General features: G+C 40.5%; 7 protein-coding genes and 1 long non-coding RNA gene across 10 annotated transcripts; 6 read left to right on the top strand and 2 right to left on the bottom strand.

The window, feature by feature from the left end:
* The first annotated feature begins 5,906 nt into the window (after positions 1-5,906).
* Positions 5,907-26,141, top strand: LOC134675899 (delta(3,5)-Delta(2,4)-dienoyl-CoA isomerase, mitochondrial). Its single transcript, XM_063534236.1, has 9 exons — positions 5,907-6,079; positions 6,159-6,297; positions 7,275-7,363; positions 13,225-13,328; positions 14,724-14,827; positions 15,391-15,478; positions 15,875-15,987; positions 19,100-19,226; positions 25,958-26,141. Exons 1-9 carry the CDS (start codon positions 6,028-6,030, stop codon positions 26,051-26,053), a joined length of 912 nt encoding a protein of 303 aa, XP_063390306.1. The 5' UTR covers positions 5,907-6,027; the 3' UTR covers positions 26,054-26,141.
* Positions 26,142-26,926: 785 nt separating this feature from the next.
* LOC134675886 (sprouty-related, EVH1 domain-containing protein 1) lies at positions 26,927-46,816 on the top strand. Of its 3 annotated transcripts, none has more exons than XM_063534218.1 (12): positions 26,927-27,149; positions 31,866-31,987; positions 32,464-32,555; positions 33,177-33,345; positions 37,032-37,069; positions 38,457-38,580; positions 41,396-41,481; positions 42,378-42,477; positions 42,799-42,886; positions 44,273-44,384; positions 45,223-45,314; positions 46,672-46,816. In XM_063534218.1, the coding sequence occupies exons 1-12, from the start codon at positions 27,130-27,132 to the stop codon at positions 46,805-46,807; spliced, it is 1,179 nt and encodes a 392-aa protein (XP_063390288.1). In that variant the 5' UTR covers positions 26,927-27,129; the 3' UTR covers positions 46,808-46,816. The 3 variants fall into 3 exon arrangements, with proteins under 3 accessions (XP_063390288.1, XP_063390286.1, XP_063390287.1); XM_063534216.1 differs by having other exon boundaries at positions 26,936-27,149; positions 36,981-37,069; XM_063534217.1 differs by lacking the exons at positions 26,927-27,149; positions 31,866-31,987 and adding an exon at positions 32,038-32,137 and having other exon boundaries at positions 36,981-37,069.
* A 5,948-nt stretch (positions 46,817-52,764) lies between these two features.
* On the bottom strand, positions 52,765-78,116 carry LOC134675934 (neurotrimin-like). Its single transcript, XM_063534279.1, has 12 exons — positions 77,920-78,116; positions 64,039-64,196; positions 60,822-60,879; positions 60,270-60,391; positions 58,803-58,944; positions 58,032-58,176; positions 57,667-57,797; positions 55,507-55,611; positions 54,636-54,755; positions 54,269-54,350; positions 53,820-53,872; positions 52,765-53,574 (listed from the first exon to the last, which is right to left on the bottom strand). Exons 1-12 carry the CDS (start codon positions 78,056-78,058, stop codon positions 53,399-53,401), a joined length of 1,431 nt encoding a protein of 476 aa, XP_063390349.1. The 5' UTR covers positions 78,059-78,116; the 3' UTR covers positions 52,765-53,398.
* On the top strand, positions 71,987-74,442 carry LOC134675882 (tubulin beta chain-like). The gene is made up of 2 exons (XM_063534211.1): positions 71,987-72,184; positions 73,086-74,442. Exons 1-2 carry the CDS (start codon positions 72,128-72,130, stop codon positions 74,358-74,360), a joined length of 1,332 nt encoding a protein of 443 aa, XP_063390281.1. The 5' UTR covers positions 71,987-72,127; the 3' UTR covers positions 74,361-74,442.
* A 10,594-nt stretch (positions 78,117-88,710) lies between the features above and the next one.
* Positions 88,711-94,974, top strand: LOC134675833 (m7GpppX diphosphatase). Its single transcript, XM_063534127.1, has 4 exons — positions 88,711-89,079; positions 90,354-90,499; positions 91,527-91,751; positions 94,501-94,974. Exons 1-4 carry the CDS (start codon positions 88,737-88,739, stop codon positions 94,798-94,800), a joined length of 1,014 nt encoding a protein of 337 aa, XP_063390197.1. The 5' UTR covers positions 88,711-88,736; the 3' UTR covers positions 94,801-94,974.
* Positions 94,828-96,076, top strand: LOC134675832 (uncharacterized). The gene has a single exon (XM_063534126.1). The coding sequence runs from the start codon at positions 94,828-94,830 to the stop codon at positions 96,052-96,054; it is 1,227 nt and encodes a 408-aa protein (XP_063390196.1). The 3' UTR covers positions 96,055-96,076.
* Positions 96,077-96,799: 723 nt separating this feature from the next.
* Positions 96,800-98,118, bottom strand: LOC134675786 (uncharacterized). Its single transcript, XR_010099792.1, has 2 exons — positions 97,813-98,118; positions 96,800-97,674 (listed from the first exon to the last, which is right to left on the bottom strand). It is a non-coding gene; the product is annotated as an uncharacterized LOC134675786 (long non-coding RNA).
* Positions 98,119-108,116: 9,998 nt separating this feature from the next.
* Positions 108,117-112,303, top strand: LOC134675893 (pancreatic triacylglycerol lipase-like). Its single transcript, XM_063534228.1, has 4 exons — positions 108,117-108,308; positions 110,830-111,230; positions 111,641-111,835; positions 112,029-112,303. Exons 1-4 carry the CDS (start codon positions 108,121-108,123, stop codon positions 112,262-112,264), a joined length of 1,020 nt encoding a protein of 339 aa, XP_063390298.1. The 5' UTR covers positions 108,117-108,120; the 3' UTR covers positions 112,265-112,303.
* Positions 112,304-121,896: the final 9,593 nt, after the last annotated feature.

The following is a 121,896-nucleotide window of genomic DNA, read 5'->3' as shown; positions in this document are numbered from 1 at the left end:
ACTAGGTTCTGCCATCTTGTGGGCTACATCGGAAGCATAAACGTCACATTTACACCTCGCGCCAAATAATCTGACGGCTCCTATGCTTCCCTCTATACCGGGTGTGGCCTGTAATATGAGCAAAAAATTAAACTGGTGGCTGTACTCTTCATACTGACCAACATTTGTTCAGCGACTTTTAAAAATAACTTGTGGTTTGATTTTTAATACACTTTAAAGTTTATTCTAAGACGCAATGTATTGCGAATTCTGTTATGTTTAAGGCGTGACAAGCAACGTCAATCACAATGATATGGCCTGGCGATGGCGTCCATTGAAGATAATATTTATTTTGTATGAAAAATAGAGAATCTAAATACTTCATAATTTTTAAAAGTTGTTGAACAAAAGTGTCACTGTTTGGGGAGTACCATCTATGTTTTAATTATTTGCTCATGTTAGATGCCACACCCGGTATAAGTCTATATACCTCTAGTTCATGCACGCCCCCTATAGGTAAAGATTGTAATAATCCTAACACTGAAGATACTCCCATGTGTTATCGCCTCGAACAAGTAGATGCAGTTGCATAACAGTAGCTGCAATAATTATGTAATTGTTCTAATTAACATTGACATGTTGACCTTTCGCCATGGATCCTACGAGTAGGTACAGTCGCCGTCAGATATATCGGGGCGGCTAAGGCGCTCACAAATATCTGGGGGCCGATTTTTGAATTTCGACCACTCGATTTCGTATATTTCGTTAAATAATATCTTCACTACTAGGCATTTAAATTCTACTAATAGAATTGAAATCGAGTGGTCAATATCAATAGATTCCACGAACGCTCGTATTAATAGTTATTTGTTTTACAAGGGGGCAAAGTTGTTGTTTAACCGCTCGTGCTAATATTGATACCCGAGCAGGCGAAAGATTCCAAAATTGAACCACAAGCGTAGCGAGTGGTTCGAATAATGGAATCTTGAGCGTTGTGAGGGTTTCAAAGCACGAGGGTTAAACAAAATTTGCCCCCGAGTGAAACACAAAATTTTTCACCACACCAACCCGAAGCAAATATTAAATGTAAAATAACAAACAAAATCAAACCAAAATAAATCCAAATGAATGTTATTAAATATTTATCATCCAATATCATCATTTAAAAGTCAATTCTACCAGCAAACATAAGAAAACAACTCAAAATTTGCATTTGATTACTTTGCCTCACATGTGGAGAAAATGCAACTTTGCTATTCGTTTTTGAAGTGCAAAGTTATTCTTTCCGAGCTGGTGTGGTGAAAAAAAAATTGCATTTCGCCGTTTTCCACCGATTTTCGAGTGACGAAATCGAGCGATCGAAATTTCAAAAATCAGATGCCGTTTGAACATGGCCTGCTAGTAAGTAGTAATTATATATATATAACACATGTACATAAATAGCGTCAATGTAAATGCTAATTGCATAAGGTCAGGAGATAACATTGCATTGCAACAATTAGTAAGAAAATAGGTCGTAAAACACTAATGTGAGAACATTAATTAGATGAATAGGTATATAGTATAGCATTTATGTTTCTTGTACTATAAAGCCCTATTTAGACATTGCGTTTTTTGGTCGGTCGGTTAAATTGGACGTAATTAACAGTCCACAATGTAACTAAAATCGCATGCGAGTTCGCGCGCCGTCTAAATCAGCCCTTAGGTCAGTAGTTCTTAATCTGTTCAGGGCTATAACCGCAAAATCAAATTCCGCAAATTGCGGGCATCTCTCTCTGTCATTCTAATTACATTACGCCTTCATTGGAATACTATTCCCGCAATTTGCTAATTTCGGTTTTCGCGGTATGAAGAAATAGTTCCAGTGAAATTCCGCAACATGGCGCGTGATCATAAATATTCCTGGTCAGGCCTTACGTGTGGCTAATAATGAGGAGGTATACTTAAATATAGATTTAAAAGTTTCTTTCTATTTGTGACATCTACCGACAGGAAGTCGTAGTTAAATTCGGCGAACAATTTACATATTACATTCTAATTGTAATATAAATCACGTATCTTATGGGACAGCGTACTCGAAACTGACTCATGAATTTGACTAAGTATTGTACCTATGTGATTCATTCATAGACAAGTAGAATAACTATAGATTAAGAAAAAAGTATGAAAACATACCTACTGTAGGCCGACATAACCTAACAGAGAGACACAGCATAAGATAAGAGCCCCTGAGCGGCTACCGCGAAAACTAAAATTCGCAAATTGCGGGGATCTTTCTCTTTTACTCCAATGAAGGCGTAATTAGAGTGACAGAGAAAAATCCCCGGAATTTGCGAACTTCAATTTTCGCGGTTATAGCACCTTCGTTAATTCAGTAAGAACGATCCCCGTCTCATTGACTTATTTATACTTTTGAAATCATTGCCCCACCTGTGAAACTTCGGTCGAGCTAGCTTCCGCAGCTTTATAATTATAACAGATAGTAACGATGTCAGGCGTGGCTCACTCCACGATTTCGTCGCTTTGCTACAGGTAGCTAAAAGTACATCCGATTCACCCCAATTTTGGGGTTTGCCATAAGCCGCGCGTGGCGCTGTCGCCACCTAGCGGCCATATCTGTGATCGTAACAGACGCGTTTCGTTAGAGAGTGAGTCTTCTGTACCTAGTACTATTATTTATTCTGTGACGATGTATAAAATTATTGCTCAAATTATTTACAGAAGTACCTATCATTATATCCGTTTGGATCAAGGACTGAAAAACCGCAAAAGACCGGTAACCTAAAATAAAGGTATCAATTGAGTAGGTATCCAACAGTAATGGTACCCGAATAAAACGGCAAAATACTAGTACCTAAAATAAAGGTATCAATTGAATAGGTATCCAACAGAAACGGTACCCGAATCAAACGGCAAAATAGCAGTACCTAAAAAAAAGGTATCAATAGAATAGGTATCCAACAGTAAGGGTACCTACCCAAATAAAACGGCAAAATACTAGTATCTATTATAAAGGTATCAATTGAAAAGGTATCAAATAGTAACGGTACCCGAATAAATAAAATTCAAACGGTACCGTTAAGGCTAACGGTCTTCAGTAGGTAAAGGACCTTATGCCTTTTGTAATAAGGTCTTTGTTGTTTTATAGCTTTTCAGGACTGCGGACTTAGAAAATGATAACTGTTTTGGAATCCAACTTGTCTGCCGTGCACTTTGACATAAAAGTCGACATAGGAGTGCCGAGTCATCATTTTTGAATTCTGCACGCCCTAAAACCTATAAAACGACACACATAATGATTTTTATGTCAAAGTGCACGTCAGACATCTTGGATTCCAAAATAGTCATCATTTTTGAATTCTGCACTCCCTGAAACCTATAAAACGACACCCATGATGACTTTGATGTCAAAGTGCACGTCAGACATCTTGGATTCCAAAATTGTCATCATTTTTGAATTCTGCACTCCCTGAAACCTATAAAACGACACCCATGATGACTTTTATGTCAATGATGATGATGATGATGATGATGATGATGATGATGACAATATAATTCACAAACAATCACATTGGGATCCGTGTACCTAGTGAAAAGTGAGAGGGAGACACGCGTTACCTCCCGCTCTCGCGAGTGACCGCTTTGAATTGAGGTATCAGATCAAACGCTATAAGGTTTTTTTATTTAAGGGTACCGTTTGGACGGAAGCCTACATTTAACGGTACCGTTTGGGCTAAAGCTTATTTGGATACCTAAAGTATTGATATCAATATGGAATGCTAGTTTAACGGTCGGGTACCTATAAAAAAACACCTAAAGGTACTTTTATTTAACGGTACCGTTTGAACGGAAGCTTGTTTGGATACGGGTACCGATTGATATTGATACCGAAATGCTACTTTTAACGGTCGGGTACCTTTAAAAAGACCGGTCAAAACCGTTTTTAACGGTACCTTTTCAGTCCCTGGTTTGGATCCGAAACTATAAGGGATCCTATAGGGAGACTACGCAACCCTAAAAAAGACAGTCATACGCCGCTTGCATGTAGCTACACATTTTATGGGCACTAACTCCTAATATAAGATATCTGGAACTAGGTTTACGACTGGACGTGAGGGCTAGACTTGACGCGGAAGTTGCCAAATCGCTGCGAACGGGATAATTAGTCATGCCTAGGTCACCTAGGCACAGAATAAATAATAGTACTAGGTACAGAAGACTCACTCTCTAACAAAACGCGTCTGCTACGAAGGACAGATAATTATGGCCGCTAGGTGGCGACAGCGTCACGCGCGGCTTATGGCTAGCCACCAAACATGGTGTGGAACGGATGTACTTTCAGCTACCTGTTGCAAAGTGACGAAATCGCGGAGTGAGCCACGCCTGAGGGCCTACCGCGAACCACGTTCGAAGTGTTGCCTCCCTGTCACACTTACAGACAAATGTGCAAGTGCGATAGAGAGGCAAGGCGTCGAACGTGGTTCGCGGTAGGCTCTCTGACCTAGGCATCACCGATTTAAGGATGACTCACGCTATAGACCGGGCCCGAGGGCCGAGCCGAGGCGTCTGCTGACATGTCATTTTCTATGACGGCTGTGGACCTACAGCGAACCACGTTCGACGTGTTGCCTTCCTGTCATACTTACGTACGAATTTACAAGTGCAACAGAGAGGCAACACGTCAAACGTGGTCCGCGGTAGGCCATCTGATCGGTGATCACGTGGTGCTTTCCATAGAAAACAAAACGCCGGAAGCTCCGGCCCGGCCCCGGTCCGGTCTAACGTGAGACAACCTTTAATGACAGAGCGAAGCGAAGTGTCTCCGTTTTAGCTTGGTCAAAAATGCTTTCGTATATTATGTCCTTCTAACCGCCTTCTAGTGGGTACGGCACTTCGTTTTGATCCGGATCTGAGGGCCTACCGCGAACCTCGTTCGAAGTGTTACCTCCCTGTCAACCTTACGGACAAATTTACAAGTGCGATAAAGAGGCAACACGTCGAACGTGGTTCGCGGTAAGCCCTCTGAGGGTCTACCGCGAACCACGTTCGACGTTTTGGCTCTCTGTCGCACTTCTAAATTCGTACGTAAGTGTGATAGGGAGGCAACACGTCGAACGTGGTTCGCGGTAGGCCCTCTGAGCTAGTCTCATCAAGAAGTGAGAAGAGACGGGCTCGTTTAGACGATGCAGGAATTCGCATGCGAGTTTCATTAATTATTAATTAGCTACATTGCGGGTTTTGATAGGTCGGTTGAATTGGATTATTGGACGTAACCCACAGGCCGCAGTGTAGCTAAAATCGCATGATTGCGAGTTCGCGCGCACGTAGATTCGTACGTAAATTCGTGCGTTCTAAATCAGGGTGGCATTCCACCTGTCGAATTTCTTTGTTCAATGTCATTGCGTCTCACTCTCTCATTGAGTAAAATTGTGAGACGCAATGTACATTGGACAAAGATAGCTATTGGACAGAAGGAATGCCACCCTTAGGGACCTATTTAAAAAATCGATCCTTTTTCTATTTCTGTATTTTCACCCTTGTAATGCAATCGAACTGAGGACAAAGGTGGAAATCCCATGAATTAGTCTTGGCTATTATGTTAATAAGCGGTCCTTTGGGAACTTATTAGTTACAAACCTTTTATAATATTTATGTATGTTTGTTTGGTTTAAAACACAAACAGACGGGCGTACCAGATCGTGACCTTGGTCCGGTCAGCTTATCTCTTTCTCGCTTTTACTCATAGCTGCGTCTTTAAATGGACTTACGGCGAACAACTTTCCATCCAATCGAACGTCGGACCGTACCAAGGTCGCAGTCTGGTACGCTCGTCTGTTAAAGCCTTAATAAAAGTAATAAATCCACATTTTGGAACGTCCACTTGTCAACTGTCAGTTTGACATTGAAATTTACACACAGTACCGCTCGCTTGACAACACGACTTTCATTTATTATTTAAGTTTCCAAACAATTTGGACTTTGCTCTTTTGTTTTCTTTATTTTAGTTCTGTTATTTGTTTTATTTAAATACTTGCAAGTTGCCGAAACATGACGTCTTTATTGAAAAACATAGTTTTTAAACAACACAGAATAATGACAAGTCGGTGGATAAATTATAGCAAATGCATTTCGGTATTTACATTAAATAAATGGTATTTTTATTTGTTTTGCATTTTCAGGTTTATTAAGATTTTATTCATCAACCAGTGAAGTGCCTAAATTCGATACTTTAGCTGTGTCAGTGCCGAAAAAACATGTTTTTCATGTGGAACTGAATAGGCCTAAGAAACTGAACACATTTAATCATAATATGTGGATGTAAGTACTACCCGGACATTTGACAATGTACGACTGTCTACAAACCCCTTTCAATGCTTTTCACTCTTGCATTTGTACATAAAGTCCACTTACAGGTCAGTAGAACCACAGAATAAGTAATAGTAAGTACTACCGTACAGAAAGGACACTTCCTACAATACTGAAATTTGACGGCGATTCAGGGTCAAATCATGATATCCCTTTCTAACTTGTGACACTATCCCTTTCGACTATTTAGAGTTGTCAAAATTCAAGTAATTATCCGTGGTTGTGCATGCAAAGGGACGTCAAGTTGTGTCAACTCTAATAATTGCTTGGAGCAATGCTGAACGGAGCCGTGTTTGCCCAAAGTCAGGAGTGTCTCCCCACTGGTAGAACAGAAGGAGTGAAGCTCTTCCTTTTACTGTCTGATGTGGTATTCCACCTGTCCAATTTCTTTGTCCAATGTTATTGCGTCTCACTCTCTTGTTAAGCAAAATACACATGGACCAAGATTTTGGACAGATGGAATACCATCTTGAGCGATGTATGTATACAACTCCGAGAGTTCTTGCCCTATGATCATTTATATATTATGCCTATCTTCCCCACATCTTTCTTCTTTCCATCATGTTACCCCCTGCTGGGGTGTAAGGCTCGAATCCTTTTCTTCCACTGACTCCGGTCCTGGGCAGCTTGGGTAGCCTCCTCCCACCCCATCCCCAATACACCCAGCTCTTGCTCCACAGAAGAGCGCCAAGTTGATTTAGGGTGACCATGTTTTCCCCACATAGTTCACTAAAACAGTAGTATGTATTAAAATCTGTCTTTTTATGAGTTGTAAGGTGGTGGTACTGGTGCTCGGTTAAGTCATTGTCAATAGAGGTGACAGCAGGGTGTCATCTATTGGGCATCAGCATGTCGAGCACTAGTACCACCACCATATATTCCATACAAATCTTTTTTTTGTTTATTCACTAATAAATTTCTGATTTCAGAGAGATGAAACAATGTTTTGAAGCATTGAGTCAGCACCCTGAATGCCGCGTGGTAGTACTTTCAGCACAAGGGAAACATTTCACTGGAGGTATGTTTACAATTTTGTTTTCAAACATTCTTACAAATTGGTAAAACGAAACTTAGGTAAAAATTAATTGGGGATTGCTCTGGACTGAATTTGTATGGCAAGAACTGGGAAAAGCAGCGTATCAACAAGATTTGCCTAAAGGCGATGCTATATTTAATGCAATGTGATGTACATACGGATTTTTGGGTGTGGGAATAATTTCGTACGTTTATAACTTTGTTTATCGTAAAATAGTTACCAAACTATGAATAATAAGTTTAAAAACTAAAACCCGACTACTGCAAATCGCGCTCTAAAAAGTATGAAACAAGATAGAATTCTTATCTAAAATTATCAAGCAGGAAATATTATAAATGTTACCATTTTTTTTATATAAAAATAAAACGTAATATAATTTACTGAATTTTTTATATATTTACAGAGATTCAGAGGATCGCCGTGGTCGTATGCCACGATTATAAACTTAAAAGTAATGTGGCATACGACCACGGCTATCCTCTGAATCTCTGTAAATATATAAAAAATTCAGTAAATTATATTACGTTTTATTTTTATATAAAAAAAATGGTAACATTTATAATATTTCCTGCTTGATAATTTTAGATAAGAATTCTATCTTGTTTCATACTTTTTAGAGCGCGATTTGCAGTAGTCGGGTTTTAGTTTTTAGGGTTCCGTACCCAAAGGGTAAAACGGGACCCTATTACTAAGACTTCGCTGTCCGTCCGTCCGTCCGTCCGTCCGTCTGTCACCAGGCTGTATCTCACGAACCGTGATAGCTAGACAGTTGAAATTTTCACAGATGATGTATTTCTGTTGCCGCTATAACAACAAATACTAAAAACAGAATAAAATAAAGATTTAAATGGGGCTCCCGTACAACAAACGTGATTTTTGACCAAAGTTAAGCAACGTCGGGAGTGGTCAGTACTTGGATGGGTGACCTTTTTTTTTTTGTTTTTTTTTGCATTATGGTACGGAACCCTTCGTGCGCGAGTCCGACTCGCACTTGCCCGGTTTTTAAACTTATTTTTTATTTAATTAATTTTGGGGTCATGATTTCGTTACTAACTTTTTGAAGTCACTTTATATTACTTTTGCGAGGGCGTCCTCAGTACAGAAATGCACGCAGAGCGCCGCCTATATCGGGCTACGCCCGACTCCTTTAGTGCCTATGAGGGCGCCTATGGCGGCCGTCTTTGGAACGCGTACGTCGGGTCGGGCTACGCCCGACTCTTTTAGTATGAGGGCGCCGAAGGCGCCCGGCTTTGGAACGCGTACGTCGGGCTACGCCCGACACATTTAGTATGAGGGCGCCGAAGGCGCCCGGCTTTGGAACGCGTATGTCGGGCTACGCCCGACTCTTTTAGTCTGGGAGCGAAGAAGGTGCCCGGCTTTGGAACGCGTACGTCGGGCTACGCCCGATACTTTTAGTATGAGGGCGCCTTCGGCGCCCGGCTTTGGAACGCGTACGTCGGGCTACGCCCGTCACTTTTAGTATGAGGGCGCCGAAGGCCCTCGGCTTTGCAACGCGTACGTCGGGCTCCGCCCGACTCTTTTAGTATGAGGGCGCCGAAGGCCCTCGGCTTTGCAACGCGTACGTCGGGCTCCGCCCGACTCTTTTAGTATGAGGGCGCCAAAGGCGCCCGGCTTTGGAACGCGTATGTCGGGCTACGCCCGACACTTTTAGTATGAGGGCGCCGAAGTTGCCCGGATTTGCAACGCGTACGTCGGGCTCCGTGCGACTCTTTTAGTATGAGGGCGCCGAAGGCGCCCGGATTTGGAACGCGTATGTCGGGCTACGCCCGACTCTTTTAGTATGAGGGCGCCTGGCTTTGGAACGCGTACGTCGGGCTCCGCCCGACTCTTTTCGTATGAGGGCGCTGAAGGCGCCCGGCTCTGGAACGCGTACGTCGGGCTACGCCTGACAATTTTAGTACGAGGGCGCCGAAGGCGCCCGGCTTCGTAACGCGTACGTATCTTGTAAAAAATTGACTGTTTCATACATTTTGGCTGATCAGGACTTCTATACCTATTCACGTTATAAAATGTTGCAGGACATTAAAAAAAACACCATGTATAGCGGCCAAACAAATTTATTTTGCAAAAACCTTGTATCGCCGTAGTAGCGTAACACGCGAACAGAAACCAGAGCGCTTGTAGATTCATAGTTCGAATCACCTAACCGAAAATTTAATGTTTTATCTGGCCCATGCAAGCAAAGCCGGGTGCAAACGCTAACAATATTTATATATTTGAAATGTGCTAATTGAGCTCTTTCCAATGATGTATAACACATCATCATTACTTAATTTTAGTTTTTTGGTTCGTGACTTTATGACCTCTAGAGGGCGCAGTGTTCATTTTTTTGGGACGCCATATAGCCTATAACCAGCGGACGATTAAGACGATTCGAATGACACATCGTTTGTTAAATTATAATAAGTACTTTAGAAGTTATGAGGGAACAGATGAACATACATACATACATACATACATACATACATACCCACATACATACCGGTCAAAATCATAACCCTCCTTTTGCGTTGCCGTAGTCGGGTAAAAATAGGTAGTAAACTCTGAATAGGCTTAGAAATGTTCAAGTAGTTAGTTTTTTTTACAGTTTTGCACCTATTTTTACCCGACTACGGCACCCTCATACTGAAAGTGTCGGGCGTAGCCCGACGTACGCGTTCCGAAGCCGGGCGCCTTCGGCGCCCTCATACTAAAAGTGTCGGGCGTAGCCCGACGTACGCGTTCCAAAGCCTGGCGCCTTCGGCGCCCTCATACTAAAAGAGTCGGGCGTAGCCCGACGTACGCGTTCCGAAGCCGGGCGCCTTCGGCGCCCTCATACTGAAAGTGTCGGGCGTAGCCCGACGTACGCGTTCTGAAGCCGGGCGCCTTCGGCGCCCTCATACTAAAAGTGTCGGGTGTAGCCCGACGTACGCGTTCCAAAGCCGGGCGCCTTCGGCGCCCTCATACTAAAAGAGTCGGGCGTAGCCCGACGTACGCGTTCCGAAGCCGGGCGCCTTCGGCGCCCTCATACTGAAAGAGTCGGGCGTAGCCTGACGTACGCGTTCCAAAGCCGGGCGCCTTCGGCGCCCTCATACTAAAAGAGTCGGGCGTAGCCCGACGTACGCGTTCCGAAGCCGGGCGCCTTCGGCGCCCTCATACTAAAAGTGTCGGGCGTAGCCCGACGTACGCTTTCCAAAGCCGGGCGCCTTAGGCGCCCTCATACTAAAAGAGTCGGGCGTAGCCCGACGTACGCGTTCCGAAGCCGGGCGCCTTCGGCGCCCTCATACTGAAAGTGTCGGGCGTAGCCCGACGTACGCGTTCCGAAGCCGGGCGCCTTCGGCGCCCTCGTACTAAAAGTGTCGGGCGTAGCCCGACGTACGCGTTTCAAAGCCGGGCGCCTTCGGCGCCCTCATACTGAAAGTGTCGGGCGTAGCCCGACGTACGCGTTCCGAAGCCGGGCGCCTTCGGCGCCCTCATACTAAAAGTGTCGGGCGTAGCCCGACGTACGCGTTCCAAAGCCGGGCGCCTTAGGCGCCCTCATACTAAAAGAGTCGGGCGTAGCCCGACGTACGCGTTCCGAAGCCGGGCGCCTTCGGCGCCCTCATACTGAAAGTGTCGGGCGTAGCCCGACGTACGCGTTCCGAAGCCGGGCGCCTTCGGCGCCCTCGTACTAAAAGTGTCGGGCGTAGCCCGACGTACGCGTTTCAAAGCCGGGCGCCTTCGGCGCCCTCATACTGAAAGTGTCGGGCGTAGCCCGACGTACGCGTTCCGAAGCCGGGCGCCTTCGGCGCCCTCATACTAAAAGTGTCGGGCGTAGCCCGACGTACGCGTTCCAAAGCCGGGCGCCTTCGGCGCCCTCATACTAAAAGAGTCGGGCGTAGCCCGACGTACGCGTTCCGAAGCCGGGCGCCTTCGGCGCCCTCATACTGAAAGTGTCGGGCGTAGCCCGACGTACGCGTTCCGGAGCCGGGCGCCTTCGGCGCCCTCATACTAAAAGAGTCGGGCGTAGCCCGACATACGCGTTCCGAAGCCGAGCGCCTTCGGCGCCCTCATACTGAAAGTGTCGGGCGTAGCCCGACGTACGCGTTCCAAAGCCGGGCGCCTTAGGCGCCCTCATACTAAAAGAGTCGGGCGTAGCCCGACGTACGCGTTCCGAAGCCGGGCGCCTTCGGCGCCCTCATACTGAAAGTGTCGGGCGTAGCCCGACGTACGCGTTCCGAAGCCGGGCGCCTTCGGCGCCCTCGTACTAAAAGTGTCGGGCGTAGCCCGACGTACGCGTTTCAAAGCCGGGCGCCTTCGGCGCCCTCATACTGAAAGTGTCGGGCGTAGCCCGACGTACGCGTTCCGAAGCCGGGCGCCTTCGGCGCCCTCATACTAAAAGAGTCGGGCGTAGCCCGACGTACGCGTTCCGAAGCCGGGCGCCTTCGGCGCCCTCATACTGAAAGAGTCGGGCGTAGCCCGACGTACGCGTTCCAAAGCCGGGCGCCTTCGGCGCCCTCATACTAAAAGAGTCGGGCGTAGCCCGACGTACGCGTTCCAAAGCCGGGCGCCTTCGGCGCCCTCATACTAAAACAGTCGGGCGTAGCCCGACGTACGCGTTCCGAAGCCGGGCGCCTTCGGCGCCCTCATACTGAAAATGTCGGGCGTAGCCCGACGTACGCGTTCCAAAGCCGGGCGCCTTCGGCGCCCTCATACTAAAAGAGTCGGGCGTAGCCCGACGTACGCGTTCCGAAGCCGGGCGCCTTCGGCGCCCTCATACTGAAAGTGTCGGGCGTAGCCCGACGTACGCGTTCCGAAGCCGGGCGCCTTCGGCGCCCTCATACTAAAAGAGTCGGGCGTAGCCCGACATACGCGTTCCGAAGCCGAGCGCCTTCGGCGCCCTCATACTGAAAGTGTCGGGCGTAGCCCGACGTACGCGTTCCAAAGCCGGGCGCCTTCGGCGCCCTCATACTAAAAGTGTTGGGAATAGCTCGACGTATGCGTTCCGAAGCCGCCGTTCCCGCCGGCGGGCCGGGCGTTCGATATAGGCGGCGCTCTGCGCGCATTTCTGTACTCAGGACGCCCTCGCAAAAGTAATATAAAGTGACTTCAAAAAGTTAGTAACAAAATCATGACCCCAAAATTAATTAAATAAAAAATAAGTTTCTCAGAGATTCAGAGGATAGCCGTGGTCGTATGCCACATTACTTTTTTAAGTTTATAATCGTGGCATACGATCACGGCGATCCTCTGAATCTCTGTAAATATATAAAAAATTTAGTAAATTATATTACGTTGTATTTTTTATATAAAAAAATGGTAACATTCATAATATATCCTGCTTGATAATTTCAGATAAGAATTCTATCTTGTTTCATACTTTTTAGAGCGCGATTTGCAGTAGTCGGGTTTTAGTTTTTGAACTTATTTTTTTTGGCTAGTTCACCTGTTCTGTTTTCGTTTTTAATCTATTTTGAACATCTACATTTTTGACATATTAGTTAAATATATTAAAAACGGGGCACTCAAAACGGGACATGTTTCACTTCGTACCATCTCCGTACCAAGGAGTGTCATCAAGAGCTTGCGTTTACGGTGACGGACAGGCGCAGGTCGCGGGCCGCTGCCCTCCGCGCACGATGACTCGGCCCAGGCCGATGTTAGGGCCCCCCACATCTGGCGTCTTTCGAGCGTCGGCGTCTGTCGGCGTCGGTCCAGCGCTATGGAAAATGACGTCGCTGCGCAGTTGCGTCGACGCTGCGTCGACGTTGCGTCGACGTCGGCCATAGAATTGTAGACGCCGACGCTCGAAAGACGCCAGATGTGGGGGGGCCCTTATTAAAATCTAGATTTTTGATTTACAGGCATAGATCTAAACAGTTTTATGGAGAAAGCAAGTGATATCGGGGAATGTGGAGATCTCGCTCGGCAAGTGAGATTCATGAACAAAATCATTGGACTATATCAGGTAAGTCGCTATCTATGAAAATGTGGACAATAGCAAATGACGAGTTAGTAAGGCCTAACGCACAACTCTGTCCTCGGAGCGGCAACGTCGCATCAGCCGCTCCGTGGACAGAGTTGTGCGGTTTTGTACGTAGGGTGCAAGCAAGCGTACACCAAGCGTACAATGACCAATACGCGTCTATGCAGCTACGCTTCCGTGGACAGTAGGCCTTAGTGCTTCTGGGCATTTTCCGCAAATCGACAACCATTGTGCCTATTTTGCGTGAAACGAGGTAGCGCTACTCTAACCACCTCAACTCCTCCATGAAGCCTAGCAATGTTTTCAGGTTGCTGACTGCCTCTTTTAGTGTGCTTGGAGTCCCTAAGTATTTGCTCCTGTATGACAGGTTAAAGTGACATTCCATTTCCAACTGCAGCTGCAATACTGTTCATTTTACTATGGAAATTGACAATGACAGCGACGCGTTTCCATAGTAAAATGAACAGTATTGCAGCTGCAGTTGGAAATGGAATGTCACTCTTATTCCCACTAGTTACCACCAAGCTGAGTTGGTAGTAACAGTAGTAACTACTGGGAGTTATTTTTTACAGTAGTTACCAGTCTTAAAGGATGGGAAAAAAATTCCCAGTGAAATTTTCACAGATGATGTATTCCTGTTGCCGCTATAACAACAAATACTAAATAGTACGGAACCCTCGGTGGGCGAATCCGACACGCACTTGTCCGGTTTTTTTCTTTACCAAAATATTTTCCATTGTGATAGACATAGAGATAACTATCTTCTTCTTCAATCTAGCGTTTTCCCGGCCTAGCGCCAGGGGATTTCCTGCTCAGTCTTCTCCACTTTGCCCGGTCTTCGGTATTCTCAGGTGTGAGATTATCCAGCCAGCGTTTAGAGATAGAACAACTATAACTAACTAACTAATATGGCTCAGCGATCCAAAGAGGATCTTGGCCTCCGAAACGAGAGCACGCCACTTTTCCCGATCGCGCTCCGTTTCCTGCCAACTATCGGCTTGAAACTGACGCAGATACGCTTCCACACTGTCTCCCCAGCGGCATCTGGGCCTATGTACCTACCGGGCCACCAGTCTCTTGGCAGATACGCCCTCTTGGCAGCCCGATCCTCTCCCATTATTAATAGGTGACCAAACCAGCGAAGTCTGTGGGATTTCGTATCGTCGATGATATTGGGATAGAACAACCATAACTTCATTTCAAGAGCAGCCGATGCAACGGAGCCACGCCGTTTTGTCGACTAAATAGTGTTTAGTTTTAAGTTTATAAAATACATTATGTATGTTAGTCTGTAAGGTATTTGTAATATGGGCCTTGTTGCCTAAATTAAATTTCTAAATAAATAAAATAACTTATAAAATTCGCTGACTATTTCAGGACGGCATTTCCTCACTGGAGAAATGTGTGAAGCCGGTGCTCGCCGTGTCCCACAACGCTTGCGTCGGTGCGGGGGTGGATCTGATTACTGCCGCTGATATGAGGTAGGTACAGCCGAAAGTTTTAATTTATGACCCGTACCGTACCTTGTCACAGTCACAGAATAACTAATAGTACTACCGTACAGAAAATTCACTCCTTCACAAAAGTCAGATTTAGGTATAAAATTATACCTGTACTCGCCGCCTGCAGCAAAAATGAAATTTATAACCGCGCACGAACCGTGAATCTTCTTTGCGCGAGCGCCACGTGACACGACTATCGTGCGGTCGAGCGGCAGCCCGCTGCCTGCCCTGCCCGGGAGGCCCGCCGGCCAAATGTACCTTTTTTTTTTTATTATGAATGGGCTTACTCATGGCCACAGACTAGCCGAGGCGTAGACGTGGCCTACGATGGGGCGAGCTCGCCCAGAAGGTGCCAAACTGCGTAATGACACCGTGTCACAGTGACAATAGTATGAGGTCTCTAGCGACTTTCATATTGATTGTCACTGTGACAAAGGTGTTGTACATAATGGGTCATAACTATAGTAGTTGTCTTTGAGTTGGTCAAAGGCAAATACATAATTATTATACCTAATAGGTATACAAATATCTCCGGTTTGCAGATACTGCACAGAAGACTGCTGGTTCCAGGTCAAAGAAGTGGACATCGGTCTCGCGGCAGATGTGGGGACGTTGCAGAGATTACCAAAAGTTAGTATACATGCACTCCACCGTGTACATATCAGAGATGTTGCGAATATTCGCATCCGCATCCGCGGAACATCCGCATTATTTTTAACATCCGCATCTGCATCCGCATAAAATCGATGCGGAGCATCCGCATGATGCGGACGTCGACCAAGTCGGTTACGGGAACGTATTAGCGGCGACGCCGGCGGCGTAAGTGCTTAATTTCGTCATTATATTTAAATATCTGCATCCGCGGATATCAAAAAATCTGCATCCGCAACATCCCTGGTACATCTTTGTCTGAGTACCCAGACCGACAACCTTCTTGAGCTTACTGTGGGGATTAGTAAATTTGTGTAAGGGTGTCCTATAAATATAATTTATAATTTTTATAAACGATGATGATGATGATTACAGGTGATCGGCAACGCGTCTATAGCCCGCGAGCTGTGCTACACGGCGCGGAGGATGGAAGCCAAGGAGGCGCTCGCGGTGGGACTCGTCAGCAAAGTTTACAAGGACAAGGACTCGTGAGTTTACACAACGGTTGTCACTTAGATTCTGTATACGATACTGTGACGATGTCAATAAATTAATAGAATAGAACTAACTAACTAACTAACTAACTATTTTGGCTCAGCGATCCAAAGAGAATCTTGGCCTCCGAAACGAGAGCGTGCCACCTGTCCCGATCCTGCGCAACTTCCTGCCAGTTACTGACGCGAAGCTGAAGCAGATCCGCCGCCACACTGTCTTCCCAGCGATACCTGGGCCGACCCACTGGACGGCTACCAGTCGGTCGTCCCAAGAACGCCTTCTTGACAGCCCGATCCTCTCCCATTCTGAGTAGGTGACCGAACCAGCGAAGTCTGTGCGCTTTCGTTTCGCCGATGATATTGGGTTCGGCCACTAACTCCTCGATCTCGGCATTTTTCCGGATCCTCCAGGTGCCGTCATCTCTCTGAATAGGTCCCAGGATCTTGCGAAAAACTTTTCTCTCTGCTACCAGGAGCTGACCTTCTTCTTTTAGTGTTAGGGACCAGGCCTCACAGCCATACATTAGGATAGGCCGTATAACGGTTTTATATATCCGTAACTTTGTATGTAACTTTGTGTATAGAATAGAAGGTGCTTTATTCAAAAACCGGGCAAGTGCGAGTCGGACTCGCGCACGAAGGGTTCCGTACCATAATGCAAAAAAAAAAAGCAAAAAAAAAAACGGTCACCCATCCCAGTACTGACCACTCCCGACGTTGCTTAACTTTGGTCAAAAATCACGTTTGTTGTATGGGAGCCCCATTTAAATCTTTATTTTATTCTGTTTCTAGTATTTGTTGTTATAGCGGCAACAGAAATGCATCATCTGTGAAAATTTCAACTGTCTAGCTATCACGGTTCGTGAGATACAGCCTGGTGACAGACGGACGGACGGACAGCGAAGTCTTAGTAATAGGGTCCCGTTTTACCCTTTGGGTACGGAACCCTAAAAACGCTTAGGTCCACTTTCAGCCTGAGACATAAGTACTATAGTCAGAGGACGTAAACGCTATAGTAGTACTATGCCTTATGGGAAACGGTCATAGTTCAGTACGGTTACCATCAGTTTGTCACTGACATAAACGCCGTCGAGAACGTAATTTACTTTCTATACATTTCTATACATCCCGGTGACCTTGCCGAAAAAAGCCAATACCTTAAAATGCGAAGAGCATAGGACCCTAAGTTTGATCTCACATGTATCTAAAATATTACTCAAAATTATCCAAAATAGAATAGAAGGAAAAATAGATAGCACCTTAAGTACAGATCAATACGGATTCAGGAAAAAGAAGGGCACAAGAGAGGCCATACTAGCTCTAAGACAAATAATAGACCGACGAATGGATCTAGGACTAAGTACACATATCGCTTTTGTGGATCTAGAGAAAGCGTTCGATAAGATTGATTGGAACAAGATGACGAAAACATTGAAGGACATAGGGCTAGACTACCGAGATAGACGGATAATACACGAAATCTATAAAGAGCAAGAAACCGTAATAGAGCTAGCATCGGAAAAGGTTCGGGCGAAAATACGACAAGGGGTTAGACAAGGATGTCCACTATCCCCACTCATATTCAACGCTTTCATAGAGGTTGCCATAAAGAAAATTTGGGAATCGACCGACGTAGGAGTGAAATTCAATGGCCAAGTAATAAAGTTCATACGGTTCGCGGACGACATTGCCGCAGTCGCAGAAACACACAGCGATTTGCAACTGCTACTCAATACAATGAACAGCATATTTAAAGAATTCTCTCTCAAAATTAATATCAGCAAAACGAAAGTACTAACAACATCTAAATCAGGCTTACAACCATACCAAAGCATAGTAATAGACCAAACTCCACTCCAAAATATCACTAGTTTTAAATATTTAGGCAGCATCATAACAGCAGACTCAAGATGTACGCCAGACATAAAATCTAGAATAGGCTTAGCAAAACACACTTTTTACAATAAAAAATATTTAATGACTGCAAACATATCGAGGAAAACCAAGAGAAAATTCATTAAAAGTTTTATATGGAGCATAGCGCTGTATGGATGCGAAGCATGGACCATGACACAAAAAGACAGAAAACTACTAGAAGCGTTTGAAATGTGGTGTTGGCGGAGAATGGAAAAGATCAAATGGACAGAAAGAATCACAAATGAAGAAGTGTTAAAAAGAGTAGGAGAGAAAAGGCAATTGTTGAGGACAATAGAGAGTAGGAGAGGGAAAATGATTGGTCATCTTATACGACATGACGCTTTTATAAATAACATAATAGAAGGAAAGATTACAGGCAAGAGAGGAAGGGGAAGGCCGAGGATAAGCTACATAACACAAATAAAAGAAAAGGTAGCTGTAATGTCGTATAAGGAAATCAAGGAGGCGGCCCTGGATAGAGTCAAATGGAGAGAGCTACACCGACAAGAGTCCAACTCTTAAATTTACGACGACGACATCCCGTTTGCACTAATATGCGAGTGCGAGCGAGATGTATAGAAAGTAAATTACGTTCTCGACAGCGTTTATGTCAGTGACAAACTGATGGTAACCGTACTGATCCGGAAACCGCTACCAACTTGTAGTACCTATGTTGTTGGGCATGGCATTGGGTCTCCAAAACTGCCGGGAGACAGCGGCGCCGGCCATCTACTTCAGCGGAATGACGTCATCAAAATGACTCCCGCCTCGTTGCGAATATCGCATATTGCACCCAAACTATGTATGGCTCATACACGTATTGAATGAAAGCCAATTAAATATGCTATATTTCATTTATACAGTGTGTACAAAAATATACAACAGTTTAAGAGCAATTTACAAAAAAAAGCGGTGTTTAAAAGGTTAAAATGTGTATTAATGTTAATGCAATAATGTTGAATGTATCTTTTTGTGTTATCTGTCGTGGCATCACCGAATGGGCCCTACGGAAGACCAGCGCTGGCTTTATAGCTAGCATTATGCTGAGTTCGGTCCATTTCGTGATGCACATTTATTGTTCTCTTCTTTTCTTGTTGTTGTTGTCTGTACATGTTCGTACATGTTTTGTGATCGTCACGAATAAAAATCTTTTATCTTTATCTTTTTAACCAGACTTATTTCACCGCAGGGCCATAGTTGGGGTGATGGAGGTCGCGGAGACCATAGCCTCAAAGAGCCCCGTGGCCGTACAGACCACAAAGCAGAGCCTCGTGTATTCGCAAAGTGTCACCAATGACGAGGGACTGGCGCATATTGTAAGTATAATAAGTATAGGTATAATGCGTGTAAGTAAGTATAGTTCGTTTTTTTAGCATTAGAAAGGACTTGCAAGAAGATAAGCGATCTTGACATGTCTTTTTATTGAAAAACGCTTTTTAAAAATCAAAAACTATTACTTATGAAAGCAGAAGAATATAAATGATCGTATTAGATTCATAATTATTACATATTTACCGTAACTTATTTTTAAAAATCTGTTTTTCAATTAAAAGACACATCAAGATTGTTTACCTTTTTTCTAATGCTAAAAAAAAACGAACTATAGAAGTAGTAATAGTTATTTGTTTTACAAGGGGGCAAAGTTGTTGTTTAACAGCTCGTGCTAATATTGATACCCGAGCAAGCGATAGATTCCAAAATTGAACCCCGAGCGTAGCGAGTGGTTCGAAAAATGGAATCTTGAGCGTTGCGAGGGTTTCAAAGCACGAGGGTTAAACAACAACTTTGCCCCCGAGTGAAACAATAATTTTGACCACACCAACCCGAACCAAATAATAAATGTAAAATATCAAACAAAATCAAACCAGATCAAATCCAAATGAATGTTATTAAATATTTATCATCCAAAATCATCATTTATAAGTCAATTCTAGCAGCAAACATAAGAAAACAACTCGAAATTTGCTTTGCCTCACATGTGAATAAAATGCAACTTTACTATCAGTTTTTGAAGTGCAAAGTAAGCCTTTCCGAGCTGGTGTGGTGAAAAAATACTTACAATATGATATATGACTACTAGTCAAATCAGTTTCTTTTTTACAGCTGTCAAAACGATTTTGCTCCAATGGAATTTATATGAAACACTAGCATGTGACGTCACAATAAAATTACCTACTCTTTATAGTTTTATACGGGTTTTAAAATAGAGATTGTGTCTAAAAATAACTGCTGTCTACGTTTCTCTATTAATCTTCTGGTGCTTAATTTCTTCATGGTTTAAAATAATTTATTTTAAGGTGGTTCGCCTAGGTTACTCAAAACTTAACTCTCGCTAGATGGCACCACTTTTGCAAAATTTCAGGTTTTATTTTTTTGTGAAATGGTCATGGTATTTGTATACTTAAAAGTATGTTTCGCGCACTCTTTAAATAAATACCCTATACAATACCCTATTTCACGGACACGCGTCAGCTTTCAGCTGCTATTAGTGTGTTAAACAATATAATAATAATAATTAGAAAAGAAATAAAACAACACGCCTACTCTTGGGATTAATTGTACAGTCGCCATCAGATATATTGGAGCAGCCAAGGTGTTCACAAATATCTGAACACGCCTCTATTGTCAAGGCGTTAGAGTGCGTGTTCAGATATTCTGAACACCTTGGCCGCTCCGATATATCTGATGGCGACTGTACCAGAGAATGAACATAGAAGAAACTTATGGACTTCGCGCTCGAATTGTATCAGAGAAAACAAAAGACAATCGAAAAGAGCTGCAGGTTAGGGTGGTATTCCATCTGTCCAATATCTTGGTCCAATGTGCATTGTAACTCACTCTCTCATTAAGCAAAATGTGAGACGCAAATACCAATATATTGAACAGGATGGAATACCACCCTTTGCTCTCTGTAAAAGGGATTATATTATTGTAAAATCTTAAGCCAGTTTTTAGTAGTGATGTACCGACTATTGATTTGGCCGGCTAGCCGACTAATCGGCGCTCGGATGGCCGATTAGTCGGCTAGTCGGCCAGATCATTAGTTTGGTTCAAATGCACTAAAAAACAATCGTTTTACTCCATTCGTAATTATTTATCATATAGTAACGATAAAAAATAAAATAAAATAAATAAATAAGTGTTCCGTGAACAAAGTTTTGCACGGACACGGAACCCTAAAATCCTAAGGCTATATCTTATATGACGACCGGACAGTCGGACATAAGAAAGCGACCACACGGTCAATAATTTCAAATAAAAGTTTTCGTAAGCACGCTAAATAGGAATTTGGGTAAAATAGGTGAAAAGCTTATGAAAACATTTGCTGTTTATTTCTTTTTGCCCTGTTTTTCTGTCACTTATAAAGTGCCGACTAACCGGCCGTTTTTGCCGACTAGTCGCGGACTAATCGCCGACTACAGATAAGGCCGGATAGTCGGCTTTCCCGACTAGTCGGTACATCCCTAGTTTTTAGGTAAAAGCAGGTTGAGTTTGCCTCCTACTTACGATAGATGGCGTTAGTGGTTCCTAAGAACCAAGTCGCAACTTCTTTTTAATTAAGTTTTTAATTATAGCGGAAGCAGTTATAAAGTTGACCCAAAAAATTTTTATTAAGCTATGAGCTTCATCACATATGTTCCTTGAGTAATTCTAAGCATTTCAAGCCTGGGAGCCAATAAGAAATGTGTGTCTACTCGGATTTGTAATGGATTCAAACTTTCAACCCCTTTTTAACCCTGTTAGGGGATGAATTTTACAAAACGCTGAAATTACTTTTCCTGTCTTTTAATAATACCCCCAAATACAAAGATTCAAGTCCCGCGTTCGAAATTTTTTTTGATATCCATACAAACTTTCAACTCCTTTTTCACCACCTTAGGGGATGAATTTTCAAAAACGCTGAAATTAGTTTTCTTGTATTTTAATAATATATCGTTTTACGAAGTTTCAAATTCCTAGCTTAAAATAAAACTTGAACCCCATACAAACTTTCATCCCCTTTTTAACCCCCTTAGGGGTTGAATTTCTCAAAATCGCTTCTTATCTCTTGTACACTTTATAAATGTAATCTAGTGTGCAAATTTCAACTTTCTATCTTTTGTAGTTTCGGCTCCGCGTAGCAAAAATCTCCAACCAAATTTTTCACCTTTTTACGTTTTTCTTGTAAAATTACTATGAAATTGAAAAAACAAATATCAGCAATGAATTCTACGTCTTTGGTTTATACGAAAATGATACCAAACTTGCCCTAGTACCCACCAGGATCAGAGTAGATTTTTTTTAAAGATGACGGATGGCGGCCGTCTTTGTACCCCACCCTCCCCCCCACTTCACGCTAGAAATGCTTAGAATTACTCAAATATCACATGTGATGAAGCTCATAGCTTAATAAAATTTTTTTGGGTCATGTATGGCAGCGTTACATAACTGACTCCAGTATTAGATTTAAACTTAAAAGTGTAACTAGGTATCATAAAATGTATTAAAAAATATAAAAATGTTTGAATATTTAGGAGTTGTCCAACCCATTGGCTAGTGTTCAATAGTGTAAAATACCTCTGACGTCACATTGCATACCTGTGATCTTAATAGCAAAGATATATTTAACTTCGTATAAGATGAATAAAGTCTAAGGAAAAAACGTGCCTCGGAAATCAAGAAAAAGTCATTCTCGGATAGATGCCGACACCTTTAGCCTACACTCGGCTAGATGGCGTGACGACACCGTTTCATATTTAACAATTTTAACACATATATATCAGTGAATGAACATGAATCAAAAATAATAAAATCATTTATCCATATATATACATTTTTTGATAATTTTATACGTTTTCATTTTGAGTTTTAGTCGTGTGTCGATAGATGGCAGTAAATTTACTGTGACTACATACAATGACAGGACCCCTCTATACTATATATTTTTGGTAATAGTACACTTAGGCCCACTTGCACCACTCCACTAACCCGGTATTAACCGGTTAAACCTGGAGTTGCCATGGTTATCAATAAAATTTGACAATAGGTTAACGATTTAACCGCTTCACCCCGGGTTAGTGGGATGGTGCATGCGGGCCTTAATCTCTCGACTCGCTGCATTTATACATTTCAAAAACCCCTAACTACCAAGTGTCTATGGTTTTATGTAAAGCCAGACCAAGTGGTATTTTAAACATCAAACTTCTATCAAATTATTACGTATAAATAACACTTGCACTGCGTGTGCTATCATAATCGTTGCAGACTTCTCTTGGTCTAACTCTATATTATTTTAACATTTCTGTCGACCGACAATATCATAATATTATACATATCCCAAGTAGCACAGATTTGCTGTATAGCAGCCGCATAATGAAGTAAGAATACGCTTGAAGCTGGAATAAAAAGCTGCATAAGAGCTGTATAAGCGTCTTTTCAGCTTTTATTACTCTTAAATGGGCACAAATTATTCAGCCTTAAGTTCACATAGCTACTTAAGAGCGCTGTAGCAGCAATTTAACGGAATTATAAGTGGCAACAGGAGTTATAAGAGGTGTATATTGACTGGGTAAGAGACCACCAGTTACCCTTTATTCAGCTAATATGTCACATGTGCACCCTAATACCGGGAAAGATTGACGTTGGGCTGAATAAAAGATAATTAATAACATACTTTTACACCTCTGCCTTAAAAAGCAGCTATTATTTAGTATAGTGACACTGACGATGAACGCAGAGGTGAACATATTTATATTGAAGTAAAAACGTTAAGCGCAACGACGCCATAAGTCATTTTGTTAAAGTGTTTAGTTGAATGTTAGTACATGATCTTTTATATATTTACGCGAGAAAGATGTTTGGGAATGCAAGTTTATTGACATTATATATATACATTATCTAAGAAAATTTCAGTGCGCCACGAAAATAATCAGTATTTATTTAATTTAATGATATAAATAAGCTATGTGTAAAAACTATTTCAGTGGTTTGGGCAGAATTATGAGATAAAAAGTTAATAATACGTTATAGGAAGTACTAAACTAATGATTTAGGTTAAGAACTCATGCACAAAACCTTTTTGTTACCCTTAAAAGTTGGAAAAGTAATTTCAATTTTGTAGGTTATCTACAATAAAATGGCGATCAATGTTAAAAAGCAACGTGAACCATTAAAATTCTAATATGCAGCATAAGACTGTTATATATCTGATAAAGATACTTAAGTGAACCACTATAAAGTCCAAGTCGTTATTTCGATACACTAGTGAACCTCTAAACAGTTATAAGGCATCTTGTGAACGTTTAAACAGCCGCTATGCAGACAGTCTCAATGGTAGTATAATAGGCTGCTTAGCGGTAAACATGTTCAGCGCTAAGCCGTATTATGCGCCACATGTGTTCGATTATACTTCTATTGGTTTCATAATAGTTCACTCGTTCTCCCTTATAATAAGTCAGTGAAATAAAAGCTGCTTAGCGGTAAACATGTTCAGCTATAAGCTGTATTATGCGCCACATGTGTTCCATTTATACGTCTATTGGCTTCATATTAGTTCACTCGTGCTCCCTTAAAGGTCAGCGTAATAAAAGCTGCTTAGCGGTAAACATGTTCAGCGATAAGCTGTATTATGCGCCCCATGTGTTCCATTATACGTCTATTGGCTTCATAATAGTTCATTCGTGCTTCCTTAAAAAGTCAGAATAATAAAAGCTGCTTAGCAGTAAATATGTTCAGCTATAAGCTGTATTATGCGCCACGTATGTTCCATTATACGTCTATTGGCTTCATAATAGTTCACTCGTACTCCCTTAAAAGTCAGCGTAATAAAAGCTGCTTAGCGGTAAACATGTTATGCGACAAGCTGTATTATGTGCCACATGTGTTCCATTATACGTCTATTAGCTTCATAATAGTTCACTTGTGCTCCCTTAATAAGTCAACGTAATAAAAGTCCACAATTACCTCCTTATACAGCACATGGCGTAATTTTATCCACTAAACAGACCTTATAACGGTTAAAGCATTTGATAACCCTTAAAGCTGTATAAAGTCGTAGCAAATATACCTTTATATCACTCTTTGCGTATTAATGGTAGTTTTCAGAGCCGTAATGCAGCGTTTAATCAGCCCTAAGCTATATAAATATCACTGAGATCTATTATACAGCTGTAGGACCACGAGTGTGCTCTTATAAGAGTCTTAATACGCACAGAGCGTTAAATAGAACTAAAAGTGAGTAGTTATAGAGCTATCTGTGCTACTTGGGATAATATTATATAATATTATATGAGGATGGAAGTAGAGGGGTTATTTCTTCTTCTTTTTATTATAAAAAGTAGCCTAGTAAATGTATTTTAATGTAGTTTTTTTTTTATATATACCATTAAATGTACAGACTCTGATAAGTCTGAAATAGTTATTTGTACAACAAGAGATCAAAGTTTGATATTTCTTCGAGTGCTTATTTTGAGTCCCGTGCAAGCGAAAGATCCTATAATAGATTCACGAGCGTAGCGAGTGAATCTAATTTAGAATCTTGAGCGTAGTAAGGGATTGAAAAGCGCACAAGATGTAAAAATAACTTTGATCTCGTGTAGTACACAAAAATTTTCACCCTAAGCAGTGAGAACATACCTAGAGGGACAGAGATAATAGAACCCAAGTATATCGAACTTGTATTAGACCCCGCATGTTGAAATGACATTTGACTGTAAAGGTCACTTGAATGACATTTTGTCTCACTCAGTGAGCAAAATCGCATTAAGAAGCAAAGTACCCTTGTGCGAGCTGCTGAGGTGAAAAAAAATGAAAACTCCCTATACAATAGTTCAGTGTTTTCCAAACTGTGGTCGCGCCCCCCTGGGGTGTCGCGAAGCCTCTGCCAGCCTTAAAACAATACATAAGCGAAACATTTTGTTCGTACTAAGGGGGTCTCGTCATGAAAAAGTTTGAAAAACACTGCAATAGTTGCAACCAAGATTATTTCAATTAAATCTGAAATTGCCATACGATCAAAACAAAGTAAACGTTAGTTAATTATTTCAAATGTATTTTCTTTTGTTCACAGCGCCTCATAAATCAAGCAATGCTACTTAGTGACGATTTGAGCAAATCTGCGATGGCGGCAGTCGCGAAGGAACAGGCCGAATTCGACAATTACTAATTTAGAAAACACAAGGGACAAAATGTTGTATATTATATAATTTGTATAAATTTTAATAGAAATAAAGTATTATTGTTAATTTTGTAAATCATTTTTATCTCTTCCATTGCTTGGCGTTGGCATTTTCACGAAAATGAAGTATCTAGTCTATAATCTTAATTTTAAAAGTTACAACAATGCACTTAATGGCTACCCTTCAATACTCAATAAAATACTTAAAAGTCAATATGGCCGCGCTTCTTAAATTCCGGATGAAATTGCTGACGTCATAGCCCCGAACTACGTCACTGCACCGGGTATTAACAAAGAAAATCAGGTAACCTAGTTTATAGAGAGGCTTGCATTTACGCTTGCTGCGAATGACCTACCCCAAAATAGAGCGTCTAAAAATAGAACCAGGGCCCACACTGCCTGTGAATGGTGCAATTGCAATATAGGCCACGGTGCAATGATATGACCTATTTATTTTTCAATGGCTGGTAGCATGAACGGGGATGGGCCCGGTCGAGCCCCTCCATTCAGTAAGGCTCTGGCGTGACCTACTTAACGTTACTCGCCTATGCGCTCCCGAGGTGGACGTATGTCGGTGTTTTAGACCAATATATTGGCAAAAACGACGCCGGGAATTACTTGTGCCGTGAAATTATCGAATTCAGTTAAAATCGGGCTGATTTTTCAATTCAGGAGAGATTACTCAAATGATTTCATTGTAAAAATTGAATCGGTGGTGCGCTCGTTCGAAATCGCCGCGAAAAAAACTTGTCAAGGTAGAAAAGTGACGTCATTGGCTCTCGTACAGTGCACTCTGCTGTGATTGGCTGAAATTGAGGAAAAGACGCAAACCACCAATGAGATAGCAAGAATCGGCGCCCGTGCGCGATAACTACGCCACCTGTCGCGCGGTCACCACGCTTTCATTGAATAACCGGGACTGTTTTCTTGACGCAAGCGTACTGAGGCCCAACAAAGGGCCGAAATAAGAACGATTCGCAAGTGAATCTGATGTATTTATGTCATAAAAATGGTGAAATCTGTGAAGTGGCGAGTAGAAATTAGGATATTCGACGTGTCGAATCATGACCGAGGCATCTGAAAAGTAAGTGGTGTCCGCGTAACTCAGTTTTTGTGATATATGCTGCGCTCTGTCTGGTAGGGAGGGCCTTACCCCGGCCATTTTCCATAGCTCACGGGATGTGTAAGAGGATTTATGGTGTTTTTTGAAAGCGTTAGCCTTCTGTGAAGCTTAAGGTCGAGCTGTATATCTCAGTCAAGCAGTAGAAAGTCTTTTGAGCTAGGTACATGCAAGCCCGACCGACGCCCTTAGGTCACCCTGTGTGTACTGTATAAGTATAATCAATGATACTCATTCATTCACAATACAAGTTCTCCTTTCGGGGTCATTTGGAGCTAGCTTGCGAGCTACTTCCTCAATGAAATTATCCCACCGCAAGTCGATTCAGTTCGTTGGATGAATCCGATTGCATTTTTTCCGCGAAAAAAATGTTGGATGGTTCGAGTTGAGCGCGGGTCTAGCAATAAAAAAAATTAACAATAGGTTTTTTATGATGCAATGAAGGACTAATTTTACGTCATTAAAGATGTGAAGCTTGATTGTGTTAATCTGATGCCTTTGTAAGTTGCTAAGTTGCAATAAATTAAAATAATAAATGAGTTTGCTTTTGTTTAAGCTTCACATCTAGCACTTACTGGCTGACAGTGGTTTAAAAAATGCCATGTGACAGTTTTCTTTTTATTTATAATAGATAAAATTTAATTTAAGTATGCCCTAACAATCGCCTAATAATAACAGATACACAATTCAAACTATGTACATTTAAGAAGTTTTTTTTTGCCAAATATGCCTATGGAAAACACTTAAAATTTGGCTTAAAGGACTTGCATCCAGGCCATAATTGTTTATAAAAAAGCACTTATAATGTCATCTCTCATAAAATAATTGTTATGGTCTTATGGTATAAAATAAGATAGGACAGTCAAATCAAGTTTGGTTTTCATTTAGGTCTGTAATAAGTGCTTGAATGAAGTGACTTTTGTCATCTAGATTAATTAGAAAATATCTAAACTAATTTCAGTTCTAATTCTAACATGGGTATGTAAAACATTTTACTGTTTAAGATACCTATTTTCTGCCTTGCCTGTGACTTCATATGTGTGAGATTATGACGGTTGATAAAAAAAACTATCCTATATCCTTCCACCCATCTCAAACTATCTCCATACCATTTTCACCTAAATCGGTTTGGCGGTGTATGTATGAAGAGATAACAGACAGAATCTATTTTGCATTTGTAATATTACTAGCTTCTGCCTTGGACTTTGTCTGTGAGAAATGAGATGATGATGATTGTATTAAGTACCTATATGTGTAAATTTATCAATACAGTACAATCTCAGTAACCCGGCAGTAATGCTGACACAAGAGAGCATTTATGCAAAAAAAACCGGCCAAGTGCGAGTCGGACTCACGTTTCTAGGGTTCCGTACATAAGTCCGACTCACGCTTGACTGCACATTTTTAATAGGTTTTCCTGTCATCTATAGGTAAAGATCTATGTTATGTATTTTTTTTTTTAATTTTAGACCCACTACTACTACTGGTTTCGGAGATAAAGGGGGAGGAGGATGGCCATTTTTTATCTATTTTCTTAAATAACTTCGAACCTATGTATTTTAAATATATAAAAAAAAAACATGCCCATCTTTGGGTCACTAATTTACATGTGTACCAAATTTCAACTTAATTGGTCCAGTAGTTTCCGAGAAAATAGGCTGTGACAGACGGACAGACAGACGCACGAGTGATCCTATAAGGGTTCCGTTTTTTTCCTTTTGAGGTACGGAACCCTAATTAAGGTCTTTGTTGCTATGTCACTAACCCGTACATAAATCAGTCGAATTTGTCTCCTGGGCTGTATTGCATAATAAAATATAAGCTAATACTAATGATTTTATATTTACGAGTATAATCACTAATAGCACAGAAAAATAATAATACATACCTATTACCATACAGAAAGGCTTGACGACACCGGTCTGGCCTAGTGGGTAGTGACCCTGCCTATGAAGCCGATGGTCCCGGGTTCGAATCCTGGTAAGGACATTTATTTGTATGATGATACAGATATTTGTTCCTGAGTCATGGTTGTGTTCTATGTATTTAAGTATTTATATATTATATATGTATATCGTTGTCTGAGTATCCACAATACAAGCCTTCTTGAGCTTACTGTGGGGCTAACTCAATTTGTGTAAAAATGTCCTATAAAAAAAATATGTATTTATAAAGGACACTTCCTACAAAACCGAAGTTTGACAGCGGTTCAGGGACGAATTATGCTATCCCTTTCTAATGTATGGGAATATCCCTTTCGGCTATTTAGTGTTGTCAAAATTCAAGTCTTATCTGTGGTCGTGCACGCAAAAGGACTTCAAGTGGTGCCAACCCTAATAACTCGGGAGCAAAGCTGGGCCGAATGGAGCCGAGTTTGCCCGAAAGGAGGAGTGTCTCCCCACTGGTATTGGCTTGTATTTTATTATGCAACTAGACTAGACGGGCCCGCAGCTCCGCTCGCGTAAATGAAATGAAAGAGTTTGTTTTATGTACATTGAAATACCGACATTATTATTTATTATGTATTCAATCCTGCCAGGGTTTATAACTGTGGTGTCCATTTCTTATTAAGTAAATTGTAGCCGTTATTTGGATAACTTAGTTCGCAAATTTCTCAAAAAATTATGTGATTTGATAAAAGGCAAGATTGTATTTTTTCATCTACGTAGGTATTTATTTAAAACTTGTTTCAACATAAAATTATTATTTATTTTATGTTGTGTTAAAGCCTAGTTGAAGAAACTTTGGCTTAGCAGGGCAGAATAGGCCACTGTTTATACAAAATAATGATTTCCTGCTCCGATGATGTCATCAACTCCGTCCACGGAATGTCATTCATCAAATCATTAACACGAATGATTCATTCACTTAAATTCTACGCCATTCATTACTAGTGGTTTCATTTGTATGAAGTCATGAATGGCCGAAACATCGGTCAAGTGCGAACGTAGGTACTTACTGAGGTACAGTTTGTCATAAATGGCCTATCGGCCATCGGCTCGGCAAAGCGAGAACGTACCTAGGTACAGTCGTCAGTCGCCATCGTGGCTCCTCTACACGAGGGGCCAACGCCGGCCACTCCAAGGGACGCAGCCAAGCCATGCGGTAGAATGAGATAGCAATATCACTTGCTCCCTCTAACGCATAAATGCGTCCCTTGGAGTGGCCGCCGTTGTTGGCCCATCGTGTAGAGGAGCCATGAGATACATCGGAGCGAGCGGAGCGGCCAATGTATACCTACACAAATATCTGAACACGCCTTTGTTATCAAGTACAGATGCAACGGATAGTTGCCTGACCATCGGCCGAATATCCGGTATCCGGCCGCCGAATATTTGGCCAGCGGAACTATACCTACATTTCGGTTTTTCAGGTGCGCATTCTGCAGGTTTGACCTGTTTCCTAGTAAACGTTCGCGCGGACTCATTTCTAGGTTCGAAATGAGTGCGCGTGCATGTCAGTGGAATGTCTAAATTGTTTTAAAATAATAAAATTTATAGACAAACAAGTACGATTATGACCGTGACTGTTTCTTAAATCTAATTTGTTTACTCCGAAATCAAGCAATGTTACTATCCGGTATCCTGCCGGATAGTAGGTCACTATCCGGTATCCGGCTGGATATTAAAATAATGGCCGGAGAGGCCGGATACCGGATAGTAACCGAATATCCGGTGCATCTCTATTGTCAAGTTAGAGTGCGTGTTCAGATATTTTGAGCACCGTTGAACGCTTCGATATATCTGATGGCGACTGTACTTCAGTTATGGGTTTGAAAGTAAGGGCGTTTATTTTTGCATCTTCGGAGGGATTATTTGTGACGTCCCACGGGTAAAGGTACCTTAAGGCGGTTGGCGCTTACGCTATTATTAACGCCGGTCCAATATTATTGCGGCGCTATGCGACGTAAGCGCCAGCCGCCATAAGGTACCTTTTGCCTTTCACATTTTCGAAATTATGCACTTATTTTAAATTATTCAATTTGCAGAAAAAGTTTAATTTATATATCTTTGTAGTATACCTACCTAGCTGCAAAAGTGCATACCCACTTTGAGTGGAATTCATTAATTAAGTGGGTAATTAGGTACTCGGAAATCTAAGAAATATTTAATACAGTGAACCCGAAAATTGAGAATTCTAACCCTATGTGACACACAACTCACAAACTGATAAACTCACATACGTTACCGTAGCGTACGAACGACTCTTAATAAAGTGGCTTAAGAAGTACTAGTGCTCGACGCTGCACTAGTATTCGACATGGGCACTTTATGTCAAAGTAATATAGGTTAAATTTGAACGGCGAAGATTTTTCTGTATTCAAATTTAATCCTTGTCACTTTGACGTAAAGTCAGGGGGGTGTCACTACGCAGTTTAGGTACATTTGGCCGGCGGGCCTCCCGGGCAGGGCAGGCGTGGGCTGCCGCTCGACCGCACGATAGTCGTGTCACGTGGCGCTCGCGCAAAGAAGATTCACGGTTCGTGCGGGTTATAAGTTTCAATTTTGTTGCAGGCGGCGAGTATAGGTATAATTTTATACCTAAATCTGACATTTGTAAAGGAGTGAATTTTTTGTACAGTAGTACTATTAGTTATTCTGTGATAAAGTGCCCATGTCGAATACTAGTGCAGCGTCGAGCACTAGTACTTCTACCTTACAATATGATTGTCTTTTCCAGTGTCTGCGTGGTGCGTGTGCGGGCGCAAGTGATGTGTCGCGACGAAGGCACCGGCGGCTGGGTCGCCCTCGGGGGCGGAGGCCTGGCCGACGTGATGGTGGGCAAGCGGCAGCGCGCGGCAGGTATGTAGTATATAGCGAGGCCGGGTCGCCATGTGAGGGGTGTAGGGTGGAGTCGAGTGATGTGTCGCGACGAAGGCACCGGCGGCTGGGTCGCTCTCGGGGGCGGAGGCCTGGCCGACGTGATGGTGGGCAAGCGGCAGCGCGCGGCAGGTGTGTAGTGTATGTAGCGAGGCCGGGTCGCCATGTGAGGGGTGTAGGATGGAGTCGAGTGATGTGTCGCCACGAAGGCACCGGCAGCTGGGTCGGAGGTTGAGGCCTAATTGACGTGTTGGTGGCAAGTGGCAGCGTGCGGCAGGTATGTAGTATATAGCGAGGATGGGTAGCTATGTGAGATGTGTAGGGGTGGAATCAAGTGATGTGTCGCGACGAAGGACCGGCGGCTGTTGGTCACTTAAATATTGATATGACCCAGGTTTTAGTTAGCGGCACATGTTTGTCTACCAATCATAGTAGTATATAATAAAATGTTGTTGCAGGGGGCGACAGTAACGGCGACACGTCATCATCGTCCGCAAACGCACCGACACACGATTTCTTCATACACGGAAAACGGATCAGCGACAACATGGTAAAAAAAATTAACATAAACACTTCTTTTTAATAAACCTTACAGAAAATCACCATGCAGAAAAATACTACGAGTTTAATTTTCAACATCATAATATGCGCGTCTACGGAGTGGCTTAGATGAAATGTTTATTTTTAATAAAAGGTCCTTGGGCGGGTTTTGATTTACTCGTATATCGACTGTATCACTTTTTGACTCTATCATCTGATTGATTGAGTCGAAAAGTGGTAGGCCACTTTCTTGGCTGACCGTACCTACTAACAATCGACGGACAGAGGGCGATTTTTGAATTTCGATCGCTCAATTGCGTCACTCGAAAATCGGTGGATAAACGGCAAAATGCTAATTTTTGAATTAAGAGCGATCGAAATTGGGAATGTAGTGGTATTGTCCACTCGTTTTCAATTCTACTAGTAGAAGATTGGAGATTTTATGGAAGGAAATACCACGAAATCGAGCGGTGGAAACTCAATATCGGGCCCCTGGTTAACGTCACTCAGTAGAGAATTGTGAATCATATCCTATACAATAACATTTTGTGAACGTTTTAATGATAACAAACTCCGTGAAACCGACCCCATCCTTAGATGTCAAGATATTGAAGACTTATTTCAATTCCAGGTGGTATTAGAATGCACAATAAAGAAGGATTTCCAATACAACAAGGTGATGCCAACGTTCCACCACTGGGTCACGGAGGAGAAACGGTTCGGGCTCACGTTCCAGACGGCCGCGGATGCGCGCGCATTCGACCGCGGCGTGCGGACCGCCATCGAGGAGCTTTTAGACGGTGAGTTAGACCTAGAAACATTATTTTTCTCAAAAATGGACGGCAAAGTCGACTTTGCCATCTAAAAGATAGGTCGCGAAGCGCGGAGTTTATGGTCAGTCAAAAATTAAAAAGTTAAAAACATTGCAGTCTCGATTTTAGGACTGCAATGTTGCATACAAATTCCATTATTTGTCGAGTTCCAAACTTTTTAAAAGTTGAAATGGCCATATCAAATGAAGGCACAGGCCCATTAAACAGCCAAACAGATGATTAGTACCGCGACTATTTAGCTATCTCAAATAGGTTGGCGTATTTTCGGCAGAAAAATAGACTTCTATTTTTTTATTTAAAAAAAATAAAAAGGCGGCAAGGGCTTTGTTCTGTGAAAATATATACGTAAGAATGTTGCTTTTGTAAAATATTTCTATGATATTTATATTTCTTGCACCATTTTTGAGAAAAGCACACACATATATGACACGGCTGGAAGGCTACTTGCTGGCTTCGGATTCAATTAAACGGACTCCCAAGGTCGTCCGTTTAAAACGAATCCTCAGCCTGCAAGTAGCTACTTCCGAGCCTCGACAATAATGTACTATTTTATAGCCTTATTTCAGAATAGGTACATTTTTTTATACTTTAACTACAGTTTTCCTTAATATACATTCTACGGTAACCGCTTCTGTGTGCCTTTGGGCAAAGGCCTCCCCCAATCTTCTCCACTCCTCCTTTTTATGAACTGAGGAGATTTTAGACGGTGGTAAGACCTAGAAACATACAGGTTGGCTAAAAAATAAGTGCATTCCCGTTTCCAGGGAGGTGTTAGGATAATACTGAGCAACTTTTACTATACTGCAAAACGTAATTCAAGGCCAAAAAAAGTAAGACAATGTTGCCACTGCAATAATTTGTTTGTAAAACAATAAATTCCTTTTGATACATAATCACGCTAAGGTAATTTATTCATGAGTAATTTTACTCCTACTATTTAAAAAAGTACTTTTATTTACTTAATTGTACATAAATACAAGACGCGCTAGTAAAAAAGTGGCAACATTTCTTACTTTTTTTGGTCTTGAATTACGTTTTGCAGTTTAGAGTTAGACCAAGAAAAGTCTGCAGCGATTTTCATAGCCCACGCAGTGCAAGCGTCATTTTAAACGTCAAACTTGTATGAAATTATGACGTATAAATAACACTCACCCTGCGTGGGCTATCGAAATCGCTGCAGACTTTTCTTTGTGTAACTCTATGGGACCAACCCCGAATTCGCGAGAAAAAAAAATCGGCTGTTTCATACATTTTGGCTGGTCCATTTTCTATGGGAGGGTAAATTTTATTCTCGATTTTGGGTGGTCTTATAATAAAAGTCGCTCAGTATAATCCCAAAACCTCCCTGGCAACAGGAATGCAGTTATTTTTTAGCCACCGTGTATAACTGTATTATATCCTTTGATACTTGAGATATTGCCAATAAAAAGTGATGCCCACGTCACCACTGATTGACTGGTAGAGAATTCTATTAGACATTAAGCCAGCTATTTGTATTTTTTTGTATATGTACAATAAAGTTGAAATAAATAAATATGTGACGTTATCTATGAAAAGGGACCTTATTGTCGATGGCGCTTACGCCATTATTAACGATGATCCGATATAAATACAATGCCGCGCGACGTTTTGCGACGTAAGCGCCACCGACAATAAGGTCCCTTGTTATAGATAATGCCCCATATATGTACATCAGTTCCATATTATATACTCGTAACAGAGATATATATAACTCCGTATAAGATAAATAAAGTCTAAGAAAAAAACGTGCCTCGGAAATCAAGAAAAAGTCATTCTCGAATAGATGGCGCATACACCTTTGGCCTATTCTCGGCTAGATGGCGTTGACACCGTTTGATATTTAACAATTTTAACACATATCGTGAAAGAACATGGGTCAGTATGGAACAATAAAAATTAAAAATCATTTATCCGTAAACATATTTTGATTAATTTATACATTTTCAAATTTTATTTTAAGTTTTAATCGTGTGTCGATAGATGGCAGTAAATGTACCGTGACTACAAAATTTACTTTGGCAATAGCCCTCTATACTATCTATTCTCTTTGCTCGTAATGTTGTCTGTTAACTAATTTATCTAATGTGCTTTCTTCATTGCTTCCGTATACTGGATTCCTACATGGTGAGTACCTATGTACCTATAAGTAGCATAATTTATTAGTGCATACGAACTTAATATACACTTAAACACTTAATATGTACTTAAATAAAATAATCAAATAACTAACCTACAAAACTTAAACTAAATCTAAAAATAAATAATACTAAACTTTAAATAAATGATTACAAAATATCCACCTGCGGCATGGTGCCGTAGATGCTGGCAGCATTTCCTCGCTGTATCGCAATACTTATTCTTTGTGCGAGGAAGCTGCGAGATCTACGGTCACCAGTGGCGTCAGCTATCCTTTTTGATAGGTCCTACCCTTTGGTAGACGCGTTAAGTAGCGAGTAAGTAAAACATAACGATGAAACATAGCTAATGTCAAGAGGAAAGTGGACGCGACTGACCGCTTCTCGTAATCATGGTCACCCTATTACTTTTGACTTACGCTGTATGGAAAGCGACAAGACGTCACATTGAGTAGGATGACCAAATTGTATTAAAAAAAAATTTCATCTTGTCATCTGAAAAATAATAATCATTATTGGAGATAAACAATAATTAACAACATATTTCCTGGCCTTACGCCTGTTAAACGGTGACGCATTATTGAATTATAATAGGGAATATTACGCGGAACTGTGCGTAGGGGGCGCCACTACCAATATCCGTCACAATCTGGGGGTCTACCGCGAAACAAGAAAATCTAAATTTCGTTATCTAAACTCTCTATCACTCTTGCATATTCGAGCGATAAAGAGGCAGATGACTAATTGTCAATTTTCGAGTTCGAGGTAGGCCCTTGTTAACAAACCGCCTTGATGCATCACTGTCATATTTTATTGTATGTGAAAACTTGTCAAAAACCAGTTTAAGGCACAGTACGTATAAGTTACTCTATGGTTTACTAGAGGAGCTAGTGCTGCACTCTGGCGGCGGAACATTGCAGTATAGTGTGTAGCTTTCAAATAGAGCTCGACGGCTAATCCTATTGTCTATTGTTAAGTAACACCGCTCGTGCCACGTGCCACAACCACCTGCATAAAAAATACGTACTTCGGTTACTGAGTGCCGGCGAGTCGAACGCTACAGAACCCTAAAATGTGTCATCGAGATGCGACTAGCCCGCGCTCAGGTGCCAAATAGAATAATTAAGACCCCTTTTTTGCAGGTAAGTAGCACGTGGAGCATTCCACGGGCTGTCCCGTACAAACGCACTTTATTTCCTGTGTTGCGAGTTTTTTTTCGGCATTTAAAGCAGGCGATTATTTTTCTGTGCCTATTTTGACCATTTGTTATAGAAAAGGAAACTCTTATATCTGCAAATCTTCAGAAAATTCGCGTTTGTACGGGACAAACCGTAGACAATTTCATGGAATGCTCCACGTGCGGTTTTACTTAACAATAGACAATAGGATTAGCCGTCGGGCTCTATTTGAAAGCTACACACTATAACACCCCCTATTGTTGGACAGGTCTGGGCGGGGCGTGGCCTGCGCTTCACGCGTACAAAAAACACAATCCAGCGCCGGCCGACGAGGATGAGGAGCAAAACATATTTGAGGTGAGTCTAACTGACCAAGATAAGTCTGCGGCGATTTTGTCAGCCCTCGCCGTGCCAGTGTTATTTTAAACGTCAAAATTCGATGAAATTATGTCGTATAAATAACACTTGCGCTGCGTGGGCTATCAAAATCGCTGCAGACTTCTCTTTGTCTACCTCTACTCTATTTTACACTTTACGATGAGGACTGATATTGATATACACGGTGTAACATGAGTAAACCGAATAATTTTAACAGCGTATTCCTGATCATATTTAGAGACAAAAATGTCCTATAAACTTTTTTGATATTCGCCTAGTTTCGGAGATATTTATTAATTTAAAAAAAAAACAAGTTTTTTTGTTACATAGTGTAAAAGGCCTTTTTGATGGTGATGTTGCTGCTATGGGACGTAGTCTAAATATCCTTATTGATAGATGTCAAAAAGTGACAAGTAACACTTTGCAAAAAGTAGTTTCAACGAAAAAAAATGTAAAAATCAATTTCAAGTGACAAGTTTACCAATAACATTATTTTTTTATGTACAAATTCATTCAAAAAATGGCAAAAACAAAACAAAACAAAATTTTTTTTTGGCGAATTTGACCTAAACTTATATTAAATTTTTTACTTCTTTTGACCTCAGAAATGCGTGGTTAAAATTATTCGGTTTCCTCATGTTACACCGTGTATGTACTTACTTATACTCTTTGTAAGGTGAGTCTAACTTACTATTTACGACGACCAGTCTGGCCTAGTGGGTAGTGACCCTGCCTGTGAAGCCGATGGTCCTGAATTCGAATCCCAGTAAGGGCATTTATTTGTGTGATGACACAGATATTTGTTCCCGAGTTATGGTTGTTTTCTATGTATTTAAGTACATATTTATATTATATCATATATATCGTTGTCCGAGTACCCACAACACAAGCCTTCTTGAGCTTACTGTGGGACTTAGTCCATCTGTGTAAATGTCTTATAATATTTATTTATTTATTTTACACTTTACACACATACTCGTACACACACGGCCCGATTCGAATAATGCTTAAAATAAGATGTAACACCGATATGATACAGATCTGTCAGTATCAAGTGACATTACTTTAACCAAAAACGTCACATTTGACACGTATATTTGGAAAAACAACTCGCTTTATAGTAGATAGAAGGTAAACGTCACGGCAAATATGTAACAATTATGAATCTAATACGATCATTTATATTCTTCTGCTTTCATAAGTAATAGTTACTAATTTTTTTTAAACGTTTTTCAATTAAAAGACATTTCAAGATCGCTTACCTTCTTTCTAATGCTAAGAAAAACGAAATATAGAAGGTGTTTGTCTCGTGCTCTTGCAGAACTGTAAAAGTAATGAATACTAAGAGTATTATTGTGTATTTCAGTGTCTAAATCTACCGACGGACTCCCGTTCGAGCTCCGAGAACTCCACGGCCAGCCGCGTCCGACACGCTCACGACCTCACGCAGACGCCCATCCTCTCCGCCATCAACCTGCCGCGCCATCACGGTAACTAACCCAACGACACGGCTCCGAGTCGCGTCCGACACGCTCACGACCTCACGCAGACGCCCATCCTCTCCGCCATCAACCTGCCGCGCCATCACGGTAACTAACCCAACGACACGGCTCCGAGTCGCGTCCGACACGCTCACGACCTCACGCAGATGCCCATCCTCTCCGCCATCAACCTGCCGCGCCATCACGGTAACTAACCCCACGACACGGCTCCGAGTCGATAACGAGCCGCGTCCGACACGCTCACGACCTCACGCAGACGCCCATCCTCTCCGCCATCAACCTGCCGCGCCATCACGGTAACTAACCCCACGACACGGCTCCGAGTCGATAACGAGCCGCGTCCGACACGCTCACGACCTCACACAGACGCCCATCCTCTCCGCCATCAACCTGCCGCGCCATCACGGTAACTAACCCCACGACACGGCTCCGAGTCGATAACGAGCCGCGTCCGACACGCTCACGACCTCACGCAGACGCCCATCCTCTCCGCCATCAACCTGCCGCGCCATCACGGTAACTAACCCCACGACACGGCTCCGAGTCGATAACGAGCCGCGTCCGACACGCTCACGACCTCACGCAGACGCCCATCCTCTCCGCCATCAACCTGCCGCGCCATCACGGTAACTATCCCCACGACACGGCTCCGAGTCGCGTCCGACACGCTCACGACCTCACGCAGACGCCCATCCTCTCCGCCATCAACCTGCCGCGCCATCACGGTAACTATCCCCACGACACGGCTCCGAGTCGCGTCCGACACGCTCACGACCTCACGCAGACGCCCATCCTCTCCGCCATCAACCTGCCGCGCCATCACGGTAACTAACCCCACGACACGGCTCCGAGTCGATAACGAGCCGCGTCCGACACGCTCACGACCTCACGCAGACGCCCATCCTCTCCGCCATCAACCTGCCGCGCCATCACGGTAACTAACCCCACGACACGGCTCCGAGCCGCGTCCGACACGCTCACGACCTCACGCAGACGCCCATCCTCTCCGCCATCAACCTGCCGCGCCATCACGGTAACTATCCCCACGACACGGCTCCGAGTCGCGTCCGACACGCTCACGATCTCACGCAGACGCCCATCCTCTCCGCCATCAACCTGCCGCGCCATCACGGTAACTAACCCCACGACACGGCTCCGAGCCGCGTCCGACACGCTCACGACCTCACGCAGACGCCCATCCTCTCCGCCATCAACCTGCCGCGCCATCACGGTAACTAACCCCACGACACGGCTCCGAGTCGATAACGAGCCGCGTCCGACACGCTCACGACCTCACGCAGACGCCCATCCTCTCCGCCATCAACCTGCCGCGCCATCACGGTAACTAACCCCACGACACGGCTCCGAGCCGCGTCCGACACGCTCACGACCTCACGCAGACGCCCATCCTCTCCGCCATCAACCTGCCGCGCCATCACGGTAACTATCCCCACGACGCGGCTCCGAGCCGCGTCCGACTCGCTCACGCCCTCACGCAGACGCCCAACCTCTCCGCCATCAACCTGCCGCGCCATCACGGTAACTATCCCCACGACGCGGCTCCGAGCCGCGTCCGACTCGCTCACGACCTCACGCAGACGCCCAACCTCTCCGCCATCAACCTGCCGCGCCATCACGGTAACTATCCCCACGACACGGCTCCGAGCCGCGTCCGACTCGCTCACGACCTCACGCAGACACCCATCCTCTCCGCCATCAACCTGCCGCGCCATCACGGTAATAATCTATCTCTCGTGATGCACACGACACGCTTCCGAGACGATGGCGAGTCGCGTCCAACAGAGACACATCAACGTGCCTCGCCATTACAGTAAATATCCCGGCCACGACAAGGTTCCGAGTCTGACACGTCATACGCAATATAATATAATAACACTTTATGGCTCCTCTACACGATGGGCCAGCGCCGGCCACTCCACGTTTATCACTATAAACGCGAGAGTTTATAGTGATAAACTTAAACTCTCGCGTTTTGTACACATATTTAATTACACAGACGGGTCTACCGCGATATAATTTCATTGTTTTTACCTTAAATTCCGACGTTTCAGCTGAGTTGCAACGTCGGAATTTAAAGTAAGAACAATGAAATTATATCGCGGTAGACCCGTTTGTGTAATTAAATACGTCATACGGCATGGAAAAAGTCACTGTCGATACTCGAACTTGCGACTGCGGATAATTAGCCCGCCGCTCTAAGCTACTGAGCTAAGTACGAACTGAATTACCAAGACTTACCTGATTACAGCAAATATTTTCACAAAAATGCGCGCATACGGCGCAGAGACGACTATATTTCATGCTAAGCTACGGCATTTGAACTAACCCGGGGTTAACCAGTTCAACCTAGAGTTCCATGGTTACCAGTACAATTTGATTTTGGGTCATCGGTAACGGTTTAACCGGCTAACCCCGGGTTAGTAAGTGGGCGTTGGAGATCGAGTGGGCCTTGGAGAAAAATGATGTAGATTTATCAGTAGGTAATCTAGTAATCTGTGGGCGATGTTGTTGGTCTCACACATTATTATCCTTTGTACAGTCACCTGCAATAATATGTTACACAACGAAGGCCGCAAAAATATCTGACACGATCTTATTTATAGAGCCGTAAGAGCGTGTCACATATTTTTGCGGCCTTCGAAGAGTAACATATTATTGCAGGTGACTGTACTCTATTTCTGTGTCTGAACCCTGTGTGTTACTGTTTTTTGCACCAAATAAATTGAAAAAAAAAATGTATATACTGTCAAACAAATTCTAAAATGCGCGCATTACATTTCAGATACAATTAAAACGTACGAGATCCAGTATGAAGATAAAATGGCTGACGACGATCCGGAGCGGTGTCCATACGTACATCTGTCAGCTGTAAGTACAGTCACAGAATAAATATACTAGGTACAGAAGACTCACTCTCTAACAAAACGCGTCTGTTACGATCAGGACAGATACGGCCGTTAGGTGGTGACAGCGCCACGCGCGGCTTATGGCTAACCACCAAAATTGGTGTGGAACGGATGTACTTTTAGCTACCTGTTGCAAAGCGACGAAATTGCGGAGTGAGCCACGCCTGGTATGGTGCCATCTTTTCGGGCGATTTGCCACTCTTATGGGTAAAGTGCAACTTTCTCATCAGTTTTTGAAGAATAAAGAGAGCCTTTACTAGCCGATGTGAATCTTAAGGGGTCCACTGATTAACAGTCCGCCGGACGGAATCGGCCTGTCAGTTAGAACAAAATTTTCAGACAGTTCCGAACAACTGACAGGCCGATACCGTCCGGCGGACTGTTAATCAGTGGGCCCCTTTCACAGACAAGACATCCTCCAGCCTGAGCATAGTCGCGCTACCCCCTCTGCCACGCATACGGTAATTTTTCTCCATGTTCGAATCGAAAGTGTCTTTGTGTGACGTCCGTGTCTTTGAACGTCCGTGACTTCGCTCACCTCGTCCCGCGCACCCCCGCATTTTTCATCATCGGTTGCATGAAATAATTGCTCTAAAGTCGGTCTAGAGCAGCGGTCGGCAACCTTTTAGCAGCCACGGGCCACATAGTAGTTAACGGAGTTGACGCGGGCCGTACTTTGTTAATTATGACTTTATGAGACATTGTCGTTTGTCACTATTACATACAAAATAGCCAAGGCGGCACTCGGGTCGCAAGTGACAGTCTCACGAGCCGCATGCGGCCCGCGGGCCGCGGGTTGCCGACCGCTGGTCTAGATTCCTAGTCTATGGCCCCTTTATATCAACTGTTAACTTTCAGGTCCACGAATACACGTATCCGCAAGTGGGTCCGGGCGGCATCATCAGCTCCGAAAAGTCCTCACCGAACACCAAACCGCCATTATTGAAGAGAGACTCTGGTTAGTATAAATAAAAAAAAACCCTTATTCATAAAACTTTATGGGCCTGATTTAGTTAAATTATTTTTTATCCCTTACAAATACATAAGTCAAAATGACAGATAAAAACAAACTATTATTAGCTAATTCAGGCCAGTAACGTAAGTTTCTTTTGATTAACAGAACAAGATACGAGTATTTTTTTAAATTATTCACGAAATGTGATGATAGAGTATGATGCATGTAATAACGATACTAGTTATAGGTTAGTCATAATTGTATTATTGTCAACATCTTTGTACACAGTTATACAATAAACTATTATCTTATCTGACGTTGCAGGGTCGATAAAAAAGCATCCGTACAGTGGGCCACCGCCGCTACCCGACAAGAAGCCTACTGAAACCTTCCAGGCCAGGCTCAAGTGCAGGTTAGTATATGCAGTGGTGGGCAAAGCACGGCCCACAGGGCAGCTCTGGCCCGCGCAAGAATTTTACCCGGCCCGCTGCCGGTCCATCGAAATAATTAGTAGGGTAATTCGCCAGTAACTGGTCATTGTTAGTAATTGGCCACCCTAAACTAAAAATGAATTCTATTCACCTATAAACAGGATTAATTTTAGTATAAGGTTTTAGTTTAGGGTGGCCAATTACTAACAGTGGCCAGTTACTGGCGAATTACCCTATATAGCTCACAACGTAACGGTTTCAAATCATAGTACATTATTGTCGAGGCTCGGAAGTAGCTACTTGCAGGCTGAGGATTCGTTTTAAACGGACGACCTTGGAAGTCCGTTTAATTGAATCCGAAGCCAGCAAGTAGCCTTCCAGCCGAGTCATATATAGTGCTTTTCTCAAAAATGGTGCAAGAAATATAAATATCATAGAAATATTTTACAAAAGCAACATTCTTACGTATATATTTTCACAGAACAAAGCCCTTGCCGCCTTTTTATTTTTTTAAATAAATAAATATAAGTGTATTTTTCTGCCGAAAATACGCCAACCTATTTGAGACAGCTAAATAGTCGCGGTACTAATCATCTGTTTGGCTGTTTAATGGGCCTGTGCCTTCATTTGATATGGCCATTACAACTTTTAAAAAGTTTGGAACTCGACAAATAATGGAATTTGTATGCAACATTGCAGTCCTAAAATCGAGACTGCAATGTTTTTAACTTTTTAATTTTTGACTGACCATAAACTCCGCGCTTCGCGACCTATTTTTTAGATGGCAAAGTCGACTTTGCCGTCCATTTTTGAGAAAAAGTGCATTTCTTCAGCAGTTTCGACCCTTGGTTTTTTTTTAATTTCCTGCCCCCCCACGTAAAAAGTTTGCACGCCATTGTACGATTTCGAAAGGTCGCTGGTTCAAGTCCTGCCGGAAGCGGTGATTAATATAAAATTTGAAGTATCTCTCGCAGACGTATCAGCATGATAAAATATTGGTTTAGTCAAAGAGAATTTAGACTAGAGGAATATTGTCAAAGTAAATTATGTAGTCAGTACGTTTACTGCCATCTTTCGACACGAATGCTTAACACTTTTAGAACGCCATTTGACTTTGATCCTTATTTTATCACTAAGAACTCATTTATTGTATAATAAGTGTTATAAAATGAATATAAAACTAAAATTAACTACAATTAAGATAACTAAAGCTAAAAAAAATACCTATCAAAAATTTGCGTCCTTGGTAGGGTGCCCATCACGCAGGCAGCGTTCCCGCGCTGGATTGCTATGGCCAATCTTTTCACTGATATGTGTTAAATTTGTTAAATGTCAAAAAGTATAATTCTTACTCTTTCATGTTGCAGACATTGTCACGAATGGTACCTAGAGAGTGCGAACAGAGCTGGCGCGTGCGAATTCGCTCCCGACGCCTTCAAGACTTGCATCGACGCCGTTTCCTGTATCAAATGTGCACAGGTATGTACAGTCAGCAGCAGAAGTTGCTGAGCGGGCGAGGTGTTCAAAATTACCTTGACACGCACTTATTCTCTTCACAATAAAGTCGCGTCAAGATCATTTTGTTTCACTTGAATCCTGAATATCGTTTTTTTTTAGCATTAGAAATAAGGTAAACAATCTTGATGTGTCTTTTAATTGAAAAACACATTTTAAAAATAAGTTACGGCAAATATGTAACAATTATGAATTTAATACGATCATTTATTTTCTTCTGCTTTCAAAAGTAATAGTTTTTGATTTTTAAAAAGCGTTTTTCAATTAAAAGACATGTAACATCGCTTACATTCTTGCAAGTTCTTTCTAATGCTAAAAAAACGAACTATAGAACCCTGAGCGTAATGAGGGATTCAAGTGTTAACGCCCAAGACGAAATAATTTTGATACCGTGTGACACATAGTTACTGCTTTTCACATCAACTATGAGGAAAATAAAAATATCTTAGTGTTGACACAATCTGATGCTTAAACAGATTATTTAAGCTAAAAAAATTATGTTCAAAAAAATGTAAAACTAATGTGCTTGAACAGAAAAGTGTTACTTTGATCCCTCCTAGCAGGGATGAAAAGCCCTTTTTCGAATTGGTGATGTGAAAACTGATTTAACTAGTAGTGAAATACCCTATTAATTAATACATTAAGGGCCACTTGCACCATTCCACTAACCTCGGGTTAACCGATCAAACCTGGAGTTACCATGGTTACCAGTACAATTTGACATTGGGTTAACGGTTCAACCGCTTAATCCCGGGTTAGTGGGAGGGTGCAAGTGACGCTAAGTTAAACTTGTATGTTACAGTGCATGCTGTACCACTGTATGTCGGACGCGGAGGGCGACTTCGCCATGCACCCGTGCGCATGCGCACCAACAGACCACGCCTGCGCCAAGCGGTAAGCTACAACATACTGCCATACTATTGTATTGAAGTAAGGTGGGGTACTGTGGCGGCGCGTCCATAAAGGCCGATTCCCACCGGCTTGCCTGTTTTTGGACGTTTGAGCAGAGTTGTTAAGGAAATATGTAAGCAAAATTAGCCCCGGCTTGCCTATGGATATGTTTGACGCGCCGCCACTGGGCTGGGGTAAGACCACAGACAAAACATCCTCCAGACTTAGCATAGTCGCGCTACCCCCTCTGTCGGTATCGTCTTGGGTCGTCCCATTGGTTTTTCGTCAAGTTCTTAAATTAGTCCTATTCTGCTTTCGTCACTCATGCTACATTCGTCACAATCGTCGGTGGCTTTCAATGTAGAATTAGTGACGAAAGCAGAATAGGACTAATTTAAGAACTAGATGAAAAACGAATGGGACGACCCAAGACGATACCCCTCTGCCACGCATACGGTAATTTTACTCCATGTTCGAGTCGAAAGTTGTCTTTCTGTGACGTCCGTGTCTTTGAACGGACCAATCATGGCATTTTTGGCATCATCGGTTGCATGAAATAATTGCTCTAAACTCGGTCTAGAGGATTCCTAGGCTATGGGTAAGACTATCACTTGTATGGAATCCTCATACTGTTTGTTTTGTCCCGAGGAACATAAACTATGTTAGTTTTAATTCACCTTACCTTATTGTGGTCTACTTCGTCCTTTGCTATGTTAGGTATTCATGGCTGCTGATTGCATAAACTGGGAAAAATGGAATGCTATGTCGTATGGTATAATTATCTGAAATAATACGTTACATAACGAAGTCCGCATAAATATCTGATGTGATTTTATTTGTAGAGCTATAAGAGCGAGTCATATATTTCTGCGGCCTTTGAACATATTATTGCAGGTAGTTGTGTAAAATTTTTCATATGTGTGGTTCGACACGCATTTGGCCATTTGCTGAAAAATGCATAATTAATTTTAAAGTTAGTATTTATTTAGACGATGTGAAAACTTGCATGCGAGTTTCATTACATTGTGGTTTTTGATCGGTCGGTTGAATTGGACGTAACCAACAGTTCGCAATGTAACTAAAATCGCATGCGCTTTCTATTAAATCAGTCTTTACTCGCCAAATTGTTTAATATGCAGTTTGTTGGCGTAGTTAGACTAGAGTTAGACCAAGTATAGTCTACAGCGGATTTGATAGCCCATGCAGTGAAAGTGTTCTGTTAAACGTCAAACTTCTGTGAAATTATGACGTATAAATGACACTCGCACCGCGTGGGCTATCAAATCCGCTGCAGATTTTTTTGGTCCGACTCCCTCATGGTTGTTCGTATATTTTGAACGGGTAAAACGTGTGTATGCAGGTGGGTGGGGCTGGCGCTGCTGTCGCTGCTGGTGCCGTGCCTGTGCTGCTACGCGCCGCTGCGCTGCCTGCACCGCGCATGCGCGCGCGCGCACGTGGCCGGCGCCGCGCACCGCCCGAGCGCGCGCGACCAGTAGCGCCGGCCCCCGCCCGAGCCCGGCCCCAGCTGCCCCACGTGTATATCGGCTCCGACCGACACGCCGTATTTAACTCGCGGCAGTGAAACTTTACAAAAATTAAGTGAAACTCCGCCTCCTAGTGGCGCGTATCAAGCATCCGGGGCGAATTCGTCGGGCGCGTCGCGGTTGACGCCGCCTCCCGGCTCGTTAAGCGCCGAGTCCTCGACGCCGATCGCGAGTCCGCCCCGCGGGGCCTCGTCGTCGAGTTCGCCGAGTATCGACCCGCCCTCGACGCCTCGAACCGCCGAACCGTCGCCCCCGCTAGGTTCTCCCCCCGCCGAACCGTCGAGTGATCCACCCGAATTATTAACGCCGTCAAGTATAATGTTACCCCCGACCCCCAGCCCTCCTAGCGCTGATCTGCCGTTGACGCCGTCGGGCAGTCCGTTCCCTCTCCCAGGCGAGCAGGTGACCCCCTCCGCCAGCCCCCCGAGCGCCGACTTACCCCCGACGCCGTGTAGACAGGCTTTACCGGCGACACCTAGCCCCCCGAGCGCTAGTCTACCTTTAACACCCAGATCTTTAGAAAATCAGAGTAGCTCGTCGTCGAATGGCGCGGAATGAAACTTGACCGTAATATTGAATTCGAACGTGACGACACTGCGTTGAGTTAAATGAACATTGTTGGTGGCGCTATCGATTCACAAATAGCAAATGGGAACTGAAGCTTCAAAGATAGGTGTGACGGGTCCTTGTTTACGTCACAAAGAGAGTTTTAAAAAGGTTAGTAAACTTCACTATTACACGAGAAAAATTGGTGAACGTTTAATTTATAAATAGAAGCATCCTAGCGATCGCTCCTGAAAGGTAGAACAGTATTTTTAGAAACGGGCTGTTACTATTGCATGTACAAGAGAGATTTTCTGAAGTGCGAATGCTTTAAAAACAAAAAAAAATCACGCATATTTTATAGTAGTTGTAACAAGATATGATGCGAGCCGCGCTGTTATTTGTATGGTTGTGTTTATTTACCAATGGAATCTTTGAGATGCCGAAATGGGAATGAAAACTCGATGGGTTGCCAAATATTGGCATGAAATGTACCTAAACTTGGCACGGCAGTGAAATGGACAATGAATAAAGTGTGTTGTGGACTAATAAGCTTGAAGAAATATATTTTCCAAGCCAAAGCATGAGAGCTTCACTGGAATGTGTCTAGTTTGGTAACAAGTCTCGAAATGAAATTGTGTGGAAAGACAGTGTTGACTTTGCAATTAATATTGTGGTGTTTTTAGTGACCGGGAAAAGGAAAGGCCAGATAATTGTGCTTTTGAAAGATATTGCGAGTTGGACAATGAAAAAGTATTTAAACTCTAAGAAGGAAATGTAAAATGGAAATGTGCGAAAAGAATGACTAAAGTAAGGTTAATTAAATTTCCGGTTTTTGATACACAATTGAAAATGTTTGGATTTTTACAAATAACTAAATTTAAATGCGTTTTAAACTTCTGTTGTTTTACAATTTATCATAAAATTCACAAATACGTTACAGATGTTTAGACTTTGCAATGTTGCCATATTTAAATGAATGTTGCCACTCTATGAATTGTTAAATTATTTAGCATTTATGGAATATTGGTATGGTATTAATTCGTCATGGATAACCTTACATTTATACATTACTGATGAGTATTGTGCCATGCTATTTAATGTAGTTTTTACGTATGGAGTCCTTTACAGTAATGGTTTATTGCGAGATGAAAATTAGGATTACAGCCTGGCAAAAAAGAGTAGAAATTAAAAAGTGGCAACACTGTAGTGTCCCTTTCATATCAATTTATATAAGAGAAAGGGACGACACTAAAGTGTTGCCACTTTAATTTCTACTCTTTTTGCCAGCCTGTACATATTTGTTAAAAAAAAAAGCTATAACGTTGTCTATGTTAATAATGCAGAAATTTACAATAAAATGTTAAGCATTTATCAAGAACAGTACGGATATGATGGTCGAATTTGTCTACGTGACAGCGTGATAAAAACGATGTTCGTCTCTTTCTATCCCGCAGAGTTAAAAAGTGACAGTTGTTTTATCACGTGGATAAATGTGGATAAAGCGATCCATAATAGGCTTGCTGCTCATATTATATTATATTATTAAATGATATGAATTATGGGTTCTGTATCTAACGCCACGCCTATAGTGTGCGATGCGTCATCCTGAACCTTGTCACAAAGCACGAAGGTTGATATTGGACTGTATCCGCGCGTCAGCCGACGTCTTTACCGGTCAAAGCGTTAAACATCATTTGTGACGTCCCACGGGTAAAGGTACCTTATGGCGGTTGGCGCTTACGCTATTATTAACATCGCTCCAATAGTATTGCGGCGCTTTGCGACGTAAGCGCCAGCCGCCATAAGGTACCTTTTGCCGTGGGACGTCACATTTTTTAATCGACTATTATTGTAAAGAGCTGCACACGACGTAAGTTAGTACAAGAGGTTGTCTGCTTATTCAGTCTTATATTTCTTCTGTCTTCCATGAATTTTAGGTATTCTAGCTTTTGATTGTTAATGCATTTGTTAGATCTGTTATTAATCTCATTCTACGATCTGTTAAGTAGGTTTTGGGGCTAGTTTTTATAAAGAATTTTAGATCTTTATAAAAACTAGTTATATTTGTCAAATATGAGAGTATAAACGAAGTGGAAATTCTATTTGAACATGTTACATATCTATGATGGATACTTACAGTCGCCATCAGATATATCGGAGCGGCCAAGGTGTTCACAATATCTGAACACGCGCTCTAATGCCTTGACAATAGGGGCGTGTTCAGATATTTGTGAGCACCTTGGCCGCTCCGATATATCTCATGGCGACTGTACATGGAAAACGTAGTATTATATTTTCCAGAGCTGAATGTTAAAATGTTAATGTATACAATAGTGATATGTGACGTCCCACGGGTAAAGGTACCTTATGGCGGTTGGCGCTTATGCTATTATTGACGCCGCTCCAATATTATTGCAGCGCTATGCGACGTAAGCGCCAGCCGCCATAAGGCACCTTTTACCGTGGAACGTCACATATAGTCAGGCTTTTCAATGTTGTACCTTACTTAGGCCACTCAGCAAGCTTCGTGCTACCTTCGCTGCCTTATTACGGTACTCGACTGAAAAACTATTACATCACGATTGCATAAAATACTAATACTTTACACTACACTTTGCTATCTGAAACATGTGAGGTTCCACGGTAAAAGGTACCTTATGACGGTTGGCGCTTACGTCGCATAGCGCTGCAATAATATTGGAGCGGCGTTAATAGCGTAAGCGCCAACCGCCATAAGGTACACCCGTGGGTGACATGTATATTCTAAAATATTTCTATTGACTTGACAGTTTTCTTTAATACATATTTGGTATCAATTAGAATTATTCAAACTACGGGTAGTAGGTTACCTATAGTCTGTGTCTAAATGGATAGTTTTGACATTCAAATGACCCATTTATCACGGACTATACTATGAAAACCGCGTCAAGTTGTATTTTTTGCGAAATCCTTTGATAATTAAGATAAATATTGGTTAATACTCGATACTACAGCCAAGTTCATAAATATGTATACTTTATTGCAATGGGTTATGGTGAAAAAATATATACATATTTATGAACTGTACCTTAAGAATAAGGAGTATCGAATTGTTTGATGCATTTCCATCAGGCGTGTCGAAAAAGTCAATATTATTGATTGATGGCATTATTATTGATATTAATCAGTAATACTGTCAATAATAATACTGATGGGAGTGAATCGAATGTAATGTCACTTTAACAACAGATTATTCGTGTTAAGATAAGACTTTGTCTATGGTCGCCATTTTAGGCAACGCTGTAATACAATCATCCTAGATAAAGCATTCTGTCTCTTTCTTACAGTGAGAAAGCTATATCAAGGGCGATTGGTCCTTATAATACATGTATTATAAATGGCAGTAACTGGCAACAAGGTCTTTGGTTGCTAGTATTGCCATGAGACGCTAGCGGGTTATACCCGACCCCATACACTGTCAATTTTATTGCGCAATATCAGATACCCCGTAGATGTTTGGATACCTGAGATTGCAAAAAAAATGTCTTGTCTATGGGATACCTAACGCTAGCGTGTACAAAGTTGTCTGTGCGGCTGACCAAGGCGAGATCTGTCACATTTGATAAGGAAAATGCATTTGGCCAACAGTACGTATAACTTTGTACGAATTTTTCAAGAAATATTAATGTTTTGTGGGAGTTAAAAAATAAATCGTATATTAAGGTGTATTTTAAAGTAATCGCGCATTCTGAATCATTTCTGTACGAATAAAGAATCTAGTCTTCAAATTTTTTAATGCCTTTTCTAAATTATATTTTCAATAGTTTGACAATCTTATTCCGTTAAAAAACGACCAACTTTTTTGTATAATATTTATATAATAGGATTATTACACGGTCGAGTTGTAAGCCGCGTTGCAGTCGCTCTTTGGTAACTACAAAAAACATGAGAAATTCAATAAAAATTTAGTTGAAAAAATTTAACATTTTCGGTGTTTCTCGATACGATGGGCTCACTCGTGGGGTGCCGAAGATCTTAGATTTTATTGCGTTCGCGATATGACTTAGTGATTGTCTCATCGCGACCGCGAACTTGTCAGGACCGAATAAAAAATATTACAATAAATACACAGAGTGGAATAAAATGGTGTCCGAATTGAGACTCTTCGCCAGACTACATCTCGACATTCTAATCGTTATTCCGCATATTTTTTTAAATATGATATCGTAATGTAAGTAAATGTATTAAGTGTTTAAATATTACACTAAGAATATTTTAATTGTTTTTTTAAATATTAACAATGTCTCGTAAGTTTGGAAAAATCTTAGCTAGAAATATAAAGAGACTTTACTATAGTTATTTTAATTTCTTTAAGGATAAATTATAATAAATGAATGTTTTAGTGTTTTATCGAGTGTAAGCATGATAAATTTGAATATAAACCAAAGTTTAAGTATGTGAAAATTCGTAAAAAACCTGAATGGTTCGTATGAATATAAATGTAATTGAAATAATGAAATAAATAATCGTAAATACTAATGCATTTTCAATCTTTTTTTTAAAGTTCACACAATAACCATTATAGCAGTACCTACTTTAAAATAACCCATTAAATGTAAATAAATGTGTAAACTGCAAAACGTAATTCAAGACCAAAAAAAGTAAGGAATGTTGCCATTTTTTACTAGCGCGTCTTGTATTTATGTACAAATAAGTAAATAAAAGTACTTTTTTAAATAGTAGGAGTAAAATTACTAATGAATAAATTATCTTAGCGCGATTATTTATCAAAAGGAATTTACTATTTTACAAACAAATTATTGCAGTGGCAACATTGTCTTACTTTTTTTGGTCTTGAATTACGTCTTGAAAACGTTACGGCCTGGCCACGACATTACGTGACTGGCTTCGGCTAAGGTGACAACTATAGGTTGGAGCGATACACAGCGATCGGACCCATGGTTTTCGCCTCAGCTGAAGCCAGTCGCTCAACGTCGTGGCCAGACCGTTAGATTTGGGCGACGTGGCTCCGATGCCTTGTCTGACTCAGGGACCGGAAAACCCCTTTAATTGATTAATCGTTTCGATAAGGTAACCCTATAAGGTCGTCCTGCATTTGGGTTATCCTATCGTTACTCTGACTTGGTGTAGGATTAGGCAGGTTACCCCGTAACCGCCGAAACACCACACCCTTCGGTCAGATGTCCGCGCTTGCTTGGCCGTGGCGCGCCAAAAATGGTGACAAATGTTAAAGGATTATTCATACACTGTGTGTCTGTCTCAACTGATTTGAAGGTGCTTTCCGGTTAAACAACGCTTGTATGATGGGTTTAGTTTCAGTTTTTTTGATGTTTTTGTGGGAAAGTAATTAATTAAGTACACACTTTTACTTCCATAGTTTTATTGCGAAAATAGTTGTTAATTAAACCTTACAACTAATCTTACGTTTATAAATAATATATTATCAGGAAGGAACATGAAACATACATAATATGTATTAGTAAGTATAGATACGAAATCTGTTGAGACTCCAAGATAGGGCATTTAATTTTAGATAAAAGTTACTACCTAGTACTCTGTAAAACGATACTGCTGACATTCATCTCTTTCACACTCGCAGACTTGCTAGAAGGGTAATAAAGGACGCCAATTGTTCCTAACACGTCAGTTAAATTTGTAAGACAAATGAAAATGAAGACAAACGAAATGTTAAATGAAAATTACTAATCTCACTAGATGGCGTTGCCACTGTACCTATACCTCTCGCGTCGATTGATGGCCCTTATGACAGTTTCTTCAAGACAGTCTTTTAGATAAACATATCCTGTTTTTTGCTGTTACTCTCAAAAACTTTACAATCTAGTAAAACCGATTTTTACCAGATCTGTTACCAGTATAATTAGACAATAGGTTAACGGTTGGTGCAAGTGGCGATTAGAAAGACAAAAAGATCCGATCTGAAATGAGCAAGTAGCAGTTTTTAATGTTAACTCCATAACTGCATAACCTAATGCTTTATCAAAATGTACCAATCACAATGAAGTTTACGACAGAAATCAAAATGGCCGCCGGTTGGATGACCGATCCTGAGCTGTAGGTGACCATCGCTTGTGTCAGGTTGTGTGCTTCCTTCGGGTCTTCTAGGACTATTGGGTAGTCGTTGTAATCGTGGGTTACAGGAGAATAGTTGCCCGCTATAACAATCAGTATTCAGTCATTTATTGTTTTCTAAATTACCTACATTACATAAGGCGATCGCACACAGGATAATCTATGGATTACTCTGTGATTATTCCCAGTCAAAATGAGCAAAATTTTACGAGAAAAACGAGAGGTCGGTACCTACATTCGGTAGGGAGGTACTTAAAATCGAAAAATAATTTAAAGAAAATCAACTTTTGGTAAAAGTAACGTAAATATTAGAAGTATTTGAACTTACCTCCAGGTTCAGTCGCAAAATGCAAGACCGACGAAGGTTTACTCCATCCGAAACTGAAAAATAGGTAATAATTTGTATGGTAGGTAATAAATAGATACCGAAGTGTTTGAAGTAATCAATCTTCCGTAACACTTCCTTCAATATTCAGCGCCATCTATTAAGCCGAAGTAGTACATTAATAATGACATCGCCACACACATGCAAAATTATGTTGATCTGACTATGTTAGGGCCCCCCCACATCTAGCGTCTTACGAGCGTCGGCGTCTGTCGGCGTCTGGTCAGCGCTATGGAAAATGACGCCGCTGCGCAGTTGCGTCGAGCGCGGCCATACAGTTGTAGACGCCGACGCTCGAAAGACGCTAGATGTGGGGGGGAGGGGGGGCCTTACTCGTCTTAGTACCAGATTGAAAATCGAATGTGTTAAGTGGAATGATTAAGGACATGTACCTGTTTCTTGACGTGACTATCGCTTCGTAGACGGTAGATGGCGTGAGGCCTCTCACTGTGTAAGTGGCACTATGAATTGGCCCTGGAAAAATGAAAAACGAGAATGTTATAACTCCATAAGGTGATACTGTAAGGACCGTGTGCGTTGGAGGTCTTACATACTCTTTGGGTCTTATTAAATTTATTGTGGACTGAATAAAAATCTCAAACTAAAAGTACGCAACACACTTCACGCCAGTGATGACCACTCCGAACACTAGATGGCGTTAATTATCACAGATAAGCACACATTGAACGTTACAGAGGGCATACCGCCACCATCAAAAAAAAAAATCGTAGACCATTTGAACTGTGATTTGAACCGTACCGTCGCTGGAGTCCCCAGGTACGATGATCTTGTGCCAGAGATTGGCCGGGGGCTGTGTAGTGAAGCTGTCAGGCTCAGCCGCTAGTCGACCGTAGTACGGCCGTAGCCACAGGTTGTATTCTGTAAAAAATATAGTTTGAACCACATCTCAAAAAAATATTAATTTAATGACATTTTTACAATATAATAATGACACTAAAATTTATAAATAAAAATTTGCCCTAAGTCGTAGTCGCTCGGTGCCCAGAAGGCTGGCCGCATTGCCCCGCTGAATGGCAATGCTGATCCTTTGGGCAAAATATTGGCCAGCCCTCTGACACGCGCTTTGACAACTCCTCATAGAGGCGACGCGCGCTAGGTCCCCAAGGCCCCAAGGTTTCCACTCCAAACTCCGTCAATCGTGATTTAACCGACGCGAAGACGCACAGTCGCGTACATTCTCAACTTGAGGGCTGATCAGTATAATTATAAACCCGAAAATAGAATAGGTAGGTAGGCATTTTCACTTAAAAGTGTACTATTTACTTTTTTTCGAAACTCCATCAACTTTTGGGTTATTTCTACTCAGAATCGCGAGGACTGCCGATTGAAAAAGAAAAAAAAAACAGTTTTGTGACGCATTTTCACATACATTTTATATGGCCGTTTTTGTTTTGAGTTCATAGATCGACGGATCCAGCAACATAAAAACTAGTTTGATGTATTCAAAACGTACTTAAATACAAAATACAGTACGTAGCGGCCCCTTTTTCAAATATCTTTCGTTAAATTTAAATAATGATGATTATTTAGCAGTGGCGCTAGTGTGCACGTCCCATCAACGTGCACACTAGCGCCACTGCTTAAATATTACTGCACCAAAGTTACATACCAATGATGTTGGAGTATGAATCCACCTCCCAGATGAGAGTAAAGCCGGTAGAGGTGGCCCTGTTTAACGCCGGATCCACTTTGAAGGAAGCCACGTTTGGCACCCCTGCAAATTGTACGTCGAGTTGTTAGACTTATTGTTAGTAGGTATTTCGGAAACGGTTAAGCGATACTTGCACCATCCCCATAACACGGGGTTAACCGGTTAAACCTGGAGTTACCATGGTCACCAGTATAATTTGAAACTTGGTTAACAGTTTAACCGGTTTACCCCGGGTTAGTGGGATGGTGCAAGTACTTAACGCTAAGGCTCACTTGCACTATTCCACTAACCCGAGGTTTACCGATTAAACCTGGAGTTGCCATGGTTACCCATACAATTTGAAACTTGGTTAACAGTTTAACCGGTTAACGCCGGGTTAGTAGGATGATGCAAGTGCAAGTGGCGCTATCATCATCATCTCAGCCATAAGACGTCCACTGCTGATCATAGGCCTCCCCGGTTTACTAACGAATGGGCCAAAATCGTTTCCCAAAGTATCACATGCCAAACTATGTTTCCCAAATTATCATTTCCCAAAAATATGTTTGGCAAAACAACTTATCGCAAATTTTCAGTTAGCAATAGTCTTTTTTGGCAAGTTATTGTTTAGCAAATAATTACTTGGACAAGTTTCATTTTACCAAATATTATTTAGTCAAATGTATCATTAAGCATAACTTACATGTCCCAAAATATTGCATGGCATACAATTTACATACCAATAAAGTGGAGGCTGCAGAATTTTATTTGTCTAGTATTTAACTGATCATTACATATACATAGTGTTAGCAACACTGGTGATCTTTAAAAATAAAACAAATAAAATGTAGGTAAGAATTGATTTTTAATAAAAAAATTACAGGCGGGTATTCTAGAGAGGCAAGATGATCGAGATGTAACGGCTGGTTCTTTATTAAAATAATATAAGTTTAATTAATTGGAAAAGCAGAATACATTGATTTACAAATCAAAGGCTGTATATATTTCTGGAAGCAGATGACCTTTAATAATAGTAAAATGTAACGTCAAAAAAAACATTCTTACTGCCAAAAATATGTAGTAAATGATCACTAAAATTAAAACTCCATTTTAATGTAAAATGTCAACCAAATTTGTTACATCTTGCTATACTATTAAAGCAAAAAACACCAAAGTAATCATTGTAACCCGTTGTTACTATTTTTAGTAAATAACCACCAATATTCAAACCACATTTTAGTTTAAAATGTCATGCAATTTTTTTACATCTCGTTATTCTATTAAATTAATTAATCCACTTCGATGACCTTTTTTTAGTACATGGAATTTCGTTTCTGTAAGGACCGCAGTTCTAACCTAACCTAACCCACTTTTCTAATAGCATTTCGGTTCTTTGAGGGTGACAGTTCTAACCTAACCTAACCCACTTTTCTGATAGCGGTTCCGTTTTGTGAGGATCGCAGTTCAAACCTAACCCAACCCACCCAAATTACGTAGAATTTAACGTACCTATTATAACATAACAAAAAGTACTTTAAATAGAGATGCCTATTTGTCAAATTTGCGAAGTGACAATTTGGCCAAACATCTTTTTGGAATATAATATTAGACAATAAAAAACGTTTGCTAAATAAGTTTTTGTCCTAATAACATTTGACAAAGTAAAATCATGCCAAATGATAATTTGACCAAATAAATTATATGCGAAGTGTAACTTTGCTAAAGGTTCCTTTGGGAAATGAAACTATTGCGATAAGTTTGTTGGGAAGTGAAATTTGGCGAAATGTATTTGGCCGAAACGAAAGTACACCGGCCTCCCCCTTACATAGGCCTCCCCCTTATAGCGCTAAGTAGGGTAATAAAGAGTAACATACTTTATCTTGCGAGCGACTCAGAGAAACAGTATGAGAGATAAAACGGTATCGTCTTGGGTCGTCCCATTCGTTTTTCGCCAAGTTCTTAAATTAGTCCTATTCTGATTTCGTCACTCATTCTACATTGAAAGCCACCGACGATTGTGACGAATGTAGAATGAGTGACGAAAGCAGAATAGGACTAATTTAAGAACTTGACGAAAAACGAATGGGACGACCCAAGACGATACCGATAAAACTAGTGCATACGCTTAAATGGGCTTGCCTGTGAGTTTGAAGGAGACGTCCGCCATGCCGAGCGCGTTTTCGGCTCGGAAGGTGTAGTTCCCCAGGTCTCTGGCCTGGACTCGACGGAATATGAGCTGGTGCACGTTATCCTGGACCACCCTGTGTATCCTGCAATAACACGAAGGATTCATAATGTATAGGTACAAAAAGCCATGACGCTTATTTTCGGTGGAAACCTGACTTAGGGCTATGTAAACACTCGTTCTCGGCACTGTCTCGGGGTGTCTCGACGAGTGTGTACAGCCGGCATGACATGTTGTTAATTACGACTTTAAACTCTCGCGTTTTGTACACATATTAACTATACATATTTAAATGTTGTTACGATAAGTGTAGGTATACCTGTCATCAGTGTGTACGGCGCGCCCGTCCCGATACCACGTGGTTCTTGGCATCGGAGCCGCGAATTCTACTCGCGCCGCTAACGCCGCTCGCAGCCCGACCGCGGTGTGGACGAAACTGCGCACCGCTGACACCACAGGCGCATCTGATGAACAAGACATAATAAACTAATAGCAGGAGTATAGACCGACCGCTTAAATGACTCCTCGCCTGCGCGGTACGGGGGCGACGGGGTAGGACGACTGAGGGTGGCGGGGAAGGTGCGGGCGGCAGGCATACGGCTCTTATTTTTTAAGCAGTCGGTCTATAGGTAGTTAGCTACTTAATGTTGGTCTGTGTGCCTAACTTACCTCATTGATATGGGCTCTCGCGAGTCAAAATAGGTACGGCAAATCGACAAAATGTACAAAAAAGTAAATGACTCGAATGATCCGCCGTGGCCGGGTCCTCGACCAGCAGGCGCTCGGCCTTGAATGAATGAATGAATGAATTGAGTGGATGTGTCTCCGACTTCATTCTCTGCCGTGCAGCGGAACACCCCAGCTAGTAAACGATGTTCAGCCTTGAAGTTGATGCGGTGCCTGTGTTTTAGCAGCGCCATGATGAATTAATGAATCACCGTGAATGACCCGAATGTCGGCTGTAGCTGGGTCTCCGACGCCATTCTCTGCCGTGCAGCGGAACACCCCGGCCAGTAAACGGTGTTCAGCCTTGAACTTGATTCGGTGCCGGTGTTCTAGCAGCGCCATGATGGATGAATGAATGAATCACCGTGAATGATGACCCGAATGTCGGCTGTAGCTGGATCTCCGACGCCATTCTCTGCCGTGCAGCGGAACACCCCGGCCAGCAGACGGTGTTCAGCCTTGAATTTGATTCGGTGCCGGTGTTCTAGCAGCGCCATGGGCTCGCCCTGTAATAAAATATCAGAAATGACTGTCAAAATGTGAGCATAAACAGATACAACGAGGAAGCAATGTCTATCGATCTATTTATCTATACTTCGTTTTTTTAGGGTTCCGTACCCAAAGGGTAAAACGGTACCCTATTACTAAGACTTCGCTGTCCGTCCGTCCGTCCGTCCGTCCGTCCGTCCGTCCGTCCGTCTGTTACCAGGCTGTATCACGAACCGTGATAGCTGGACAGTTGAAATTTTCACAGATGATGTATTTCTGTTGCCGCTATAACAACAAATACTAAAAACAGAATAAAATAAAGATTTAAATGGGGCTCCCATACAACAAACGTGATTTTTGACCAAAGTTAAGCAACGTCGGGAGTGGTCAGTACTTGGATGGGTGACCGTTTTTTTTTTGCTTTTTTTGTTTTTTTTTTGCATTATGGTACGGAACCCTTCGTGCGCGAGTCCGACTCGCACTTGCCCGGTTTTTTAGCATTAGAAATTAGGTAAACAATCTTGATGTGTCTTTTAATTGAAAAACACATTTTAAAAATAAGTTACGGTAAATATGTAACAATTATGAATCTAATACGATCATTTATATTCTTCTGCTTTCATAAGTAATAGTAATAGTTATTGATTTTTAAAAAGTGTTTTTCAATTAAAAGACATGCCAAGATCGCTTACCTTCTTTCAAGTTCTTTCTAATGCTAAAAAAAACGAACTATAATAGGGACCGTGCGCGTTGGAGGGTCTGCCATCTTGTGGCTTGAATCGGAAACAGTTTTACAATTTGGATTTCTTTTCTACATGAATTCAAATGCATGAATAAAGTTGGCTAAATATTTCTTGTTACAGTTCAAATACAAATAATTAAGTAGGTACAGTAGGTTGTGTTTTCTTATTATTGGCCATGTTGATAAGTCCGTCTAAGCTAACTTTGCACCGATTTGAACAGAACAAAGTAAAAGAGTGCCATTTAGCCATTACACGTCAATATAAATTTGACATTACCACATGTTGTGATTTGTGATTTAAAATGCTAATGCAGAGTTAGCTTGGTCCGACCCAGCAGATGTCCACGAACTCCCCTTTCTTAACCTCGAGGGAACCGTCTTCTGGTATCGTCCTGATCACAGATGAAGCTGTTGAGAAAGTAACGTATGTCTTATTGACTTACGTTCTTCCTCCAAGTAACGTACGGCTGCGGAGTGCCGCTGGCCTCACAGCCGATGTCCACGAACTCCCCTTTTCTGACCTCGAGGAAACCGTCTTCTGGTATCGTCCTGATCACAGATGAAGCTGTTGAGAAAGTAACGTATGTCTTATTGACTTACATTCTTGTTCCAAGTAACGTACGGCTGTGGAGTGCCGCTCGCCTCACAGCCGATGTCCACGAACTCCCCTTTCTTCACCTCGAGGAAACCGTCTTCTGGTATCGTCCTGATCACGGGTGAAGCTGTTGAGATTTAAGTAACGTATTTCTTACAATACAATACAAATTTATTTATTTAGTCGTATGGCATGCACAAAGAAGGACAATCAGAGTATAGCTTTGAGGTCGCTAAGCCAGTCAACCAACTCAGTCATGACTTGACTGCCGGATTCGAACATTATGATACGTCAATTAATAGATCTGGAAACGATATGCATTAGATGTGTCAGTGTCAAAAGTGACGTATTTGTTTGAAGAAACGTCACATTTGACACTGAGATATCTAATCCATATCGTTTCTAGATCTATTAGTTGACGTATCTTAAAGTTAGAATCGGGCCGTGAGTTCAAATCTTCAGGTTGTCCAGAATACGAAAGATAAACGTCAATCCATCACATTGTATGACCATTGGCCGCCTATTTTCGACAGAGGGGAACGCCTGTTAATACTTACACTGAACTTCGATGGCGTGCGTCTGTTTAATCGGGCCCCATGGTTTAGGACGGATCACCTGTGGACAGAAATCAACGAGTAGGTATTGTGGGTATGTAAAAGGTAGGGGAGAAGTACGAATTGAGAGATTTAAGGATGACTAACGTTAGACCGGGCCGTGTCCGGGCCGGAGTTTCCGGCGCTTACTTTTCTATGACATGACGGGCGATCACGTGATGCTTTCCATAGAAAACGATGCGCCGGAAGCTCCGGCCCGGACACGGCCCGGTCTAACGTGAGTCATCCTTTAAGCATATAAATCGCACGTCTATTTAGAAATTCGTGCTCAATACTCAATACGTTTAAAAAAACAAAAAAAATGAACGTTTTAAGGAGTTTATACACTGTCACTGTCTTTCATTTAAAAAACCTAAAATATGTAATAGTGCTTAGCAATATGCCAAAATTGAATGATGACTCACGTCAGACCGGGCCTTGTCGTATCGTTTTCTATGGAAAGCATCACGTGATCGCCTGTCATGCCATAGAAAAGTAAGCGCCGGGAGCTCCGGCCCGGACACGGCAGGGTCTAACGTGAGTCGTCCTTAACCCTACAAACCTAGCTCGTACTCGTATTTTCCTAATTTACATTCTGACTTGCCGACACTAACGAATTCCCTTTGTCTTGCCGACATCCTTGGTTAGTCAACGGGTTAAATTAACCCTTCAACTGCCGGAAAGGTAACGGAAGGGCTCATTAGTTCGTTTAGGGTCAATTAAAGACCACCCTGTTGTGTGGATTGGTCATTTGTGTACCATTCGAATGACGAGTGGATTGAAATGAGTGTAGGTACCTAGAGTTAGTAGCAGACTTCTTCAAAATCGTTGCAGACTTCTCATGGATGGAGTCTAGAAAACTTTTTCCTCGATTGCAACGTTAAGCAAGGACTGGCGGGGTCACCTAATGGATGGGTGACCATTTAGGGTCTGAATGCGTCCATTTTATGTGCATTTCAAACACAATCTTGTATTGTTGATGAATAAATATGATATGATATGATTTGAAAATAAAATTAATGGTCATTTATTGAAATAAATATGTGGCAGAAGCCATATATCTTAAGCCCACTGATTAACAGTTCGCCGGACGGCATCGGCCTGTCAGTTGTTCGGAACTGTCAAAATTTTGTTCTAACTGACAGGCCGATACCTTCCGGCGGACTGTTAATCAGTGGGCCCCTTTACGAAAATATTTTATACATAGTTTCTATTACTTAGTTGCGTATTAAATTAAGTTATTAAGTAGGTACTTACCTACCTACCTACCTATCTGCAGCTAAGTATGCAGTAGGTACCTAGGTAAGTATTCAAAACGCACAATTTTTGTTCTTGCAATGTTCTTACAGTTAGCCCAAGACAAGTCTGCAACGATTTTGATAGCACACGCAGTGCAAGTGTTATTTTAAACTTCAAACTTCTATGAAATTATGACGTATAAAATAACAGTTGCACTGCGTATGGTATCAAAATCGTTGCAGACTTTTCTTGGTCTAACTCTAACTTTCGGTAACAGAAAATTCAAAATCTGTGTAGGTAGTGTAGACTGTAGGTACGACCCATTTAAGCTGTTATAGATGTTCAAGGTTGGTGTTATTGAGATACACCATAGGTTAAAAAAACTGCGGTCATGAACTAAATGTTTAATTGCCCGTTAATGGGGAGAGACAAAAGGCGGCTCGGAAGAGTTCTACAATTGATTAATTGCAGATAATTGGACTAGGGAGCTAACTGACCGGCGGTAGTGATGAGATGGTTACCTTATCGATATCTTATACCTGCTGACTGTACCTATTATTAAGGGTGACGGAACAAACAGCCGCTTATGTGGTGCTGGAAAGCAAAACATCTCAGATCTTAGAGTGATCTCCCCGAGATCCTACTCGACAACTATAAGGTATGATATAGTACCTATAGGATATATTTCTTGACTGGTTGGGTTCGTCAAAAAAAAGGATGGTAAGACCCTGAAACATCCTATCCCCTCTCACGCAAAATATAGGCGCTAGTGGTCGAGTTATGGTAACATTCCATTTCTGACTGCAGCTGCACTACTAGTACTGAACGCGTCGCTGTTATTGTCAATTTCCATAGTAAAATGAACAGTAATGCAGCTGTCGTTGGAAATGGACTGTCACCTTTAGGGACACCTGCCTGAATTTAGTTACATCAAAATATCGATATCGATACAGACATATCGACTCAAATCCCTAACTGTAATTGTAAAGCATTGAACATCAAACGAAGGGCGGGCGTACTAATCCCTCTATGTGAGAAACTTCTTTACAACTGTAACGATCTTTTGATATCCGCCATATTTAATTCAAAAACCATTATTGTTTGACCTCGATACTCGTAACAAGAATTTAGAATGGGAGCTCACGGTTATACTGGTGACAGAGTTGAATAAGGAAAGATTTATTATGGCGTAATTCTAACAAGACAGGTTCATTTATTATAAACTTATTATTCGGACTTTGCATGAGTCATGATAAGTTAATTTATAGTTTGTTACAATTTGGAAATGTTACAAATTGTGATTAATTTAGCTTTAGTTTATGCGTTTTATTTTAACTTCACGCTGCTCAATAAGATTGTGAATACTTTGTTTTACCTGTCTTAAGGATGACTCACGCTAGACCGGGCCGTGCCCGGGCCGGAGCTTCAGGAGCTTCGTTTTCTATGGAAGGCAACACCTGTCACCGGACACGGCCCGCCCGGCCCGGTCTAATGTGAGTCATCCTTTATGCGTCATTTAAAGTTTTTTTTTTCACTTTACACCCTCCAGAGTGGTGACAAACAAACATACAGGACCATCTAATGAAAAGCAGAGATTCTACCTCATACATGTTTGTGTTATTGATTGCCCAATGTGTTGCCCAGCTTAAGTGCGCAAGAAGGCCCCTCACGTTAACAAAGATACCCACAACCACATAATGTGTTGCGCACTGTTAAAACCTACCTCGTATGTAGGGTTGGTAAGGCCTAGTTTACCCTCTGGGTTGGAAGGTCAGATGGCAGTCGCTTTCGTAAAAACTAGTGCCCACGCCAATTCCTGGGATTGGTTGCCAAGCGGACCCCAGGCTCCCGTGAGCCGTAGCAAAATGACGGGATAGCGCGGAAGATGCTGATGATATTCGGACTTTTGTTAAGGTATTCCAACTTTTCATATAACACATACCTCGCAAGTATATTCAGCAGTGTCATCTGCAGTAAGGTCATCAATCTCCAAGCTGTAGTTCGCGTGGAGACGGGTCCTCGGTGGTAGGAGATGGTGGGGGTCTCGACTGTCTCCTAGTAGGGTCTCGCCCTTGTACCACCGGACCCGGATATCGACGTCTGCGGACAAAATTACACATCCTATTATTTCCATAACACTAATTCCAAAATCGCGAAATAGTTTATTTACGATACAAGTGTGGAAAAGACGAGATTCGAAACGAGTGGCGATAAATTAAAACACCAACCGAAGGGAGTGTTTTAAATCGATAAGAGTTGCGAATTACCTATTTCGCACGTGTATAGTACAACATTTTACAGTACATAATATCGCCCTTTAAACTTTTGACATACGCATGAAAAGTGATATTTCACGCACTCTTGCGAATAAGTAGGACCATATTATGTACTGTAAATATAATTATTATTTATTTAATTACACACCTTACAGTGGTACTACTAAACTAAATTAATAACGATTTTAAATCTAAAATAGGCCCTTGAGCAGGACCGTCTTACACTATGCCAGGGCCCTTGAGCACATAAGAATTTGGGGTCCTTTTAATAAAGAAAACGAATGAAACTAACATTTTTCAACTATGATTTTCTATTTATTATAGGGTAGTCAAATATACTTTTATGGTCTAAGATCCCACATAATATGGTCGACCTTCACCAATACGTCTGACGGATGAAACTTATATTTTATGAAAGAAAATATGTTCCAGAACATAAATAAATAGGGTTGCCTAAAGAAATATGGTCAAGACCATTTTTAAAGAATTTTTGAAAAAAAAAATATTTTCGTCAAATTTCACCGATTTGTCTGACGATCGAAATAAGTTCCAATGGAAAGTATACAACTTGCACAATATAAATCAACTAGGTTGTCACTATTATTATGTGGTTGCCGTGTTTAAAGAGGTGATTTTATATCGATAATTGCATCTGTCTGACGCTGAAATTATACTTACATCAAAATGATGGTAATTTTATTGCAAATACAATGGTATAGGGTTGCCTGCGAAAATTCGGTCACAAATAAGGGTTGCCAGGCTTAAGGGAAGACATTTAGCGATAAGTAACTCATAAACGGCTTAACTGATCAAGTTTGTTTACATTACATACAAGCCGGTCAGCATTGATATTTGATCAAACATTCCTTGCACTAGCGCTTCAAAGTAACTATCAAAGAAATCAACCTAAATTGACCCTAGCCCAAATCTGACCCTCGACCCTATTTGTCACCAATAATAATTCTAAATTCAATACACCGCCTTGGCAGGAAGTGTAGATCGCTATCTTTATGTACCAATTGTATGAGATGTATGAGCCACTTGGTGAGAGTCAATTCATGTAATAGTAAGGAGTGAATACTTGAATAGGGTCCTTTATTGGTGTGACACGTGGCTAGCAGTTTTATTGTACAGTCGCCATGAGATATATCGGGGCGGCCAAGGTGTTCACAATATCTGAACACACACTCTAACGCCTTGACAATAAAGGCCTTGACAATATGTGTGAGCACCTTGGCCGCTCTGATATATCTGATGGCGACTACCTATAGGTATTTTATAAGTTTTTGGAAATAAGAAGCGCTGGTGGCCTAGCGGTAAGAGCGTGCGACTTTCAATCCAGAGGTCGCGGGTTCGAACCATGAGTTTTTCGGAACTTATCATTTGATATTTACCAGTCGCTTTTCGGTGAAAGAAAACATCGTCATCGTGAGGAAACCGGACTAATCTCAATAAGGTCTAGTTTATCCTCTTGGTTGGAAGGTCAGATGGCAGTCGCTTTCGTAAAAACTAGTGCCTATGCCAATTCTCGTAGTTGAAAGTTTTAGTAGAAAGTTTTTCTAGAATAGATTCCATTAGGACTTAAGCAGAGATGTGACTTATTTGAAATTTCACTTTAGATAGAGGATTGATTTCAAAGAATAAAGAGTCTTTTCAACTCGGAAATTCCGAGTATTACTTTTTAATTCAGACTAGGTATTCACTATTCAGAGTACCTTTTATTGCAAAGTATTTGTATTTTAAAAAAGTATTTTGAAAATACCTATTTCATATTTTGTATTTAAATACAAATTAAAAAACTATTTTGTATTTTGCATTTGAAATAGTATTATCAAGGAAGTATTTGTATTTTGTACCCATCAAAAATATAAATGTAAAAAAGGAGAGCCAAGTTCAATACAAAAATTACGAGCCCCGATGCAAATGACTTCGTCTAGTTCCGCGCAACAATTTTGTTTATTTTAATAAATTTTACACATGAACATATAATGACCCAGTAATGGGAACCATAATAGCAATGTTTAATGTAGTTTATTTTGATCGTATAATAAAATTGCATGAGACTTTTATTGCTGAAAAAAAGGAGTTTTCAAAAACGTTGTCCAAATCATATTGTCCTCTCTTACAGCACTGCTGCATGCATGGGCTCGAAACAAAATTTTCAGTACATTGGCAGAGCCCTACTGCTTTCCCTGGTAATAGCCCTTTTCACATATGTTGTAATCCTACCCGTCAAAAAAATTATAAAAAAATCATTATTTTTTTTCTTTCAGTACAAACGGTATTTCTTGTATTTGGATTTAGTTATTGCAGAGTATTACCATATAAAATTTAATTACATTAGTTTAAGCATTAAATATTAGTAATTTTTAAACAAAAACATTATTTTTGAACAAACGCGAGAACCTCAAAAAGTGGGATCACTTGACGAAAACATATGCATCGGGGCTCGTATGCTTGGCTGTGGGGTTCGCCGCAAAAAGAATAGAGATCTAAATGAGTGCCAAGTTCTATGCAAAATCCAAATATGTATTTATAGGAACAAAATAACATTATAAACGAGTATTAAACTCTATTTCTTTGCTTTATTGGATACCTATAACAATTGCTGTTATTTAAAAAAAATGCGAGATCTTAAAGCAGGTTAGATTTGACTTGGCCAGTTTTCATTACATCAGTCATTTTATAAAGTTATTCAACATATATATTTTGTAATTCTGATAAAAACTGGCCAAGCCAAATCTAACCTACTTTAAGCAATAACAGCAATTGTTATAGGTATCCAATAAAGCAAAGAAATAGAGTTTAATACTCGTTTATAATGTTATTTTGTGCCTATAAATACATATTTGGATTTTGCATAGAACTTGGCACTCATTTAGATCTCCATTCTTTTTGCGGCGAACCCCACAGCCAAGCATAATTTTTGTATTGAACTTGGCTCTCCTTTTTTACATTTATGTTTTTGATGGGATATCAATACTTTTTGTAAAGAAAACTAGGCAGGTATTGAGATTTAATGTTTTTTCTTGTGTTTCCGCTGCATGTTTTTTACTTCTGTTCTTTGTATTAATTATGTGGTGCCGCGCGCCGCCAACGACACACCGTTGGCCGGTTGTTTAGCGCGTATTACAGGTTTTTTGTATGGGGACCCCCCTATTTATTAACTTTTTTTTGTTTTTAGATTTTTTCCTACGCTTACACACAATAACCGAGCTGGATTCCAAATTTCATCCTTCTAGGTCATCTGGAAGTAGGTTAGGTTTAGGTACTTATATGTCAGTCACAATAAAAAATGTTTTTTTTTTGTATGGGGACCCCCCCTATTTTATAACTTTTTTTTATTTTTAAGATTTTTTCCTACGTTTTCACACAATAACTGAGGTGGATTCCAAATTTTATCCTTCTAGGTCATCTGGAAGTAGGTTAGGTTTAGGTACTATAAGTCTGTCAGTCAGTCTTAAAATTTACGACTTTTTGACCTTCATATCTTTATAACCGTTTGAGCTAGCTTCATGAAATTTGGGCTTCTAGATGTCCTTATGGATATAATTAAACACACGTAGTTTTATGTGTTTACGTTAAAGATGTTTTGAGTTATAGAAGGGTCAAAAGTGGCACCAAGTGGTTCGTGTAATATTGGCGCTGGCTGGCCAGCCAGTTCCTTTGCTTGAACTTGGCTTGACACGCTGCCGCGTGTCTAGATTTAAATACTTTTTATAAAGTATTTTTCACATCTCTGGACTTAAGTCATCGTCTCAAGAATTCTTCTTTTTCATGCATTTTTCTAGCTTATCTGAGGGTTGTGTGACGTTGAGTGAGGTCCAGAGATTTATTTTCAATTAAGGCGGAAGATAGGGTTATACAACTTTTTTTGGCGTTGTCATAATTTAAACTAGTTATTTTAGAAAGTGATCATTCGATTCAGCGCAAATTACACGAAAAACGCCACCTCATCAGGTCCAATCTCTCCAAACGGCCTCTACGTGTTGGATCTACTAGTCAGAGATGGGCAAAATGTAATCGACTAACGATTAACGATTAAGACTACAAGAATTAATTGCGACTGACGATTGAAAACGACGACTGATCAATCGTAGTTGTATAGAGTGCAACTAATTTAGTTGCAACTAAATTAGTTGCCGATTGATTACGGACAACTAATTTTTGTAATCGACTAATTAGTTAGACTATTTTTTCCGCGACTAATGTTAGAAGCAAATTAAATGGAAAACCTCGGTATGGCTATGTTGACAGCCTGCAGATTAGGACATCTTAACGCATGTATAAAAATGAAATAGCACATGTGTTACTTGCGATATTTTGACCATTTTTATGGAGTGTAAAATTTCTCTTATCTAAGGGTAAATAAAAACTGGGTACTTTGTGCATTGACAAACAAATCAGACGGCATAGATAATAAACAACATGCAGATGTCTCATGCAATAAATAGAACGTGTTTTTTTTAGAAAATGCGTCGGCACTTGCATCAAAATGCAATAAACAACTTCCAGGTAAGTAGGATTATCCCATTGTTTTGTCGCCGCGTGTAACTAAAACGAGTTTTATTATTGACAGCGACAGCAGAATATTGATAATTTCTTTGTCTAAGATTTACTCAGTACCGTAAAACGGGGTGAGTAGGTTTTGCGGGGAGAGTTGGTTTGAGAGGGGGGTGAGAAGGGATTTTAAGGCTACTGCTACAAAAATAATGTATTCCAATTTAAAATGGGGCTATAATAATACGCATAATAAAAAAATCGATCTAACAATTTTCCAAAATCACCTTTGTATGAAAAGCCCTCTCACCCCAAATACGAGGCACTACGAGGTGAGGTGGGTTTTCCTCATTATCGTCAAAGTTATGAAATGGAACTACCCAAAATAAAATACAAACTAAAATACAAACGTCCGAATCACATTATATACACCATTCAGTTTTCACATGTAAAAGTAAAATTTTATCGAGGTTTGAAAGTCAAATTTCACCCAACTCACCCCATTTTACGGTATCGTGTACAACTTAATTATTAATAATGCACCAATCTTCATTATTGTTTGCGACTTGTAAACATTGCAGTTTTTCGCTATTTATCTTTATCTGTATCCATAATATAACGATATATACTACACATATATCGTTATATTATTGCCCATAATATTACATTGTCATTCAAGCATTTTAAATTAAACGTGTATATATAATTTTAGCTCAATCGGTTGAAGGTATCTGCTTCGAAAAAAGCTGCAAGATTCTACCCAAACCAACACAGGTACAACATATAAGTACTTCCAATGTACATACATACCAACTTTTAGTTACATATTTCAAGTTAAATAAAAAATGCAAAAACCAGCGATGACATAGTTTTAATATAGATTTAACCGTGAAATTTAGTCGATTGAAACTAGAACTAATTTAGTTGTTAGTTGTACATTCTTACAACTAATTTAATCGCAACTAAATTAATCGCGATTAAATTATGACGATTGATATTTTTAATAGATTGAATAGTTAACTAAAAAATTAATCGATTAATGCCCATCTCTGCTACTAGTATATCCCCACGCAAGCCTTGTAATGGCCAGGCTCAAAAGACCATACACCAAATAAATAAAGCTACTTAGTTCAAATCAAAAATCAAATTAAATCAAATTCAAAATCTAAAATAAAATCTAAATTTTAAATCAAATTGCTTGACATAAGTATATGTACAGGCATGCCAGAAGTACACATAACAATAGGTGGCACAGTGCAAGAAGCTGTTACTCGTATGTAAGTATGCCAGCTAAAGGCATACTGTGTATTTCCGGCTTTACTGATATATTATTGATTAGATCAGACTAAAGAAACTCTGCAGCGCTAAATAAAAAGTATAATTTTTAGAAACCAGTATGTAACAACAGTCTTGATACTTGTGAAATTTCTACCATATTTACCGTTTATGAAAAATTTAGGCCCCATTCACACGAGAGCTTTATCAACGCGCGTTAAAAAAGCGTTTGAATTACACAAATGGATACATCTGTATTTATTCACAGGATGGCGGTGGCGCTTTTTATCAAGCGGATTTTCGACTTTAAGCGTTGGTCGTTAAATCGAATTTAGCGTGTGGACTGATTCAAGCGCTGTATTTATTAATGCGCGTTGAAAAAGCTCTCGTGTGAATGGGGGTTTTAGCTGTACATTATGGTTAAATAAATTTAATTCCAACAATATATGTCACTATTAATATGTATACATATACTCGTACTAATGTTGATAAAATAATATTGGGAGAATGTGACATTTGGATTCATCAAAATTATTGAGCTTTTGTAATATCCGCGACGGCCTAGTAAATAGGTACAGAAGGGCCTACCGCAAATACCGAAGTTTGCAAATTGCGGGTATCTTTCTCTTTTAAGGCTCCTCTTCACGTTGGGCCAATGCCAACGCCAACGAGGGACGCAGCCATGCGGTAGAATGAGATAGCAATATCACTTGCAGGGAGCAATAAATGCGTCCCTCGTTGGCGTTGGCGTTGGCCCAACGTGAAGAGGAGCCTTTACTCCCATTAAGACGTAATTATATTGACAGAGAAATTGCCCGCAATTTGCGAACTTCGGTTTTCGGAAAAACGAAATAAACCATAAAAACAATAAACATACGAGTACATTCAAAATAAATTTAAGCTTTAACTAGTAGGTACCCCATGCCGTAAGCATAAGCGTGGAGGTTGTGGGTTCGACCTCGAAACCCAGCTCGTACCAATGAGTTTCTCGAAATGTTAGAGGAAGTTCATAAGGTAAGTATGCATATACCTATCTATTATGGCTCCTCTACACGATGGGCCAATGGCGGCCACTCCAAGGGACGCAGCCATGCGGTAGGATGAGATAGCAGTATCACTAGCTCCCTCTAACGCATAAATGCCTCCTTTGGAGTGGCCGGCGCTGGCCCATCGTGTAGAGGAGTCATTAGGTGTGTTCAATTTGCTGTGAAACCTGAAATCAATATTATATATTATATTATTCACATGTGGTGCAAGTATTAAGATGTTTGGGTCCACTTACACGTCATCAACTACAAATTTTGTAAACATTGTCGTTTTTGAGCTTGAATAGCCTCGTGCTGATTTTCTACTAGTGTAAAATTATTCGTCATGCGGAAAAATAACTCCCGCTCGCCGGTTTTGTAAGGTTTCACCATGTTTTTCCCGTTCGTCACAAAACACAACGAATATTTAAACATGATTTAAACTATTTTGACAAACACATACCATATAGAGAATGACGTTTACTGACTTTAAAAAAACATTGCCATATATATAAGTTGGTCAAGCAGAGCTTGTCAGTAGAAAAAGGCGGCAGAAAAATGTAGGCGCGAAGGGATATCGTCTCATAGAAAATTTGAATTTCGCGCCTTTTTCTACTGACAAGATTTGCTTGACCATCTATAGTTTTTTAATTCGCTGTCAAATCATTGCGCTGCAAAGTTCATTTGGTGTGACTTTAACCTTCTTAAACTTTTTTTATTCAGACAGCTACACAGTGTACACACTGTCTGAATGTAAGCTCAGAATTCGAAATTCAAATGAACTAGTTGAAAAACAAATATTTTGGCTTGTTCAGTCATTAAAAATCTGCCGTACGATGAACGTGTACTAATTTAAATCACCAATTTTTATATTTTTTATATTATTTTATTCGCCATTGGGAAACTGAAATCTTAGTGAATATTTTTGGATATCTAAATTTTAAGTGTTATCAATATGAGGGAAATCGTTCATATTCAGACTGGACAATGCGGCAACCAGATAGGCGCAAAGGTAATATTTTTATTTTCTTCAGCTGCGTATACGTTGGTGTGCACGTGCGCTAAAATGTTGGAGCCGTGCACGCACACGTCACGCAAGCGGTGTGCCGTCAGGTATAAGCATCTGTATGTGTGTGTGTGCACAGGGGTCTTCACGCCATAGTCTAATAAAACATGGTCTTCTCTTCCCAGAGTGACACAAGCCTACGTCACAATAACATGGCCGCTGTATAGCGCTATCGTATATTATCATATAGCGCTGTCGCATGATGACGTAGGCTTGTGTCAGTCAGGTGACCTAGAAAAGACGGGAAGAGAGTACCAGGCGGAGTATATTATTATACCATGTCTTCACGCTGGCACAGTGCGGTTTGAAAACATAACGTCCTTCGTCTTCGCTGCTCTCATGATGTTTTCCTATCCTAGACTGATTTTCTTACTGTTTCCTCCTGTTGCACACTTCTCATAAGCGGTTAAATTAGCTCCTGGACGCTTAATTCTCTAGCGATTTCACAGAAGTATTTTAAAGAACCCCGTATTGTAGTATCTGATTAGATTTTTTTTCGTCTGGCGATATAGCTAATGTTTACCGAGGTATAAAGTACAGTCGCCATCAGATATATCGGAGCGGCCAAGGTGTTCACAATATCTGAACAAGCACTCTAACGCCTTGACAATGGAGGTGTGCTCAGATATTTGTGAGCACCTTGGCCGCTCCGATATACCTGATGGCGACTGTACCTTCTCCTTTACCAGGTTGACATTTCATAAATGACAATCGAATGTCAGTCATACTCATCGAAAATAGAACACATATTTGAAGCGTATGTGGGAAATATATATCCCTATAGCCTGGTAAAGGGTTAATGCATACTTATTCTATAGACTTCAACTTAGGTACTTATCCTTTTCAGTTCTGGGAAGTGATCTCGGACGAGCATGGGATCGACCCGACGGGTGCCTACCAAGGAGACTCCGACCTTCAGCTAGAACGCATTAACGTCTATTACAACGAGGCTTCTGGCGGCAAATACGTGCCTAGAGCCGTACTAGTAGACCTCGAACCAGGCACCATGGATTCAGTAAGAGCTGGACCTTTTGGTCAGCTCTTCCGACCGGACAACTTCGTCTTTGGACAGTCAGGCGCTGGCAATAACTGGGCGAAAGGCCACTACACCGAAGGCGCGGAGTTGGTTGACTCTGTACTAGATGTGGTAAGAAAGGAAGCTGAAGGCTGCGACTGTCTCCAAGGTTTCCAGCTGACGCATTCGCTTGGAGGCGGAACTGGATCCGGAATGGGTACGTTACTTATCTCCAAAATCAGGGAAGAGTACCCTGATCGCATTATGAATACGTTCTCCGTCGTTCCAAGCCCCAAAGTTTCAGATACGGTGGTAGAACCATATAATGCTACGCTATCAGTGCATCAGTTGGTGGAAAATACAGACGAGACGTTCTGTATTGACAATGAAGCGCTGTATGATATCTGCTTTAGAACGCTGAAGTTAAGCACGCCGACGTATGGAGATCTGAATCATTTAGTGTCGGCGACTATGTCTGGAGTGACGACTTGTCTAAGATTTCCTGGGCAGCTGAATGCTGATTTGAGGAAGCTAGCAGTCAATATGGTTCCCTTTCCAAGGCTGCACTTCTTTATGCCTGGCTTTGCGCCACTGACTTCACGTGGAAGTCAGCAGTATAGAGCTCTGACAGTCCCAGAGCTGACGCAGCAGATGTTCGACGCTAAAAACATGATGGCGGCGTGCGATCCACGCCACGGTCGCTACCTTACCGTTGCTGCCATCTTCCGCGGCCGCATGTCCATGAAAGAAGTTGACGAGCAGATGCTCAACATCCAGAACAAGAACAGCACGTATTTCGTGGAATGGATTCCTAATAATGTGAAAACCGCTGTGTGCGACATACCCCCTCGCGGCCTCAAAATGTCTGCTACTTTCATTGGGAATACTACAGCTATTCAAGAGCTTTTCAAGAGAATATCTGAGCAATTCACAGCCATGTTTAGGCGTAAGGCTTTCCTCCACTGGTACACTGGTGAAGGTATGGATGAGATGGAGTTCACGGAGGCGGAAAGCAACATGAATGATCTGGTCTCCGAGTACCAGCAGTACCAGGATGCCACGGCTGATGACGAAGGGGAGTTTGACGAAGATATTGAAGAAGAATAAGTGTTTTGTGTCCGTTTTGTCTAATAGTTGTGCTGTCACTGTTACGTCCTAAGCAATTGTATTTGTAATAAATATCTACTAACATATTGCCTTATTATTTTTGAGAGCCTGAATGGTTGTTTATTTAGATTCCGGTTCGTTAGCCAAATATGTATAACGTGTTCTAGAATATCAGAATGTCAAAACAGATTATTCTCATAATGTCTAAAGCTACGGGACCAATGTAAACGGGCAACGATATCCGGGGCTTACGCCAACATTGCCCACGTAAATTTAAATTTGGTGGGCAATGTTGTCTACCCGTTTGTGGCCATTTCCATACAAGACTCACCTTCGATCAGGCTTTACTTATAAGTAGGTACTATACTATAAAATAATACCCATACATATAAATAATGCTTTCTGTCGTTCCGCACATGCTCTATGAAAAGTTTGTTGTGACACTTGTGATGCTTATAATGGTAACATTCCTTTTTTAACCGCAGCTGCACTTAGCACTGAACGCGTCGCTGTTATTGTCAATTTCCATAGTAAAATGAACAGTAATGCAGCTTTCGTTGGAAATGGACTGTCACCTTACCTATTTGCACTGAGTACCTATATAGGTACTTGACATTTCACCTTTTGATAATGTTATCTAATTCATAATATATTTGTTTTGCACAGCTATTTTAACATAAACATAATTATAATTTAAGGGCCAGTTCTCACAGTTAACGCTATAATTGGTACGATGCTTGAAATAATGGGCAAAGCTTTTATCAAAACAACTTATTTGAATTAAGGTGACCTACACATGATCATTACATTCGTCACTTTGTAATCTCATCTGTCAGTTTGATGTCTGTTCTAAATAAAATAATAATATAGTGTCACCAAACAAAGTCTGCAGCGGATTTGATAGCCCACGCAGTGTGTTATGTATACGTCATATATTCATAGAAGTTTGACGTTTAAAATGACACTTGCACTACGTGGGCTATCAAAATCGCTACAGACTTTTTACGGTCAGACTATATATAGTGTTTAAGCTTAAGTGGTAAGCGTATGTGGTAGAGTTAGACCAAGAAAAGTCTGCAACGATTTTGATAGCATACGCAGTACAAGTGTTATTATGTTGAGTATCTATAGAAAACGGGTATCATCTTGGATCGTCCCATTCGTTTTTCGCCAATTTCTTAAATTAGTCCTATTCTGCTTTCGTCACCCATTCTACATTCGTCGCAATCGTCGGTGGCTTTCAATGTAGAATGAGTGACGAAAGCAGATGGGCGCTAATTTAAAAACTTGAAGAAAAACGAATGGGACGACCCAAGACGATACCAGAAAACGCATTAGTATATCTAAGCTCCAAAATAAACGTAGCGAGTACAAATCAAAAAGGCTCGTTAATAATCACCGTTAAAAACTGGACCATAGATGTATTATAGGACTATATAGTCAGACTAAGAAAATTCTGCAGCGGATTTGGTAGCCCAGACAGTGCAAGTGTTATTTTAAACGACACACCTTTGTACTAATGACGAATGTTATTTTTCCTGTTTTGTTTTGTTTTTTGTACAATAAAGTGTTTTACTACTACTACTACTACTACAAACTTCTATGAAATTATGACGTTTAAAAAACATTTGCACTGCGTGGGCTATCAAATCCGCTGCAGAATTTTTTTGGTCCGACTCTAGTTACCTTACTTTACGGTAACGATGTTGTTTAACGCACCGAGTTCGAACAGCTTTTGAACTCCGACGATTATGTTGTAAAAGTAATCAGCGTAATTCGATATGATTACTTTAAGTGTGTGACTATAAACATTGGTTTTTGGAAGTAACTTGTAACACAGACAGACGGACAGTGGAGTCTTAGTAATAGGGTCCCGTTTTTACACTTTGGGTACGGAACCCTAAAAAAGTACAGGTAGGTGTATATAAAATTAAATTAAATGTATTTAAGACCAACAAAGGATCAATTTCGTTAGTGACACATACACACACACACACACACACACACACACACACACACACACACACACACACCCACCCACACCCACACCCACACACAGTAACAGTGTTAGTAACAGTGTTAGTCAATGTTAGTGAGTTAGTGTGTATATACCTACATTTTACAGGTTTGGGCCACAGCTGATGTATGAGAAATAAAGAATGAAGTTTTTTTAGTCTACCGTTAAGCTAAAATTTAATCTAGCGTAGGCATTCTCAATGTATTAAATTAATTCAAACTTTATATCATTAATTTACATAATAGCATTACAACATAAACCAATGGTTGAATACAATCCTCTTTTATTATCATTAAAAAAATATAATAATGTTGTTCTTAACATAGACAAGCAGTCAGTGATCTTAAATGATTACCCGTCCATCAATAAAACTGACAGATGTACAGCACATTTGCATAATAAATGTATCAAAATGCTTCTATCAGATATTTAAAATAAAACAGAAATGTTGTAAAATCAACTTTATTATTTTTGATATAAAGTTAAAAGTCAAATTGTGTGTGTGTTTGAAAGAATGTTGCATTCGTGTCCGTGCATAGAGAATAGGTATTATCTTTTTTAAATATCCGTTCTTCGGCTTTGTATACATATAAAGTCGTTCTCTATGAATTTTGATTTTAGGGTGGTTATTAGATTAATAAGATTTACAAAGATTTAAAAACTATATAATAATTTGTCGTCAGTTCCGATTCTTAATAATTAAGGACACGTAAACCTTAAAATAACTTTGCGAGCCCCGCATATCTTTTCGTCTAGTTGTCATATTGTAGGATTTGTAGGTACATTGTTGTCTAGGTAGGTAGGTACATCTCTTTTATTTAATAACATTTTTATAACATAATAAAAACACTAAAAACTTATAAATTAAAAATTTGACCTAAGCCGTAGTCGCTCGGTAGAAGGCTGGCCGCATTGCCCCGCTGGATGGCAAGATTGGCAAGGCTGATGCGTTGGGCAAAATATTGACTATCCCTCTGGTCACTGGAGGCCTCTATGAGGCACTTTTGACAGCTCCTCATAAGAGGCGACGCGCGCTAGATCCCCACGGCCACCACGCCAAATGCCGCGAATATGACCTACTACCTAGTGTGACAAATTTGCGGTGTTTGAGGCTTTCGGCCGTAGATGCAGCCAGCGCCAACTTTGGTGCCTGGAATATGGGACGGCGCCAGGGTATCTACGCACGTAGCGTCCCAGACAAGTGGCCGTCCCATACTCCAAGGCACCAGCGTCATTCCGTCAAAGCTCCTCTACACGATGGGCCAACGCCGGCCACTCCAAGGGACGCATTTATGCGTTAGAGGGAGCAAGTGACATTGCTATCTCATTCTACCGCATGGCTGCGTCCCTTGGAGTGGCCGGCGTTGGCCAATCGTGTAGAGGAGCCATCAGGCATTTTGCCATCGACCCTGGCCAGACCGTTGGGCTCGAGGACCGCCGGTACCTTGGCACTGACATAAATAAATGATTTTATTTCTTATTCTACCCGAGTATTCGTTTCATACATCTTCGTTTCATACAAACAAATCATCCAAAACTAACCTGTGTCATGAATATAGCAGGGCAGCAGCACACTGTCATTCTCATAACTTTTGACAGTCACTGGTATGCTCTTGAACACACTGTCACAGTACACAGAACTCAGCGTCAGCAACGCGATCACTAAACAGTTTGTTTCCATCTTGTTCAAGCGTCACTCATTGGATTTAATATTTTCTATAGAATATAGAATTTCCACACTATTATTTTAACAATAGAAAAACATAATTTTTGCAAACTTTTTATTAAAAAAAAACATAATATAGATAAAAACTATAAAAGAGTAAAATTAAACTAAAAAATTATTCGATAAAAAAAAGTGTATTTTGCCTTATTTAAAAATAATAACGATTTGTCGTGTGCAGCGACTTGTGAAACGGATGTGCAAACATCCTTTTACATCTACACAAAGGAAATAAGCTTTTATGTCAAGTGATTAAAGTTCATTTTTATTCAAACAATAAATCATTACGCTCTAGCGCACGATGTGAAAGAACTTAAAAGGTAATCCGGTAAAAAAGGAATGATTTTTTTTTTAGCGCTATGGTAATGAGCATCAGGTTTTTAAGAAGCGATTAGAAAATGTTTTGGCGGTTAAATGTTTTTGGATAGTAAAAAATAATGCTGGTTCATGAAAAACAAAATATTTGGGTACAATCGAACTATTACTTATTGTTGGGTTTCATATTTGTCTAAGCTTATTTAATATGGGTGTAGTTGCGTGAAAAAAAGTTTTTTTTTTGAAGTAAAATCTCTAATTCAAAATGTAATTATTTTAGAACTAAAAAAGTTGGTCAAGAGCACCTATTTTATATTTTTTTTACACGACTAGCCAAAAAAAGGAGTGTATTGTTACAAGATTGATACAAGTTTTTAGCTATACATACTATGTAAAGTTATTTGGTAATTGCAATTAGTAAATAAACTTAATGTTTACACGTGTATAATTACCGTTACAGTTTTAAAACTTTTTTATTTAATTTTTATAAAGTACACTGAATACCGTAAAATATAAGTCAATATTTTTAAGCCTTGCACATTCCCATCTAAAGCTAATTTTATAGCTTCTAAGGGCGATAATTCAACATAAACTATTTCAACGAAGCACTTTGAAAATTAATGATGCGCGCGCGCCGAATGGCGGGAAAACGGACACTGACAGCTGCGCAGTGCCTCGCTGGATCATTGGGACGCCGGGGACACACTGGGCACAGAGGGCCTTGTCAATCGAAACTTAACCTCTCGTGTGCCGGGTTTTTTTTTAATAATTTCCTCGTACGCGGATCCTTGGACTTAAAATTTAACAATGTACCTATGCCATACATAAATTGACCGTAGTTCTGTAGAATACGACCAACTTTTTATTTTTGTCAAAGTGACTTACACCCTAACTCAAAAGCTTTGGTCGCTTTCTGCATTGAAAAAAAAAATTTTTTCTGCATAACTACGGTCCATTGGGAGTCATCCATTAAATACGTCACACGAATTTCTAGGTTTTTTACCCTATATATTTCTATCCGATTTATTAAATAGTACTTGTGTTTAAAAATAACTCCTATCTGTGTTTTTGTAATAGTTATCTGGTGCTTTATTTCATGCATGGTGTCAAATATTTTTTTTAAATACTTACAGCATAATACCCTAGACTTGGACCAAGAAAATTCTGCAACGGATTTGATAGCCCACGCAGTGCAAGTGTCATTTAAATACGTCATAATTTCATAGAAGTTTGACGTTTCAAATCACACGTGCACTACGTGGGCTATCAAATCCGCTGCAGACTTTTCATGGACTGACTCTATTAATGGATGACCCCTTGTATGGAATTGGAAATAGGAAATAGTCGCGTAACCTTTCGTAGGATCTGACATCCCAAATTTACTTTTCATTTAGCATTTCTCAGTGTACGATTGTTATTTTGGCTAACCCCCAGTGGTAGATTGACTGCAGTGTTTTCACATTGTCCGATCCGATATCGGATGTCGGGTACGACCTCAAAGAAGTCAAATATAAAGAAGCGCCATTTATTTATTTATACAATTAAATAAAAAGGACGTAATGGGTCAGCTGCCTTCTTCAAGGGTCATTCTGACGTTCGATGCTGGATCAGACAATGTGAAAATGTGCTCTTAAGAAGAAAGTCAACGATTGTTTCTCCATACAAAAGTAGCCCCATTTTCTTTTTTTAGCATTAGAAATAAGGTAAACACATCTAAACACAAGAAGAAGACAAAGAAAAATAAGTCACGGCAATTATATTCTTCTGCTTACATAAGTAATAGTTACTGATTTTCAAAAAGCGTTTTTCAATTATAAGACATGTCAAGATCGCTTACCTTCTTTCTAATGGTAAAAAAAAACGAACTATAGATTCCTGTGACTCTTAATGTGCCCTTAACTTTACAGGCGTCACTGATACCCCAATTAAAAGAAATCATAACACTACGTTAGGTCAGGAGTCTTGCATGCCGGATTACTCACTGGACAGTCATACAAGTCTCAATCTATCCATAGAGAAATGTAAATTAGCGTGCTTATAAAAACCTGTATAAAATAAGTTCTAAGCGAGCTTTGGGAAAATTTTAACGTAAAAGATTTAAGGTACTGACTTTTAAGCGAGTATAAATCTTATTGATAATAAGTTATAAAATAAAATATACATTATAACGCAAAATAACGTACATACTGTCCCTACTGATAACTAACTATATAGCTACCACCATTTTGACACTGACATATTTGCTAACGGCTGCGTAAGTTACTTATTATACATCTCGCTCGCACTAATATGCCAGTACGAGCGACTAATGTGCGAGTGAGCGTGTGTGTCAGTGTCAGATCAGTGTCAAGCTCGTGGTAAAGCTACTTATGTATGGAGTGTGCACTCTATCTTACTTAGGGGTCATCCATTAATTACATCACACGTTTAGGGGGAGGGAGGGGGTCAAGAAAATGTGACATATTGTGACATGGGGGAGGGGGTAGACACAAACTTTGTGACGTCACTTTAACTTCATCAGTAACCGAAAATTTATTTATTTTATTCGCTGTACATTTATTTAAATAACAAGTTTTTAAAACGATAATCGTTTTTATTCGTTTAATTTTCTTTCCTAAGCAGTTTTGGGTTATAAAATTACTAATATTTGTATCGTCAAAAATATTTTGGTAAAATGTTAATAATACTTAGGTATACTTACTTAATTCGATTTGGCGATTTCGTAGAAAAAATGTGACGTCACACTAGGGGGATGAGGGGTTTGCCAAATGTGACCAAGTGTGACAAGGAGGGGGGAGGGGTCAAAAAACATAGAAATTCGTGTGACGTAATTAATGGATGACCCCTTATTTCTCTATGATCATACATGCGCATCTATAGATAAAGATAGACCAAGAAAAGTCTGCAGCGATTTTGATAGCATACTCAGTGCAAGTGTTATTAGGTACTTCTATGAAATTATGACATATGTATTAAATAACACTGGCACTGCGTATGCTATCAAAATCGATGCAGACTTTTCATGCGCTAACTTTACCTACATAGAGGAATGTTGGGATGAAACAGCCAGCATTTTAAACTGTATTGCACAAAATAAATAAATAAACAAATCAACGTAAGGGGTAAAGGCTCCTCTTCACGTTGGGCCAACGCCAACGCCAACGAGGGACGCAGCCATGCGGTAGAATGAGATAGCAATATCACTTGCTCCCTCTAAACGGGCCCACTGATTAACGGTCCGCCGGACGGCATCGGCCTGTCAGTTGTTCGGAACTGTCAAAATTTTGTTCTAACTGACAGGCCGATACCGTCCGGCGGACTGTTAATCAGTGGGCCCCTTAACGCATAAATGCGTCCCTCGTTGGCGTTGGCGTTGGCGTTGGCCCAACGTGAAGAGGAGCTATAAACAGAGACACATACAATCGGTACAAAAGGCGTGGTGACTTTAAACGTGGTGCCATACTCGTATAATAGGCGCAAATATAGGTACAGTCGCCATCAGATACATCGGAGCGACTAAGGCGCTCACAAATATCTGAACACTCCTCTTGTCAGGGCGTTAGAGTGCGTGTTCAGATATTGTGAACACCTTGGCCGCTCCGATATATCTGATGGCGACTGTACCATCGCCCACACTTTTAACTGACAGTTCATAAACCTTATTACAAAAGGCATAAAGTCCACCGATGAACACTTGGAGACGTGAGCAGGTGCATGTGGCTCACTCCGCGATTTTGTCGCTTTGTTACAGGTAGCTAAAAGTACATCCGTCCCACCCCAATTTTGGGGAAAGCCATAAGCCGCGCGTGGCGCTGTCTGTGCTGATCGTAACAGACACGTTTTGTTAGAGAGTGAGTCTCCTGTACCTAGTACTATTATTTATTCTGTGACGTGAGAGACAATGTATGTAGGTTAATTAAGTCATTTGTTTGGTATTATTAGTTATTATAGCGGCAGTTAAGTATTTTTATTCGTCCATAATAAGTAACATGTTTACATTTTTATGTTATCTGTGATAGGTACCTATACTTAAGTTTAATGTCTTTACGCCTACTTTCATACATAATTTTAAACAACCATATGATTGCTCTTTATTTATTACAAAAGGTCCGTAATGACCGAGCTACTAACGAATTATCTATCCGGTCCGAGACGTACTTAGATCGTTTGTTTTTTTTTAATTGGCTGTTTGACGCGCCGCCTTCGCCTGATCGAGCTCGTTAGATGAAATGGAAAAGTAAACATTATTGTTTGATTATGAATTATATCTTCGTCATCCCCAATCAAAATGGTATAAGTTCAGTCAACAATTTACTCGACATTAAACAGAGTAAATTGAAAGTTTAATCTCCTTTTTGTAGAGTCATTGTCAAAAGCAGCGTATAAGATTGTGTCAAAAGCATGTAGGTACAGGTGCCACTCTCTAATAGCTTTTACAGTACATCTGGTGCTCAATAACGACACCCTGTGCTATAATAAGCACATTACGTAACTACGTCGAAAATTTAAATGGCCATATGTAATGTAAAACGTCCTACGATACACGTGCGAATAGGTAATTCGCAACTTCCTTCGATCGTATTTTAAAATTCGCCACTCGTAGCGTATTCCTATTTTTCGCACTTTTATCGTAAATAGGAGCTGGGGAGGGGGGGATCATTATGGGGCAATGCCCTATGCCCTATATATACTTTGGTACCTTAAAATCCCATTGGCCTATCTACCTTACGAAATACCATCGACTTTTATTACGGCTGCTATCACTACAGCCCTGCGCCGCGCGCGTCCAGTCCGGACCTTAGGGTCCCCCACATCTGGCGTCTTTCGAGCGTCGGCGTCTGTCGGCGTCGGTCCAGCGCTATGGAAAATGAAGTCGCTGCGCAGTTGCGTCGACGCCGCGTCGACGTTGCGTCGACGTCGGTCATAGTATTGTAGACGCCGACGCTCGAAAGACGCCAGATGTGGGGGGGGGGCTTAGGGTTCCGTACTTACCTCAAAAGGTAAAACGAAATCATTATGTATCTGTCTGTTTGTCCGTGGGTCTCAGCCAATTTGCTCTGAGACTCAAAATTTAACCCAATCGGTCAACTGATAGATTGGGTTAAATTTTGGTACTTACATATATATAGGTATTAATCATAAGATTCATAAGTATTACACCTACCTAGCACCACTAGCACGAGGAAACTTGTGAAACAAATATACATAATACCTATAGATAGGTAACTATTCCATTCTAAAATCAAAATTACGCTAAGAACATATTATACTAATCTATGATTACGCTTGTCCTAAATTATGAAACTACACATCAGTAACAAGTCGAATGAGAGTTTCAACTTACCAACAAACACCGTAAAAAATTACTCACACTGATAGGTAGGTAGTGATAGTACAAAAGACGTCTGGGTACTAATTTGATCGTTAGATTGACGCATTGTGCCATCAATTTGTAAACTCAGCATATTGTGATCTCGTTATGTGATGAGTTGATGACCGCTTCGAATAAGACGATTATGTTTATTTTATACCCAGAGATGTGAAAAATACTTTATAAAAAGTAGTTAAAAACAAAATACAAATACTTCCTTACAAGTACTTCCTACAAATACTTCCTTACTTACAAGTATTTCAAATAAGTCACATCTCTGTTTATACCTTCGTATAGAATCAAACCACAGTCAAACCCAGTCAAACCGAGATAAGTCTGCAACGATTTTGATAGCATACGCAGTGCAAGTGTTATTTTAAACGTTAAGCTTCTATGAAATTATGACGTATAATTATAACATTATAACACCTGCACTCTGACTGAAAAGAGTCTCTATTTTGTCAGACTATATCTATATTAAAATTTAAACCAACGATTTAGGCCCCCCCCACATCTGGCGTCTTTCGAGCGTCGGCGTCTACAATTCTATGGCCGACATCGACGCAACGTCGACGCAGCGACCAGTGTTGCCAGATGAAATTTGAAATATTCAGTAGAAAAAAAATCGGTTTAGCAGTAGATAGGGGAAAAAAGCAGTAGATTTAAAAAGTGATGTCTGCAATAGGTAAAATTGAACAAAAAAAATTTATGCTCTGACCTGACACCAACCTCCCATAAAAAATTGTTTTTTTTTTTCAATAGGCCCCAATTTCACACGGGAGATTTTTCACTGCGCGTTAAAAAAGCGTTTGAATGACACAAATGGATAATCATGTATAGCTGGTCAAGCAAATCTTGTCAGTAAAAAAAGTCGCGAAATTCAAATTTTCTATGGGAAGATATCCCTTCGCGCCTACATTTTCAAATTTGCCGCATTTTTCTACTGACAATATCTGCTTGACCAAGTATATGTATTGACTCGAAGGCGGTTTTTAAGCGCGGCGCTTTTTTATCGACCACTGTTCACTAGACGACACGATACGACGGTATAAAGTAACTGGATGATCCGGTCACGACGAATAATCATTCGTTTTCGAAAAATCAGTAGCTCAGCAGCAGCAAAAAGCAGTAGATCAGTAGATATTTTTAAAATCAGATAGATCTACTGCTTAATCAGTAGATCTGGCAACACTGGCAGCGACGTCATTTTCCATAGCGCTGGACCGACGCCGACAGACGCCGACGCTCGAAAGACGCCAGATGTGGGGGGGGGGGGGGCCTTAAACTAAAAACCAACTAGTCAGAGTAGAGGTAAATTTATTTTGTATGGGTGATGATCAAACTGATCAAACCTTCGCAGCTACATTTTTTTTAATTTTAATGCCTTTTCTGACAACTGGTTTACCAGACTATAAAATAATAATTAATCTTGGTCTTGGTGATCTTGTCAGTAGAAAAAGGCGGCAAATTTGAAAAATGTAGGCGCGTAAGGATAGCGTCTCATAGAAAAATTAAATTTCGCGCCTTTTTCTACTGACAAGATTTGCTTGACCATCTATATATTTGCAAATTATTAATAAAAATATTACATTCGGGTAAAAACCGCGTGAAACGAAACGTCATAATCAGAACGGCTACTACGAAAACCGAAATTCGCAAATTGCGGGCATCTTTCTCTTTTAGTCCAATGAAGGCGTAATTAGAGTGACAGAGAAAAATGCCCGCAATTTGCGAACTTCGATTTTCGCGGTTATAGCAGGCCTATGGAACTCGCCGCGCGAGCTCGGATTAAAGCCCGCTCCACACTCGTGTGCGAATCGCGGTGCGAAGCCGCGAACGCGAGTCTGGAGTCGATTTCGCATATCAGCGAACTAGACTCCACACTCGCGTTCGCGGCTTCGCCCGCGATTCACGCGCATAGTCTGGAGGGGGCTTAATACCTACGAATCCGCTCGCCAAAGAGTAAAGTAAGTATAATAGGTAAAGAGAGCCCTCTTGAAGCATTTTATGGAAACTCATTTGAAAGCGCCATCTCTGATTCTCCCCGGGAACTAAGTATGTATGTGTGCGTGTACAACTACATATGCATCCATACGTGTACTTTTGTCCCACATAATATTAGATCTACTTGGTCGGTTTAAAAGTCCATTTTTTGATTGGTTTCTTGTAACAAATAACTGTATTGTTTACAAGAAGTCAAACAAAAAATTTACTTGTAAACCGCCCAAGTAGACCTAATATTATGTAGAAAAGGTTTTAAAGAGTGGAATGAATATAACAGAAACATAATAGTAAGTAATAGTAAAGTATTTTATTGCCTTCAATTTGGTATATACAGATAGTACCTATTAATAGCAGGAATCTACCGCTTGCAGCTTCTGACTCTATATCCATTGTCTAAGCAGGTACCTCCATAATATGCGCTCCAGTTCCTCCCACGACGTGTCTTTAGCGGAATCAAGACGCACGATTTTTTGCAGATTGTCATAGTTAGGGAATGCAATCCCGCATGAGGAACTCAATCCCGGTATTCCGCGGGATTGCCATTTTAAGTCCCGCGGGATCCCGGTATTTGCGGGATCCCGCAAGTTAGTATACAATTTTACGAATTAGTACTAAATTTGAAGGTTGAAAACAAAAAATAAACTAAAATTAGAAATAGTACATTTTGTATTAAAAAATATGGTATAAAGACAGTAATCAAGAATTTAAGAACGTGTGTAAAGGCTTAATTAACGCGATTTCGTAAGTCCTGTACCACTCGTGGCACACACAATGTTTTTCATCACACCTGTGAGGAAAAAAGAAGGAAAACAATAGAAAATCTGCCTAATTTCGGATGTACCTACATGTCCTACATAACAAAATTCCCTGGGTACAAATTTAAGATTTACGGACCGCGTCGCCTACGTAAAATAACACCTTTTACGAGCAAGTGTCATGAAATAAATAGACAAATTCGGGCAAAATGCTCTTCCGTGTCATTACCCCTTTCCTCCATAGATGCATTTAAGTTCCGTGAAGAATTTTCGCCAGTAGGCACGTGCCCGAGCCTGTGTTCCTTGTAGTAACACTTAAGAACCACGTCGCTCTTTGATCCCGCAAATCCCGCGGGATCCCGCTTAATTTACGAGCGGGATTAATCCCGCAAATTGCATGCGGGATCCCGGTATTTCGGGATCCTGGTATCCCGGTATTGCATTCCCTAGTCATAGTACATGTTTGTCGTCACCAAAATTAAAATTGCACTATTATAGTTTCGAACTTATACACAGGTCCTTTTCATCGCTATTTGCAGTGAGCGCTAACGATGGAATTTTTCATTTTTCTTTCGAGAATATCTAAACCTCCCGGCATTTTCTTGAGCACTATTAAAAATTTTAAACCTCCAGGTGTTGTAATATTGGGAGGCTAATTTCCCTATTTTCGTATTTAATGCTTGCTCCATTTTTACTCGGTTACACTTTAAAATTAATAGAGAATAATTATCTTATATAATTTGTTTACGAGTTACGACATTTATTTTGGTCTGACAAGTAAACAACAGTTGCTAAGTAACCAACATTACAAATAAAGAAAGGTCTTGACAAACTAGGTATGTAACCTTCTCAATGTTGTATTAATGCCTTAAAATTGTATCAATTTTATAGTGACACATCTAATGACGTAGTTTGCATAATCGGAAGTCTGCTTTACGCAATTTTTCTTTCTTTCTAAATTGACGCCGTCATCCGCCATCTTTACTGACGTTAACTATGTTCCGAGTGTCCCCCCCCTGCCGCTCGCGTTCACGGTAGACAAGCAAGCCAGTTTGTTGCCACACGCGCTCACGCACGCACGTCACCGCGCGCCGCACTGTCAAATTTTACGATAGTTAAAAGCTACGTAGGTATACCTACCTATTTATTGAATTTCTTTAATTAAACATGTAATCTTTATTACGACGAATGTATAGTTAAATATCTAGCAAATGTTTTTTTTTGGTAAATGTTTATTAACGACATTAAAGTTAATCTAGTAAATGTTTTATTTTGGTAAATGTTTATTAACGACAGTAAAGTTAACTACACTGAAAAATACCTACTTATAGCTTGGCAAAAAAGAGTAGAAATTAAAAAGTTGCAACACTGTAGTGTCGTCCCGCTTTCTTATATGAATTGGTTTGAAAGGGACGACACTACAGTGTTGCCACTTTTTAATTTCTACTCTTTTTTGCCAAGCTGTATTTATGCTCTGGTTAACTTATAAAGTTATAATTAATTGCCTGTATACATGGGTAGTCTATTATTTTTCTTTATAGTTTATGTGGTTATAGGCCAGGTCGGTTAGCCCCCATTCGCACGGCAGCTTTTTCAACGCGCGAAAGGCGTTTGAATGACACAAATGGATAGCCATGTACTTACAATATGTATTCACACGACAGCGTTGGCGCTTGTTATCAAGCGTTGTTGGATTTTCGACTTTAAGCCTTGGTCGTTAAATCGAATTTAGAGTGCGGACAGATTCAAGCGCTTTTTTAACGCGCGTTGAAAAAGCTGTCGTGCGAATGGGGCCTTATATTCAGCAAGGGTCCGGCAGATATTGTCAGTAGAAAAACGCGGCAAATTAGAAAAACGTAGGCGCAAAGAGATATCGTCCCATAGAAAATTTGAATATCGCGCCTTTTTTTACTGACAAGATTTGCTTGACCAGCTATAATTTAACCTCCGATATATCGTCTGCGATACGTTGTCTTCAAGCAAATCTTGTCTTATTCTTGTCAGTAGAAAAAGGCGCGAAATTCATATTTTCTATGGAATGATACCCTTTCGCACCTACATTTTTCAAATTTGCCGCCGTTTTCTCTCTGTTGTATCGATAAATCGAATTAGTCTGTAGAGCCCTGGATTATCGCAAAGCCATAGACAAAAATTGTTTGAAAGTCCTGTTTGTTGGCAGCACTGTCACAAGATGTCCGACGGGAATTGCCAAAACGATGTTTTAGAACCGCCTTCCGCGAAGAAAATTAAATTTAATAATGAAAACGATGTAAACGTGAATGGTAATAACTTGGAGTTGAAAGACTTCGTAGTAGAGAAGATTCTTAACAACAATACGAATAGGAAAACGGTTTGTGTGCAGGGGAAATTCAAGGACAAGAGTGGGGTTGCGATAGTGATTCTAGAGAAAAATGCTTTCAAGGAAGAGGAATTGGACAACGACGGATATTTTTCCGTAGACAGCCAGCTGCGTACGTTCTTCGAGAACGATATTTACGGAAACTTCGAGTGTTACCCCAAAGCATCCTTAAACGGTGAGTCAATTAAAAATAAAAAGTGCATTCCATATGGTAAGGTTAAAATACTTTGTTTCTTCGTATTGCATTAGTCATCATTTTGACGTATTTATACGTGTTTGTTAAGTCGTGATTATTAAATTTGCGAATTAAATATTACTCTTATTGTCATCTTGTTCTCTTATCAGATCAACAAGTGATTGTAAGTCTGCTAAGAGTAATCAGATAAGGTTTATATTAGTTCTTATTTAGTCCTTTTGATACTTCCATAGCTGTAGTTGCTAGGAATCAGAATTTTTATCTGACACATAAGTGTTTTTAAGTCAAGTCATCAAAAATCATAGCATTCTCAGAAACAAAAAGAAAAACATCTCTCAACAATGTTTTGGCTAGCATTATCACAAAATCAATCATATGTTTGAGCGGATAAGGTTTTAAACTCTTTGTGTATGTTAAGAATCCTGACCGAATTTTTAGTCATATCTAAGTTATCTTCATCTTTAACATTTTTTGAGTGATTTTTTTCTACTCTATAGAGCACAATCCACCCATGAAAGGATAAATAAAACAGATCAATTATTGTTAATGAAAGTAGGGTTAGACCAAGATGAGTCGGCAGCAATTTTGATAGCACAGATTGGGCAAGTGTTATTTTAAATGTTGAACTTCTATGAAATTATCATGTTTAAGATAGCACTTGTACAATCTGCGCTAACAAAATTGCTGCCAAGTATGCTTGGTCCAATTCTAAGCAACATAAATAATTGACAAACTCAGCACGAAAATGACAAGCTCTCTAACATAGATATATTTACTTGTTCCATTAATACTTTAAAACGTGCTTTTCTTTAGGTATTAATTCATCTTTTCCTTTCTTTACGCTCTCAAATGTTTAGTTTTGGGTAACTTTTAAAAAAAACAGACTGTGATTTTATGTAAGTAACAAATGAAACTCTAGGTCTAAACTTTAGCAATATTGTATAAGTACTGTTTGTAAACGACTGTATGTTTCTAAAAATATAATAATAAAAATTCTGCCAGCACCCAAAGTACTGTCACCAGCAAAAGTAGCTGCTGATAGTACTGAAGCAGACAAGGTGATCACAATTATCTCGACATGACTAATATTAACACATTCAGTGCCAAAAACCCGCTGCATGGGTTCATTTTGTTTTGGTAATGGGGCGCTTGGCACTGAAAGTGTTAAGAGAATAAGAGCATGTCAAGGTAATTTTGAATCACCCGCTTAGCAACTTCTGCTGCTGACTGTACAACCATTACTGTAATTCCAGGTGTGAAGACCACCATCATATATCCGGCCACTGAGAAGCACATTGCAAAGTTCAGCCAACAAGAAATCCACATTGTTCTGGAAACACCGGAGTTGTACGAGAAACTAACTCTGCCACATTTGGAGAAAGAACAATTTAATCTACAGGTAAATTAACAACTAAGCTTCTTGAACACTTTTGAATGATTCACTGTTAGTTTCTCTAGACTTAAATGGACGAAACGCAGCTGAGGGCCTACCGCGAACCATGTTCGATGTGTTACCTCCCTGTCACACTTCCGTACGAATATACAAGTGTGACAGAGAGGCAACACGTCGAACGTGGTTCGCGGTAGACTCTCTGTTGTGCAAGAATAGGGTAGTCCGAGCAAGCCATTGGTAACAAATTGTAAATACAAATGAGTTCCGTTTATAAAGTGCATGGCCACTTTATGAATTAATTCCATTCATAATGTGTCCATGCAATTTAGCAGATTTCTGTACAGATTGTGTCTACACACACACACACACTAGGGTGTTTCACTTTTGTATGGAGAAAAAAAGTTGTAATATTTTTCCTGACTTTGCTCACCAATGGAGTCTCCCTACCCTAAAAACCATCTATTTCAATTTTCCCTAAAAACTATCTATTTCAAAAGAATTGAATAACGTTTAGACTCTAAACTTTAGAGGTTGAAAAATTTGAAAAGGTAGAGTGAGAACCCCATACATTGCGTGAAAATGAACTATGTTCTAAATGACAAAATATAATGAACTGATACTAAAATCGAATGAGAAAATAAATGTTTCATCTAAAACACGATAAAAGCACTTTTCCTTTGGAAACAGGCGGAAAAACTGAAAAATCTTTACTAGAACATTTATTGAGCAACCAAAATCCAAGTTGTATTTATATGTAGAAGGTTCGGTATCACCCAACTCTCCGCCTTGATGGTAACCACTTAAACCATTTTCTACCCTCCGCTGTAGAGCTGTAGAGTCGTTGGTTATTTATAATATTTTTTTATCAGTTAGAACAAGAATTCGACCAAAGTCAGATGAAAATCGAAAATTCGGAAAAATGAAACACCCTAACACACACACACACACACACAGTTGACACACCACATACACGGTATAATAATTTTAAAATATTGTTTTCTTTGCAATTAAGTACTTATTTTCTTCATTTCAGTGGGTCTACAACATATTAGAAGGCAAAAGTGAAGCAGACAGGATAGTTTACAACAATAAGTGTGAAACAGAAGGTTTTGTGTTGCTCCCGGATCTGAAGTGGGATGGTCTGACCAAGGAGACTCTGTATTTGCTGGCGATAGTGCGGCAGAAAGGCATAAAGTCTGTTAGAGACTTGGACGCTAGTCATTTACCGCTACTAAGGAGAATCAGGGACGAGGGAAAAGTAAGTTCTAGCCAGCATTTCTTTTTAGGGTTCCATACCCAAAGGGTGAAACGGGACCCTATTACTAAGACTTCGCTGTCCGTCCGTCCGTCCGTCTGTCTGTCTGTCACCAGGCTGTATCTCATGAACCGTGATAGCTAGACAGTTGAAATTTTCACAGATGATGTATTTCTGTAGCTGCTATAACAACAAATACTAAAATCAGAATAAAATAAAGATTTAAGTGGGGCTCCCATACAGCAGACGTGATTTTTGACCAAAGTTAAGCAACGTCGGGTGTGGTCAGTACTTGGATGGGTGACCGTTTTCTTTTTGCTTTTTTTTCCGTTTTTTTTTTGCTTTATGGTACGGAACCCTTCGTGCGCGAGTCCGACTCGCACTTGCTCGGTTTTTTTATAAAATTTGGGTGAATCAACTTTTCTTCTGACTTGGGTCACTCTTAAAACCCTGGTTTTTTGGTATTAGAAATAACCAAAGATATATTTTTTTATGGCAGTTCCATAAGCCCATTCCATAGTGGGTATAACATTTCTTCGAAACTATGCTACTGTTGTCCCCTGGCTTAAATTATATAATAACAAAAAAAGTTAATTCACCTAGCTACACAAATTTTAAACTTCGAACTAGAATGGAGATGTAGAGCACAGTTATTTTCCATCGTATTTTCACGGAAACAAACAAATGGATGCTGTTAAGCAATAATGTGTCAACCCACAATAATTTTTCAATAAGATGACAACTCAAAAAATTGACGCTTAAAGTTGACATTTTATTGCAAAATGCATGTGGGATGACTCGTTCTTAAGGTTCCGTACCCAAAGGGTAAAACGGGACCCTATTACTAAGACTTCGCTGTCCGTCCGTCCGTCTGTCACCAGGCTGTATCTCACGAACCGTGATAGCTAGACAGTTGAAATTTTCACAGATGATGTATTTCTGTTGCCGCTATAACAACAAATACTAAAAACAGAATAAATTAAAGATTTAAATGGGACTCCCATACAACAAACTTGATTTTTGACCAAAGTTAAGCAACGTCGGGATGGGTGACCGTTTTTTTTTGCTTTTTTTTTTTTTGCATTATGGTACGGAACCCTTCGTGCGCGAGTCCGACTCGCACTTGCCCGGTTTTTTGCTTAACACCATCCAAATGTGTCTTGCTACGTCAGTCAGTCTTGGTGCAAAAACGAAGTACGAACGCTTTCAGGCGTGTCTCACTCCGCGATTTCGTCGCTTTGCTACAGGTAGCTAAAAGTACATCCGTTCCACACCAATTTTGGGGAAAGCCATTAGCCGCGCGTGGCGCTGTCGCCACCTAGCGGCCATATGCTGTGCTGATCATAAAAGACGCTTTTTAGGGTTCCGTACCCAAAGGGTAAAACGGGACCCTATTACTAAGACTTCGCTGTCCGTCCGTCCGTCCGTCTGTCACCAGGCTGTATCTCACGAACCGTAATAGCTAGACAGCTGAAATTTTCACAGATGATGTATTTCTGTTGCCGCTATAACAACAAATACTAAAAACAGAATAAAATATAGATTTGAATGGGGCTCCCATACAACAAACGTGATTTTTGACCAAAGTTAAGCAACGTCGGGAGTGGTCAGTACTTGGATGGGTGACCGTTTTTTTTTTGCTTTTTTTTGTTTTTTTTTTTTTGCATTATGGCACGGAACCCTTCGTGCGCGAGTCCGACTCGCACTTGCCCGGTTTTTGTTAGAGAGTGAGTCTTCTGTACTTAGTACTATTATTTATTCTGTGACGCTTCCGAGAAAATACGATGGAAAACAATTATGCACTACATTCTGTACAATTACTTACCAAGTATGCTCTATTTTAGAAATATGTTCTGAAATAATACGAAACTGACATGAACAAATAAACATCAAGTTTTCGTTGCTAGAAATTTCAATGCAAAGAAATTAGTTTAGAAGTTTTTTATATATCAAATTTCTACTCTTTGTTTTATTGGTGACCTCACCAATAAAACATAGGTACCTACCTACCTATGTAGATGAGTGATTGAGTGGCGTACAACGCAGGTTGTTATCATAAGTCACAATATAAAATAATGGCGCATTTAATGCGATATGCATGCATGACTTAATCAAAGGCCGTTGATAATCAATAAAAGTGATGCAGGAAGTTATACAGTCATAGTCATACAAAACGACATTTGCCTTATTACCTATAACTTCATACGCTATACTCGAAGCTGGAATGTTGGCTACACTATTAGAATTGATGAAACTATGACTTGCAAGGGAAAAATCATGATATATCACTTTCACTTCACTAGAATTATTTGGTTAGTACCCTAATCTTCATTGTGCCGACTAAAATAGTGATAAAATAAGGACAGCAATAATAGTAAGGTCTCATACATTAGCCACAAAACGTAAGCAGGCGTGGCTCGCTCCGCGATTTCGTCCCGTCGCTACAAGTACATGCGGCCACACCAGTTTTGGTGTCTAGCAGTAGTAGTTGCCGCGCACCGCTATGGAACGGATGAATGCTCGCGCTTGCACGTGTATCTTTCGTATAAGACTCGTTTTGTTTGAGAGTAAACTTTCTGTACCTAGTACTATTAAGTATTTTTTATGCTGTGACGAAAGTAGCAAATGCATGAACTCGCAATAAAACTAGTAACATGCCCCAATATGAAGTCCAGGCACACTTACCCTACCCGTATTTACTTTATCAGGAGTAAGTATAACATTTTATAAAAAAAAACACTTTTTTTTTCAGAAAGCAATTCTGCAGAAATACAACGTAAGAGGCAGTCAGCTGCGCATCTACTTGCATTACCAACCGTCCTTCTATCACCTGCATATTCACTTCACGTACCTGCGCCACGAGGCGCCCGGCATCCATGCCGAGAAGTCCCATCTCCTCGACACTGTCATCGACAACATCGAAATGATGGGCACGTACTACAAGAGAGCCACCCTACCCTTCACCATTCGAGAAATGGATAACCTCTTCAAAGTTTATGAAACTAACGGTCATGTACAGAGAATTGAGAATATTGAGCTAATTGATAAATAAGATATTTTTGTAATAGAATAAGCAAAGATGTTGATAAAAAGTGTTTTCATGGAGCTGCGCTCTAGGTTGCGAAGTTGCAACGTTTATATTACCACGGGAGTGGATTTTAAGAAAAATTGCAATTTGAAGATTAGCATACAATCCAGCTGTATTGTATTGAATTATTATGATGATTCCAAGAGACGTGACAGTCTGTCGTCTATAGAAAGTCTTTCGGATTGCTACTCCGATGATGATGAAGTTACAGCGGTTATACCGATACAAGAGTTCTGCCAAATTATACCAAATTCCATGTCCTGTCTCAAAATAGATAAGAATAATATATCTTTTAGAATCTTAACTGAGCCTAAAACTGGCGGGAATTTCTACAATGAAGTCCTAACCAGTAATAATGTGGAAACAAATGTAAAAACGCAAGATATAAAAGTTAATTTTGAGTCCAAAGATGATGTAAAGATTCTATGCGGCAATTGTTCCAATGTCATATCGGATAATGTGATAAAATTTGATAGAATTTTGGAGTTGCCTTCAACAAATATTGACATGTCAGAGTGGTTTTGCCACGCACATTGCCACGGAGGCGAACCTACAGAAATAGCTATGAAACCAAACAAAAATGATTTCTTACACAGACTGACCTTTTTCATCATTAACAATAAGCTTTTATCCGAAAAAACAAATAAGTTTAATGCTAAAAGGGAAGTATATCACTGCAATAGATGCTTGGCGTGGTTGGGTCTAAAAATCAAAGACACAGTCAAACTATTCAACTCCGAATTAAAGTTAGATCGTAATGGAAACGAAACATCTGTATTCTCCCACAAAACACCACATTCTAGTACAACAGATTTTATATTTACAATAGAAAAGATGGCCAAAGAATTCAACCTAGGACTTCAATTCACCATAATGTGCAAACTCGTGTTAGAGTGCACTATATCAGCTAATAAAAAGCAATACATCTTAATCTGGATTATGGATAAGGAGTTGCAAGTGATCAGGAACAGTGGGGAATATATTCAGGGAGATAAAATAATTTTGCAGTCAAGTTTGTTGACAAAAATTCTGTATAAAGTGGAGTTGTGTTTGAACGAAGAAGTTGAGAGTTGGCTGGCCGACCCGTCGGTGACGTCTACCGAGGTTTCCAAGAGCATGTTTTGTCATGGGATAGAGCATTTGGAGCGCATGTCGTTGAAAGTCCCGGAATGGTTCAGAAACGCCAATGGATATTGTGTCAGCTATCTGAACGTTTAGTTAAATAAATTGCCGCATTTCACTTTTTGTTTTATTCAATTCACATTCTTCTACATACAAGCATTAGCAGCTATGCTTCGTTAAAAGTGGGTCTAAAGGTAGGATAGAAACTATAAGGCCCCCCCCACATCTGGCGTCTTTCGAGCGTCGGCGTCGGTCCAGCGCTATGGAAAATGACGTCGCTGCGCAGTTGCGTCGACGTGGGCCATAGAATTGTAGACGCCGACGCTCGAAAGACGCCAGATGTGGGGGGCCCTAAGAATTTAATACACATTCAGGAATATGTCACGTAATCTATTGAGATTATAATAATATATAATGTATAATAGATATAATGTATTCCGATAATTATCAAAGTATAATTATAAATTGTGAAATTAATGCCAATGTGATGATCTCCGCATTTTATTACAAAAAAACCGGCCAAGTGCGAGTCGGACTCGCGCACGAAGGGTTCCGTACCATTAGGTATGCTTAAACATCACATTTGTTGCATGGGAGCTCCACTAAAATATTTAGTATATTCTGTTTTTAGTATTTGTTGTCATAGCGGCAACAGAAATACATCATCTGTGAAACTTTCAACTGCCTAGCTATCACGGTTCATGAGATACTGGTGACAGACCGACAGCGGAGTCTTAGTAATAGCAGAGATATATATAACGTAATAGGGTCCCGTTTTTTACCCTTTGGGTACGGAACTCTAAAAATAGGGATATTATTAGATTTCTGTAATGAAAGTCTATTAATTTATTAATGTATTTTCAATGTTACCAAACAGTACAGAATTCATAACAAAATATAATGATGTCTTAATTATTCATAAGTTTTATAACATAATATTTGTGAACTCACTAAGTATTAAATTTAGAGATGCAACGGATAGTTGTTTAGCCGGATACCGGATATCCGGCCTGGACACTGGCCGAATATCCGGTATCCGGCCGCCGGATATTCGGCCGGCGGAACTATACCTACATTTCGGTTTTTCAGGTGCGCATTCTGCAGGTTTGACCTGTTTCCTAGTAAACGTTCGCGCGGACTCATTTCTAGGTTCGAAATGAGTGCGCGTTAGGGTTGCCAGATCGAAAGGCGCTATTATCGGGAAACAATGTCAATTTTTCAGGATTTTAGGCCTTATGTCGGGAACATTCAAACTAAAGTAATTGTATTAAAAACAACGATATTTTACATTATTGGCACTACGTCAGCTCACTCGCTTGACGACAGTTCGGAACTTGAAATTATTGTTTTATAACAAGTGCTGTTTTTCGGGACAGTGTACACTTTGTCGGGAATCGGGAACATATGCTAAAAATCTGGGAAATCCCGCCAAATCCCGACCATCTGGCAACCCTAGTGCGCGTGCAAGTCAGTGGAATGATTAAATTGTATTAAAATAATAAACAAGTACGATTATGACCGTGTCTGTTTCTTAAATCCAATTTGTTTACTCCGAAATCAAGCAATGTTACTATCCGGTATCCGGCCGGATAGAAGGTCTCTATCCGGTATCCGGCCGGATAGTAAAATAGTGGCCGGATAGGCCGGATACCGGATAGTAACCGGATATCCGGTGCATCTCTAATTAAATTACAAAAGAACAGAATGAAATAAATACTTAAGGTGTATTCGGGTAATACCGAAAGTCGGATAATTGCGAAATTCAGATGAAAATCACCCTTAATTCTATCATAATAAAAGTCTCTTATCGGAATTAACCGACAGTTTTCGATATTCGGAATTACCCGAGTAAACCTTACATCTTCCTTGGATTACATGGAATTTATCAGTTTACATTATGGTAAAAAAAATGGTACTCAATTATTTGTTTGTTTTGTTAAAAAGCTTATATAGTTACTTGAGGCAACAGACTCAAATATAATAGATCTACCATTTAACTGATGTCACTGGTGAGAAATGATGCCCTCACCTTAACATAATACAAAGTCAGCTACGAGTTCGATGTTTTTTTAGAAACGCATTTTTTTTGCCAACTGCCCGAGTTAAATGGTAAACTAATTAGTAATTACATAGTGCGAGTAATATTAAATTTAGTATGAATATTTTCATGAGATCGCTTGCACACTTGAAGTGTTTCTCAGACTGGAGATGCTGCCAACAACCAGCGTTTTGTTGAACCACCAGAACAGAGTCAACAGGACTGCAAACACAATATCTGCACCGTTGTTCAGGAAATATCTGAATATCATACTTCACTTTACATTAATATCAATACATATATCAATAAACTTAAGACTAGCTTCATCATCTCAGCCATAAGACGTCCACTGCTGAACATAGGCCTCCCCCTTAAGACTAGCTTAAGCCTAATCAAAAAGTTCCCGCCCCCCCTTTCCCCTGGTGCAAAGGTACCCAACACACTAGTCGCATTACCACGTTGAATAGCGATGGACAACCTTTGCACCAGGTACAAACCCACGCGGGCATCAGCAATACATTAATTATACTCTGTGTTTTAGCATCAGAAAAAAGGGTAAGTAAACTATCTTGATGTGTTTTTTTTATTGAAAAAAACTTTAAAAAAAGTAACCATTACTTATGTTCAGAGCTCGGCAGGGGTGAGCCATTTTGACGTCACTTATGTCAAGTGTAGATATTATTATAGATACACCTTAGAAAGAAATATTAAAATAAAAGATTTATTGCCTATATAAAGATATTTGATATCATATCACTTGATAAACTTTAATAGTAGCATATGGATAGATAATAGGTATATTATACATATTATTTGAAGAGGTTTGTTAAAAACTTGCTATAAAATTTATTTGTTTTAATGGCGACGTAAAGATCGTAGCGGAAAGGCGGCCTAAATAAAATAATTTCTTTAGTTATTAAATTACACCACATATACCATCGAATGACAAGGCATGTCCATGTTGTGCTAACTCTAAAAACAGCTCACCCCCGCCGAGCTCTGCTTATGTTATGAATGTATGTATATGATTATAAATGCTATATAATTGTTATACATTTGCTATGGCTTATTTTTCAAGTGTTTTTCAATAAAGAGTTGTCAAGATCGCTTACCTTCTTTCTTACGCTAATAAAAAGGAAGTATTGGTAACTACTTACCTAATTCTGGGTGAAGCATGTTCAATACTGAAAAAAAGATTAAGGGCCAGTACAGACAGTCTGCAATTTACATGGTAAGCTGCACACTTTCCAAAAAATTGCAGTTTGATTTCAATCTGTCTGTACCGGCTCTAAGTAATTCCTGATGTGTTAGATAAGCATGTATTATACTCGAACAATATTCAAAAGAATACAAAATGGCATGACTCATAGTTAATAATCTCACCTTTATTAGCTCGATTCCCAAAATAATATAATCTTTAAAAAGGATACGTATAACAACCTTTTCCCAAGGCTCCACCATGTACAATTCAGTCGCCAATAAGTATCTTTGGTACCAATAACTAAGAAATACTTGGATCTTCTTGATTAGAGACATTTTTGTGGGACACTTGTTTTCGAATGCTCAATGTTATTAGACTGTTATCTGAGTTGTAGATTACCGGTTTGTGGCATCAAGCAAAGAGTTATTACAGCTACAATCGTATAATGTTATTTAAATTGTTAATATATGCAACAAAAAAAGGGTTACATGAAAATAATGAACAATGCCTCGATATTGAATGTCTGACATTGACATGTTGTGAATGACAGAATATTGACAGCTGTCAATTTTTTTTTAGCGCTTCGATCGGGCTGTAGCTTTTGGCCATTCTGCTTATCCATAATGGGATGGGCGTTTTGTTTATTTTCTTTTCGGCAGTGTTCTTTTTAGGGTTCCGTACCCAAAGGGTAAAACGGGACCCTATTACTAAGACTTTGCTGACCAGCCAGATTCGCAGATCAGAAAACAGACAGCGGATCAGGCTCTGGAACCTTTTCAGAAGACCTGAACATGTCAATCACCACTCCGCTAGGAGCCCATAACTCGGTATTCCAGGCTGAGTGCATGGGCATCATTAACGCGGCGGCTGCCATCACTGCAAGGAAGGTAGTAGGATCCTCCATCCGCATACTCTCCGACAGCAGAGCAGTCTTAATGGCCCTAAAAAGCCATATAGTCACATCCAAACTTATACACGAATGCCACGAACGACTAATGGAGGTATGTCAGAACAATAAGATCACCTTACAATGGATCAAAGGACACAGTGGATCCCGAGGTAACGACGCCGCGGACGAGCTCGCCAGACAAGGATCGGGTGCGGGGGCGATTGGCCCGGAACCGATCCTCCCGATACCGTTTAGTAAATAAGGTACGCTCAATGCTGCTGGCACATACAGGGAAACTACACACAGAACACTGGCTAAACCAAACTGGATGCAGACAGGCCAAGCAAGCTATGCCTAGCATGAACGGTAAGCTCACAAGGGCGCTCCTTCAACTAGGAAAGGTTCGACTGAGTATGGTAACCAGTGTTATAACAGGTAGTGGACTTTTTAACAAACATCTTTTTATAACAGGTGTCACAGACAGTCTCCTATGCTGTGGATGCATGGAGGAAGAAGAAACAGCCTCTCACGTGGTGTTGGAATGCAGCGGATTGGCCCCATACAGGGCAAAACATCTCGGATCCCCGAGTGATCTCCCCGAGGTCCTACTCAACATCAAAGGTTTGATTTGATAGGATTCCTCGAGGAGCTGGGCTGGCAAGACTAGTCCACCCCCTATCACGCAAAATAGGCGCAAGAAGTCGAGTTGCGGAAAATCGCCCGAACTACAATACAATACTTCGCTGTCCGTCCGTCCGTCCGTCTGTCACCAGGCTGTATCTCACGAACCGTGATAGCTAGACAGTTGAAATTTTCACAGATGATGTATTTATGTTGCCGCTATAACAACAAATACTAAAAAAAATTAGAGAGGCTGTATCAGGGACACAGCCGCTATGGCTGACGTGAAACGTGGTGTGGACCGCCAATGCGAAGGCCGAAGGCCGAGCTCCGCGTAGGGCCGAAGGCCCGAAGCGTCCAGGATTTAAGTGCTTTAACATAGAAAAATAGTAAAAGTGTCTAAATGCGGAGGCCGAAGGCCCGACGCGTCCAGAATGTTAGTGCTTTAACACAGAACAATAGTACAAGTGTCTAAATGCGAAGGCCGAAGGCCGAGCTCCGCGTAGGGCCGAAGGCCCGAAGCGTCCAAGATGTCCAGAATGTTAGTGCTTTAACACAGAACAATAGTACAAGTGTCTAAATGCGAAGGCCGAGCTCCGCGTAGGGCCGAAGGCCCGAAGCGTCCAAGATGTCAGTGCTTTAGCACAGAAAAATAGTAAAAGTGTCTAAATGCGAAGGCCGAAGGCCCGAAGCGTCAAGGACATCAGTGCTTTAGCACTGAACAATAGTACGTCTAAATGCGAAGGCCGAAGGCCGAGCTCCGCGTAGGGCCGAAAGCCCGAAGCGTCCAGGACATAAGTGTTTTAGCACAGAACAATAGTACAAGTGTCTAAAGGCCCGAAGCGTCCAGGATTTAAGTGCTATAACACAGAACAATAGTACAAGTGTCTAAATGCGAAGGCCGAAGGCCGAGCTCCGCGTAGGGCCGAAGGCCCGAAGCGTCCAAGATGTCAGTGCTTTAGCACAGAAAAATAGTAAAAGTGTCTAAATGCGAAGGCCGAAGGCCGAGCTCCGCGTAGGGCCGAAGGCCCGAAGCGTCCAGAATGTTAGTGCTTTAACACAGAACAATAGTACAAGTGTCTAAATGCGAAGGCCGAAGGCCGAGCTCCGCGTAGGGCCGAAGGCCCGAAGCGTCCAGGATTTAAGTACTATAACACAAAACAATAGTACAAGTGTCCAAATGCGAAGGCCCAAGGCCGAGCTCCGCGTAGGGCCGAAGGCCCGAAGCGTCCAGGACATCAGTGTTTTAGCACAGAGCAATAATACAAGTGTCTAAATGCGAAGGCCGAAGGCCGAGCTCCACGTAGGGCTGAAGGCCCGAAGCGTCCAGGATTTAAGTGCTATAACACAGAACAATAGTAAAAGTGTCTAAATGCGAAGGCCGAAGGCCGAGCTCCGCGTAGGGCCGAAGGCCCGACGCGTCCAAGATGTCAGTGCTTTAGCACAGAAAAATAGTAAAAGTGTCTAAATGCGAAGGCCGAAGGGAGAGCTCCGCGTAGGGCCGAAGGCCCGAAGCGTCAAGGACTTCAGTGCTTTAGCACTGAACAATAGTACGTCTAAATGCGAAGGCCGAAGGCCGAGCTCCGCGTAGGGCCGAAAGCCCGAAGCGTCCAGGACATAAGTGTTTTAGCACAGAACAATAGTACAAGTGTCTAAATGAGAAGGCCGAAGGCCGAGCTCCGCGTAGGGCCGAAGGCCCGAAGCGTCCAGGATTTAAGTGCTATAACACAGAACAATAGTACAAGTGTCTAAATGCGAAGGCCGAAGGCCGAGCTCCGCGTAGGGCCGAAGGCCCGAAGCGTCCAAGATGTCAGTGCTTTAGCACAGAAAAATAGTAAAAGTGTCTAAATGTGAAGGCCGAAGGCCGAGCTCCGCGTAGGGCCGAAGGCCCGAAGCGTCCAGAATGTTAGTGCTTTAAAACAGAACAATAGTACAAGTGTCTAAATGCGAAGGCCGAAGGCCGAGCTCCGCGTAGGGCCGAAGGCCCGAAGCGTCCAGGATTTAAGTACTATAACACAAAACAATAGTACAAGTGTCCAAATGCGAAGGCCGAAGGCCGAGCTCCGCGTAGGGCCGAAGGCCCGAAGCGTCCAGGACATCAGTGTTTTAGCACAGAGCAATAATACAAGTGTCTAAATGCGAAGGCCGAAGGCCGAGCTTCACGTAGGGCCGAAGGCCCGAAGCGTCCAGGATGTTAGTGCTTTAACTCAGAACAATAGTACAAGTGTCTAAATGCGAAGGCTGAAGGCCGAACTCCGCGTAGGGCCGAAGGCCCGAAGCGTCCAGGATTTAAGTGCTATAACACAGAACAATAGTACAAGTGCCTAAATGCGAAGGCCGAAGGCCGAGCTCCGCGTAGGGCCGAAGGCCCGAAGCGTCCAGGATTTAAGTACTAAGTATAACACAAAACAATAGTACAAGTGTCCAAATGCGAAGGCCGAAGGCCGAGCTCCGCGTAGGGCCGAAGGCCCGAAGCGTCCAGGATTTAACATAAAACAATAGTACAAGTGTCTAACTGCGAAGGCCGAGCTCCGCGTAGGACCGAAGGCCCGAAGCATGCAGGACATCAGTGCTTTAGCAGAGAAAAATAGTACAAGTGTCTAAATGCGAAGGCCGAAGGCTGAGCTCCGCGTAGGGCCGAAGGCCCGAAGCGTCCAGGATTTAAATGCTATAACACAGAACAATATTACAAGTGTCTTAATGCGAAGGCCGAAGCGTCTAGGATGTCAGTGGTTAAACACAGAACTGACAGACTGGACGCTTCGGGCCTTCGGCCCTACGCGGAGCTCGGCCTTCGGCCTTCGCATTTAGACACTTGTAATATTGTTCTGTGTTAAAACACTGACATCCTGGACGCTTCTTGCCTTCGGCCTTACGTAGAGCGCAGCCTTCGACCTTCGCATTTAGTTAGACTCTTGTACTATTGCTTTGTGTTTGAATACCGAAGTCGCACATATTTGAGTGATATCTAAATTTTATCAGTAAAAATTATTTGGGGTCATAATGATTCACTCTATCTAGATGAACTTGAATACAGCATTTGATGGGTAATTTAAAAATATAATTAATTACAGCGTCACACCTATTTAAATAATTAAATGATCAGTTCATTTTGGAGTAATGAATGTAACGATTAGGTACAATTTTTTTGTAAATAACACACCAAAATTACGAGAATTGATATTTTATACGGGTAATACACCTTTTATAGCAAACTCGTTCGTGTTTTTCCTGTAGCCATCGCATTTAAGGAAATCTAAAAGCAATTTTTTGCGCAGCACCTTTACAGGCAGAATATTTCATTCAATGCTTGAGACTCAAATGAGAAAAACGGGATATATATGAACCATAGTCGTTACCTTTTATAGTACCGATAAATTGTCCACAGAAGTGACCTTTTCTAAATTATGTTTTACCCATTTCATCAGAAAGTACCTAACTAAGATTACTATATACTTACTAGCATTAGGAACTCGGAATTGTCAAGCAGCCGTCATACGTTATACGTGTTCTATCAAAGTAACTCGCGCCGCCATAGATGCTAATGCATTATTTGAGGAGATGAGCATGTATTACTATGGTGAATGTCATATTAAAAGAACCGTTATTGCTTTATCTTACTATTTCACGTATAGTTTGTCAGTTGTGCGCCCTTTTTTTCGCACACGGTGGCCTCAAACAAGAGCAGTGATAAAAATTCTGTAAAAACTGTCACATTTTTATTTTTTAACAGCTTATTATAATTCCCCGTACTTTATCTTACTCATATTTCATTAAAATAAAGTAAGATCTATCAAATGACATGAATTTTACCGAAATCGGTTAATGGGTTGATGAGTCATTACTAAATGAACACTGAAAATAGGGGTCATTTTTGCTCCGAATACGTCGTGTCTAGCGCAGAATCAGGGCCATTTATGTCAGCGGCACGTGCTGTTCCGAGTAATGGCTACTTTCTTCTACACACCTGTATCAAAACTATGTTTATAGGTATTATAGTTTCGGAGATATAAGCCGCCGCGCCATAACACTTTTTCGTTACATCGGTTTTTGATCCGAGCCCCTCTACGGGTTTTTAAAGACGTTTACCTACGTTTCACGTCAAAACAGAATAAAATAAAGATTTAAATGGGGCTCCCATCCCATACAACAAACGTGATTTTTGACCAAAGTTAAGCAACGTCAGGCGTGGTGAGAACTTGGATGGGTGACCGTTTTTTTTTGCATTATGGTACGGAACCCTTCGTACGCGAGTCCGATTCGCACTTGCCCGGTTTTTTTTAATTTTACAATAGGGAATATTACGCACACCTCTGCGTAGGGAGCGCAATTAGTACAAAGCAAAAAAACTGCCTTTATGCATTAACGGCATTTTTATTTATAAAATTTTTTTCAGTCAGTAGAAAATGGCGCGAAATTTAAATTGGCAATGGGAAGACAACCCTACGTGCCTCCATTTTTAAATTTGACGCGTTTTCTACTGATGAAAATGATGGTTTGCCAATAGTAGGTATTTTGTGCAACAGGAAGTGTTCTTAAAATTAAAGGGTAAGTTCGGCTAAAAATCAAAAGTACGGTTTGGCATAAAAGAGTAGAAATTAAAAAGTGGCAACACTGTATTGTCGTCCCGTTTTCTTATATAAATAGGTTTGAAAGGGACGACACTACAGTATTGCCACTTTTTAATTTCTACTCTTTTTTGCCAAGCTGTAGTTATACCTACTTGGTCAAGCAGTTCTTGTCAGTACAAAAACGCGGCAAATTTGAAAAATGTAAGCGCGAAGGGATATCGTCCAGTAGAAAATTTAAATTTCGCGCCTTTTTTTACTGACAAGATATGCTTGACCATCTATATTTAAATTATTACTACATGTTGCAAATAATAAATTTTAAGTTGCCAACTAAGTAATCTCTTCGGATGAAATGCCGTAATTCGCGCACGAGTGTGGAGTGCCCTTAACGACCAAATAGATAATCTTGCATGTGGCATTCGTGGCTGTTAATTACTTCATGGTGTTTTTAAATTGATGAATTAAATGCATTATTTACGCGCGAGATAACGTGTAGCTGCGCACAGACGTGCGTGTTTTGGAAATGGAATCTTCAGTCAAATTATTAGTTTTTATTCGCATTTGGACCATATCACGGATAATGTGTGACAAAACTAATAATATCAATGAAGGTAGCCTTCTGTTCTTACTAAGTACATAAGTAGTTCGAAAGCAAATAATTATAATACAAGTTTATATTCAGCTCTGACCTTTACTAACCGCAATGCCAATTGCGACATTTGCGACTGAAGGCATATTAGATCACTACTCACTAGGTATAGTAGGTATCTCTTTCATGCTTGTTCAGACCCAATGCTATAGAAAGGGATGACATTACAACATCAGTCGCCACTTGATACTGCAGCTACTATAGTAACTACGCGTTTTAAATAAAATTTAAAACCTCTTCTCCTCTGTGTTTAACTCTATAAATCAATCTAACCATTTGGAATCACTGGACACGGTATGCATAGGATCTACCGCTAACACCGAAGTTTGCAAATTGCGGGCATCTTTCTCTTTTACTCCAACTAACCCATTCGTTGCGTGTTCCATTTTCGAAAACTTTTGGCTGTGGCATGACCTGGCAGCCATGCCATGCGCCATAGAATATGATGACACTCCTCCCGTGTCATACGCCACACGTAATAGTTATTTGTACAACAAGAGATCAAAGTTTGATATTTCTTCGAGTGCTTATTTTGAGTCCCGTGCAAGCGAAAGATTCTATAATAGATTCACGAGCGTAGCGAGTGAATCTAATTTAGAATCTTGAGCGTAGTAAGGGATTCAAAAGCGCACGAGATGTAAATAACTTTGATCTCGTGTAGTACACAAAATTTTTCACCCTAAGCAGTGAGAACATACCTAGAGGGACAGAGATAATAGAACCCAAGTATATCGAACTTGTATTAGACCCCGCATGTTGAAATGACATTTGACTATAAAAGTCACTTGAATGACATTTTGTCTCACTCAGTGAGCAAAATGCGATTTTGCTCACTCATACTGTCTCACTAAGTGAGCAAAATGCGATTTTGCTCATTGAGTGAGACAAAGTGACTCAGTGAGCAAAATTGCATTTTGCTCACTGTTTTTAAGAAGCAAAGTACCCTTGTTCGAGCTGCTGAGGTGAAAAAAACATTGATGACACTTCAGGCGTGTCATCAGCCCCGAATCGGTTAAGACATGATTGGAATTACAGAAAATGCCGGCAATTTGCGAACTTCGGTGTTCGCGGTAGGCCCTTTGGGGCGTCTGGCCATGCCGATGATGGCATGGGACATATAGTTTGTCAAAGGACTGCCTCATTTCAATCATAGACAGAGAGAATCATACTATCTTTGTCTTACACTACTACTTAGTACTAGCACACAAAAGAAAAGGATGAGTATAGTTTTCCTGGTTCTTACTGACTGACAAATTGGTTTGACCAACTGTATTACACTTACGCTACGCTTACGCTGGATGGTCGCTTCCAACCGGTACGAATGAAGGTCCAAGGGGGAGGCCTATGTTCAGCAGTGGACGTCTTATGGCTGAGATGATGATAATGATTACGTTACGAACTGTATTACGTGGGCCATACTGAAAATTTCTGGGTTAATAGGTACTTTTTCTAAGTGGCCAGTCCAGGAATTTTAAGTATGACCTAAGTAGGTACCACAAGATCATTGGGGTATTTCTATCCAGCAACGGTTGTATGTCTGAATATATGACGAACTATCGCTGCTAAAATGTATTTATTTATTTAGAAATTTAATTCAGGCAACAGGGCCCATATTACAAATACCGTAAAACGGGGTGAGTAGGTTTCGCCGGGGAGAGGTGGGTTATGAATGGGGAGAGAAGGTTGGAGAAGGGGGTGAGAAGGGTTTTTAAGGCTACTGCTACAAAAATAATGTATTCCAATTTAAAATGGGGCTATAGTAATACGCATAATAAAAAAAAATCGATCCAACAATCTTCCAAAATCACCTTTGTATGAAAAACCCTCTCACCCCAAATACGAGGCACTACGGGGTGAGGTGGGTTTTCCTCTTTATCGTCAAAGTTATGAAATGGAACTACCCAAAATAAAATACAAACGTCCGAACCACTTATTATATACACCATTCAGTTTTCACATGTAAAAATAAAATTTTAGCGAGGTTTGAAAGTCAAATTTCAGCTAACTCACCCCATTTTACGGTACCTTACAGACTAACATACATAATGTATTTTATAAACTTAAAACTAAACACTATTTAGTCGACAAAACGGCGTGGCTCCGTTGCTCTTGTGTCGGATGCGGCAGTTTGCCCCGGAACCTGCGAAACACGACACTTTTCAACCTTTCCTTTTTATTGCAGGTGAACCGTCGATGGTTGGTGTTAACTCTTATGGAGGTTCCAATCATACGGCCAAAACCTACCCTGGTTACGGAACGGAGTGGGTTTACTTCCCAGATGGAGATGGCGTGCCTCACTTCGTTAATTTGACCAACACGACTGATCGGAAACCGTTACGTGTTGGTCAAACTATGCATATTCAATACAGATTATACATCAGGTTTGTATGCCTCGGGACCAAGGGTTTGACACGCTTCGATAGAGAAAGATAGCCTTATTGAGAGGAAATAAAAAAGAGTGCCATGTTTCGTCTCTATCACCGACCGAGCATTTTTTATGGTCGGGTTATAGGCACAGGCACACTACGTTAACTACTCACATGCTTTTGGTAACTGTAGCTATAGTCGGTATCTTTAGGTATTTAAATAAAAGTAAACAAACAATTTGAAATTTCTCGGGTAGTTGTAACATTTATTGGTTAACCAACCAAATACAAAACCGCCTGGATTTGTCACTGAACGACCACTTTAACCTATAAGTTGCCTCCAGATTCTCGCGAACTAAATTGACAGGTCAATGTGCACAAATGATACCACAGTTTGGCCAGTGGTGTTCATATCGATATTTTCAAAAAAGTTTGAATTAGAGAATATTCAAACTTTTTTGAAAATATTGATATGAACAGCGCTCAATTCACCGCTAGTGGCACTACTGTTGTGCGGTCAGTTAAAATGTATCTTTAAGTAACTTTAAAAATATTTTACAAATGTTAGTTGGTATTTCGAAAATTGTGCAATTTTATAGTGTGCAAGGATATTTGATGAACATAATTGTAATTAAATAAATATTTTATTTTATTATATTTGTTAGGAAAACTTACAGCTTGAATAACAAGTTAGGTGATAACATAAAAACAGTGATTTTAGCTCAAAATACAAAAAAGGCCGGCCCAGACGGGGAAATAATTCATACTATATGATACATTTCTCATTTAATTTGTGTCATCTACCGGCCACCTGTATAAAATTAAATCACCAATTTTAGATTTATGGCGACAACTGAGCTCTTGAAATAAACAACTACTTTTTCTTGAAGCTCTGTGGTTTGGCAGAAGAATGTAATGTATCTGTAAGCTTGAGAATAAACGCTTTATTGAAGTGAAAACTTCTTTAACGGCGCTGAGCACTTTTTGAGGTGGGGAAAAAAATGATAAAATCGATTCAGCGTAACGCGTAACGTAACGCTGACGTCATGTGTCACGGACAATGTTACTCACCAAAGAACTTTAGTCATAACGTATCGTAATCAGGTCAATTATTTAAAACTGGACTTTTATATTAAGCAATAAAGCTCAATGTTCTAAACTGGTACGGGCTGAAATACGAGGATCTCACAGTTACATTCTTTTTATCACTCAAATATAATTCAATAAAGCTACATCTTGATGAAATCGGTAATAAAAGTGAACTCTAGTACTGGTGAATAAAACTCAAAATATCATGAGTCATGACCAAATTTAATGCGAGGTCTGCAAGGTAACTTTACAATTCCTATTCGAATTTTAAACAATGAACGCTACAAATTTAAGCTCACTGGCCAGCAATTTCGGAACTAAAGTTTTTCAATAGAAAGGAGGATGGGTCAATTGTACATAGTGCTGCAGACATTTTGGACTAGTCATTGAGTTTTCACTTTTGTCGGCACTCCCGGAGTGCAACCCGTTGTTTTTTATTTGCTTCTTATTTTTTTGCTTGCCCCCAAACCTGCATACTAACATAGAAATTTATCAGTTTCGCATACGCACCTCCTGATTTTATCGGTAATGTCACATGTCAATCTCACGATCGAATCAACCACTTTTCTCGTCACATTCATATAAATCGAAATCGGTTGTGACCCCTTTATAATTATGACTTGGGTAGTAAGTGCAATAACTTACCTATACTTATCGATATCATTTTATCGACATATACCCGTGACTATTTTTTCGTTGCTATTCCTGGTATCATTTTATTTGTCAAACTCATGTCAATTTAGTTCGCGAGTTTATGGAGGCGACCTTACATTATTTGATCATGTAATATTTTTATATACCTACCCTCAACTGGCTTAAGAGCCAACAGGAGTGGTCATTTCTCCATACAAACGTACTCCTCGTTTTCCTCCGTGGTTTTTGAAGCTAGAGCAATGATTTTTTTCAACACAGATTAATATTGTCAATATCTGTGTCAGACCTTTTTGCTTTTTTTGATATTTTTGTTTTTTAAGGCGCTAGAGCCCTTCAAAAATGGCCAAAATGGCCTAATTGACTGTGCCGCAATGAGAGGCGTGGCATTCAAAACTGATATCAATTAGCCAAAAAAGCAAAACGGTCCGACACAGATAATTTCATAATAATTTACATTTCCAAATTTAGTTACGATTGGTTAAGTTTTGGAGGAGGAAACAGAGGAGTACGAAACGTCGATTTTTCGCCTTGTCCTTATCGAACTACTTTTAGGTGCCGCTTCCGTTAGCGAGACGGGTATATTTACCTAAAATATTTAAAACTCAGCTCCTGTTTCGTCTTAAGGAGCCATTTGAGGGTAGATTTTGTTTCTCTGTAGAGTAGGTAGGTACTTTTCTTTTAAATGTATCATGGTTGGTGCCGTTACGATAATTAATATCATTACAATATAACCTAATGAAATGAAACCAAACTGTTTTAAACATTTTGCTTCCTTGTATCGCATTGTTCTCAGGGGATTATCCAACTACATAAAACTAAACGCATCAGCACAACAACCCGACCGTAGAAACATTACCACACTGTTGTCTAACAAACCCGTAAAATTGGTAACACACGGCTGGATGGCATCTGCTGAAGACGGCGTGGTGATGACCATCAAGAATGCTTACTTGAAAAATAAAGATGTGGCAGTAATAGCAGTCGACTGGAGTTATACGGCGAACGACTATAACTATCCGTTAGTAGCGAGGAGCATAGGAGACGTAGGGACACGCGTTGGACAATTTTTAGACGTGTTCTGTGACATGTATAATATTTCCGGCGACAGATTGCATTTAATCGGACACAGCCTAGGAGCACATCTGATGGGTATCACTGCGTCGAAAGCTAATGTGACAGTAGGAAGAGTCACCGGTAATTATTTCCGAAAACTCCTTAAATTATTTATTCAAGAGTGGGTAATTTAAAATGGACAATAACAACATAATAGACTCTTTTTTATCAGCGAACATATGAGAGTAGGGTTAAGGAGGGAACAGTGGCTCGGAAAAATAGCCGGATACAGTGGCTTACTCAACCTAATTCCAACATGAGAGAGGCTATTAGCTTAACTTCCCTGCTAATACAGCAGAAACATTCAGTAATCGAACAAATTCAACTGGACGAGTAATGGTTATACTAACACGTAAGGTTGCTACAGTGTATAGCGATATTTGGGCGACTGAGCCACTGTTTGCGTTGAGCCACTGTTCCCACCTTGACCTTAGAGGTTACACTATGTAACCCAGCATAACTTAATTATCTTCTTATATCTCATACCTCAGGCCTTGATCCAGCACGACCTCTCTTCGAGTATCCAAATACACTGAAAACGTTGCCCCTGACCTCATCAGTTGCGGTGTTCGTAGACGTGATACACACGTGTGGTGGAGCCCTGGGCATCCAAAATAACAGTGGCCATGCTGATTTTTACCCCAACGGCGGTAAATCACCACAACCTGGTTGTGACAGTGGTGACAGTAAGTTTTTTCTATTAGGGTTGATTTAGACGGCGCGCGAACTCGCATGCGATTTTAGTTATATTGCGGACTGTCGGTTATTATCCGACTAATCAAAAACCGCAATGTAATGAAAGTCGCGACTTATACTTGACAAATTTTACTTACTATTACGTAACTTTTGTATAATTTTAACAGATACTTGTTTGTAAAGTTCCAGAGTCATGTAGTCATTCGGGAGCCCACATGTATTTTTCGGAATCCATTGGTAATCCTACTGGTTTTCCTGCTTGCCGAAGCAAAAATTGGATGGAATATTTAAATGGCACTGAATGTAAACAGCAGACATATATGGGAGAGAATGCCGATAGAAATTCAAAAGGGCAATATTACTTAAAAACAAATGCAAAAGCACCCTTCGCTACTAATAATCAAAATTTTGAGATGTAAATAAAGACATTCTTTAGACATCCCGAGCTTGTTTCCAAGGACTAGGTAATTCCTCAAAGAACACAATTATATATGAACCTACAAAATGAAAATGCATATTACACGACTAACACGCGTATTCGGGAAACGAGATAATCACAAGATCTAGAAACGATATAGAGATCAACTAGATTTACATTAGATATCGACTAGATGTGACTTGGATATCTAAGTCATAACTTGTCGATATCGTTCAAGAGGGCCTCCAGAATCGCGGAAACGTTAAATTTGACATATCTATCTTACAAATATCTTTAAATTATCCATATCGTAACTTGTTGAGGTCTAGTAGAGATCTAATACATTTTCAGAATCGAGCCGTAAATTTCTATTTGTTAAAATACGCGCATCATCATCATCATTGGCCACAGCTTTGGAGACTGGAGCGACTAAAGAAGATATTTTGAGGAGCTCTACCTCCTCTACAGACTGCAACGACTGCGATGACCAATTACCATAATTATATTTTAAACTTTCACCAGTTCTTTATCTTTTTTTTATAGAAAATTATAAAAAAAAACATAGCGGAAATTTGTGACGACACAGTGAAATTGAGAAAATGTTGCAAGAGATAACCATAAATTTTTCAGGAGAGCCATAAAACATTATTCAAATTTAAGGAAAAATTTGGTCAATGTGGCTAATTCGGGACTATTCCGTCCACTAGCGTTTTTCTCTAACAACGGACAACATTGATGATTTCGTCGACAAAGCAGCGATTACTTTTAGTTTCAGCAATCAAAAGCAAATGGTTTTTGAAATGAAAAGGAACTTCTTTAGCGGCGCTGTGCACTTTTTGTGATGGGGAAACAATGTTAAACTCGCGACAGGTCACGTGACCGTAAGATTCGTAAGACGGATCGAAAAACTGTTACAATGTCATTGAGTTTTCACTTCTGCCGGCACTCCCGGAGTGCAACCCGTTATTTTTTATACATACGACTGAAAATCAAAGAAATATACGATCGTAGACGGAATAGTTCCTATGACGGAATTACCCACATTGACCTCAATACACTTATAGTTATTTTTTTTAGCATTAGAAAGAACTTGAAAGAAGGTAAGCGATCTTAACATGTCTTTTAATTGAAAAACGCTTTTTAAAAATCAAAAACTATTACTTATGAAAGCAAACAATATAAATGATCGTACTTATTAGATTCATATTTGTTACACATTTGCCGTAACTTATTTTTAAAATGTGTTTTTCAATTAAAAGACACATCAAGATTGTTTACCTTATTTCTAATGCTAAAAAAACGAACTATAGTATATATAAATTATTGTAACCCTGTCCTGATTTGTTATCTGGTTGCGCTATTTGTGGCAACACTCTCAAACGATACGTCTGTTATTTCCCGTTCTGTATGTTAGAATGTTTACTTGAATAAAGTATTTCTATTCTCGCTTTCTGATAATATTGTGAGTGTTATTTAAAGATAACACACAAAGCACAAAGTCTAAGAAGAATGTTGCAATAGTGGTGCAATGTAAGGGGCTTGTGCACGGCGATGTTTGATAGGAGGGGTGGAGGGCACGTGTGGGGGGGGGGGGGGGTCACGACAAATCACGATGAGGATCAGATCACGTTGGAGGAGGGGGGAGGAGGCTTCACGTGTATTTATCTACAGTGAACGAAACTAAGAAAAAATACCTACCACACGATACTTTTTATCGGTTTCGATAAACATAATAAATCTTCACTCCGCACTTCAAAATAGGGATTTTTACGAAATTATGGTGCGCGTGGCCTTGACCAGACCCTTGACCGGTCGGATGGAAAAAATTCAAAAAATTACACGTGAGATTATACCCCCCTGGTAGCCAAAAACCTCACCAAATCCCCCCCCCAGGTGTTATCCCGTAGCCGAAAACACGCGCACCTCGCGTGATTTGTGCACAAACCCTAAACACATTCAAAATATTGCGTGACTGTTGAGGATACTTTGTTTCCTTATTTTTAGGGTTCCGTACCCAAAGGGTAAAACGGGACCCTATTTTTAGGGTTCCGTACCCAAAGGGTAAAACGGGACCCTATTTTTAGGCTTCCGTACCCAAAGGGCAAAACGGGACCCTATTACTAAGACTTCGCTGTCCGTCCGTCCGTCCGTCTGTCACCAGGCTGTATCTCACGAACCGTGATAGCTAGACAGTTGAAATTTTCACAGATGATGTATTTCTGTTGCCGCTATAACAACAAATACTAAAAACAGAATAAAATAAAGATTTAAATGGGGCTCCCATACAACAAACGTGATTTTTGACCAAAGTTAAGCAACGTCGGGAGTGTACTTGGATGGGTGACCGTTTTTTTTTGTTTTTTTTTGCATTATGGTACGGAACCCTTCGTGCGCGAGTCCGACTCGCACTTGCCCGGTTTTTTTGATCTAATGGCGAAATGTAGAACCGATGGCTTCTGGGGACTGGGAACCCAAATTATATGAAGATGATAATATACTTACTAGTAACTTATAAGTAGTTCGTTTTTTTAGCATTAGAAATAAGGTAACAATCTTTATGTGTCTTTTAATTGAAAAACACATTTTAAAAATAAGTTACGGCAAATTGTAACAATTATGAATCTAATACGATCATTTATATTAGAGATGCAACGGATAGTTGTTTGGCCGGATACCGGATACCGGATATCCGGCCTAGTCTCTGGCCGAATATCCGGTATCCGGCCGCCGGATATTCGGCCGGCGGAACTATACCTACTAGAGATGCAACGGATAGTTGTTGGCCGGATACCGGATACCGGATATCCGGCCTAGACTCTGGCCGAATATCCGGTATCCGGCCGCCGGATAATCGGCCGGCGGAACTATACCTACATTCGGTTTTTCAGTTGCGCATTCTGCAGGTTTGACCTATTTCCTAGTAAACGTTCGCGCGGACTAATTTCTAGGTTCGAAATGAGTGCGCGTGCAAGTCAGTGGAATTATTAAATTGTTTTAAAATAATAAACAAGTACGATTATAGCCGTGTCTGTTTCTTAAATCCAATTTGTTTACTCCGAAATCAAGCAATGTTACTATCCGGTATCCGGCCGGATAGCAGGTCACTATCCGGTATCCAGCCGGATAGTAAAATAATGGCCGGATAGGCCGGATACCGGATAGTAACCGGATATCCGGTGCATCTCTAATTTATATTCTTCTGCTTTCATATGTAATGGTTAGGTACTTCCTGACTTTTAAAAAGCGTTTTTCAATTAAAATACATGTGAAGATCGCTTACCTTTTTTCAAGTTCTTTCTAATGCTAAAAAAACGAACTATAGTTGCTAAGAGCAGGAACAATTATAACGTAGATTAGAGTTTAGACCTGGGGAGCCGACCATTTTTGGGAGGTAGGCACGGTACGTTACGCGGATACCGGGCCAAATCAACTTTGTTTGAGCTTAGGTTAGGAACAATCGTGGAAACCGCATTCACCTGAGATAAAAGTGCATACTCGCTGCACTTCACATAGCCTACGAAGTCAAGTACAAAAATAATATAATTTTGAAAGGCTTTATCTCGGAAACTATGAAATCTACAGAGACAATTCTCAATTGCAGCAAATTTACTTAGTCTACTTTAAAAACGTCTTGAGAAGGTGCTATCAAAAACTAGTCGTTAAGGGTTTTAAGGATGACTCATGTTAGACCGGGCCGTGTCCGGGCCGGAGCTTCCGGCGCATGATCGTTTTCTATGGAAAGCATCACGTGATCGCCTGTCATGTCATAGAAAAGTAAGCGCCGGAAGCTCCGGCCCGGACACGGCCCGGTCTAACTTGAGTCATCCTTCGCCCAAATCTAAAAAAACCAAAATTTCCATTTTTGACAAAGTTGCATTTGGCACTCGAGGTCACAAACTTGGATTATTAACTGGGCCAACATCATAAATAAGTTTGCAAGAGATCAGAACCCCCGGATTAGACGCAAACGGTAAATGTATTAAAGTTACTGTATTATAATAATACCATTGATTCAGATTTGACTGCCAATGCCAATTTTTCATGTATGGTGGGCAGTGGGCAGCCTAACCTAATAAGTAGGTAATAACCTTTTCCAGGGCTTGCCCTTTTTAGATTATAAAGACAAACTTAAATAAATTGAAGACATTACGTTCTTTGTCCGATAAAAAGTAGGTAACTTTCCAACGGAACTGGGAAGAACCGCAGTATCACCAGATCGTGTTGCGACATGCAAAAACTGTAGCGGTGTGATCGGCAGGCGGTTTTCATTCTCGTGCGAGCCACGAGCCGAGCCACGAGACGCGAGTGTAAGCGGGGGGCTTGTGGCTCGTCTCGCGGCTCGCGTGGAGTGGAGGAGCGGTTTTTGGGACGCGTGCTTTTACGCTCGCGTTCGGTTTGTCATTCGATTACAAACTTTATACCGTGCCGTTAGTGTTTAAAATGCATTAGCTCGTCAAGCTTACGAGAAACGTGACGAGCCACGGGCCGAGTCACGAGGCGAGAGAGTATTCATTAGGTCGACGTGCTTACGCGCTCGAGGCGAGCCATGAGACGCGCCGCGAGGCGAGCCACGAGCCCACCGCTTACACTCGCGTCTCGTGGCTCGGCTCGTGGCTCGCACGCGAATGTAAACCGCCTACCGGGCACACCGCTACAGTTTTTGCATGTCGCAACACGATCTGGTGATACAGGGGTTCTTCCCAGTACGTAATTGTAATCTGAGGCGTATATAAACAAGTTCGTGAGGTATGAAAAATCAGTGCAAGCAAAGTAATCAAAAGGATATAAACTCTGTTCAGTACGAGATAAATTAAACAGTAAGTACCTCTTTTATTCAACAAGATGGACAGATGGATGGATGGATGGATGGATGGAGGTCCTGTTTTTGTCAGCTGGAAAAAACCATTTGGGGAAAGTATTTGTTGTGTTAATAACTTCAAGCATACATAGGATATGACTCAGGCTAGACCGGGCCGTGCCCGGGCCGAGGCGTCCGACGTGTAATTTTCTATGACGGCTGATCGGTGATTACCTACGTGGTGTTTTTCCATAGACAACGAAGCGCCGGTAGCTCCGGCTCGGCTCCGGTCCGGTCTAGCGTGAGTCATCCTTAAGGGAGCTGAGGATAAAAATGTCCCCAATGTTTTTGGTCCATAGACAGATAAGCTAACTATAAGGATAGATAGAAACTCTTGACCACGAAACCCTAGTGTTTTTTACAAGCTTTCAATTAATTTGCAATTTATGTATGTATGTATGTTTAATGTGTGAAATGTTGCGAGCTAAATTAGACCCACATCCCATTATTCTATATACATTTTGAGCCCAAGTTGGGTGAGAATGTAATATTATGGTACCTACCAAGTGGAAAAATTACGTAGGTGAGACTTGAACCCACGGCCTCTGGATGGATTGGTGGCTCAGATAGCAGAGCGCTGGGTATCGTAAAATGGGGTGAATAGGGTCAAAACTGAAATTCAAACCTCGATACATTTTATTTTTACATATGAAAACTGAATGGTGTATATAATAAGTGTTCCGGACGTTTGTATTATAGTTTTTATTTTATATTGAGTAGTTCCATTTCATAACTTTGACGATAAAGAGGAAAACCCAACTCACCCCGTAGTGCCTCGTCCTCGTATTTGAGATGAGAGGGGTTTCCATACAAAGGTGATATTGGAAGATTGTTGGATGAAAATGTTTCTTATTTAAATACAATTAAGTACCTGCTTAATAAAAAAAAATGTTACAAACAAATACCGTTCATTAATTTTTAGGGTTCCGTACCCAAAGGGTAAAACGGGACCCTATTACTAAGACTTTGCTGTCCGTCCGTCCGTCCGTCCGTCCGTCTGTCACCAGGCTGTATCTCACGAACCGTGATAGCTAGACAGATGAAATTTTCACAGATGATGTATCTCTGTTGCCGCTATAACAACAAATACTAAAAACAGAATAAAATAAAGATTTAAATGGGGCTCCCATACAACAAACGTGATTTTTGACCAAAGTTAAGCAACGTCGGGAGTGGTCAGTACTTGGATGGGTGACCGCTTTTTTTTGCTTTTTTTTGTTTTTTTTTTTAAATTATGGTACGGAACCCTTCGTGCGCGAGTCCGACTCGCACTTGCCCGGTTTTCAGAATACATATTTCCTTTCAGATATGGAAGGGGGCGCGAATAATGCAGTACGTGACGAGGTCGTTGGAGAAGTCATCCATAATGATATCAGAATAGGTAAATACCGTCCTTTATATAATTTTACAAGCTTTTATTTAACTTGGAATGTACCTATGTATGTACTCGTACCTAAGTAGGAGAATCGGGTCAGACTAAAAAAGTTGTTGATATTGAAAATATTGCCGATGGCTGGCGTCGCAGAGGCTAACCAGAAGACATGTACAGCGCTATTTTGAGCACTCATATCAATGAAATATTTCAGATATCAACGGATTTTTCTTGGTGATCCGATTCACCCTGTGATCCGATTCATCTCGGTCTACCCTAACTATTATGTTTGTACGGGTCAAATCTTGCAAGTTAAATTTGACCTACTTTCCAGTTTTACGATTAGGCTAAAAATTTGCATAAGGGGTCATCCATTAATTACATCACACGTTTAGGGGGGGGGAGGGGGTCAAGAAAATGTGACATGTTGTGACAAGGGGGAGAGGGGGTCACAAATTTTGTGACGTCACTTTAACTTCATCAGTAACCAAAATTTTATTTTAATCATTTTAATTACTTTACAGTTCAAAAACAAGTTTTTGGAACGATAATCGTTTTTATTAGTTTAATTTTTTTTCATAATCAGTTTTGGGTTATAAATTTACTAATATTATGACAAAAAATAATAATACTTAATTCGATTTTCCGATTTCGCTGAAAAAATGTGACGTCACACCAGGGGGGGAGGGGTTTGCCAAATGTGACCAAGTGTGACAATGGGGGGGGGAGGGGTCAAAAAACCCTGAAATTCGTGTGACGTAATTAATGGATGACCCCTAAGCTAATCTGATGATGGAGAAAGGAAGTGGCCATAGGAACTCTGTGATTAAACAACGAAAGCTAATTGTGTTTGGGGAATTTTCTCGATGAGTAGAGTAGAGATTATGTAGTGATTATATGCTCTTTGGGCTAGTCTGTGGCCATGAGTAAGCCCATTCATAATAAAAATACATGTATGACATAATACGCGCTAACCCTAAATCGGCACTCTTTTCAAAAAGTGCTATATGTATGAGTATACAAATATTTAACAAGCTTCCCACAGACCTTAAAAAATTGGCATCATTACCTTTCAAAAAAAGCCTGTTTGACTGGCTAATCAAACAGTGCTTTTATAGCATAAATGACTTTTTACAGAGCTAGTTCACGTTATTCATTATTATTGAGTCTATGTAGCATAGTTTATTGTTAAAAGTGTTATTGAAGTTTAAAAATAGTATTTAGTTCTAAGACAACTTACTAATATTGTACGCTTTTGTAAGGCAGGATATGGAGAACATAATACAATAAATATTTTTTGATTTTGATTTGATTTGAAAAAAAAAAATATTTAGATACTTAACATTTAGCATATTTTGCATAGTACTTATGTAGTTTTTTTGGTGATGGATTAATATTACGGTAGGTATTATCGAGCTAGGTCTTATTTACACTACATTTCATTTTTCGCCTTGTTACAATGGTACCTATATGGTGAGAAAGTGTTAAGATATGTGTTTATCGTTGACTGTACGTTACATAGTGGTAGAAATTATGTGAGCTGACTTTGAGTGCACGGCAACGTATATTTAACTTATATCCTTAGGTACCTTACTGTATACTACATATCTTCTGTGTGCACAGAAAATCAAAAATATTTTCTAGTATCAAAACTATAATTCCTACTACACAAAGTGTGACCAGCTCAAGATTATTTGATTTTCCCGCCAAACATTTGTGTAATATTTCAGTAGCCAGACTCTACCGTTAAGATATTCTGTCAGCAGAATATTTCAACAGTTGCCCCTAATGCTTTCTCGACATCATGCTTTCTAGCAGCCCAATTACACAATTGGTTCTTAATTTATTGTACTTAGTTGAAAAAAAAAATACCTCTATAGTTTGGAAGTACAAGCCGAATAAGTATAAGTATGTAAGTATAGGGGACATTTGACACAGATCAACCTAGCCCTAAACTAAGCAATAAGCAGAGCTTGTACTATTACGGGTACTAGGCGACGATATAGACATACTTATATAGATAAATACATGTTTATATACATAGAAAACAACCATGACTCAGGAACAAATATTTGTTTTCATCACAAAAATAAATGCCCTTACCGGGATTCGAACCTAGGAGCATCGGCTTCGCAGGCAGGGTCACTACTCACTAGGTCAGACCGGGCGTCTGTGAAGAATGAAGTCGGGGTTGCTGTAGAGCATCTCTCCAGTAACCCCTACTGAATTCCAGTTCTTAACTTTAAGAATGAACATAAGTTACCAACTTACTTATTTTTTATCTTTATACACCTTTCATGTATGACTGGATTGACCAGATACAACATGATACTGCACATTTGGCGCCATGCCAGAGGTCAGGAATCGTTTTAGTAACATCGGTTCTTCTCTGTGTGGCCCTGACCACCGGCAGCTTGGGTTCTGCCCGGCTACCCCACATCGTGTTTTGGACATTTTTTACTATACATTGTGAGGATTTAGTGTCTACTTAATTTATACATACTTGAAAACAATTACCCCTTTAGTTTGAGAGTAAGAACCAAATGAAGTTGGGGTTGCTGTAGAGTGTCTCACCATCACCAGCAACCCCTACCGGATTCCAGCATAAGTATTTACATTGAATAATTTTACGGTTTAGACTCACTTGTTTTTAGTCACTCGCGCGACATGTTTCGGAGAGCCTAGGTCTCCTTTCTCAAGCACTAACAGTGCGAGCAGCGTTCACGAGGGGTCCCTTTGTTTGCCATAAAGTTTTAAGTCATAATGTATTGTTTGTCATATTATCGTTAGTCATAAAACTGAAACCGTTAACTTTTCAGGATTTTCGTAAGGTCATTCTATAGATGGGTTAGGTTAGGTTAGGTTTGTTTTATGGCAATCCTGAAAAGTTACGCGTTTCTGAGAAAAACCAATTATGACTAACGAAAATTCGGACAAACTATACATTATGACTTAAAACTATTTGGGAAACAATAGAGACCCCGTTCACGACGGCCGTGTATCGCGTAGTTTAAATTCGATTAAGTATTTACTTTTGCAGCAAACGAGAGGAGATTGTGTTGGAGAAATTAGTGTATTTACGATTTTATTCTCAAATAAGTAAACTTTGTTTAGCTTGATACCTGGGTAGTTGCCAGAAAACTTGCAAATAGGACAAGAATCGTATTTGTACGGTGTTCGTCGCTCAGACATAGCCAGGAACTAAGAGCTTCACTTTTTCTGCTCTACCGACCTATAAGTGGATTATGTGTACCAAGAGAATTTGAAATAGAGGAATATTGTCAAAGTAAATCATGTAGTCAGTACATATACTGCCATCTATCGACACACATAATTAACACTAACATTTTAGAGCGACATTTGACTTATATCTTTATGATATATTAAATTTGTTAAATGTCAA

This window comes from Cydia fagiglandana, chromosome 23, assembly GCF_963556715.1.
Source record: "Cydia fagiglandana chromosome 23, ilCydFagi1.1, whole genome shotgun sequence".
Classification (NCBI taxonomy): domain Eukaryota; kingdom Metazoa; phylum Arthropoda; class Insecta; order Lepidoptera; family Tortricidae; genus Cydia; species Cydia fagiglandana.
The sequence above is the reverse complement of the archived record's forward strand: the minus strand, read 5'-3'. Positions and strand labels throughout refer to the sequence as shown.

Bases quoted from the DNA above. Each gene is read 5' to 3' on its own strand.
- LOC134675833 (XM_063534127.1), top strand. From the start codon at position 88,737: ATGTCCGACGGGAATTGCCAAAACGATGTTTTAGAACCGCCTTCCGCG. The intron at 89,080-90,353 runs GTGAGTCAATTA...CTGTAATTCCAG, and splicing joins CCCCAAAGCATCCTTAAACG to GTGTGAAGACCACCATCATA. The intron at 90,500-91,526 runs GTAAATTAACAA...TCTTCATTTCAG, and splicing joins AAGAACAATTTAATCTACAG to TGGGTCTACAACATATTAGA.
- LOC134675934 (XM_063534279.1), bottom strand. From the start codon at position 78,058: ATGGAAACAAACTGTTTAGTGATCGCGTTGCTGACGCTGAGTTCTGTG. The intron at 60,392-60,821 runs GTAAGTATTAAC...AAATCTCAACAG, and splicing joins GCACGCCATCGAAGTTCAGT to CTTCACCCGTGATCAGGACG. The intron at 54,351-54,635 runs GTACGGTTCAAA...TCATTTTTCCAG, and splicing joins ACCTGGGGACTCCAGCGACG to GGCCAATTCATAGTGCCACT.
- LOC134675886 (XM_063534216.1), top strand. From the start codon at position 27,130: ATGACCGAGGCATCTGAAAA. The intron at 38,581-41,395 runs GTAACTAACCCA...ATTACATTTCAG, and splicing joins CAACCTGCCGCGCCATCACG to ATACAATTAAAACGTACGAG. The intron at 42,478-42,798 runs GTTAGTATAAAT...CTGACGTTGCAG, and splicing joins ATTATTGAAGAGAGACTCTG to GGTCGATAAAAAAGCATCCG.
- LOC134675893 (XM_063534228.1), top strand. From the start codon at position 108,121: ATGGTTGGTGTTAACTCTTATGGAGGTTCCAATCATACGGCCAAAACC. The intron at 108,309-110,829 runs GTTTGTATGCCT...CATTGTTCTCAG, and splicing joins CAATACAGATTATACATCAG to GGGATTATCCAACTACATAA. The intron at 111,836-112,028 runs GTAAGTTTTTTC...TTGTTTGTAAAG, and splicing joins TGGTTGTGACAGTGGTGACA to TTCCAGAGTCATGTAGTCAT.
- LOC134675882 (XM_063534211.1), top strand. From the start codon at position 72,128: ATGAGGGAAATCGTTCATATTCAGACTGGACAATGCGGCAACCAGATA. The intron at 72,185-73,085 runs GTAATATTTTTA...TATCCTTTTCAG, and splicing joins GCAACCAGATAGGCGCAAAG to TTCTGGGAAGTGATCTCGGA.
- LOC134675832 (XM_063534126.1), top strand. From the start codon at position 94,828: ATGTTGATAAAAAGTGTTTTCATGGAGCTGCGCTCTAGGTTGCGAAGT.
- LOC134675899 (XM_063534236.1), top strand. From the start codon at position 6,028: ATGACGTCTTTATTGAAAAACATAGTTTTTAAACAACACAGAATAATG. The intron at 6,080-6,158 runs GTCGGTGGATAA...TTGCATTTTCAG, and splicing joins ACAACACAGAATAATGACAA to GTTTATTAAGATTTTATTCA. The intron at 6,298-7,274 runs GTAAGTACTACC...TTCTGATTTCAG, and splicing joins TTTAATCATAATATGTGGAT to AGAGATGAAACAATGTTTTG.